The following is a 116,296-nucleotide window of genomic DNA, read 5'->3' as shown; positions in this document are numbered from 1 at the left end:
TCGACGGCCGCTGATGCCACCGAGCCTGTCGTGTGCGCGGAGTCACGGGTCGGAGCTGCTTGTCTCAGTAAAAGCGCATCTGCTCTGGCGACCCAGCTCTTTCTTTGGACTCAGTAAAAGCGCAACTCTCTGATGACCCAGCTCTTTCTTTGGACTCAGTAAAAGCGCAACTCTCTGATGACCCAGCTCTTGTCTCCTCCCTCCTTGTCTCAACTCTGGGGAACGCCCCGCCGGCGGGTTATATAGGCCCCGCCCATCAACCTTTGCGAACATCCCCCAAACGCTCTTCCTCCGCCCTCTCAAGCCAAACCCCTTGTTCATGGTTGGTCGAGTGGGGCTGGCTCACTCCTCCCCTCTCTGACGAGGTGGGCACCCGCCTTTCTTCCCCAACCCTGCCTCGTGGCCAATGGTGGTTGAAGAAAACCACCCAAAATGCAGTTGGCCATCGAAATGAAATGAAAGGGGACCTATTCTTATTTCACTTGGTACAATGGAGTATTTAAGTTAATGGGAGACACAGTCTTACCCTAAGACACATAATAAGATATAAGCTATTGAACAGGGGCATTCTATGATTGGCTGACGTGTATGCTTATGGACTAATTACCGAGACGCCCTTTTTACCTTTATACAACTCTGGAGGCAAGAGGGGCCATATCCAACCAATGGTACACAGCAGTTTACCACAATCCAATACACACAATCAAAAAAATGCCATCCTCATATCCGCAACAATATATATATATATATATATATATATATATATATATATATATATATATATATATATATATATATATATATATATATATATATATATGTATATATATATATATGTATATATATATATATTTATATATATATATTGTTACGGACCGCGGATAAGATGTTAATTTGCCGAACGGATGGCGCCGCGGCCCGAACTGTTTTTACAATGACTAGACCCGATCCCTTAAACGTGGGCCAAATCGTGCCACAGATATTCAATGGGGAAAAGACAAAGGCGACACGGATGTGAAGAAGAGGAAGACAGAAGTAGGGAATACGAATATAATTTATTTGCTATTTACAACCAAAAGTAACCAAGGAGAAGGAAGGATAATAAAATAATTTACAGAAGAAATCAAAGAGACACAGTGAAAATCGCTAGCTTATCTAAACAGGCTTAATTAATACCCTGGACAGAACAAACAAAGACGGACTCACACGGGGAATTGCAGAGTGTATTGGCTGGAAGGAGGTGGGTGGCTGGAGGGGGAGGAAGGCACGGAGCTGGCTGGAGCTTGATCCCGCACGGGACGTCGGGCTGGACCTCGACGGCGCCGATGCCACCGATCCTGTCGTGTGCGCGGGGTAACGGGTCGGAGCTGCTTGGTGGAGCCAACGCTGCTGGTGGGGGGTCTGGCGTGACGGGTTCTCTCTCCCTCTCTCACAAACTCCAGGACTCTCTTTTGGCTTGTCTGTGATCTGATCTCCTCCGTCCTCGACTCTTTCTTAGTCCCACAACTTCAAGGCTTTCGCGTGCACTCTTTATAGCGCCTCAGGCGATCAAGCCGCTGGTGTCCAGGACACGCCCATAGGTGAGCTCACCTCGGCCCTGATTGGTCAGCACGGCCCTCTGGCTCCGCCCTTGATGACGATGGGCGGGCATGCCCAGGAGTCGGCAGCTCCTCCCCCTTCTTCTCCGAGCCGACCTCGTGGCGAATGGAGTCGCGGAGGGAACAGTTGGCAATTTGTTGGAAGGGGAATGTGAAGGGAAAGGGGATCTACTCTTATTTCACTTGGTGCAATGGAGTATTTCAATTAATGGAAGACACAGCCTTACACTAATACACATAATAAGGATATAACTACTGAACAGGGATATATGGTGTCCTTTGTGTATGTTTTATGGAATTAACTACGGGAACGCCCTTTGACCTTTATACAACAACAAATGCAGGAAGGAGGGTGACATTTTACAACAATTCACTACACAACAAAAAAAACAAAAACATTCTCATATCCACAACACTGCACCCTCCTCCCCTTAGGCACGTCCCGGGCTTATGAACTTTTACCTTAGTGTGGCACGTAGGTGTAGTTCCCTCTACATTTAACCTGACCCTGAGTGTGACAGTTTTAAAACACCAATAAATATGTCCCGCTGCTCCATTCACCTGTCCAGTTGCACACCTGTGCAATCACACTACAACTCACAATCATTTACTCATACCCTGCTCAATACACTTGAATACACCTCCAACACTCACACGGCATCATCTGAACTACCTGGTGCCCTGCTAACTTAGTGCTCCCCGTCTTCCCTTTAAACTAAGCACATACCACGTCATTATCATCCAGACTAATCTACCTGCGTCCCCACTACAGGTATCATTGTCACTACCTAACCTTAACGTTACCTAAGGTCATCCTCTCTCGGTCCCTACACACTGTATCCTAACCCTCCCGGGCTAGTTTTCACTGCCAACCCCATAACTCTAGTGCTCCTTTGCCCCCGCTGTGAGAGATGGCAGAGTTGCCATCCCACCACATCAGGCATCTTCCACTACCAATTTTGCACACCAAATTTCAACCAATCAAAAATTTGCCAATCACTACCAATCATCTGCCAATCATCAAATTTTGCTTTGCAATTTCGGGTCCAAACCACTATCATCATCACCCGTCTACTCACTAGATCCTCTCGGTGTGCCAATTCGTTTCCAAAGCTCTGCTTCGTAAAGCCGAGCAATGGATGCGGGTGGTTCGTTGCCAGCGGATGGGTCCGTCCGGCATTCGGTGCAGGGAAGGCGGTCTAATCGGCCCGAGATTCCATGCACCATCGGGGCACGGGACCGTCCGATGCCCCAATCTCGGCCGGCCGGAGCGCGGCAACTACAAGGGGTCGCTGTGTCGGCCCTTCCAACCGGACCGCCCGCTCCGCCTGGCGGAGCTCGGACGCGACCATTCCGAGCGAGGCCCAGCGTGGATCGCGTACGGCGGTTCTTTCGAAACCGCCGCGGATCCCCGCGCCACACAAAGCTGCCCGGCGCGCACCGAGGGCCCGATTCGGCTATACGCCGCTCTAACCGCTAACCCGGTTACTGTCGATGCTCCACTTGCATGCTCACACCCAGCAGCCCGTTCCTTGCTCATACATCCAGCCGTCTCCATGCTCTTTGTCATTGCACCTTCCCTGACACACCCAGGTACACTCAATCCGCTTACAGACTTGGTCACACACCTGACCACTGCACACCTTTGCACACACTCGTCGTTCGCACACGTCACCAACACACCTCTTCGCGCCCCCTCCTCGGTCACCTCCTCTGTGACAACCACAGGTGTGCTCTCACTTACACACCCAACCATGTGCCTCACTACCAACTCCAGCGTGCATTCCCATACGCGCTCTACCATTCCAGGTGTACATCCTCTCTCACCTGCCACAACCAACTCACGCTCCGTGTCAGTCTTACTACTTTTACCACCACACTCGGTCGCGCATTCACCCTCACTCTCGACCGCGCACTCTGCCCTTATGCACCCGTCCGTTACACACCTTTCTCGCGCATCCTCTTGCGCACTCTCTCCCGTTACACCCTCCGTAACACTCACCACAGGTGTGCACTCTCTCATTACATCCTCTGTAACACTCCCCATCCCGCGCTTCCATGTGCCCGCTCGCACACGCGCTACGAACAACTCACTCTCGACAGCACACTCACTCCTCGGCGCGCACTTTTTCCTCACACACCCCAGAGTCGGACATTCTCGCACACCTCCTCCTTCGCACACCGTACCTGTCACACACTTCACCAACGGCCTCTCACGAACACCCGGATCCAAATCAACCCCCAAGCCGACTGAAGCTTCCCTCACATCATATACATTTCCGAATATATCGCCACTCACCTTGGCACCTCGTCTCCTCACCTCCTCTGCCACCTGCAAACTCTTTATCTGGTTAGTGAGCCCATCATCACAATTTGAGCACCGGCCTTGCACATATTCCATCACCTCCTCCTGTATTTCTTTTTTAGTTTCCCTCCGTCTCTTCTTAATTTCACTCACCCCTTCTTCCACCTCCTCTAATTTTTCCTTTACCTCCCTCATTTCCCGGTGCGCCCCTTCAATTTCGTCCTCTAAGGCCACCTTGACAGTTTCTATGTGCGTCCTCACCTCCCTGTCCTTCATCTCCATTACTTCTGTCACCTCTTCCAACCTCTTCATCAACCCCTCATGTACCATCTGACATTCCTTCTTTGTCGCAATTAATTCGTTCTTGATGTCTTTTTTTGTCGCTTTTAACCCCCCGATTATTGCAGTGTTCTTTTCTACTTGATCCACTAGTTCTTTTTGTCCCACTGTCAGCTGTTCTACTCCCCTCGTCAGACCCTCTATGCCCCCCTGTAACCTAGCCGTATTATTCCTCCCCTCCTTCTCCATATGCTTCTCACCTCGCCTTACCTCCTCGCGTACCCCCGAGACCTCCTCGCTTACACCTCATCCTATTTCCTCCTTCATTTCTCCCATCTCTTTAGTAGATGCCGCCCTCATCTGCTCTAATTCATCCCTGTGAGCATCCAATTTAGTGTCTAACCCGATTTTCACCTCCTCTATCTGGTTCCCCATCCGTTTGATTTCCCGGGTGGATTGCTCCCCTATCTCCCGCAATTTGCCTTCCATCTTATCTTCTAGCCCCGTTAACCCATTCTTTACCTCTTTTATCCCGTTGTCTAACCCATCAAATTTATTGTCCAACCCCTCAAATTTATTGTCTAACCGTTCACCGGTACCCCTCGCTTCGTCCCTCATTGCTCCCATTTGGCCCCTCAATCGCTCACTATCAGCCCTCGCTTCGTCCCTTATTGCTCCCAATTGCTCACTAGTACCCCTCGCTTCATCCCTCATTGCTCCAATTTGGTCTCCCCGCCCCTGTTCTCTTCCATGAGGGCCCGCATTTGCAGCATGAATAGGCCCCAATCCATCGGCGGCGCTACGGTCGCGGGCGCGGCAAAATTTGGTGCCGCTGTAACCACGTGCGCGAGTGCGCCATTTTGCGCACCTGATACTCCCTCAACCACCTCCTCATTGCTCTCCTCTATTTCTTCCCTGTGGTCCTGGGTTACCCCTAACCCTTCTTCTAGCTCACCCACCTGCATCCGATCGCCTTGATTGTCCATGGCACGACTTCCAAATTTAAGATTTTAAATAAAACAAAATTTCTTTTTGGGCCACCCGTAATTTTGAGCGCGCTATTCGCGCTACAGGTCCGAATCTCACTCCCAGGCACCAATTGTTACGGACCGCGGATAAGATGTTAATTTGCCGAGCGGATGGCGCCGCGGCCCGAACTGTTTTTACAATGACTAGACCCGATCCCTTAAACGTGGGCCAAATCGTGCCACAGATATTCAATGGGGAAAAGACAAAGGCGACACGGATGTGAAGAAGAGGAAGACAGAAGTAGGGAATACGAATATAATTTATTTGCTATTTACAACCAAAAGTAACCAAGGAGAAGGAAGGATAATAAAATAATTTACAGAAGAAATCAAAGAGACACAGTGAAAATCGCTAGCTTATCTAAACAGGCTTAATTAATACCCTGGACAGAACAAACAAAGACGGACTCACACGGGGAATTGCAGAGTGGATTGGCTGGAAGGAGGTGGGTGGCTGGAGGGGGAGGAAGGCACAGAGCTGGCTGGAGCTTGATCCCGCACGGGACGTCGGGCTGGACCTCGACGGCCGCCGATGCCACCGATCCTGTCGTGTGCGTGGGGTAACGGGTCGGAGCTGCTTGGTGGAGCCAATGCTGCTGGTGGGGGGGTCTGGCGTGACGGGTTCTCTCTCCCTCTCTCACAAACTCCAGGACTCTCTTTTGGCTTGTCTGTGATCTGATCTCCTCCCTCCTCGACTCTCTTTTGGCTTGTCTGTGATCTGATCTCCTCCCTCCTCGACTCTCCTGGGGGCGTCTCCCGCCGGTTATATAAGCCTCACCCTTGACCCTTCTGCGAACCTCCCCCAAACGTTCTCTCTCCGCCCTCTAAAGCCAACCCCTCATTCTGGGTTGGTCGGCAAGGGCTGGTTCACTCCTCCCCTCTATGACGAGGTGGAGACACGCCCTTCTTCCCCGACCTTACCTCGTGGCCAATGGTGGTTTTGGGGCGATTCGAGCTAGCCCCAGCCAAAGGGCAGCAATGGCGAACGAAGAAAACCGCCCAAATGCAGTTGGCAATTGCAGCAAACCTGGCAAACCTGGCACTTTGAAGATGCCATGTCGGAGGGATCTACTTTATTTAATGCAGTGCAATGGAGTGTCAAATTAATGGAAGACAAATCCTTAGCCTAATACACAGAATAGGGAAATAACTGTCAACAAGGGGGAAATCTATTATTGGCTAACGTGAGTGCTTATGAACTAATTACGGGACGCACTTTGACCTTTATACATAACTGGAGTAAGGAGGGCGATATTTTTACAACAATTTACACAACAACAACAAAAAAAAACATTCTCATATCCACAACAATATATATATATATATATATATATATATATATATATATATATATATATATATATATATATATATATATATATGTATATATATATATATATATATATATATATATATATGTATATATATATATATATATATATATATATATATATATGTATATATATACTGTAAAACCCTGACATTTGCGATTCCAACATTCACGGATGCCGCATAAATTTGACCTGCTTCTACATTCACAGCCCTGTGCTTTGCGTATTCGCAGTTTTTTGTGGGCACAAAAACATCCTCCACCAGCCACGCACATGACATAGTTCCAAAACCATCTTGTAAACCGCGCATAAACACAAAGCAGCTCCAACCAACCATCAACCACCAGATGCGCACACATCACTTCTAAAAGCATTGTCCACACGTCAAGCAGAAAACCACTTCCCACCAGCCCTGCACATAACAGTTCTAAAAGCATCTTCTACACGTCACGCATAAAGCAACTGTTAATCATCCCCGACTACCATACCCTGCCACCAACCCCTGCAAACAATGATCACACAACCCACCCATCCACCATATACCCACAACCCTTGCACGACTACTCATGTGTCCAGGTCTAATTCTTTGGTCTCGTCCCGCTGCCCCGACCTTCTGTGATTCCTTGCTCTCGGAAACTTTTGTGCACATCATTCATCCCATTGCCTTAACCTGCTGTGATTCTTCGCGCTCGTGAACTTTTGCGCACATCGTTCGATTATGAGTCCTAAGCGTACAAGTAGTGCAGGAGATGTGTCCACTACCAAGAGGCAGAAAAATGTCATGAGCCTGAGCCAGAAAGTGGAGCTGCTTGACTGGCTATCAAGAGATGAGAGTGCGGCCTCTGTGGGCAGACACTATGGTGTGAACGAGTCAAATGTACGCTACATAAAGTAAAACGAGAATACAATTCGGGAAAGTGTTGCGGTGAGCACAGTACCCATTGCCAAAGTGGTTACCCAGGTCAGGGACGTTCACATCAAACCAACAGAGAAGGTATTAATGTGTGCATAGAGGACAATGCCCAGAGGAACATTCCTTTAAGCAGAATTCTGATTTGTGAAAAGGCAAAGTGAATGTATGATCTTCTGGCTGGCGTGGGTGATGCTGCAAATACGAGTGATGTGGGTACGAGTGGCTCCAGTCTCTTCCAAGCCAGCAGGGGTTGGTTTAAGCACTTCAAGCAGTGGTACAGTCGCTGCAATGTAACGCTCATCGAGGAGAATGGATATGTACCAGAGCAGGTCTTCAACACAGACTAGACTGGCCTGTTCAGGTAGAAAATGCCCACGAGGACTTTCATCTCGAAGCAAGAGAGGACAGCATCAGGCATCAAGGCTGCCAAAGACCGGGTATATCTCTTCTCCTCTGCACCAGCGCCAAAGAGGACTGCATGATTAAGCCAATGATGCTGTACCATAGTCTGAACCCACGTGCTCTCAAGGGAAAAAACAAGCAAACTCTGCCCGCATTTTGGAGGGCAAACAGAAATGCGTGGGTAACAGCTACCATCGTTATGGGTTGGTTCCACAACTGTTTTGTCCCTCAAGCGGAGAGGTATGTGGCAGTAAAGAACCTCTCCTTTGAGATTCTCCTGCTGGTGGACAACGCACCAGGCCACCCCAAGAGGCTGAAGGTTCATACACTTGACCAAGGTGTGATTTCAACGTTTAAAACATATTACACCTACCACTCCTTCCGTCGCATCTTGAATGCAATTGAGCTTGTCCCCGAACTTTCGCGTCGGGAAATGTTGGAAGGACTTCAGGATCACGCACTGTATCAGCGCCATCAAGGACTCTCTCCCCACGAATGTCAGGGTTCTACAGTATACAGTTCTACTCAAATCCATTATATCGTATATCTTGGAACTGGTCAGCAATTGCCCACTTGGAATGTCAAGAAAAAGAATTGTTACAACTCTACAAGCGATTAGAAAACTGTGCGAATGTCGCTAAAGATCGCTACTCACCGCGTCGGAAATGCAGGATCATACTCGAAGTTGAGCATTTGCTGTGGGTACCCGATTGCGACAAGTCTTTCCACAGTGAGATGGAAAGCGAGCTCCTCAAACTCTGGAGACTTGTAGACTGCAACGTAGAGAGATGCCACCAGTGAGATTGCATAAATAGCAAAGTCAATCGGTTTCTGAGTTTCAAGCGATATTTTTGGAGAAATATAAATGGATGAGAAATCAAGGATCAGGCAAGAACAATATTATCTGAATCCACAAAATTAATTGGCTCTATTTTGTGTTAGAAATATAACAAAGTTGAAGGCATACCCAATCTCCCAATAGAGCAGATCCAAAAATGAAACAAACTCCACCCGCGAAAAATAAACCAGCTACAGAATAAACTCGAGAGTTTATATAACACGGTACCCCTCGCAATGTTGAAGTATATACAGACTTGGCATTTAATATGAAATATTTTTTTTGTGGGGGTGAACTTACTTTTCAAGTTGACTTAGAACCAAAAGTTCATTGGAATTATGTTGAAATTATTCTAGATTTTGTTAATGTGAGCTTTAAAAAAAAAAAAAACCACATTTGACATTTCGAAACAAATAAATTGATCCTTGAAAGTGAGGTAAACTGATATTGAACTCAATTCACGGACAGTACTGTGTTAAACTTCTGTACGTTTTCCAGAAGTATTTCTTTATTTTGCACATTAGCCAAAAATTTTTTGAACAAAAACAAAAGTTAAATTACAACTGGGATTACGGACAGTAAAATTACAGTTCAGTACGTCGTGTAACCCCCACGAGCATTCAGGAGAGCACGTACACGTTGAGGCATGCTGTTCACGAGATTTGCCAAGGTATGGACAGGAATCGCTTGCCATGCAGTGACAATACCCTGCTGCAATTCACGCACAGATGTAGGCTGCTGGTCCAAGTTGTCGATTTGATGCGTTAATTCTGCCCACAAGTTCTCTATCGGATTCATATCCGGGGACATGGCAGGCCACTCCATATGCTCTACACCACGGTCAGCAAGAAAGTGTTGGATCATGCGAGCACGATGAGGCCGTGCATTGTCATCTTGGAAGACAAAGTTTCTTCGAAAGGCTACACGAGCAAATGGAAGCAATGTTTCTTCCAGAATGGCCCTGTACTTGAACTGGTTCAGGTTTCCATTCAGAACAACAAAGGTCAGTTTTGCCCCCTGCATGAAAAGCAGCCCAAACGGTCACCCCACCACCTCCAGCTTGGACTATTGGCACTATACAATCTTTGTTGTAGGCTTCATGCACTTGTCTGCACACTCGGACATGGCCATCTTGACGATAGACCAGAAATCAAGACTCGTCACTGAAGATCACGTGATTCCAGCGTCCTGGCTGCCATTGACGGTGCTCTCTGGCCCACTGAAATCGGCGCTGGTGGTGTTGTCTTGTCAGGCGTGGCTTTCTCAGGGGACGCCTGGCACGATAGCCTGCTTGAACCAGTCGTTGGTTGACTAGCCTTCTGGATACAGGCACATTTGTCAGTTGCTGCCACTCAGCCCTTAGCCGATTAGCTGACTTGGTACGGCCATTGCGGACTAACCGGTGCAGCTGGCGATCATCCCTCCTTGTGGTTCTGCGGGGACGTCCCGGCCTCGATATTGGAGGAGGGACACCCCTCTGAGCATTTCGTTTCGGGATCTTTGACACCTGACCTTGAGTGATGCCATACTGCCGAGCAATAGCACACTGTTTCATGCCGGAATTTCGTAAAGCCACCACTCCATGACAAACAGCATTGTCGAGTTGACGGACCATCTCCAGAGGAAGCGGCAATAACTTTTGTAGACGTGCAGCAGTTTTCCACTAATACAGAACGCAACAACCCTTATATACCCGATTGTGAAGCCAATCGTCAAATGTACCTGTCCGTACATTTTGTCATGCCACCTGTGATATAATCCTGTTATTGACTTCTTGCTGCGACAGACAATCAGTGACATGGTTCTTTTAACAAAGAAATCACCGAAGCGTAAAAGAAACTCACCAGATTGATATTCTGAGTTCAGAAAGGAAACCCAAGTCAAGAAAAAAAAAAAATTCCATATTAAATGCCAAGTCTGTGCTTCAATTTAAATAAGATAATGATTTTGAAGATCGTTTAAAAAAAATTCCACAAGTAAAGCATGAATGAAGCAGTCTTATACATGAAGCTTACACACCACCCTATTCAACATGTCCAAGTACTGCGAAATGGAAGCGTTTTGGAAGTCACAAGAAGGCGATTTGCGTTCTCCCGTGGTCAAATATATGAATCAATTTAAATTAAATAAAGATTGTACATGTCACATAAATAAATAAATTCCAAGAATTACCACTGTTGACGCAGTGGCTATTACACCACCCTATCGAACACTTTACATTAGTTACCCATGCCTGTTGTTGGTGTCCTTTATTACATCCTGAAAAACAATAAGTTTACTGTTTGGAATGAGTTTTAGGTCATCTCATCTCGATTCTTGAAAAAATGACATTATAAGGTGGGTCGTGATTATAAAGTGGTTTGTGTTAACTTTTTAATATTTTTGCTGCTCCTCCCTTATCACCTGGCTGATTGTTATGTAACTTGACACATGAATACAAGACAATAGTCAGGACAATCGCTCAGGCTTTGATTTTAAATTTTGATCAGGGGGCTCCCAGGAGCATGGTGGTGGCCTGAAACTTTGGATCCCTACTCATCCCTTATTTACCAACCCATTTCTCGGAAACCTGATACAGCCCTTCTACTCGATGGTCAGCAGGATTGCTTGGTCTTAGATTCTTAAATTTTCGATCAGGGAGCTCCTCGGGTGGTTCATCCAAATCAGCAAAGGTCTGGACTACAAACTCAAGAGATGACCGTCAACCCACTCGGGGCTATTTTTAATTTTATTTGACTGCTATTCAGTCAGACAGAGTAATTTTTTTTTAACTCACTCCTCTCTGTGCATGCGTGATCAGGATGAATTGAGAGACAAAGTACCGTCGGACGCCGCTATTCGCGGGGGATACATTCCTGGAAAATGCCACGAATGGCGAAAACGCGAATGGCGGGGCATTGTTTCAATGGAAAAAGGGGGGATAGGTTCCCGAGTCACGAAAATCCGCGAAAGAGAGGAACAAACCGCGAATAGCGAGGCAAAATCCGCAATTGGTGAGGCAAATCCCGAGAATGTCGGCGATAATCCACGAAGGTCGATGAAAGTCCCGGAAATGGTGAGACAAAACCCGTGAATGTTGGCGATAATCCCTCAAACGCTGAGGCAAATCCCTCGAATGTCGACGAAAATCCTCGAAGGTAGATGAAAATCCCATGAATGTATGCTGTGGCATTGTTTCAATAGGGAAAAAAGGGGATACGTTATAGGTTCCCAGCAGTTTCTGATTCATAGAGGAAATTTTTTAAAGTTTAAAATGTTTTCGACGGCAAATGCACATGATTACAGTTTCATAAACTGGAACAGCACTCGATAGAGAGCATACCTCTACCAGGCTGAACAGTTTGTTTTGTATCCCAATGATAGGCCAGATCTGGATTCGAACCTGAACCAAAATCTAATCAGCTTGTTATTGTCACCTACTCAACTCATTCACCTAATTTAGTCATAAGTCATCCATAACATTTTTGAAATATCATGTTATATATCGTTTTTCACCCGATCCCTCAAAGTTGAAGAATCACTTAAAAATTAAATAATTATCGTATCCGAATCCATATTCAGATCTTCACCAAAATCGAATTGATTAGTTCTTGTCAAACACACAATCTCTCTACCACATTTCATCCAAATCCGTCCTAACTTTTTGACATATCCTGCTACATATAGTTTTTGGCCCTATCTCCCATTGGTGAAGAATTCTTTTTTAAATTCTAGTAGCCGAATCCGAATCCGGATCTTCACCAAAATCTAATCATTTAGTCCATGTCACATACACTACCTCTCTGCCAAATTTCGTCCGAATCCGTCCACAACTTTTTGAGATATCTAGTTCACAGGCAGATAGGCAAACAAACAAATAAACAAACATGGGTGAAAACATAACCTCCATTCACCTTTGGTAGTGGAGTTTAAAATGCTTACAAATTTTAAAAAACGAGAACACCAGGTATCATTTCCAATTTATTGAAAGAATGTGCTTACAGTTTATTTCAAAGTGCTTAACGAGCTTAACCATACTGCACGGTGAAACCAAAAAAAACCCACAACACCACAAAGTTTGCAGCTCATAGAAGATGTTTTTTTGTATATGTCCGGCTGCTTTATGCTGGTGGTAGATGGGTTTTATAAATGTGTCAGGCTGGCGGCTCATGAAATATTTTTTTTGCGCCCCTAAAAAAAAGCGAACTCACGGGACACTTTTCCGCCAATAGAGAAACAGATCACATTTTATCAACCGCGAATATGCGGAACCCGCCAATAACGGAACCCCGAATAGCGGGGTCCGACTGTACTGTAAAACGGCAAGTTTGTTTTCCGTTTCATGTTCCGATTTGTGTTCAAAATATAGCATTCAAATGAAATAGGTTGTTCCTTGATCATAAACTGACATTTACAGACAGACAGACGGACGGATGGACATGAACCAATTGCTTTGCCCTGCTTTTCGATTCGACATCAGGTGTGCACTTCTTGAACGTTTTGGAAAGGATGCATCGATGCCAAGGATTTTGTGTGAACGGGAAGATAAAGCCTTTACAACAGGTTGTTATTGATGGGCCACGAAGTGGTCAATCCACATCCCGCTTGGAACATGTTCAGGTTCTTGAGACCTCCTTGATCAATCTCTAAATAAGTCAACCCATACGTGATCAGCAGAACTGGGCATCCCCGGAAGCACTATGCAGAAAGTTAAGAAAAAAGGCATGGAGGAGCGAGTTATGAAAGAAGACATTCAAGTGTGTTTGGATAACAGCAGTGATCAGACGGACAAATATAACCGAATATTATCGAATTGATGCCCCACTTTGTGGCCACCATGGATGTATATATATATACATATATATATACACTATATATATATATATATATATATATATATATATACACTACCATATATATATATATATACACATATATATATACACATATATATATATATATATACACATATATACATATATACACAAAGCATATATATATACACTACCAGTCAAAAGTTTTAGAACACCTCAATCTTTCAAGTTTTTATTGAAATTTACGCAGTTTAATGTCTCAATGTACTCTGAAATTAAGCATAGAACAAAAAAAAAATCGGAGATATTAAAAAAAGAAATCATAGAATCATTTTGTTTAACAAAATTTAATTTAAATTTTTGACTTAGCAAAGTAGCCACCTTTTACAGATATAATAATAATAATAATAATAATTCATTTATTTTGTATAGCGCTTTTCCAGAAGCCCAAAGGCGCTTTGACAGAGTGGAAAACATAATGCATAACAATACATGAAAACAACAATTGCAAAAAGACAAGAATCAAGAAAACAAACAGCAGCGATATACGGCATATATATAAGACAAGAATCAAAAAGACAAGACAAGAATCAATAGGGAAATATTTAAAGCAAAAGGAGGGAGAAGGAGAAGAGATAGTCAGGGGTTAAATGCTGTGGGTTGAATGTTGAATGCAGCGTTGAACAGGTGGGTCTTTAGTGATGTTTTGAATGTGGTGAGTGAGGAGGAGTCTCTGATGGTGTGAGGTAGTGAGTTCCAGAGGGTGGGAGCAGCGATGGAGAAGGCCCTGTCCCCCCAGGATCTGAATTTGGTCCGGATGGAGGGGGTCAGGAGGTTGGTACCAGCAGAGCGGAGGTTGCGGGTGGGAGTGTGTCTGGAGAGGAGGTCAGCCAGGTAGGATGGGGCCAGGTTATGGAGGGCTTTGTATGTCAAGAGGAGGATTTTGTACTGGATTCTCTGGGGGATGGGGAGCCAGTGAAGCTTGTAAAGGACGGGGGTGATGTGGTCACGGGTCCGGGAATGAGTGAGTAGACGGGCAGCGGAGTTCTGAATGTATTGGAGTTTATTGGTGATTTTTGAGGGTGAACCATAGAGGAGGCTATTGCAGTAGTCCAGACGGGAGGTGATGAAGGCGTGGATGAGGGTTTCTGCAGCCGTGGAGGAGAGGGATGAGCGGAGACGGGCAATGTTTTTCAGGTGAAAGAAGGCTGACTTTGTGATCTGTTTAGTGTATTTGTCGAAGGAAAGGGTTTGGTCAAAGATGACGCCAAGATTCCGGATGTGAGGGGAGGTGGATACTGGGATACCGTCGATGTTGAGGGCAAAGTTATGGGTGGATTTTGTGAGCGTTTTTGGGCCAATGATGATTATTTCAGATTTATCACAGTTAAGCTTGAGGAAGTTGATTTGAAGCCAGGATTTTATTTCAGTGATGCAGTTTGTCAGGATAGAGTGGGTGTCGGTGGAGACGGACTTGGTGGAGATGAAAAGCTGGATGTCATCGGCGAAGCAGTGGAATTGGAGACCATGACGGCGGATTAAGTGACCGAGCGGGGACAGGTAAAGGATGAAGAGGAGGGGGCCAAGAACTGAACCTTGGGGGACACCTTGGGGGAGGGGAGCAGTGGGGGATTTGCAGTTATTGATGGAGATGAACTGGCATCTGTCAGAGAGGTATGATTTAATCCAAGAGAGGGCAGTGCCGGTGACGTTAAAGGTGGATTCAAGTCGGGTGAGGAGGATAGTGTGATCGATGGTGTCAAAGGCAGCGCTGAGGTCGAGGAGGACGAGAATGTTGAGGTTGCCAGCGTCAGAGGAGAGGAGAAGGTCGTTGGTGATTTTGAGGAGAGCAGTTTCAGTACTGTGGTTGGAGCGGAATCCGGATTGGAATGTTTCATACAAGTTATTGGCAGAGAGATGATGTTTGAGTTGAGTGGCTACAGCGCGTTCCAAAACTTTTGACAGAAAGGGTAGGTTGGAGATGGGTCTGAAGTTGTTTAGGGTGTCAGGGTTTAGACCAGGTTTTTTTAGAATGGGGGTAACAGCAGCAATTTTGAGGGAAGGTGGGACGATGCCTGTAGACAGGGAGGAGTTTATTGTTGCAATGATAAGTGGAGAGAGAGCAGGGAGGGAGGCTTTGACAAAGCTGGAGGGGATGGGGTCAAGAGTGCAGGTGGCAGTTTTCATTCCTATGAGGAGTTCAGAGAGGTCAGTAGGAGAGATTGGGGAGAACCGAGACAGGGGATGGCAGGACAAGGGGGGGCAGGTGGTTGGAGGGGGAGCGGGTGCGGCGGTGGTCAAGCTGTTGTAGATGTTGTCAATTTTGCGTTGGAAGAAAGAGAGGAAGGAGATGCAGTTGTCTACTGTGAATGACTGGGTGGTGGTGTTCAGGGGGCGGAGGAGTTTGTTTATTGTCGAGAAGAGTGCTTTTGGGTTTCCGGAGCCAGAGTGGATAATTTGAGAGTAGTAGGCAGAGCGGGCGCGGGAGAGGGCATCTTTGTAGTGTTGTATGTGGTCCTTGTAGGCTTGGGAGTGAACTGTGAGACCCGTTTTATTGCGGAGTCTTTCAAGTTGGCGAGCACGAGTTTTCATCAGGTGGAGTTCAGGGGTAAACCAGGGAGCAGAATGGGTGAAAGAAACTGTTTTGGTTTTTACAGGCGCAAGCTGGTCAAGGCAGGAGGAGAGAGTGTGGTTGTAGTAGTCAGTGAGGTCGGAAGGGGTGTGGAGGTCAATGAAGGGAGAAGTGGACATTTTTTCAGAGAGGGTGGATGAGAATGAGGTAGGTGAAAGAGCGTTTAGCTTACGGAAGTTGATTGTGCGATAATGCCTTGGTGTTGGGGCGGGGATGTTGATGGTCAGAGTGATGGCTAAGTGGTCAGAGAGGGTGAGGTCGGAGCCATAGAGATGGTGCAAATTTAATCCAGTGGAGCAGACAAGGTCCAAAATGTGACCACGGATATGGGTAGGAAAGTCGACATGTTGAGTGAGGTTAAAGCAGGTGAGTAAATCAGTGAAGTCAGTGGTTATTGTGGAGTCAGTGGAGTCCATGTGGATATTGAAATCACCAAGGAGGAGGATTGAGGGGGAGAGGGAACATAGCTGGGTCAGAAAGTAGGAGAAGTCAGACAGGAATGATGGGTGTGGTTTGGGAGGGCGGTAGACGACAGCCATGACTGACTGCGTGTGACCAGAGAGTTTTAAAGCCAGGTGTTCAAATGATGGAGCAGATGAGATGGAGATGAGGTTGGTCTTGATGTCTTGACGGTGGATAACGGCAATTCCACCACCTCGGCCCTCCGAGCGTGGTTTATTGACGTAGGAATATCCATTGGGTGTGGTGAGGTTGAGTGTGTAGTAGTCCAGAGGTTGTTGCCAGGTTTCGGTGAGACAGAGAAAGTCCAGTTTGTTATCCAGGATGTATTCGTTCAGGATGAGGCATTTATTGTTGAGGGACCGGGTGTTGAACAGGGTGAGCTTGATGTTGTTTTGAACAGCAGGGATGAATTCAGGTGATTTAGCCAGGGTTCGTAGGCAAGAGGTGCGATCGTGTGGGTTGCTGTGACCAGGTGCGCTGGGACGAAGAGTGAGAGTGCGCTGAGCCGACCAGAGGACGGGGATGGAGTGACCTGATTGCAAATAAACAAACTTGCGACCGGAGCCACGGTGAATGTACCTGGGTCGTCGGAGGAGTCCATTTGATTTGATGGCAGAGATGCATGATGGGGTGGAGCGGGTATTGAGCAGAAGAAGCCTTGCGGCGGAGTACTTCAGAGCCATGCCAGGCAGGAGCGAAGGGACGAGTACGAGGCCAAGGTCGAGGAGGCAAAGCGGCAAACGCAGCGGCAAGCGCAGCGGCAAACGCAGCGGCAAACGACTGCAGCCGCTAATCAAGACCACAGCGGCAAACAAGGCCACAAGGCCACCAAGCCACCGGCAAACAAGGCCACGGCCACAAACAACGGGAGCGGGCCTTTCGATTCCGTATTCCGTACCATCAAAAGCAGATTCCGTTATCCAGCCGGAGAACACGCGGCACGTGCGGGTGTGAAAAGGCAGGACAGGTGTGGGATGTCAGGTCAGAAAAGTAGAAGCAGACCCTGTACATCCATCCAGTCGGAGAAGCGGAACACACACGGAACCGCCGAACACACTCGTGGCATTCTTTCTACAATGGAAATCAAATATTGTTCGGGAAGTTCTTCCCAACACTGTTGCAGAAGTTCCCACAAATGTGTTGCACTTGTAGGTTGCTTTGCTTTCACCGTTCTGTCCAGTTCATCCCAAACCAGCTCGATGGGGTTTAAGTCTGGAGACTGTGCTGGCTATTCCATGATTTGAAGCCTATCGTCTTGTTCTTTTCCTCGAAGGTAGTTTTGACATAGCCTGGAGGTGTGTTTAGGGTCATTATCTTGCTGTAGCATGAACCCATGACCAACTAGGCGTATACCAGAGGGTATTGCATGGCGCGGCAAAATTCTGTGGTAGCCCTTTTCGTTCAGGGTGCCAGTCACTCTGTGCAAGTCGCCGACTCTGGATCCAGCAAAAGAGCCCCAGACAATCACGCTTCCTCCTCCATGTTTGACAGTTGGTGTCACACAATGAGGAACCGTCCTTTCGCCTGCTCAACGGCATACAAAAACCCTGCGTGATGAACCAAAGATCTCAAATTTTGATCCATCGGTCCGTAAGACCTTCTTCCAGTCTTCAGTAGTCCACTGGCGGTGCTTAATGGCCCAGGCAAGCCTCTTTTTCTTATTTTTCCATCTCAGCAATGGCTTTCTTACTGCCACTCAACTTGTCAAACCTGCAGCTCGAAGTTTTCTCTTCACAATTGAAACTGAGACTTCCTTACTTCGACCAGTATTACGCTGTGCTTTAAGCTGTTGTCCTGTGAGCCGCCTATCACGCAAGCTGTTGACTCTCAGAAACTTGTCTTCTGATTCTGTTGTGGCTTTGGGTCTGCCAGACCTCTTCCTGTCAGAGGTTCCTCCAGTTTCCAATATACTACTTCATGCAGTGCAATATTGTCCATATAATGCTTCAGGGGGTGTAATAACAGTCTGTTCCAATACTGCTTTTATACAGACAGGGGGTTTGTAATCAAGTAATCAGCAGAGGTTGGGACACCTGTAGGAATTGTTTGCATCAACTTTCAAAGCTTAATTTGCTTACATTGCTGCAGAACAGCTGGAAGTTGTTAACCCGTTACTTGTTCCCTGAAGAAGGCCTTTTTTTTTTTTTTACAATATAACTGTGCAATATACATTATTTTCCTGTTTTTGCGAACCTAAACTTTTTTTTAACCTTGAGCAGTTTACTGCTTACCCTTGTACCATTTCAGGTTATTCACTGGACTTGAATTGCTTAAATTTCAATAAAAACTGGAAAAATTGAGGTGTTCTAAAACTTTTGACCGGTAGTGTATACATATACAGTCATGTGAAAAAGTAAGTACACCCCATGTAAAGTTTTGACTTTTTCAACATATTTCAACATACAGCTATTTGATCTTCATTTCAACAATATTGATAGATAAAGGTGATATAATGTAACAAATATCATGAAACATTTACATTTTGTAGTCCATTGTATAATTTAAATAAACATAAATGCAAATTTCGCATGTGAAAAAAGTAAGTACACCCCTCGATTTATCACTACTTCAAATACCTAAAATTAGAATCAGGTGCACCAGCTCAGGTGCAAATGATTAGAACATCGTCAGAGAGGATCTTGGAGGAACCTGTCTTATTTAAACCTCAGACATTTAGTTTGGTTTGCTCTTTGTTGTTGAAGTGTGCGGCGTCACCATGCCTAGATCTAAAGAGCTCTCTGAGGCCTTCAGAAAGAAGTTTATAGATGCCTACGTGTCTGGGAAGGGATTTAAAAAGATCTCCAAACAATTTGAAATCAATCATTGGATTGTCCTGAAGATCATCTACAAGTGGAGAAGATTCCAAAGAACTGCCAACTTGTTCAGGCCAGACCGCCCCAGCAAGTTCATGCCAGGCCGCCCCAGCAAGTTCAGCCCGAGAGCAGACCGCAAGATGCTGAAAGAAGTCTCAAAGAACCCCAGAATGTCATCTCGGGACCTACAGGTAGTTCTTGCCACTGTTGATGTCAAAGTGCACGAGTCTACCATTAGAAAGAGGCTGCACAAATTTGATCTACATGGGAGGTGAGCCAGGAGGAATCCTTTGCTGTCTTGAAAGAACATCAGGGCAAGACTAAAGTTTGCCAATGAACACCGAGGCAAAGACCAGCACTTCTGGAACAATGTGCTGTGGACAGATGAGTCAAAGGTAGAGCTATTTGGCCACAGTACCAGAAGACATGTTTGGCAAAAACCAAAGACAGCATTTGACCACAAGAATGCAGAAGTTCTGAATGTAGGATAAACATTGCTTGTAAACTTCTGTAAACATTGAACATTGTAAACATTATAAACCTCTGTAAACAAACATGAACATTGCTTGAAAATATTTCTTGTACTTCCCAGGACCTGATACCAACTGTAAAGCATGGTGGTGGAAATATTATGGTTTGGGGCAGCTTTGCTGCATCGGGGCCTGGGCAGCTCACCATCATAGAATCCACGATGAATTCTTCATTGTACCAGAGGGTGCTTGAGGATAATGTGAGGCCAACTGTCGGAAATGTGAACCTCAACCGAAGGTGGACCTTGCAACATGACAATGACCCTAAACATACCAGTAAATCCACCAAGGAATGGCTGAAAAGAAAGAAATGGAGGGTTCTGGAATGGCCAAGTCAAAGCCCGGATCTAAATCCCATCGAGATGTTGTGGGGGGATTTGAAACGAGCTGTGCATGCAAGAAACCCCTCAAACATCGCACAGCTGGAAGAATTCTGCATGGAGGAGTGGGCAAAAATTTCTCCCAGTCAATGTCAGAGACTGGTAGACAGTTATAAGAAATGCCTACTTGAGGTTGTTTCTGCCAAAGGGGGCAATACCACCTATTAGAGCCAAGGGTGTACTTACTTTTTCCACATGCGAAATTTGCATTTATGTTTATTTAAATTATACAATGGACTACAAAATGTAAATGTTTCATGATATTTGTTATATTATATCACCTTTATCTATCAATATTGTTGAAATGAAGATCAAATAGCTGTATGTTGAAATATGTTGAAAAAGTCAAAACTTTACATGGGGTGTACTTACTTTTTCACGTGACTGTATATATATATATATATATATATATATAATATATATATATATATATATATATATATATATATATATATATATATACATACATATATATATATATACATATATATGTATATATATATATATATATATATATATATATATGGCCATAAAATGTATGGCCTAGGTAGGCCATAAAATAACGTCAGCTCGATTGATGACATGTGTGCGCCATTTTTTGGACAATAAATAAATAAATATACATGACCAACAAATAGCGTTAACTTGAACGATCATGTGTTGACATGTGGGCATCATAACAAAAGCATGTTTTCTGGTTGTTGGAATGTTTTACTATCAGAGAAAATTGAAATGCAGGAGATGAAAACAGTATCAGATTTTTCATTCCATACCCTGGGTGATGCAATTGATGGATTCTTCATTCGGTCATATAGTATATCACCCCTACCAGCCATTGGAGCCCCCAAGCCCGGGGCCCTGGACAATTGCCCAGACTACCCCTGGCTAAACACCCCCCTCATCCGCTGCACTGGTTTCATCACTTGTTGGGGAATCATCAGCGACAGTGTGGACAGAAACACGCACCACTGAGGTTCCCAAGCATGTACCACATGCAATGCCAATAGCAGTTAACATATAACTTGTGAACATATAACTTGTTAACATATAACACACGGTGTGTACCCCGATTTAGAATAGGTACACCGTATCCCTGCGCATCGTAAGAGCGTGACCAAGGGTTGGTGTCAGGAAGGGCATCCGGCCATAAAAAACATTGCCTCAAACAGGGAACCATGATTGTCATGGGGCCCGCAAGGCTAACCCCCGCTCTAGCGGGGAAAATGGCCTTAAAACGATCATTCATTCATTCATTCATATAACTAACAAGACCCAATCACGTGAAAAACTACATTTTGGTTTGATTAGGTGACATTGATTGAAAAACGAAATTTTGACTGGAGTAATTGATTAGGGGGGAGCTGATTGGTTATTCCCTCCCATTCTGAGAATCTGCTGAGTCAATTGATTGAGGAATCCAATCAACCATCGACTCAACGTCACACTTATCTCTTTCGAATAAGTGATGTATATATTCAGGCAAGAACAGGCAGCAAACATAAATCCTGCTGTCTGAAAACATCATGTTCTGAAACATTGCTTGTCCCTGATGAAGGAGAAGTCAGGAACCATAAAATTGCAGCTCAGAGATGATACATCACCAAGTGAGACATTCTGGATCTAATACTCTTAACTTACAATGCTTAAACATGGTTAATGTGCAGAGCATGGTGTCTGCAAGAAAACAGTTAAAGTAAGAAATACTCATCATAATATTTTGTAATTTTCAGTAAAGAAGGTACTTTACGAATATTTGTATGTTAATTCCAATAACACCTGAGCCTGGATGTTTTTACTGTCCTGATACTGTGCATCATCGGTGACACGAAGCTTGTGTACCACTTCAGGAACAGCAACAGCATGAAACATAGTAGTGTAACTCCCTATGGTAATGCTAGCGAGTAGGCGGAAAGTACGACGAGCATTGAATTAATCATAATATTTGGTAAAACACCTCACATGCAAGTTATGGAATTGAAACATTTTTCAAAGTTGGTGTTTCCCACTCCAACCAGCCCTCATCATCCGTGACTCTCTAGGTCAGAGTCCTCCTAATCTCCCCCTTTCTCCCAACTAAAATGTCAGTAACACAAACCTGCCAATGTGTAATCCATGTCGAATCCAAAACATTTGATTTTCTCCATCGAAAGACTTCGGTTCACGAAAACTCTGTCCAGACAAAAGAAAGAAAATGAAGGATATCAAAAGAGTAAAACTTAGTCATTGAATAGCATTGTAATAACAAATGAAGATTTGACAAAGATCTCAAAAATAATCCAAACAAACAGCTACGTTTAGTTCCCAGATGAAAGAAAGGTTAAAGCTACGCTACAAGACTAAGTTGGAACAGACACATCGTTTTTAGGGTTTTCGTCCAGCTATTAGTTAGTCCATGGCTGGTGGAAGATATGTTTGAGAACTGTATTACGCTCACGGCTCGTGGGAAAAATATGTCCACCCGCGAAAAACCGTGAATACGTGGGACACAGGACAGCAAATGTAGAAGCAGGTCGCAATATATCATTAATATCAGGAAAAAGTGTTTCCAAAATATTGAGCAATTAATAATAATAATGCTAAACACAAACATATAACATACAACAACTGAGCACACATCATGAGACACACCTTTCGAGTTTTGAGAATTGCTCACAGGTATCTGATTTTACATTCAGTGAATATCACGAACAGACGTTACAAATGGCCAGGTGAACAAAACTGGACTTCCGGTGGTGGTTTCCTTTGTGAGTGCACACACCTTTTATCAGCTCTGAGAGAACTTCTTTATAAAGACAAGTACAGTCGGACCCCGACATTCGCGGTGATAGGTTCCTGGAAAATGTCGCGAATGTCGAAACCGCGAATGTGGAGGCATTGTTTCAATGGGAAAAGGGGGGATAGGTTCCTGGCAGTTCCTGATTCGCAGAAAATCCCACGATTGTCGAGGAAAATCTGCAAATGTCATGGAAAATCCTGCAAATGTCAAGGAAAATCCTGCAAATGTCATGGAAAATCCTGCAAATGTCAAGGACAATCCGCGAATGTCGTGGCATTTTTTCAATGGGGAAAAGGGGGATAGGTTCCCGGCGTTTCCTGATTCATGAAAAAGGCTATGAATGGTGAAACCGCGAATGTGGAGGCATTGCTTCAATGGGGGAAAGGTGGGATAGGTTCCCGGCAGTTCCTGATTCACAGAAAATCCCACGACTGTCGAGGAAAATCTGCAAATGTCAAGGAAAATCCACGAATGTCGTGGCATTTTTTCAATGGGGAAAAGGTGGATAGGTTCCCGGCGTTTCCTGATTCATGAAAAAGGCCGTGAATGTTGAAACCGCGAATGTGGAGGCATTGCTTCAATGGGGGAAAGGGGGGATAGGTTCCCGGCAGTTCCTGATTCACAGAAAATCCCACGACTGTGGACGAAAATCTGCAAATGTCAAGGAAGATCCACGAATGCCGTGGCATTTTTTCAATGGGGAAAAGGGGGATAGGTTCCCGGCGTTTTCTGATACATGAAAAAGGCAGTGAATGTAGAAGCAGGTCATGTTCGCGGCTCGGGGAAGCTATGTTTTTTTGCGTACGTCCAGCTGCTTTGTGCATGGCTGGTGGAAGATATGTTTGAGAACTGTGTTACGCTCACGGCTCGTGGGAAAAATATGTCCACCCAGCGAAAACCCATGAATACGTGGGACACAGGGCAGCAAATGTAGAAGCAGGTCGCAATACATCAACAACAAATACACGGAACCTGCGAATGTTGGGACCGTGAATGTCAAGGTCCGACTGTATACCGTACTGGATTTGTCCTGTCTAACAATTTCCGTTTGCCCTCTGTATTGTTGATCATATCATGAATCTATTCCTGGATTAATATACATACTTACTTGGTTCTTTTGCATCGATATCGAATTTGCGTTTGCCCAGGCCTCAGCTAGGCCCCGTGCATGTTCGTGAATCTTAGGCGGTGCACCTTATCTCCTTCCTTCTCCCTGTTTTCTCTCCTCTTCTCTAATCTCCTCACCCTTTTAATTTTTTAAAACTCCATCATTCCCCTTTTAATCTCCTTTTCCCTTTTACAACTCAAAAGTTTTTTAAAACGGAAGAAAACTTTTTTATACCCTACAAAATCCCCCACAACTCATTCACCTCTCATGCTCCCCTCTTACTCCTTTGTTTGCTCATCCTTTATCAACCTTCTCCCCTTTCCTACTCAACTTTTATCAATGATAATTTACAATGTTCATCTCCCTTTAATGTCCTTCCCAAATAACTCTCGCCCATGCAGCTTATTCTGACCTCCCCTTCCATTTCCTTCCTGGATTGCTTGCAAATAAGTGAGCCCATCACTTTCATAATGCAAGAAATATATTGCTATCCCATGACTTTTGGTAGGGTTAATCAAACCTGAATTTCATGTAGCAGGAATAACAATGTTCAGAATAGAGGGATCCAACATTAGATGGTGCAAGTGGAGCATTATCAGTGGACAATCAAATGCAGCCATAATAATCAAAATGTAGACATTTAAAAAATCAAGATTCCAATTTTTTTCAAGATTTGAGTAACGCAATAATTTCATGTCGGAAGAAAGGACAAAGAGAGAAATTATAGCTACACATTTTACCACTGAAATAATAATGCAGAAATAACTCAATTTCTTTCTCCATTATAAGTTCCAAAACCTTTTAAAAGGATATGGAACTGATAAAAGACTCAAAATTTAACAAAATTCACCTCATTCCCAAAGTCACTGTTATCCTGCTGCAAACAAATGAAGCCAAAAGTTACAGCTGCAACTTATGGGGAACCTGAAGCCCATTTTCACTAGGTGCCTTTCTCCTGGGCTAGCCTACACCTGCCAGGACTAACTGTGTTTCAATAATATTTCCTGGGCCAAAGCTGACTGAAGTAAGAAGTTCATCAAAGCTTCAACAGCAGGTGACTTTGAAACATTACACATTATATGGAACTTGCTATGGAACTGAACCTTATAATGCCACAGCACAATATTTTGTACCAACTAAATGAAGACCTGTAAAGCCAGACAGCATCATCGCATTACATTGCCCTGTTACATTACATTACATTGTTACATGTTACATTACAGGCTCCGTCGCATGATCAGGCTCCGTCACACAGCATTGCATCTTCACTCATTAAATACTTGAATGTAACAGGTGACCTCAAAATGTATCGGCTTGCAGCATTTGAGAAAATTTCATATTGCTCATCATTTCACATTGCACACAATTTCACAATCTCTATAGTTACTCAACGCATCTGCTTACTTAGCAAAGCTAACATTTGGACTGAACTGTATGAGCACACACAGTAAACATTGCCAGAGAGATGGTCTCTGTGTCACAATCCTCACGGCTGACTCAAACTTAGCAAAAACCTTAATGGGAGGTCGGGGGTCCATATAATATTTTTTTAAAAACCCAAAGTATTTGCTTTTAAAGTGTAAGGTTGATAACTCAGCACAAAACTTCTTTCACTGAAATAATAATGTGATATAGGTTCTGTGAGGTTATTAATCTAAAATCATTATATATAAAGTAACGCGGCTTTAGAGATCGTGTCCAGGTATAATTTTGGGTCACAAAGCATACCATTATTGTAGTATCATCCCGGTCATACAAGGAACTTTGATATAGGATGTTGTGGCCAATTGGTCCATCATGCCTGTGCCACATCAACACGTTAATTAAATCTGTCAGTTTATCAATTTAATTTCACTGAGGAAGGGGGAGTAGTGGGGTGGACAACTGTTGGGCAACAACAAGGACATCACATCACATCAGATATATATATATATACAGACTTGGCATTTAATATGGAATTTTTTGTTTTTCTTGACTTGGGTTTACTTTCTGAACTCGGTATATCAATCTGGTGAGTTTCTTTTACGCTTCGGTGATTTCTTTGTTAAAAGAACCATGTCACTGATTGTCTGTCGCAGCAAGAAGTCAATAACAGGATTATATCACAGGTGGCGTGACAAAATGTACGGACAGGTACATTTGACGATTGGCTTCACAATCGGGTATATAAGGGTTGTTGCGTTCTGTATTAGTGGAAAACAACTGCTGCACGTCTACAAAAGTTATTGCCGCTTCCCCTGGAGATGGTCCTTCAACTCGACAATGCTGTTTGTCATGGAGTGGTGGCTTTACGAAATTCCGGCATGAAACAGCGTGCTATTGCTCGGCAGTATGGCATCACTCAAGGTCAGGTGTCAAAGATCCTGAAACGAAATGCTCAGAGGAGTGTCCCTACTCCAATACCGAGGTCAGGACGTCCCCGCATAACCACAAGGAGGGATGATCGCCAGCTGCACCGGTTAGTCCGCAATGGCCGTACCAAGTCAGCTAATTGGCTTAGGGCTGAGTGGTAGCAACTGACAAATGTGCCTGTATCCAGAAGGCTAGTCAACAAACGACTGGTTCAAGCAGGCTATCGTGCCAGGCGTCCCCTGAGAAAGCCACGTCTGACCAGACAACACCGCCAGCGCCGATTGCAGTGGGCCAGAGAGCACCGTCAATAGCAGCCAGGACACTGGAATCACGTGATCTTCAGTGACAAGTCTAGATTTCTGGTCTATCGTCAATATGGCCGCGTCCGAGTGCGCAGACAAGTGCATGAAGCCTACAATGAAGATTGTATAGTGCCAAGAGTCCAAGCTGGAGGTGGTGGGGTGACCGTTTGGGCTGCTTTTCATGCAGGGGGCAAAACTGACCTGGTTGTTCTGAATGGAAACCTGAACCAGTTCAAGCACAGGGCCATTCTGGAAGAAACATTGCTTCCATTTGTTCGTGCAGCCTTTCGAGGAAACTTTGTCTTCCAAGATGACAATGCACGGCCTCATCGTGCTCGCATGATCCAACACTTTCTTGCTGACCGTGGTGTAGAGCATATGGAGTGGCCTGCCATGTCCCCGGATATGAATCCGATAGAGAACTTGTGGGCAGAATTAACGCGTCAAATCGACAACTTGGACCAGCAGCCCACCTCTGTGCGTGAATTGCAGCAGGCTATTGTAACTGCATGGCAAGCGATTCCTGTCCAAACCTTGGCAAATCTCGTGAACAGCATGCCTCAACATGTACGTGCTCTCCTGAATGCTCGTGGGGGTTACACGAAGTACTGAACTGTAATTTTACAGTCTGTAATCCCAGTCGTAATTTAACTTTTGTTTTTGTTAAAAAACAATTTTTGGCTAATGTGCAAAATAAAGAGATACTTCTGGAAAACGCACAGAAGTTTAGCACAGTACTGTCCGTGAATTGAGTTCGATAGCAGTTTACATCACTTTCAAGGATCAATTTATTTGCTTTGAAATGTCAAATGTGGTTTTTGTTTCTTTTAAAGGTCACATTAACAAAATCTAGAATAATTTCAACATAATTCCAATGAACTTTTGGTTCTAAGTCATCTTGAAAAGTAAGTTCACCCCCACCTTTGAAGGGTTCGCTACGATATGATATTTCGCTCACTAGGTTCAGACGTACGTGGCGGCGGCCGTCTTGGGTTTTGACGTGGCGACCTGGTGTTGGGCTAGCGGCTAGGGTGCCAGCTTAGGATACCTAGGATCCTGGGTTCGAATCTCGGTCAGATCGCCGAATTAACGCCAGGGGGGTTGACTCAGCCTGAAAAATCCATCCTTCCGAGGTCGGCAAATTGAGTACCAGTTCACTGGTAATTCCCTGTTTGTCGTTGAAGGCGGCAAAAAGGGTTGGCGTCAGGAAGGGCATCCGGCCGTAAAACATTGCTTCAAAAAAGGGGACCAAAAAACAACAACTACCACGGTCCCTGAAAAGGCCAACCCCCGCTTTGCGGGGAAAAATGGCCTCTAAACGGTGTTTTTTTTTTTTTTTCACCACCACATAATTCAAAACACCTCACCACCACGAAATTCAAAACACCTCACAGCCAATATGCGGAAACTCTCTCTATGGCAGCTACTGCATGTCATTTCTTCGATGTGATGATCAAAACTGTACAGACTATTCGAGATAAAGACTCACTAAATTCCTGTAGTGTGTTATCACTACCTCGTGGAATTTATAGTTTACCCTCCCCACCCCCCAAACATTTCTGTTCTGACATTCTTTCTTACCTTCAAGTTTTGTGTCATCTGCAAATTTGGAAAGCATACTAATTGATGTAAAATATAAGCAATAACGGTCCTAGTACTGATCCCTGGGGTACCCTAATCCCTGGGAACCCTAATACTTACAACATCCTCCTATTCACATCCACGCTTTGCCTCCTCTCACTAATCCAGTTTTTTTTCTCGCCCAGCCACTCCACAAGCCCTAACCTTAGCTAACAGCCTGATATGTGGTACCTCATGAGGTGCCTTCTGAAAGTCTAGATATACTACATCCATTGCACCTGTCCACATCCACCCAATCAGAAATTAGTTCCCAGCATTCCAATAAATTTGATAACCATGACTACCGTTTAGTAGATCCATCATCACTGCCTTTAATAAGTTCAAATTTATTGAAATGGCTCTCCAGCTGATTCCTAATTATATCTTTAACACAACTGAAGTTAAACTAACAGGCCAATGCTTCTCTGATTCCTCTCTGGATAATTTCTTAAATAACGGTGTTACATTTGCTATTCTCCAATCCTCCGGTACCTGTCCTATTTCCAGTGAGCTGTTAAAGATATCGAGAATGTCACACTTGTCTGCGCTGCCAACTCCATCAATATTCTTGGAAGCATAGTGTCTGGCCAAAGAGATTTCCAGGTGTTTCTTTACTTCCTCCACTCTTACTTGGAACACTTCTAAAAAATCTTTCTCAACCTCCGAGTTAGATTCTCTCAGATACTGATGATTCCTGAACTATTCTTCTGTAAATGTTGAAGCAAAATAACAGTTTTATAAGCCTGCCATCTCACTCTGACCATATCTGCTCTCTCTCTGTTATATTGTTAATACGTCTGCCAAGGCTTCAGCGACCAACAGCACTCGCTGCATGATCACAAGCTATATTAAGACAAAATGTTCAAAGCGATAGGTATTAATTTATGTGTCATGCTGTGCTCACCACCATTCAAGTCTGTCTTACTCATACACACTGACAAAAAATAGCTATGAAAATACCATCGGCTATATTTCCCACTGTGCGCCTGTACTATTTGAAGAGTAATAAATTAAAGGGAAATGTCATGAATTCCATACCAGGGCAAGCGCAGAGTGTGAGGTGTCTGAGCCGTGATGGATGGAAGGCTGTAATTTAAAAGCCGGTCAGATAATCTTCCATCACAAGTCAAGGGTGTGGATTTCCTCAAACATCCGTAGATTCTTCTACTTACAATTTTCTAACCCCCACTTGGTCCATCTCCTGAGTGATACACTGATATATATATACAGACTTGGCATTTAATATGGAATATTTTTTTTGTGGGGGTGAACTTACTTTTCAAGATGACTTAGAACCAAAAGTTCATTGGAATTATGTTGAAATTATTCTAGATTTTGTTAATGTGACCTTTAAAAGAAACAAAAACCACATTTGACATTTCGAAGCAAATAAATTGATCCTTGAAAGTGATGCAAACTGATATCGAACTCAATTCACGGACAATACTGTGTTAAACTTCTTTACGTTTTCCAGAAGTATCTCTTTATTTTGCACATTAGACAAAAAAAATTTCAACAAAAACAAAAGCTAAATTATGACTGCGATTACGGACAGTAAAATTACAGTTCAGTACTTCGTGTAACCCCCACGAGCATTCAGGAGAGCACGTACACGTCGAGGCGTGCTGTTCACGAGATTTGCCAAGGTTTGGACAGGAATCGCTTGCCATGCAGTGACAATAGCCTGCTGCAATTCACGCACAGAGGTAGGCTGCTGGTCCAAGTTGTCGATTTGACGAGTTAATTCTGCCCACAAGTTCTCTATCGGATTCATATCCGGGGACATGGCAGGCCACTCCATATGCTCTACACCACGGTCAGCAAGAAAGTGTTGGATCATGCGAGCACGATGAGGCCGTGCATTGTCATCTTGGAAGACAAAGTTTCCTCGAAAGACTGCACGAGCAAATGGAAGCAATGTTTCTTCCAGAATGGCCCTGTGCTTGAACTGGTTCAGGTTTCCATTCAGAACAACCAGGTCAGTTTTGCCCCCTGCATGAAAAGCAGCCCAAACGGTTACCCCAACACCTCCAGCTTGGACTCTTGGCACGATACAATCTTCGTTGTGGGCTTCATGCACTTGTCTGCGCACAAGGGTAAACAGAAAGGGTAAAAGGGTAAAAGAAACTCACCAGATTGATATACTGAGTTCAGAAAGTAAACCCAAGTCAAGAAAAAAATATATATTCCATATTAAATGCCAAGTCTGTATATATATATATACATATATATATATATATATGAATGAATGATCGTTTTAAGGCCATTTTCCCCGCTAGAGCAGGGGTTACCCTTGCAGGCCCCATGACAATCATGGTTCCCTGTTTGAGTGTTTGAGGCAATGTTTTTATTGCCAGATGCCCTTCCTGACGCCACCCCTAAGTCGCTTCTTACAATGTGCAGGGATACAGTGTACCTATTCTAAACGGAGTACACACCAGGATCATTCATCCCAGCAAGCTGGTACTCAATTTGCCGACCTCGGAAGGATGACAGGCTGAGTCAACCCCCGTGGCGTTAATTCAGCGATCGACTGGGATTCGAAGCCAGGTACCTGAGGATCCCAAGCCTGCACCCTAAGCGCTAAGCCAACACCAGGGCTGTCTGTATATGTATATGTATATATATGTATGTATATGTATGTATGTATGTGTATGTATATATATATATATATATATATATATATATATATATATATATATATATATATATATATATATATATATATATATATATATATATATATATATACATACGTATATATATATATATATATAAAATATATATATATATAATATATATATATATATATATATATATATATATATATATATATATATATATATATATATATATATATATACACACATATAAAAATGTGTATATACATACAAAAATGTGTATATACATCTAAAAATGTGTATATACATATACAAATGTGTATATACATTTAAAAATGTGTATATACATATAAAAATGTGCATATACAGATAAAAATGTGTGCAGCTGTACTATTTGTACCTGTATGTATATATATGTATATATATATATGTAGATATATATATATATATATATGTATATATATATATATATATACAGACTATATATATACAGACTATATACAGACTATACAGACTATATGTCATATATATATACAGACTTGGCATTTAATATGGAATATTTTTTTTGTCCTGACTTGGGTTTACTTTCTGAACTCAGTATATCAATCAGGTGAGTTTCTTTTACCCTTCGGTGATGTCTTTGTTGAAAGAACCATGTCACTAATTGTCTTTAGCAGCAAGAAGTCAATAACAGGATTATATCACAGGTGGCGTGACAAAATGTAAGGACAGGTACATTTGACGATTGGCTTCACAATCGGGTATATAAGGGTTGTTGCATTCTGTATTCGTGGAAAACAACTGCTGCACATCTACAAAAGTTATTGCCGCTTCCTCTGGAGATGGTCCGTCAACTTGACAATGCTGTTTGTCATGGAGTGGTGGCTTTACGAAATTCTGGCATGAAACAGCGTGCTATTGCTCGGCAGTATGGCATCACTCAACGTCAGGTGTCAAAGATCCTGAAACGAAATGCTCAGAGGGATGTCCCTACTCCAATACCGAGGCCAGGACGTCCACGCAGAACCACAAGGAGAGATGATCGTCAGCTGCACTGGTTAGTCTGCAATGGCCGTACCAAGTCAGCTAATCGGCATAGGGCTGAGTGGCAGCAACTGACAAATGTGCCTGTATCCAGAAGGCTAGTCAACCAACGACTGGTTCAAGCAGGCTATCGTGCCAGGCGTCCCCTGAGAAAACCACGCCTGACCAGGCAACACAGCCAGCGGCGATTGCAGTGGGCCAGAGAGCACCGTCAATGGCAGCCAGGACACTGGAATCACGTGACCTTCAGTGACGAGTCTAGATTTCTGGTCTATCGTCAAGATGGCCGCGTCCGTGTGCGCAGACAAGTGCATGAAGCCCACAACGAAGATTGTATAGTGCCCAGAGTCCAAGCTGGAGGTGGTGGGGTGACCGTTTGGGCTGCTTTTCATGCAGGGGGCAAAACTGACCTGGTTGTTCTGAATGGAAACCTGAACCAGTTCAAGTACAGGGTCATTCTGGAAGAAACATTGCTTCCATCTGCTCGTGCAGCCTTTCGAGGAAACTTTGCCTTCCAAGATGACAATGCACGGCCTCATCGTGCTCGCATGATCCAACACTTTCTTGCTGACCGTGGTGTAGAGCATATGGAGTGGCCTGCCATGTCCCCGGATATGAATCCGATAGAGAACTTGTGAGCAGAATTAACGTGTCAAATCGACAACTTGGACCAGCAGCCTACCTCTGTGCGTGAATTGCAGCAGGCTATTGTCACTGCATGGCAAGCGATTCCTGTCCAAACCTTGGCAAATCTCGTGAACAGCATGCCTCAACGTGTATGTGCTCTCCTGAATGCTTGTGGGGGTTACCCGAAGAACTGAACTGTAATTTTACTGTCCGTAATCCCAGTCGTAATTTAACGTTTGTTTTTGTTAAAAAATTTTTGGCTAATGTGCAAAATAAAGAGATACTTCTGGAAAACGTACAGAAGTTTAACACAGTACTGTCCGTGAATTGAGTTCGATATCAGTTTACATCACTTTCAAGGATCAATTTATTTGCTTCGAAATGTCAAATGTGGTTTTTGTTTCTTTTAAAGGTCACATTAACAAAATCTAGAATAATTTCAACATAATTCCAATGAACTTTTGGTTCTAAGTCATCTTGAAAAGTAAGTTCACCCCCACAAAAAAAATATTCCATATTAAATGCCAAGTCTGTATATGCACACACACACACACACACACACACACACACACACACACACACACACACACACACACACACACACACACACACACACACACACATACATATGATGTGCTTCCGTCACCAGTAAACTTGAGATTGTGGGGGTTGTTGCAGGAGGAGAGATGTTATTTGTGTGGAGGTTTGGGAACAGTGCAGCATGCAATGAGTGCATGCTAAATAGCATTGGCAGCAGGAAGATACAGGTAGCGGCATGATCTGGTGTGCATGATCAGGTGCTCTCACCGATGGGGGAGAGGTGTTGTTTGTCAAAGAGGGCCAAGTGGTAAGAAGTGGAAAGAGGAGGAGGTGGAAACAAAGAGGGCTGACAGATGCTTGTGATTGCCAGGTGGTGGCAGATCTAAGGCCAAGGGAATAGATCTGTGTGACAAGGTTTCGGCCTGACATTGTCATCTGGTCAGCTGCAAAAGACAGGTCATCTTCGGGGAATTGTCTGTACCTTGGGAAGAGAACATGGAGGAGGTGCACGAGAGGAAGAGAGGAAAGTTCAGTGAGCTGGGGGCAGAGTGTCGGGAGAAGGGTTGGCGAGTTTCTTGTCAGCCATTTGAGGTGGGGTGTGGAGGGTATATTGGCAATTCTTTTTCTGCATTTCTTGCTCGGCTTGGAGTGTGTGGGACAGAAAGAAGGAGTATTAGTGACAGAGTGGCCCAGGTTGCTTTGAGAGGCTCACTTTGGATTTGGAGGAAGTTTGTGGAGGCACGTCGAACGGTTTAGGTTGAGGTTGTGGGTCGTGGTTCATTTCAGCCTGAAGGTGTAGTGACTGAGTGTGGAAGAGAAATGGAGATGTGTGAATGGTGGGTTGGGGTATGTGTGTGTGTGTGTGTGTGTGTGTGTGTGTGTGTTGCATCAGTGTGTGTGTGTATGTGTGTGTGTGTGTTTCATGAGTGGGGTGGTTTTGCATGAATGGTTTTGCATGAATGTGTTTTTGCTTGAGTGGTGCATGTTGTAAGGTAGGTGGTTGGTAGGTGGTTGGTTGGTTGGGTGTGGTTTTTTTTTTTTGTTATTATATTTTTTGTGTGTGAGCGAGTAGGTGAGGGTGTGTTTTTGCATGTGTGGGTGTGTTTGTGCATGAATGAATTTTTGCATGAGTGTTTGTGTTTTTGAATGTTGAGTGGTGTATGTTGTAAAGGTAGGTGGTTGGTTGGTTTTGTGTTTTTTGTGTGTGAGTGGGTGGGTGAGTGTGTGTATGCATTTTGTGTGCGTGTGTGTGTGATCTGGTGTGTGTTTTGTTGGAGAGTGGTGGTGGAGGCGGTTTTGTTGTAGTCTGTGTTCTCACTGGCTGGGGGTAGGTGTATGTGTGCATGCAGGTGTAGCTGCTGCATGTGGATGTGTATGTGTCCCTGCTGGCCCACCTTAGCCGACCGTATCGAGGATGAAGGGCCGAAAGGGATGATGCTGAGGACCTCGACAGAGGACCCGGTCCGTGAGGCACACTCGTGACCAGGTGTGTTTTTAAATTATATATATATATATATGTATGTATATATATATATATATATATATATATATATATATATATATATATATATGTATATATGTATATATATATGTATATATATATATACCTATATGTATATATATATATATATACCTATATGTATATGTATATACTATATATATATATATATATATATAGACTTGGCATTTAATATGGAATTTTTTTTTTGTGGGGGTGAACTTACTTTTCAAGATGTCTTCGAACCAAAAGTTCATTGGAATTATGTTGAAATTATTCTAGATTTTGTTAATGTGACCTTTAAAAGAAACAAAAACCACATTTGACATTTCGAAACAAATAAATTGATCCTTGAAAGTGATGTAAACTGATATCGAACTCAATTCATGGACAGAACTGTGTTAATCTTCTGTACGTTTTCCAGAAGTATCTCTTTATTTTGCACATTAGCCAAAAATTTTTTTAACAAAAACAAAAGTTAAATTACGACTGGGATTACGGACAGTAAAATTACAGTTCAGTACTTCGTGTAACCCCCACGAGCATTCAGGAGAGCACATACACGTTGAGGCATGCTGTTCACGAGATTTGCCAAGGTTTGGACAGGAATCGCTTGCCATGCAGTGACAATAGCCTGCTGCAATTCACGCACAGAGGTCGGCTGCTGGTCCAAGTGGTTGATTTGACGCGTTAATTCTGCCCACAAATTCTCTATCGGATTCATATCCGGGGACATGGCAGGCCACTCCATATGCTCTACACACGGTCAGCAAGAAAGTGTTGGATCATGCGAGCACGATGAGGCCGTGCATTGTCATCTTGGAAGACAAAGTTTCCTCGAAAGGCTGCACGAGCAAATGGAAGCAATGTTTCTTCCAGAATGGCCCTGTACTTGAACTGGTTCAGGTTTCCATTCAGAACAACTACGTCAGTTTTGCCCCCTGCATGAAAAGCAGCCCAAACGGTCACCCCACCACCTCCAGCTTGGACTCTTGGCACTATACAATCTTTGTTGTAGGCTTCATGCACTTGTCTGCGCACTCGGACGCGGCCATCTTGACGATAGACCAGAAATCTAGACTCGTCACTGAAGATCACGTGATTCCAGTGTCCTGGCTGCCATTGACGGTGCTCTCTGGCCCACTGCAATCGGCGCTGGCGGTGTTGTCTGGTCAGGCGTGGCTTTCTCAGGGGATGCCTGGCAGGATAGCCTGCTTGAACCAGTCGTTGATTGACTAGCCTTCTGGATACACGCACATTTGTCAGTTGCTGCCACTCAGCTTGAAGCCGATTAGCTGACTTGGTACAGCCATTGCGGACTAACCGGTGCAGCTGGCAATCATCCCTCCTTGTGGTTCTGTGGGGAAGTCCTGGCCTCGGTATTGGAGTAGGGACACCCCTCTGAGCATTTCGTTTCAGGATCTTTGACACCTGACCTTGAGTGATGCCATACTGCCAAGCAATAGCACGCTGTTTCATGCCGTAATTTTGTAAAGCCACCACTCCATGACAAACAGCATTGTCGAGTTGACGGACTCTCCAGAGGAAGCGGCAATAACTTTTGGAGACGTGCAGCAGTTGTTTTCCACTAATACAGAACGCAACAACCCTTGTATACCCGACTGTGAAGCCAATCATCAAATGCACCTGTCCGTACATTTTGCCACGCCACCTGTGATATAATCGTGTTGTTGACTTCTTGCTGCGACAATCAGTGACATGGTTCTTTTAACAAATAAATCACCAAAGTGGAAAGGAAACTCACAAGATTGATACACTGAGTTAAGAAAGTAAACCCAAGTCAAGAAAAAAAAAAATTCCATATTAAATGCCAAGTCTGTATGTATATTGTTGCGGATACGGAGTATGGCTCTTCCCCCTTAGCAAGAGGTGGTTAGCCCCTTGTCTTGTTAAGCTGACCATCTCCGCTCCTGGTACTTGTAATGCTCTCCCGCGGGATGGAACGGATCAGGGTTATGGGTCCAGGGTTTATCCCGAATACCTTTATCCGTACCTCCGCAGAACAGGGAGGCAAGTACCGCTCGAACCCCGGTTTTAGATGGTCTAGTTGCCGAGCGGTTTTTAGCAACCCGAAGTTCGAGTCATTAGCATTCACTAAACCCGATCCTAAACGTTGGCCAAATCGTGCCACAGGTATTCAATGATGGAAAATACAAGGACGAACGGATGTGAAGGAAAGAAGGCAAGATAGGAAGAACAGGATTTATTATTATTTCCACACAATCAAAGCAGGGGAGAAAAGAAATGTAATTTAAAGGGAAATGGAAGGATCAGAAGGACACAGAGCAATTTCTAGCTTATCTAGCCTATCTTATCTTTTTTTTGCAATTGTCTTTATGTTTTGCTATGCATTATGTTTTGCACTCTGTCAAAGCGTCTTTGGGCTTCCTGAAAAGCGCTATATAAAATAAATGCATTATTATTATTATTATCTATGCAGTCTTAACTTATACCCAGGGACAAGACACACAAAACAAACTCACGTACACGAATGGGGAATTTGTAAGCAGGAATCACTGGAGGGAGGAGAAGGTCCAAGCCGATGGCAGGGCGGGAAGGTCCGGGCAAAAGCACCCCGTCGAGGTCCACGTTCCGGGCTCGAAGCGAACAGCAGCTGGCAGCTCCACGTCTCCACAACCGGCAATAGGGCCTAAAGGGTCTTGGCCTATTGCTGCAATATGAGCACCCCCTCACGTCTCGTCCTCTCTTGGCTGCTTCAGCTGGGTCACGCATCTGCCGCGAAAAAACTTGTGTCCGCGCTTATATCGCGCAATGATCCGCCAACTCCTATGCCACGCCTCCGGTTTTTGCTCACCTCGGCGCTGATTGGTGGGCAAGGCTCTTTGGCTCCACCTTTGATGACGAGGTGGTGCCACGCCCGTGATCCGGCGGCTCCTGCCCCCTCCTTGGCCTCGTGTGCGATGGAGTCTTGGGGTGAAAATGATGGCAATGAAAACCGCCCAATGCAACGGTGGCCAACGCCGCCGAAAACAGCCCAAATGTCGCTTGCATTTTGAGGTGACGATTTGGGGGAAACTTGAAAGGGGAACTATCTTATTTCACTTGGTGCAATGCAGAGTCAATTAATGGGAGACACAGCCTTAAACTAATACACATAATAAGGAAATAACTATTTAGAAGGGTATATGGTGGCGGACGTGCATGCGATGGATTAACTATGGGGACGACCTTTGACCTTTACACACAAAACAGAGATATTTACAATGAATCATTACACTACTCAGGGTGATATTTACAACAATTACACAGGATTCTCACATCCGTTACAATATATATATATATATATTTTTTTTAGAAACAGGAATCAAATTCCTGCGAGGGGCTAAGTGTGAAAAAAATTCTGACTCAATGCGGGGCTCGAACCACGGACCTCTGTTGATAACGCGTCAACAGCCCAATGCGCTATTGAGCCCAACAGCCCACTGTGCTATACTGTATGTGTGTGTGTGTGTATGTATGTGTATATATATATATATATATATATATATATATATATATATATATATATATATATATATATATATATATATATATATATATATATATATATATATATATATATATATATATATATATATATATATATATATATATATATATATATATATATATATATATATATATATATATATATATATATATATATATATATATATATATATATATATATATATATATATATATATATATATATATATATATATATATATATATATATATATATATATATATATATATATATATATATATATATATATATATATATATATATATATATATATATATATATATATATACGTATGTATGTATGTATGTATGTATGTATATATATATGTATATATATATATATATATATATATATTGTTACGGGTCGCGGACAAGATGTTACTTTGGGCCGAGCGGATGGTCAACCACGACCGTTACAGGATCCCCGATTAGCCCGACTCCCCCAACGTTGACCAAATCGCGTCACAGATATTCAATATGGAAACCTCTAAAGTGACCGAAAGAGAAGGAAGAGAGAAGAAGACAGAGTTCGGAGGAATAACAGGATTTATTATACACACAAGCAAAAAGAAGGAGCGATCAAAGTTATTTACAAGCAATGGATGGAAGAAGCAGTCACACAGTTAATCGTTAGCTTATCTATGCAGTTTACTTAACCCCAGGACAACGATTAGGACAGACGACGTTCACACTTACACGGGGCAAATTGCGGGCAGGAATGGCGGAGATGGGTTGCTGGAGAGGGAGGCAGGGTCAGGTCCCTGCAACCGGCAGGGCTGGAGGTAGCAGCTGCCACTCTTCGCGTCTTTGGCGGGAAAACCCTCGGTCGCGTCGACGCTGCTGATGCTGTGGACGTCACGCGCTGGCTCGGTCACACCTGCTCCTCTCCTTCTGGTGGAGCCGTCTCCCTCCTCTCAGCGCGTCTCTCCAAAGCTTGTTTCATCTCCAAGTACCTCTCCTTTTTTGGAGCGTCTCTCATCTCTCATCTCACAGCTCATCTCACAGCTCACCTCTCATCTCACCTCTCATCTCATCTCATCTCATCTGCAGAAGCAGTCCCTGCCAGTCGCTTTTATTACTCGGGTCGGAATCAAGCCGCCGGCTGCGAGGGCACGCCTACCGGGTCACTCACCGCGGTGCTGGTTGGCTGTTAGGGCTGTCCGATTCCCCGGTGCAAAGGTGTCCGGACCTCTGTTGTCCGGTGCGGTGTCCGGTGCAAAGTTTTGCCGTTTTTCCAAGATGGCGGCCGACTACGTGACATATGACGTCATCATTAACATATTTTATTCCCCATGGAGAGTTCTTTACAATGAGCCATGTCTCAATTTTTTCTGTTCAGCACTTTTGGAGATATAGTGGTGCAACGTTTTGCCGTTTTTCCAAGATGGCGACCGAACCACGTGACTGATGACGTCATCATTTACATATTTTATTCCCCATGGAGAGTTCTTTACAATGAGCCATGTCTCAATTTGTTCTATTCAGCACTTCTGGAGATATGGAGGTGCAATGTTTTTCGGTTTTTCCAAGATGGCGGCCGAACCACGTGACTGATGACGTCATCATTAACATATTTTATTCCCCATGGAGAGTTCTTTCCAATGAGCCATGTCTCAATTTTTTCTATTCAGCACTTCCGGAGATATGGAGGTGCAAAGTTTTTCGGTTTTTCCAAGATGGCGGCCGAAACACGTGACCGATGACGTCATAATTTGGGCACAGTCTATTCCAGGGCAAGACGAATATGTGTGCAAAGTTTGGCGATTCTACGTGCAACGGTGTAGACGCAGTGCTGCAAACAGACAAACAGACAAACAGACAAACAGATGAAAAATCGGTCAGAGACCGAGGACTTGCCGGAATGTACTTTTTTATTGGCCATTTAGGACAAATATGGCGGCCGAACCACGTGACCGATGACGTCATCATTAACATATTTTATTCCCCATGGAGAGTTCTTTTCAATGAGCCATGTCTCAATTTTTTCTATTCAGCACTTTCGGAGATGTGGAGGTTTCGGTTTTTCCAAGATGGCGGCCGAACCACGGGACATATGATGTCATCATTAACAAATTTTATTCCCCATGGAGAGGTCTTTACAATGAGCCATGTCTCAATTTTTTCCATTCTGCACTTTTGGAGATATAGTGGTGCAAAGTTTTTGCCGTTTTTCCAAGATGGCGGCCGAACCACGTGACCGATGGCATCATTATTAACATATTTTATTCCCCATGGAGAGGTCTTTACAATGAGCCATGTCTCAATTTTTTCTGTTCAGCACTTTTGGAGATATAGTGGTGCAAAGTTTTGCCGTTTTTCCAAGATGGCGGCCGACCACGTGACATATGACATCATTAACATATTTTATTCCCCATGGAGAGTTTTTTACAATGAGCCATGTCTCAATTTTTTCTGTTCAGCACTTTTGGAGATTTCGTAGTGCAAAGTTTTGCCGTTTTTCCAAGATGGCGGCCGACCACGTGACTGATGACGTCATCATTAACATATTTTATTCCCCATGTGGAGTTCTTTACAATGAGCCATGTCTCAATTTTTTCTGTTCAGCACTTTTGGCGATATAGTGGTGCAAAGTTTTGCCGTTTTTCCAAGATGGCGGCCGACCACGTGACATATGATGTCATCATTAACATATTTTATTCCCCATGGAGAGTTCTTTACAATGAGCCATGTCTCAATTTTTTCTGTTCAGCACTTTTGGAGATATCGTGGCGCAACGTTTTGCCGTTTTTCCAAGATGGCGACCGAACCACGTGACTGATGACGTCATCATTTACATATTTTATTCCGCATGGAGAGTTCTTTACAATGAGCCATGTCTCAATTTTTTCTGTTCAGTACTTTCGGAGATATAGAGGTGCAACGTTTTTCGGTTTTTCCAAGATGGCGGCCGAACCACGTCACCGATGACGTCATCAATTGGGCACAGTCTATTCCAGGGCAAGACCAATATGTGTGCAAAGTTTGGCGATTCTACGTGCAACGGTGTAGACGCAGTGCTGCAAACAGACAGACAAACAGACAGACAGACAGACAGACAGACAAACAGACAAACGAACAGATCAACATACTTGCCGGAAAAATTTTTCCGGCAAGTAATGAAAAATCGGTCAGAGACCGAGGACTTGCCGGAATGTACTTTTTTATCGGCCATTTAGGACAAATATGGCGGCCGAACCACGTGACCGATGACGTCATCATTAACATATTTTATTCCCCATGGAGAGTTCTTTACAATGAGCCATGTCTCAATTTTTTCTGTTCAGCACTTTTGGAGATATAGTGGTGCTAAGTTTTTCGGTTTTTCCAAGATGGCGGCCGACCACGTGACTGATGACGTCATCATTAACATATTTTATTCCCCATGGAGAGTTCTTTACAATGAGCCATGTCTCAATTTTTTCTGTTCAGCACTTTTGGAGATATAGTGGTGCAAATTTTTGCCGTTTTTCCAAGATGGCGGCCGACCACGTGACATATGACGTCATCATTAACATATTTTATTCCCCATGGAGAGTTCTTTACAATGAGCCATGTCTCAATTTTTTCTGTACAGTACTTTCGGAGATATAGAGGTGCAAAATTTTTCGGTTTTTCCAAGATGGCGGCCGAACCACGTCACCGTTGACGTCATCAATTGGGCACAGTCTATTCCAGGGCAAGACCAATATGTGTGCAAAGTTTGGCGATTCTCCGTGCAACGGTGTAGACGCAGTGCTGCAAACAAACAGACAGACAGACAAACAGACAGATGAAAAATCGGTCAGAGACCGAGGACTTGCCGGAATTTACTTTTTTATCGGCCATTTAGGACAAATATGGCGGCCGAACCACGTGACCGATGATGTCATCATTAACATATTTTATTCCCCGTGGAGAGTTGTTTACAATGAGCCATCTCTCAATTTTTTCTATTCAGGACTTTTGGAGATGTGGCATTGCAAAGTTTTTCGGTTTTTCCAAGATGGCGGCCGAACCACGTGACTGATGACGTCATCATTAACATATTTGATTCCCCATGGAGAGTTCTTTACAATGAGCCATGTCTCAATTATTTCTATTCAGTACTTTCGGAGATATGGAGGTGCAAATTTTTCTGTTTTTCCAAGATGGCGGCCGAACCACGTGACTGATGACGTCATCATTAACATATTTTATTCCCCATGGAGAGTTCTTTACAATGAGCCATGTCTCAATTTTTTCTGTTCAGCACTTTCGGAGATATAGAGGTGCAAAGTTTTTCCAAGATGGCGGCCGAACCACGTGACCAATGACGTCATCAATTGGGCACAGTCTATTCCAGGGCAAGCCCAATATGTGTGCAAAGTTTGGCGATTCTCCGTGCAACGGTGTAGACGCAGTGCTGCAAAAAGACAGACAGACAAACAGACAAACAGACAGCCAAACAAATGAAAAATCGGTCAGAGACCGAGGACTTGCCGGAATTTACTTTTTTATCGGCCATTTAGGACAAATATGGCGGCCGAACCACGTGACCGATGATGTCATCATTAACATATTTTATTCCCCGTGGAGAGTTGTTTACAATGAGCCATGTCTCAATTTTTTCTATTCAGGACTTTTGGAGATGTGGCATTGCAAAGTTTTTCGGTTTTTCCAAGATGGCGGCCGAACCACGTGACTGATGACGTCATCATTAACATATTTGATTCCCCATGGAGAGTTCTTTCCAATGAGCCATGTCTCAATTATTTCTATTCAGTACTTTCGGAGATATGGAGGTGCAAATTTTTCTGTTTTTCCAAGATGGCGGCCGAACCACGTGACTGATGACGTCATCATTAACATATTTTATTCCCCATGGAGAGTTCTTTACAATGAGCCATGTCTCAATTTTTTCTATTCAGCACTTTTGGAGATACAGAAATACAATTTTTTTCGGTTTTTCCAAGATGGCGGCCGAACCACGTGACTGATGACGTCATCATTAACATATTTTATTCCCCATGGAGAGTTCTTTACAATGAGCCATGTCTCAATTTTTTCTGTTCAGCACTTTCGGAGATATAGAGGTGCAAAGTTTTTCAAGATGGCGGCCGAACCACGTGACCAATGACGTCATCAATTGGGCACAGTTTATTCCAGGGCAAGATCAATATGTGTGCAAAGTTTGGCGATTCTCCGTGCAACGGTGTAGACGCAGTGCTGCAAACAGACAGACAGACAAACAGATGAAAAATCGGTCAGAGACCGAGGACTTGCCGGAATGTACTTTTTTATTGGCCATTTAGGACAAATATGGCGGCCGAACCACGTGACCGATGATGTCATCATTAACATATTTTATTCCCCGTGGAGAGTTGTTTACAATGAGCCATGTCTCAATTTTTTCTATTGAGCACTTTCGGAGATATGGAGGTGCAACGTTTTTCGGTTTTTCCAAGATGGCGGCCGACCACGTGACATATGACATCATCATTAACATATTTTATTCCCCATGGAGAGTTCTTTACAATGAGCCATGTCTCAATTTTTTCTGTTCAGCACTTTTGGAGCTTTCGTGGTACAAAGTTTTGCCGTTTTTCCAAGATGGCGGCCGACCACGTGACTGATGACGTCATCATTAACATATTTTATTCCCCATGGAGAGTTCTTTACAATGAGCCATGTCTCAATTTTTTCTGTTCAGCACTTTTGGAGATATAGTGGTGCAAAGTTTTGCCGTTTTTCCAAGATGGCGGCCGACCACGTGACTGATGATGTCATCATTAACATATTTTATTCCCCATGGAGAGTTCTTTACAATGAGCCATGTCTCAATTTTTTCTGTTCAGTACTTTCGGAGATATAGAGGTGCAAAGTTTTTCGGTTTTTCCAAGATGGCGGCCGAACCACGTCACCGATGACGTCATCATTAACATATTTTATTCCCCATGGAGAGTTCTTTACAATGAGCCATGTCTCAATTTTTTCTATTCAGCACTTTCGGAGATATGGAGGTGCTAGGTTTTTCGGTTTTTCCAAGATGGCGGCCGACCACGTGACTGATGACGTCATCATTAACATATTTTATTCCCCATGGAGAGTTCTTTACAATGAGCCATGTCTCAATTTTTTCTGTTCAGCACTTTTGGAGATATAGTGGTGCAAAGTTTTGCCGTTTTTCCAAGATGGCGGCCGACCACGTGACATATGACGTCATCATAAACATATTTTATTCCCCATGGAGAGTTCTTTACAATGAGCCATGTCTCAATTTTTTCTGTTCAGCACTTTTGGAGATATAGTGGCGCAACGTTTTGCCGTTTTTCCAAGATGGCGGCCGAAACACGTGACCGATGACGTCATAATTTGGGCACAGTCTATTCCAGGGCAAGACGAATATGTGTGCAAAGTTTGGCGATTCTCCGTGCAACGGTGTAGACGCAGTGCTGCAAACAGACAAACAGACAAACAGACAAACAGATGAAAAATCGGTCAGAGACCGAGGACTTGCCGGAATGTACTTTTTTATTGGCCATTTAGGACAAATATGGCGGCCGAACCACGTGACCGATGACGTCATCATTAACATATTTTATTCCCCATGGAGAGTTCTTTTCAATGAGCCATGTCTCAATTTTTTCTATTCAGCACTTTCGGAGATGTGGAGGTTTCGGTTTTTCCAAGATGGCGGCCGAACCACGTGACATATGATGTCATCATTAACAAATTTTATTCCCCATGGAGAGGTCTTTACAATGAGCCATGTCTCAATTTTTTCCATTCTGCACTTTTGGAGATATAGTGGTGCAAAGTTTTTGCCGTTTTTCCAAGATGGCGGCCGAACCACGTGACCGATGGCATCATCATTAACATATTTTATTCCCCATGGAGAGGTCTTTACAATGAGCCATGTCTCAATTTTTTCTGTTCAGCACTTTTGGAGATATAGTGGTGCAAAGTTTTGCCGTTTTTCCAAGATGGCGGCCGACCACGTGACATATGACATCATTAACATATTTTATTCCCCATGGAGAGTTTTTTACAATGAGCCATGTCTCAATTTTTTCTGTTCAGCACTTTTGGAGATTTCGTAGTGCAAAGTTTTGCCGTTTTTCCAAGATGGCGGCCGACCACGTGACTGATGACGTCATCATTAACATATTTTATTCCCCATGTGGAGTTCTTTACAATGAGCCATGTCTCAATTTTTTCTGTTCAGCACTTTTGGCGATATAGTGGTGCAAAGTTTTGCCGTTTTTCCAAGATGGCGGCCGACCACGTGACATATGATGTCATCATTAACATATTTTATTCCCCATGGAGAGTTCTTTACAATGAGCCATGTCTCAATTTTTTCTGTTCAGCACTTTTGGAGATATCGTGGCGCAACGTTTTGCCGTTTTTCCAAGATGGCGACCGAACCACGTGACTGATGACGTCATCATTTACATATTTTATTCCGCATGGAGAGTTCTTTACAATGAGCCATGTCTCAATTTTTTCTGTTCAGTACTTTCGGAGATATAGAGGTGCAACCTTTTTTCGGTTTTTCCAAGATGGCGGCCGAACCACGTCACCGATGACGTCATCAATTGGGCACAGTCTATTCCAGGGCAAGACCAATATGTGTGCAAAGTTTGGCGATTCTACGTGCAACGGTGTAGACGCAGTGCTGCAAACAGACAGACAAACAGACAGACAGACAGACAGACAGACAAACAGACAAACGAACAGATCAACATACTTGCCGGAAAAATTTTTCCGGCAAGTAATGAAAAATCGGTCAGAGACCGAGGACTTGCCGGAATGTACTTTTTTATCGGCCATTTAGGACAAATATGGCGGCCGAACCACGTGACCGATGACATCATCATTAACATATTTTATTCCCCATGGAGAGTTCTTTACAATGAGCCATGTCTCAATTTTTTCTGTTCAGCACTTTTGGAGATATAGTGGTGCTAAGTTTTTCGGTTTTTCCAAGATGGCGGCCGACCACGTGACTGATGACGTCATCATTAACATATTTTATTCCCCATGGAGAGTTCTTTACAATGAGCCATGTCTCAATTTTTTCTGTTCAGCACTTTTGGAGATATAGTGGTGCAAATTTTTGCCGTTTTTCCAAGATGGCGACCGAACCACGTGACTGATGACGTCATCATTTACATATTTTATTCCGCATGGAGAGTTCTTTACAATGAGCCATGTCTCAATTTTTTCTGTTCAGTACTTTCGGAGATATAGAGGTGCAACCTTTTTTCGGTTTTTCCAAGATGGCGGCCGAACCACGTCACCGTTGACGTCATCAATTGGGCACAGTCTATTCCAGGGCAAGACCAATATGTGTGCAAAGTTTGGCGATTCTCCGTGCAACGGTGTAGACGCAGTGCTGCAAACAAACAGACAGACAGACAAACAGACAGATGAAAAATCGGTCAGAGACCGAGGACTTGCCGGAATTTACTTTTTTATCGGCCATTTAGGACAAATATGGCGGCCGAACCACGTGACCGATGATGTCATCATTAACATATTTTATTCCCCGTGGAGAGTTGTTTACAATGAGCCATCTCTCAATTTTTTCTATTCAGGACTTTTGGAGATGTGGCATTGCAAAGTTTTTCGGTTTTTCCAAGATGGCGGCCGAACCACGTGACTGATGACGTCATCATTAACATATTTGATTCCCCATGGAGAGTTCTTTACAATGAGCCATGTCTCAATTATTTCTATTCAGTACTTTCGGAGATATGGAGGTGCAAATTTTTCTGTTTTTCCAAGATGGCGGCCGAACCACGTGACTGATGACGTCATCATTAACATATTTTATTCCCCATGGAGAGTTCTTTACAATGAGCCATGTCTCAATTTTTTCTGTTCAGCACTTTCGGAGATATAGAGGTGCAAAATTTTTCCAAGATGGCGGCCGAACCACGTGACCAATGACGTCATCAATTGGGCACAGTCTATTCCAGGGCAAGCCCAATATGTGTGCAAAGTTTGGCGATTCTCCGTGCAACGGTGTAGACGCAGTGCTGCAAAAAGACAGACAGACAAACAGACAAACAGACAGCCAAACAAATGAAAAATCGGTCAGAGACCGAGGACTTGCCGGAATTTACTTTTTTATCGGCCATTTAGGACAAATATGGCGGCCGAACCACGTGACCGATGATGTCATCATTAACATATTTTATTCCCCGTGGAGAGTTGTTTACAATGAGCCATGTCTCAATTTTTTCTATTCAGGACTTTTGGAGATGTGGCATTGCAAAGTTTTTCGGTTTTTCCAAGATGGCGGCCGAACCACGTGACTGATGACGTCATCATTAACATATTTGATTCCCCATGGAGAGTTCTTTCCAATGAGCCATGTCTCAATTATTTCTATTCAGTACTTTCGGAGATATGGAGGTGCAAATTTTTCTGTTTTTCCAAGATGGCGGCCGAACCACGTGACTGATGACGTCATCATTAACATATTTTATTCCCCATGGAGAGTTCTTTACAATGAGCCATGTCTCAATTTTTTCTATTCAGCACTTTTGGAGATACAGAAATACAATTTTTTTCGGTTTTTCCAAGATGGCGGCCGAACCACGTGACTGATGACGTCATCATTAACATATTTTATTCCCCATGGAGAGTTCTTTACAATGAGCCATGTCTCAATTTTTTCTGTTCAGCACTTTCGGAGATATAGAGGTGCAAAGTTTTTCAAGATGGCGGCCGAACCACGTGACCAATGACGTCATCAATTGGGCACAGTTTATTCCAGGGCAAGATCAATATGTGTGCAAAGTTTGGCGATTCTCCGTGCAACGGTGTAGACGCAGTGCTGCAAACAGACAGACAGACAAACAGATGAAAAATCGGTCAGAGACCGAGGACTTGCCGGAATGTACTTTTTTATTGGCCATTTAGGACAAATATGGCGGCCGAACCACGTGACCGATGATGTCATCATTAACATATTTTATTCCCCGTGGAGAGTTGTTTACAATGAGCCATGTCTCAATTTTTTCTATTGAGCACTTTCGGAGATATGGAGGTGCAACGTTTTTCGGTTTTTCCAAGATGGCGGCCGACCACGTGACATATGACATCATCATTAACATATTTTATTCCCCATGGAGAGTTCTTTACAATGAGCCATGTCTCAATTTTTTCTGTTCAGCACTTTTGGAGCTTTCGTGGTACAAAGTTTTGCCGTTTTTCCAAGATGGCGGCCGACCACGTGACTGATGACGTCATCATTAACATATTTTATTCCCCATGGAGAGTTCTTTACAATGAGCCATGTCTCAATTTTTTCTGTTCAGCACTTTTGGAGATATAGTGGTGCAAAGTTTTGCCGTTTTTCCAAGATGGCGGCCGACCACGTGACTGATGATGTCATCATTAACATATTTTATTCCCCATGGAGAGTTCTTTACAATGAGCCATGTCTCAATTTTTTCTGTTCAGTACTTTCGGAGATATAGAGGTGCAAAGTTTTTCGGTTTTTCCAAGATGGCGGCCGAACCACGTCACCGATGACGTCATCATTAACATATTTTATTCCCCATGGAGAGTTCTTTACAATGAGCCATGTCTCAATTTTTTCTATTCAGCACTTTCGGAGATATGGAGGTGCTAGGTTTTTCGGTTTTTCCAAGATGGCGGCCGACCACGTGACTGATGACGTCATCATTAACATATTTTATTCCCCATGGAGAGTTCTTTACAATGAGCCATGTCTCAATTTTTTCTGTTCAGCACTTTTGGAGATATAGTGGTGCAAAGTTTTGCCGTTTTTCCAAGATGGCGGCCGACCACGTGACATATGACGTCATCATAAACATATTTTATTCCCCATGGAGAGTTCTTTACAATGAGCCATGTCTCAATTTTTTCTGTTCAGCACTTTTGGAGATATAGTGGCGCAACGTTTTGCCGTTTTTCCAAGATGGCGGCCGAAACACGTGACCGATGACGTCATAATTTGGGCACAGTCTATTCCAGGGCAAGACGAATATGTGTGCAAAGTTTGGCGATTCTCCGTGCAACGGTGTAGACGCAGTGCTGCAAACAGACAAACAGACAAACAGACAAACAGATGAAAAATCGGTCAGAGACCGAGGACTTGCCGGAATGTACTTTTTTATTGGCCATTTAGGACAAATATGGCGGCCGAACCACGTGACCGATGACGTCATCATTAACATATTTTATTCCCCATGGAGAGTTCTTTTCAATGAGCCATGTCTCAATTTTTTCTATTCAGCACTTTCGGAGATGTGGAGGTTTCGGTTTTTCCAAGATGGCGGCCGAACCACGTGACATATGATGTCATCATTAACAAATTTTATTCCCCATGGAGAGGTCTTTACAATGAGCCATGTGTCAATTTTTTCCATTCTGCACTTTTGGAGATATAGTGGTGCAAAGTTTTTGCCGTTTTTCCAAGATGGCGGCCGAACCACGTGACCGATGGCATCATCATTAACATATTTTATTCCCCATGGAGAGGTCTTTACAATGAGCCATGTCTCAATTTTTTCTGTTCAGCACTTTTGGAGATATAGTGGTGCAAAGTTTTGCCGTTTTTCCAAGATGGCGGCCGACCACGTGACATATGACATCATTAACATATTTTATTCCCCATGGAGAGTTTTTTACAATGAGCCATGTCTCAATTTTTTCTGTTCAGCACTTTTGGAGATTTCGTAGTGCAAAGTTTTGCCGTTTTTCCAAGATGGCGGCCGACCACGTGACTGATGACGTCATCATTAACATATTTTATTCCCCATGTGGAGTTCTTTACAATGAGCCATGTCTCAATTTTTTCTGTTCAGCACTTTTGGCGATATAGTGGTGCAAAGTTTTGCCGTTTTTCCAAGATGGCGGCCGACCACGTGACATATGATGTCATCATTAACATATTTTATTCCCCATGGAGAGTTCTTTACAATGAGCCATGTCTCAATTTTTTCTGTTCAGCACTTTCGGAGATATAGAGGTGCAAAGTTTTTCAAGATGGCGGCCGAACCACGTGACCAATGACGTCATCAATTGGGCACAGTTTATTCCAGGGCAAGATCAATATGTGTGCAAAGTTTGGCGATTCTCCGTGCAACGGTGTAGACGCAGTGCTGCAAACAGACAGACAGACAAACAGATGAAAAATCGGTCAGAGACCGAGGACTTGCCGGAATGTACTTTTTTATTGGCCATTTAGGACAAATATGGCGGCCGAACCACGTGACCGATGATGTCATCATTAACATATTTTATTCCCCGTGGAGAGTTGTTTACAATGAGCCATGTCTCAATTTTTTCTATTGAGCACTTTCGGAGATATGGAGGTGCAACGTTTTTCGGTTTTTCCAAGATGGCGGCCGACCACGTGACATATGACATCATCATTAACATATTTTATTCCCCATGGAGAGTTCTTTACAATGAGCCATGTCTCAATTTTTTCTGTTCAGCACTTTTGGAGCTTTCGTGGTACAAAGTTTTGCCGTTTTTCCAAGATGGCGGCCGACCACGTGACTGATGACGTCATCATTAACATATTTTATTCCCCATGGAGAGTTCTTTACAATGAGCCATGTCTCAATTTTTTCTGTTCAGCACTTTTGGAGATATAGTGGTGCAAAGTTTTGCCGTTTTTCCAAGATGGCGGCCGACCACGTGACTGATGATGTCATCATTAACATATTTTATTCCCCATGGAGAGTTCTTTACAATGAGCCATGTCTCAATTTTTTCTGTTCAGTACTTTCGGAGATATAGAGGTGCAAAGTTTTTCGGTTTTTCCAAGATGGCGGCCGAACCACGTCACCGATGACGTCATCATTAACATATTTTATTCCCCATGGAGAGTTCTTTACAATGAGCCATGTCTCAATTTTTTCTATTCAGCACTTTCGGAGATATGGAGGTGCTAGGTTTTTCGGTTTTTCCAAGATGGCGGCCGACCACGTGACTGATGACGTCATCATTAACATATTTTATTCCCCATGGAGAGTTCTTTACAATGAGCCATGTCTCAATTTTTTCTGTTCAGCACTTTTGGAGATATAGTGGTGCAAAGTTTTGCCGTTTTTCCAAGATGGCGGCCGACCACGTGACATATGACGTCATCATAAACATATTTTATTCCCCATGGAGAGTTCTTTACAATGAGCCATGTCTCAATTTTTTCTGTTCAGCACTTTTGGAGATATAGTGGCGCAACGTTTTGCCGTTTTTCCAAGATGGCGGCCGAAACACGTGACCGATGACGTCATAATTTGGGCACAGTCTATTCCAGGGCAAGACGAATATGTGTGCAAAGTTTGGCGATTCTCCGTGCAACGGTGTAGACGCAGTGCTGCAAACAGACAAACAGACAAACAGACAAACAGATGAAAAATCGGTCAGAGACCGAGGACTTGCCGGAATGTACTTTTTTATTGGCCATTTAGGACAAATATGGCGGCCGAACCACGTGACCGATGACGTCATCATTAACATATTTTATTCCCCATGGAGAGTTCTTTTCAATGAGCCATGTCTCAATTTTTTCTATTCAGCACTTTCGGAGATGTGGAGGTTTCGGTTTTTCCAAGATGGCGGCCGAACCACGTGACATATGATGTCATCATTAACAAATTTTATTCCCCATGGAGAGGTCTTTACAATGAGCCATGTCTCAATTTTTTCCATTCTGCACTTTTGGAGATATAGTGGTGCAAAGTTTTTGCCGTTTTTCCAAGATGGCGGCCGAACCACGTGACCGATGGCATCATCATTAACATATTTTATTCCCCATGGAGAGGTCTTTACAATGAGCCATGTCTCAATTTTTTCTGTTCAGCACTTTTGGAGATATAGTGGTGCAAAGTTTTGCCGTTTTTCCAAGATGGCGGCCGACCACGTGACATATGACATCATTAACATATTTTATTCCCCATGGAGAGTTTTTTACAATGAGCCATGTCTCAATTTTTTCTGTTCAGCACTTTTGGAGATTTCGTAGTGCAAAGTTTTGCCGTTTTTCCAAGATGGCGGCCGACCACGTGACTGATGACGTCATCATTAACATATTTTATTCCCCATGTGGAGTTCTTTACAATGAGCCATGTCTCAATTTTTTCTGTTCAGCACTTTTGGCGATATAGTGGTGCAAAGTTTTGCCGTTTTTCCAAGATGGCGGCCGACCACGTGACATATGATGTCATCATTAACATATTTTATTCCCCATGGAGAGTTCTTTACAATGAGCCATGTCTCAATTTTTTCTGTTCAGCACTTTTGGAGATATCGTGGCGCAACGTTTTGCCGTTTTTCCAAGATGGCGACCGAACCACGTGACTGATGACGTCATCATTTACATATTTTATTCCGCATGGAGAGTTCTTTACAATGAGCCATGTCTCAATTTTTTCTGTTCAGTACTTTCGGAGATATAGAGGTGCAACCTTTTTTCGGTTTTTCCAAGATGGCGGCCGAACCACGTCACCGATGACGTCATCAATTGGGCACAGTCTATTCCAGGGCAAGACCAATATGTGTGCAAAGTTTGGCGATTCTACGTGCAACGGTGTAGACGCAGTGCTGCAAACAGACAGACAAACAGACAGACAGACAGACAGACAGACAAACAGATGAAAAATCGGTCAGAGACCGAGGACTTGCCGGAATGAATTTTTTTATCGGCCATTTAGGACAAATATGGCGGCCGAACCACGTGACCGATGACGTCATCATTAACATATTTTATTCCCCATGGAGAGTTCTTTTCAATGAGCCATGTCTCAATTTTTTCCATTCTGCACTTTTGGAGATATAGTGGTGCAAAGTTTTCCCGTTTTTCCAAGATGGCGGCCGAACCACGTGACCGATGGCATCATCATTAACATATTTTATTCCCCATGGAGAGTTCTTTACAATGAGCCATGTCTCAATTTTTTCTATTCAGCACTTTCAGAGAAATGGAGGTGCAAAATTTTTCGGTTTTTCCAAGATGGCGGCCGAACCACGTGACATATGACGTCATCATTAACATATTTTATTCCCCATGGAGAGTTCTTTACAATGAGCAATGTCTCAATTTTGTCTGTTCAGCACTTTTGGAGATATCGTGGTGCAAAGTTTTGCCGTTTTTCCAAGATGGCGGCCGACCACGTGACATATGACGTCATCATTAACAGATTTTATTCCCCATGGAGCGTTCTTTACAATGAGCCATGTCTCAATTTTTTCTGTTCAGCACTTTTGGAGATATCGTGGTGCAAAGTTTTGCCGTTTTTCCAAGATGGCGGCCGACCACGTGACTGATGACGTCATCATTAACATATTTTATTCCCCATGGAGAGTTCTTCACAATGAGCCATGTCTCAATTTTTTCTGTTCAGGACTTTCGGAGATATGGAGGTGCAAAAATTTTCGGTTTTTCCAAGATGGCGGCCGAACCACGTGACTGATGACGTCATCATTAACATATTTTATTCCCCATGGAGAGTTCTTTACAATGAGCCATGTCTCAATTTTGTCTGTTCAGGACTTTCGGAGATATGGAGGTGCAAAAATTTTCGTTTTTCCCAAGATGGCGGCCGAACCACGTGACCGATGACGTCATCATTAACATTTTATTCCCCATGGAGAGTTCTTTACAATGAGCCATGTCTCAATTTTTTCTGTTCAGCACTGAGATATCGAGGTGCAAAATTTTTCGGTTTTTCCAAGATGGCGGCCGAACCACGTGACCGATGACGTCATCATTTGGGCACAGTATATGAGAGGGCAAGTCAAATGCGTGTGCAAAGTTTCGTGATTCTACGTGCAACGGTGTAGACGTAGTGCTGCAAACAGACAGACAGACAAACAGATGAAAAATCGGTCAGAGACCGAGGACTTGCCGGAATGTACTTTTTTATTGGCCATTGAGGACAAATATGGCGGCCGAACCACGTGACCGATGACGTCATCATTAACATATTTTATTCCCCATGGAGAGTTCTTTACAATGAGGCATGTCTCAATTTTTTCTATTCAGCACTTTTGGACACATAGAGGTGCTAAGTTTTTCGGTTTTTCCAAGATGGCGGCCGAACCACGTGACATATGACGTCATCATTAACAAATTTTATTCCCCATGGAGAGTTCTTTACAATGAGCCATGTCTCAATTTTTTCTGTTCAGCACTTTTGGAGATATAGTGGCGCAACGTTTTGCCGTTTTTCCAAGATGGCGGCCGACCACGTGACTGATGATGTCATCATTAACATATTTTATTCCCCATGGAGAGTTCTTTACAATGAGCCATGTCTCAATTTTTTCTGTTCAGTACTTTCGGAGATATAGAGGTGCAAAATTTTTCGGTTTTTCCAAGATGGCGGCCGACCACGTGACTGATGACGTCATCATTAACATATTTTATTCCCCATGGAGAGTTCTTTACAATGAGCCATGTCTCAATTTTTTCTGTTCAGCACTTTTGGAGATATAGTGGTGCAAAGTTTTGCCGTTTTTCCAAGATGGCGGCCGACCACGTGACATATGACGTCATCATAAACATATTTTATTCCCCATGGAGAGTTCTTTACAATGAGCCATGTCTCAATTTTTTCTGTTCAGCACTTTTGGAGATATAGTGGCGCAACGTTTTGCCGTTTTTCCAAGATGGCGGCCGAAACACGTGACCGATGACGTCATAATTTGGGCACAGTCTATTCCAGGGCAAGACGAATATGTGTGCAAAGTTTGGCGATTCTCCGTGCAACGGTGTAGACGCAGTGCTGCAAACAGACAAACAGACAAACAGACAAACAGATGAAAAATCGGTCAGAGACCGAGGACTTGCCGGAATGTACTTTTTTATTGGCCATTTAGGACAAATATGGCGGCCGAACCACGTGACCGATGACGTCATCATTAACATATTTTATTCCCCATGGAGAGTTCTTTTCAATGAGCCATGTCTCAATTTTTTCTATTCAGCACTTTCGGAGATGTGGAGGTTTCGGTTTTTCCAAGATGGCGGCCGAACCACGTGACATATGATGTCATCATTAACAAATTTTATTCCCCATGGAGAGGTCTTTACAATGAGCCATGTGTCAATTTTTTCCATTCTGCACTTTTGGAGATATAGTGGTGCAAAGTTTTTGCCGTTTTTCCAAGATGGCGGCCGAACCACGTGACCGATGGCATCATCATTAACATATTTTATTCCCCATGGAGAGGTCTTTACAATGAGCCATGTCTCAATTTTTTCTGTTCAGCACTTTTGGAGATATAGTGGTGCAAAGTTTTGCCGTTTTTCCAAGATGGCGGCCGACCACGTGACATATGACATCATTAACATATTTTATTCCCCATGGAGAGTTTTTTACAATGAGCCATGTCTCAATTTTTTCTGTTCAGCACTTTTGGAGATTTCGTAGTGCAAAGTTTTGCCGTTTTTCCAAGATGGCGGCCGACCACGTGACTGATGACGTCATCATTAACATATTTTATTCCCCATGTGGAGTTCTTTACAATGAGCCATGTCTCAATTTTTTCTGTTCAGCACTTTTGGCGATATAGTGGTGCAAAGTTTTGCCGTTTTTCCAAGATGGCGGCCGACCACGTGACATATGATGTCATCATTAACATATTTTATTCCCCATGGAGAGTTCTTTACAATGAGCCATGTCTCAATTTTTTCTGTTCAGCACTTTCGGAGATATAGAGGTGCAAAGTTTTTCAAGATGGCGGCCGAACCACGTGACCAATGACGTCATCAATTGGGCACAGTTTATTCCAGGGCAAGATCAATATGTGTGCAAAGTTTGGCGATTCTCCGTGCAACGGTGTAGACGCAGTGCTGCAAACAGACAGACAGACAAACAGATGAAAAATCGGTCAGAGACCGAGGACTTGCCGGAATGTACTTTTTTATTGGCCATTTAGGACAAATATGGCGGCCGAACCACGTGACCGATGATGTCATCATTAACATATTTTATTCCCCGTGGAGAGTTGTTTACAATGAGCCATGTCTCAATTTTTTCTATTGAGCACTTTCGGAGATATGGAGGTGCAACGTTTTTCGGTTTTTCCAAGATGGCGGCCGACCACGTGACATATGACATCATCATTAACATATTTTATTCCCCATGGAGAGTTCTTTACAATGAGCCATGTCTCAATTTTTTCTGTTCAGCACTTTTGGAGCTTTCGTGGTACAAAGTTTTGCCGTTTTTCCAAGATGGCGGCCGACCACGTGACTGATGACGTCATCATTAACATATTTTATTCCCCATGGAGAGTTCTTTACAATGAGCCATGTCTCAATTTTTTCTGTTCAGCACTTTTGGAGATATAGTGGTGCAAAGTTTTGCCGTTTTTCCAAGATGGCGGCCGACCACGTGACTGATGATGTCATCATTAACATATTTTATTCCCCATGGAGAGTTCTTTACAATGAGCCATGTCTCAATTTTTTCTGTTCAGTACTTTCGGAGATATAGAGGTGCAAAGTTTTTCGGTTTTTCCAAGATGGCGGCCGAACCACGTCACCGATGACGTCATCATTAACATATTTTATTCCCCATGGAGAGTTCTTTACAATGAGCCATGTCTCAATTTTTTCTATTCAGCACTTTCGGAGATATGGAGGTGCTAGGTTTTTCGGTTTTTCCAAGATGGCGGCCGACCACGTGACTGATGACGTCATCATTAACATATTTTATTCCCCATGGAGAGTTCTTTACAATGAGCCATGTCTCAATTTTTTCTGTTCAGCACTTTTGGAGATATAGTGGTGCAAAGTTTTGCCGTTTTTCCAAGATGGCGGCCGACCACGTGACATATGACGTCATCATAAACATATTTTATTCCCCATGGAGAGTTCTTTACAATGAGCCATGTCTCAATTTTTTCTGTTCAGCACTTTTGGAGATATAGTGGCGCAACGTTTTGCCGTTTTTCCAAGATGGCGGCCGAAACACGTGACCGATGACGTCATAATTTGGGCACAGTCTATTCCAGGGCAAGACGAATATGTGTGCAAAGTTTGGCGATTCTCCGTGCAACGGTGTAGACGCAGTGCTGCAAACAGACAAACAGACAAACAGACAAACAGATGAAAAATCGGTCAGAGACCGAGGACTTGCCGGAATGTACTTTTTTATTGGCCATTTAGGACAAATATGGCGGCCGAACCACGTGACCGATGACGTCATCATTAACATATTTTATTCCCCATGGAGAGTTCTTTTCAATGAGCCATGTCTCAATTTTTTCTATTCAGCACTTTCGGAGATGTGGAGGTTTCGGTTTTTCCAAGATGGCGGCCGAACCACGTGACATATGATGTCATCATTAACAAATTTTATTCCCCATGGAGAGGTCTTTACAATGAGCCATGTCTCAATTTTTTCCATTCTGCACTTTTGGAGATATAGTGGTGCAAAGTTTTTGCCGTTTTTCCAAGATGGCGGCCGAACCACGTGACCGATGGCATCATCATTAACATATTTTATTCCCCATGGAGAGGTCTTTACAATGAGCCATGTCTCAATTTTTTCTGTTCAGCACTTTTGGAGATATAGTGGTGCAAAGTTTTGCCGTTTTTCCAAGATGGCGGCCGACCACGTGACATATGACATCATTAACATATTTTATTCCCCATGGAGAGTTTTTTACAATGAGCCATGTCTCAATTTTTTCTGTTCAGCACTTTTGGAGATTTCGTAGTGCAAAGTTTTGCCGTTTTTCCAAGATGGCGGCCGACCACGTGACTGATGACGTCATCATTAACATATTTTATTCCCCATGTGGAGTTCTTTACAATGAGCCATGTCTCAATTTTTTCTGTTCAGCACTTTTGGCGATATAGTGGTGCAAAGTTTTGCCGTTTTTCCAAGATGGCGGCCGACCACGTGACATATGATGTCATCATTAACATATTTTATTCCCCATGGAGAGTTCTTTACAATGAGCCATGTCTCAATTTTTTCTGTTCAGCACTTTTGGAGATATCGTGGCGCAACGTTTTGCCGTTTTTCCAAGATGGCGACCGAACCACGTGACTGATGACGTCATCATTTACATATTTTATTCCCCATGGAGAGTTCTTTACAATGAGCCATGTCTCAATTTTTTCTGTTCAGCACTTTTGGAGATATAGTGGCGCAACGTTTTGCCGTTTTTCCAAGATGGCGGCCGAAACACGTGACCGATGACGTCATAATTTGGGCACAGTCTATTCCAGGGCAAGACGAATATGTGTGCAAAGTTTGGCGATTCTCCGTGCAACGGTGTAGACGCAGTGCTGCAAACAGACAAACAGACAAACAGACAAACAGATGAAAAATCGGTCAGAGACCGAGGACTTGCCGGAATGTACTTTTTTATTGGCCATTTAGGACAAATATGGCGGCCGAACCACGTGACCGATGACGTCATCATTAACATATTTTATTCCCCATGGAGAGTTCTTTTCAATGAGCCATGTCTCAATTTTTTCTATTCAGCACTTTCGGAGATGTGGAGGTTTCGGTTTTTCCAAGATGGCGGCCGAACCACGTGACATATGATGTCATCATTAACAAATTTTATTCCCCATGGAGAGGTCTTTACAATGAGCCATGTCTCAATTTTTTCCATTCTGCACTTTTGGAGATATAGTGGTGCAAAGTTTTTGCCGTTTTTCCAAGATGGCGGCCGAACCACGTGACCGATGGCATCATCATTAACATATTTTATTCCCCATGGAGAGGTCTTTACAATGAGCCATGTCTCAATTTTTTCTGTTCAGCACTTTTGGAGATATAGTGGTGCAAAGTTTTGCCGTTTTTCCAAGATGGCGGCCGACCACGTGACATATGACATCATTAACATATTTTATTCCCCATGGAGAGTTTTTTACAATGAGCCATGTCTCAATTTTTTCTGTTCAGCACTTTTGGAGATTTCGTAGTGCAAAGTTTTGCCGTTTTTCCAAGATGGCGGCCGACCACGTGACTGATGACGTCATCATTAACATATTTTATTCCCCATGTGGAGTTCTTTACAATGAGCCATGTCTCAATTTTTTCTGTTCAGCACTTTTGGCGATATAGTGGTGCAAAGTTTTGCCGTTTTTCCAAGATGGCGGCCGACCACGTGACATATGATGTCATCATTAACATATTTTATTCCCCATGGAGAGTTCTTTACAATGAGCCATGTCTCAATTTTTTCTGTTCAGCACTTTTGGAGATATCGTGGCGCAACGTTTTGCCGTTTTTCCAAGATGGCGACCGAACCACGTGACTGATGACGTCATCATTTACATATTTTATTCCGCATGGAGAGTTCTTTACAATGAGCCATGTCTCAATTTTTTCTGTTCAGTACTTTCGGAGATATAGAGGTGCAACCTTTTTTCGGTTTTTCCAAGATGGCGGCCGAACCACGTCACCGATGACGTCATCAATTGGGCACAGTCTATTCCAGGGCAAGACCAATATGTGTGCAAAGTTTGGCGATTCTACGTGCAACGGTGTAGACGCAGTGCTGCAAACAGACAGACAAACAGACAGACAGACAGACAGACAGACAAACAGACAAACGAACAGATCAACATACTTGCCGGAAAAATTTTTCCGGCAAGTAATGAAAAATCGGTCAGAGACCGAGGACTTGCCGGAATGTACTTTTTTATCGGCCATTTAGGACAAATATGGCGGCCGAACCACGTGACCGATGACATCATCATTAACATATTTTATTCCCCATGGAGAGTTCTTTACAATGAGCCATGTCTCAATTTTTTCTGTTCAGCACTTTTGGAGATATAGTGGTGCTAAGTTTTTCGGTTTTTCCAAGATGGCGGCCGACCACGTGACTGATGACGTCATCATTAACATATTTTATTCCCCATGGAGAGTTCTTTACAATGAGCCATGTCTCAATTTTTTCTGTTCAGCACTTTTGGAGATATAGTGGTGCAAATTTTTGCCGTTTTTCCAAGATGGCGACCGAACCACGTGACTGATGACGTCATCATTTACATATTTTATTCCGCATGGAGAGTTCTTTACAATGAGCCATGTCTCAATTTTTTCTGTTCAGTACTTTCGGAGATATAGAGGTGCAACCTTTTTTCGGTTTTTCCAAGATGGCGGCCGAACCACGTCACCGTTGACGTCATCAATTGGGCACAGTCTATTCCAGGGCAAGACCAATATGTGTGCAAAGTTTGGCGATTCTCCGTGCAACGGTGTAGACGCAGTGCTGCAAACAAACAGACAGACAGACAAACAGACAGATGAAAAATCGGTCAGAGACCGAGGACTTGCCGGAATTTACTTTTTTATCGGCCATTTAGGACAAATATGGCGGCCGAACCACGTGACCGATGATGTCATCATTAACATATTTTATTCCCCGTGGAGAGTTGTTTACAATGAGCCATCTCTCAATTTTTTCTATTCAGGACTTTTGGAGATGTGGCATTGCAAAGTTTTTCGGTTTTTCCAAGATGGCGGCCGAACCACGTGACTGATGACGTCATCATTAACATATTTGATTCCCCATGGAGAGTTCTTTACAATGAGCCATGTCTCAATTATTTCTATTCAGTACTTTCGGAGATATGGAGGTGCAAATTTTTCTGTTTTTCCAAGATGGCGGCCGAACCACGTGACTGATGACGTCATCATTAACATATTTTATTCCCCATGGAGAGTTCTTTACAATGAGCCATGTCTCAATTTTTTCTGTTCAGCACTTTCGGAGATATAGAGGTGCAAAATTTTTCCAAGATGGCGGCCGAACCACGTGACCAATGACGTCATCAATTGGGCACAGTCTATTCCAGGGCAAGCCCAATATGTGTGCAAAGTTTGGCGATTCTCCGTGCAACGGTGTAGACGCAGTGCTGCAAAAAGACAGACAGACAAACAGACAAACAGACAGCCAAACAAATGAAAAATCGGTCAGAGACCGAGGACTTGCCGGAATTTACTTTTTTATCGGCCATTTAGGACAAATATGGCGGCCGAACCACGTGACCGATGATGTCATCATTAACATATTTTATTCCCCGTGGAGAGTTGTTTACAATGAGCCATGTCTCAATTTTTTCTATTCAGGACTTTTGGAGATGTGGCATTGCAAAGTTTTTCGGTTTTTCCAAGATGGCGGCCGAACCACGTGACTGATGACGTCATCATTAACATATTTGATTCCCCATGGAGAGTTCTTTCCAATGAGCCATGTCTCAATTATTTCTATTCAGTACTTTCGGAGATATGGAGGTGCAAATTTTTCTGTTTTTCCAAGATGGCGGCCGAACCACGTGACTGATGACGTCATCATTAACATATTTTATTCCCCATGGAGAGTTCTTTACAATGAGCCATGTCTCAATTTTTTCTATTCAGCACTTTTGGAGATACAGAAATACAATTTTTTTCGGTTTTTCCAAGATGGCGGCCGAACCACGTGACTGATGACGTCATCATTAACATATTTTATTCCCCATGGAGAGTTCTTTACAATGAGCCATGTCTCAATTTTTTCTGTTCAGCACTTTCGGAGATATAGAGGTGCAAAGTTTTTCAAGATGGCGGCCGAACCACGTGACCAATGACGTCATCAATTGGGCACAGTTTATTCCAGGGCAAGATCAATATGTGTGCAAAGTTTGGCGATTCTCCGTGCAACGGTGTAGACGCAGTGCTGCAAACAGACAGACAGACAAACAGATGAAAAATCGGTCAGAGACCGAGGACTTGCCGGAATGTACTTTTTTATTGGCCATTTAGGACAAATATGGCGGCCGAACCACGTGACCGATGATGTCATCATTAACATATTTTATTCCCCGTGGAGAGTTGTTTACAATGAGCCATGTCTCAATTTTTTCTATTGAGCACTTTCGGAGATATGGAGGTGCAACGTTTTTCGGTTTTTCCAAGATGGCGGCCGACCACGTGACATATGACATCATCATTAACATATTTTATTCCCCATGGAGAGTTCTTTACAATGAGCCATGTCTCAATTTTTTCTGTTCAGCACTTTTGGAGCTTTCGTGGTACAAAGTTTTGCCGTTTTTCCAAGATGGCGGCCGACCACGTGACTGATGACGTCATCATTAACATATTTTATTCCCCATGGAGAGTTCTTTACAATGAGCCATGTCTCAATTTTTTCTGTTCAGCACTTTTGGAGATATAGTGGTGCAAAGTTTTGCCGTTTTTCCAAGATGGCGGCCGACCACGTGACTGATGATGTCATCATTAACATATTTTATTCCCCATGGAGAGTTCTTTACAATGAGCCATGTCTCAATTTTTTCTGTTCAGTACTTTCGGAGATATAGAGGTGCAAAGTTTTTCGGTTTTTCCAAGATGGCGGCCGAACCACGTCACCGATGACGTCATCATTAACATATTTTATTCCCCATGGAGAGTTCTTTACAATGAGCCATGTCTCAATTTTTTCTATTCAGCACTTTCGGAGATATGGAGGTGCTAGGTTTTTCGGTTTTTCCAAGATGGCGGCCGACCACGTGACTGATGACGTCATCATTAACATATTTTATTCCCCATGGAGAGTTCTTTACAATGAGCCATGTCTCAATTTTTTCTGTTCAGCACTTTTGGAGATATAGTGGTGCAAAGTTTTGCCGTTTTTCCAAGATGGCGGCCGACCACGTGACATATGACGTCATCATAAACATATTTTATTCCCCATGGAGAGTTCTTTACAATGAGCCATGTCTCAATTTTTTCTGTTCAGCACTTTTGGAGATATAGTGGCGCAACGTTTTGCCGTTTTTCCAAGATGGCGGCCGAAACACGTGACCGATGACGTCATAATTTGGGCACAGTCTATTCCAGGGCAAGACGAATATGTGTGCAAAGTTTGGCGATTCTCCGTGCAACGGTGTAGACGCAGTGCTGCAAACAGACAAACAGACAAACAGACAAACAGATGAAAAATCGGTCAGAGACCGAGGACTTGCCGGAATGTACTTTTTTATTGGCCATTTAGGACAAATATGGCGGCCGAACCACGTGACCGATGACGTCATCATTAACATATTTTATTCCCCATGGAGAGTTCTTTTCAATGAGCCATGTCTCAATTTTTTCTATTCAGCACTTTCGGAGATGTGGAGGTTTCGGTTTTTCCAAGATGGCGGCCGAACCACGTGACATATGATGTCATCATTAACAAATTTTATTCCCCATGGAGAGGTCTTTACAATGAGCCATGTGTCAATTTTTTCCATTCTGCACTTTTGGAGATATAGTGGTGCAAAGTTTTTGCCGTTTTTCCAAGATGGCGGCCGAACCACGTGACCGATGGCATCATCATTAACATATTTTATTCCCCATGGAGAGGTCTTTACAATGAGCCATGTCTCAATTTTTTCTGTTCAGCACTTTTGGAGATATAGTGGTGCAAAGTTTTGCCGTTTTTCCAAGATGGCGGCCGACCACGTGACATATGACATCATTAACATATTTTATTCCCCATGGAGAGTTTTTTACAATGAGCCATGTCTCAATTTTTTCTGTTCAGCACTTTTGGAGATTTCGTAGTGCAAAGTTTTGCCGTTTTTCCAAGATGGCGGCCGACCACGTGACTGATGACGTCATCATTAACATATTTTATTCCCCATGTGGAGTTCTTTACAATGAGCCATGTCTCAATTTTTTCTGTTCAGCACTTTTGGCGATATAGTGGTGCAAAGTTTTGCCGTTTTTCCAAGATGGCGGCCGACCACGTGACATATGATGTCATCATTAACATATTTTATTCCCCATGGAGAGTTCTTTACAATGAGCCATGTCTCAATTTTTTCTGTTCAGCACTTTCGGAGATATAGAGGTGCAAAGTTTTTCAAGATGGCGGCCGAACCACGTGACCAATGACGTCATCAATTGGGCACAGTTTATTCCAGGGCAAGATCAATATGTGTGCAAAGTTTGGCGATTCTCCGTGCAACGGTGTAGACGCAGTGCTGCAAACAGACAGACAGACAAACAGATGAAAAATCGGTCAGAGACCGAGGACTTGCCGGAATGTACTTTTTTATTGGCCATTTAGGACAAATATGGCGGCCGAACCACGTGACCGATGATGTCATCATTAACATATTTTATTCCCCGTGGAGAGTTGTTTACAATGAGCCATGTCTCAATTTTTTCTATTGAGCACTTTCGGAGATATGGAGGTGCAACGTTTTTCGGTTTTTCCAAGATGGCGGCCGACCACGTGACATATGACATCATCATTAACATATTTTATTCCCCATGGAGAGTTCTTTACAATGAGCCATGTCTCAATTTTTTCTGTTCAGCACTTTTGGAGCTTTCGTGGTACAAAGTTTTGCCGTTTTTCCAAGATGGCGGCCGACCACGTGACTGATGACGTCATCATTAACATATTTTATTCCCCATGGAGAGTTCTTTACAATGAGCCATGTCTCAATTTTTTCTGTTCAGCACTTTTGGAGATATAGTGGTGCAAAGTTTTGCCGTTTTTCCAAGATGGCGGCCGACCACGTGACTGATGATGTCATCATTAACATATTTTATTCCCCATGGAGAGTTCTTTACAATGAGCCATGTCTCAATTTTTTCTGTTCAGTACTTTCGGAGATATAGAGGTGCAAAGTTTTTCGGTTTTTCCAAGATGGCGGCCGAACCACGTCACCGATGACGTCATCATTAACATATTTTATTCCCCATGGAGAGTTCTTTACAATGAGCCATGTCTCAATTTTTTCTATTCAGCACTTTCGGAGATATGGAGGTGCTAGGTTTTTCGGTTTTTCCAAGATGGCGGCCGACCACGTGACTGATGACGTCATCATTAACATATTTTATTCCCCATGGAGAGTTCTTTACAATGAGCCATGTCTCAATTTTTTCTGTTCAGCACTTTTGGAGATATAGTGGTGCAAAGTTTTGCCGTTTTTCCAAGATGGCGGCCGACCACGTGACATATGACGTCATCATAAACATATTTTATTCCCCATGGAGAGTTCTTTACAATGAGCCATGTCTCAATTTTTTCTGTTCAGCACTTTTGGAGATATAGTGGCGCAACGTTTTGCCGTTTTTCCAAGATGGCGGCCGAAACACGTGACCGATGACGTCATAATTTGGGCACAGTCTATTCCAGGGCAAGACGAATATGTGTGCAAAGTTTGGCGATTCTCCGTGCAACGGTGTAGACGCAGTGCTGCAAACAGACAAACAGACAAACAGACAAACAGATGAAAAATCGGTCAGAGACCGAGGACTTGCCGGAATGTACTTTTTTATTGGCCATTTAGGACAAATATGGCGGCCGAACCACGTGACCGATGACGTCATCATTAACATATTTTATTCCCCATGGAGAGTTCTTTTCAATGAGCCATGTCTCAATTTTTTCTATTCAGCACTTTCGGAGATGTGGAGGTTTCGGTTTTTCCAAGATGGCGGCCGAACCACGTGACATATGATGTCATCATTAACAAATTTTATTCCCCATGGAGAGGTCTTTACAATGAGCCATGTCTCAATTTTTTCCATTCTGCACTTTTGGAGATATAGTGGTGCAAAGTTTTTGCCGTTTTTCCAAGATGGCGGCCGAACCACGTGACCGATGGCATCATCATTAACATATTTTATTCCCCATGGAGAGGTCTTTACAATGAGCCATGTCTCAATTTTTTCTGTTCAGCACTTTTGGAGATATAGTGGTGCAAAGTTTTGCCGTTTTTCCAAGATGGCGGCCGACCACGTGACATATGACATCATTAACATATTTTATTCCCCATGGAGAGTTTTTTACAATGAGCCATGTCTCAATTTTTTCTGTTCAGCACTTTTGGAGATTTCGTAGTGCAAAGTTTTGCCGTTTTTCCAAGATGGCGGCCGACCACGTGACTGATGACGTCATCATTAACATATTTTATTCCCCATGTGGAGTTCTTTACAATGAGCCATGTCTCAATTTTTTCTGTTCAGCACTTTTGGCGATATAGTGGTGCAAAGTTTTGCCGTTTTTCCAAGATGGCGGCCGACCACGTGACATATGATGTCATCATTAACATATTTTATTCCCCATGGAGAGTTCTTTACAATGAGCCATGTCTCAATTTTTTCTGTTCAGCACTTTTGGAGATATCGTGGCGCAACGTTTTGCCGTTTTTCCAAGATGGCGACCGAACCACGTGACTGATGACGTCATCATTTACATATTTTATTCCGCATGGAGAGTTCTTTACAATGAGCCATGTCTCAATTTTTTCTGTTCAGTACTTTCGGAGATATAGAGGTGCAACCTTTTTTCGGTTTTTCCAAGATGGCGGCCGAACCACGTCACCGATGACGTCATCAATTGGGCACAGTCTATTCCAGGGCAAGACCAATATGTGTGCAAAGTTTGGCGATTCTACGTGCAACGGTGTAGACGCAGTGCTGCAAACAGACAGACAAACAGACAGACAGACAGACAGACAGACAAACAGATGAAAAATCGGTCAGAGACCGAGGACTTGCCGGAATGAATTTTTTTATCGGCCATTTAGGACAAATATGGCGGCCGAACCACGTGACCGATGACGTCATCATTAACATATTTTATTCCCCATGGAGAGTTCTTTTCAATGAGCCATGTCTCAATTTTTTCCATTCTGCACTTTTGGAGATATAGTGGTGCAAAGTTTTCCCGTTTTTCCAAGATGGCGGCCGAACCACGTGACCGATGGCATCATCATTAACATATTTTATTCCCCATGGAGAGTTCTTTACAATGAGCCATGTCTCAATTTTTTCTATTCAGCACTTTCAGAGAAATGGAGGTGCAAAATTTTTCGGTTTTTCCAAGATGGCGGCCGAACCACGTGACATATGACGTCATCATTAACATATTTTATTCCCCATGGAGAGTTCTTTACAATGAGCAATGTCTCAATTTTGTCTGTTCAGCACTTTTGGAGATATCGTGGTGCAAAGTTTTGCCGTTTTTCCAAGATGGCGGCCGACCACGTGACATATGACGTCATCATTAACAGATTTTATTCCCCATGGAGCGTTCTTTACAATGAGCCATGTCTCAATTTTTTCTGTTCAGCACTTTTGGAGATATCGTGGTGCAAAGTTTTGCCGTTTTTCCAAGATGGCGGCCGACCACGTGACTGATGACGTCATCATTAACATATTTTATTCCCCATGGAGAGTTCTTCACAATGAGCCATGTCTCAATTTTTTCTGTTCAGGACTTTCGGAGATATGGAGGTGCAAAAATTTTCGGTTTTTCCAAGATGGCGGCCGAACCACGTGACTGATGACGTCATCATTAACATATTTTATTCCCCATGGAGAGTTCTTTACAATGAGCCATGTCTCAATTTTGTCTGTTCAGGACTTTCGGAGATATGGAGGTGCAAAAATTTTCGTTTTTCCCAAGATGGCGGCCGAACCACGTGACCGATGACGTCATCATTAACATTTTATTCCCCATGGAGAGTTCTTTACAATGAGCCATGTCTCAATTTTTTCTGTTCAGCACTGAGATATCGAGGTGCAAAATTTTTCGGTTTTTCCAAGATGGCGGCCGAACCACGTGACCGATGACGTCATCATTTGGGCACAGTATATGAGAGGGCAAGTCAAATGCGTGTGCAAAGTTTCGTGATTCTACGTGCAACGGTGTAGACGTAGTGCTGCAAACAGACAGACAGACAAACAGATGAAAAATCGGTCAGAGACCGAGGACTTGCCGGAATGTACTTTTTTATTGGCCATTGAGGACAAATATGGCGGCCGAACCACGTGACCGATGACGTCATCATTAACATATTTTATTCCCCATGGAGAGTTCTTTACAATGAGGCATGTCTCAATTTTTTCTATTCAGCACTTTTGGACACATAGAGGTGCTAAGTTTTTCGGTTTTTCCAAGATGGCGGCCGAACCACGTGACATATGACGTCATCATTAACAAATTTTATTCCCCATGGAGAGTTCTTTACAATGAGCCATGTCTCAATTTTTTCTGTTCAGCACTTTTGGAGATATAGTGGCGCAACGTTTTGCCGTTTTTCCAAGATGGCGGCCGACCACGTGACTGATGATGTCATCATTAACATATTTTATTCCCCATGGAGAGTTCTTTACAATGAGCCATGTCTCAATTTTTTCTGTTCAGTACTTTCGGAGATATAGAGGTGCAAAATTTTTCGGTTTTTCCAAGATGGCGGCCGACCACGTGACTGATGACGTCATCATTAACATATTTTATTCCCCATGGAGAGTTCTTTACAATGAGCCATGTCTCAATTTTTTCTGTTCAGCACTTTTGGAGATATAGTGGTGCAAAGTTTTGCCGTTTTTCCAAGATGGCGGCCGACCACGTGACATATGACGTCATCATAAACATATTTTATTCCCCATGGAGAGTTCTTTACAATGAGCCATGTCTCAATTTTTTCTGTTCAGCACTTTTGGAGATATAGTGGCGCAACGTTTTGCCGTTTTTCCAAGATGGCGGCCGAAACACGTGACCGATGACGTCATAATTTGGGCACAGTCTATTCCAGGGCAAGACGAATATGTGTGCAAAGTTTGGCGATTCTCCGTGCAACGGTGTAGACGCAGTGCTGCAAACAGACAAACAGACAAACAGACAAACAGATGAAAAATCGGTCAGAGACCGAGGACTTGCCGGAATGTACTTTTTTATTGGCCATTTAGGACAAATATGGCGGCCGAACCACGTGACCGATGACGTCATCATTAACATATTTTATTCCCCATGGAGAGTTCTTTTCAATGAGCCATGTCTCAATTTTTTCTATTCAGCACTTTCGGAGATGTGGAGGTTTCGGTTTTTCCAAGATGGCGGCCGAACCACGTGACATATGATGTCATCATTAACAAATTTTATTCCCCATGGAGAGGTCTTTACAATGAGCCATGTGTCAATTTTTTCCATTCTGCACTTTTGGAGATATAGTGGTGCAAAGTTTTTGCCGTTTTTCCAAGATGGCGGCCGAACCACGTGACCGATGGCATCATCATTAACATATTTTATTCCCCATGGAGAGGTCTTTACAATGAGCCATGTCTCAATTTTTTCTGTTCAGCACTTTTGGAGATATAGTGGTGCAAAGTTTTGCCGTTTTTCCAAGATGGCGGCCGACCACGTGACATATGACATCATTAACATATTTTATTCCCCATGGAGAGTTTTTTACAATGAGCCATGTCTCAATTTTTTCTGTTCAGCACTTTTGGAGATTTCGTAGTGCAAAGTTTTGCCGTTTTTCCAAGATGGCGGCCGACCACGTGACTGATGACGTCATCATTAACATATTTTATTCCCCATGTGGAGTTCTTTACAATGAGCCATGTCTCAATTTTTTCTGTTCAGCACTTTTGGCGATATAGTGGTGCAAAGTTTTGCCGTTTTTCCAAGATGGCGGCCGACCACGTGACATATGATGTCATCATTAACATATTTTATTCCCCATGGAGAGTTCTTTACAATGAGCCATGTCTCAATTTTTTCTGTTCAGCACTTTCGGAGATATAGAGGTGCAAAGTTTTTCAAGATGGCGGCCGAACCACGTGACCAATGACGTCATCAATTGGGCACAGTTTATTCCAGGGCAAGATCAATATGTGTGCAAAGTTTGGCGATTCTCCGTGCAACGGTGTAGACGCAGTGCTGCAAACAGACAGACAGACAAACAGATGAAAAATCGGTCAGAGACCGAGGACTTGCCGGAATGTACTTTTTTATTGGCCATTTAGGACAAATATGGCGGCCGAACCACGTGACCGATGATGTCATCATTAACATATTTTATTCCCCGTGGAGAGTTGTTTACAATGAGCCATGTCTCAATTTTTTCTATTGAGCACTTTCGGAGATATGGAGGTGCAACGTTTTTCGGTTTTTCCAAGATGGCGGCCGACCACGTGACATATGACATCATCATTAACATATTTTATTCCCCATGGAGAGTTCTTTACAATGAGCCATGTCTCAATTTTTTCTGTTCAGCACTTTTGGAGCTTTCGTGGTACAAAGTTTTGCCGTTTTTCCAAGATGGCGGCCGACCACGTGACTGATGACGTCATCATTAACATATTTTATTCCCCATGGAGAGTTCTTTACAATGAGCCATGTCTCAATTTTTTCTGTTCAGCACTTTTGGAGATATAGTGGTGCAAAGTTTTGCCGTTTTTCCAAGATGGCGGCCGACCACGTGACTGATGATGTCATCATTAACATATTTTATTCCCCATGGAGAGTTCTTTACAATGAGCCATGTCTCAATTTTTTCTGTTCAGTACTTTCGGAGATATAGAGGTGCAAAGTTTTTCGGTTTTTCCAAGATGGCGGCCGAACCACGTCACCGATGACGTCATCATTAACATATTTTATTCCCCATGGAGAGTTCTTTACAATGAGCCATGTCTCAATTTTTTCTATTCAGCACTTTCGGAGATATGGAGGTGCTAGGTTTTTCGGTTTTTCCAAGATGGCGGCCGACCACGTGACTGATGACGTCATCATTAACATATTTTATTCCCCATGGAGAGTTCTTTACAATGAGCCATGTCTCAATTTTTTCTGTTCAGCACTTTTGGAGATATAGTGGTGCAAAGTTTTGCCGTTTTTCCAAGATGGCGGCCGACCACGTGACATATGACGTCATCATAAACATATTTTATTCCCCATGGAGAGTTCTTTACAATGAGCCATGTCTCAATTTTTTCTGTTCAGCACTTTTGGAGATATAGTGGCGCAACGTTTTGCCGTTTTTCCAAGATGGCGGCCGAAACACGTGACCGATGACGTCATAATTTGGGCACAGTCTATTCCAGGGCAAGACGAATATGTGTGCAAAGTTTGGCGATTCTCCGTGCAACGGTGTAGACGCAGTGCTGCAAACAGACAAACAGACAAACAGACAAACAGATGAAAAATCGGTCAGAGACCGAGGACTTGCCGGAATGTACTTTTTTATTGGCCATTTAGGACAAATATGGCGGCCGAACCACGTGACCGATGACGTCATCATTAACATATTTTATTCCCCATGGAGAGTTCTTTTCAATGAGCCATGTCTCAATTTTTTCTATTCAGCACTTTCGGAGATGTGGAGGTTTCGGTTTTTCCAAGATGGCGGCCGAACCACGTGACATATGATGTCATCATTAACAAATTTTATTCCCCATGGAGAGGTCTTTACAATGAGCCATGTCTCAATTTTTTCCATTCTGCACTTTTGGAGATATAGTGGTGCAAAGTTTTTGCCGTTTTTCCAAGATGGCGGCCGAACCACGTGACCGATGGCATCATCATTAACATATTTTATTCCCCATGGAGAGGTCTTTACAATGAGCCATGTCTCAATTTTTTCTGTTCAGCACTTTTGGAGATATAGTGGTGCAAAGTTTTGCCGTTTTTCCAAGATGGCGGCCGACCACGTGACATATGACATCATTAACATATTTTATTCCCCATGGAGAGTTTTTTACAATGAGCCATGTCTCAATTTTTTCTGTTCAGCACTTTTGGAGATTTCGTAGTGCAAAGTTTTGCCGTTTTTCCAAGATGGCGGCCGACCACGTGACTGATGACGTCATCATTAACATATTTTATTCCCCATGTGGAGTTCTTTACAATGAGCCATGTCTCAATTTTTTCTGTTCAGCACTTTTGGCGATATAGTGGTGCAAAGTTTTGCCGTTTTTCCAAGATGGCGGCCGACCACGTGACATATGATGTCATCATTAACATATTTTATTCCCCATGGAGAGTTCTTTACAATGAGCCATGTCTCAATTTTTTCTGTTCAGCACTTTTGGAGATATCGTGGCGCAACGTTTTGCCGTTTTTCCAAGATGGCGACCGAACCACGTGACTGATGACGTCATCATTTACATATTTTATTCCGCATGGAGAGTTCTTTACAATGAGCCATGTCTCAATTTTTTCTGTTCAGTACTTTCGGAGATATAGAGGTGCAACCTTTTTTCGGTTTTTCCAAGATGGCGGCCGAACCACGTCACCGATGACGTCATCAATTGGGCACAGTCTATTCCAGGGCAAGACCAATATGTGTGCAAAGTTTGGCGATTCTACGTGCAACGGTGTAGACGCAGTGCTGCAAACAGACAGACAAACAGACAGACAGACAGACAGACAGACAAACAGATGAAAAATCGGTCAGAGACCGAGGACTTGCCGGAATGAATTTTTTTATCGGCCATTTAGGACAAATATGGCGGCCGAACCACGTGACCGATGACGTCATCATTAACATATTTTATTCCCCATGGAGAGTTCTTTTCAATGAGCCATGTCTCAATTTTTTCCATTCTGCACTTTTGGAGATATAGTGGTGCAAAGTTTTCCCGTTTTTCCAAGATGGCGGCCGAACCACGTGACCGATGGCATCATCATTAACATATTTTATTCCCCATGGAGAGTTCTTTACAATGAGCCATGTCTCAATTTTTTCTATTCAGCACTTTCAGAGAAATGGAGGTGCAAAATTTTTCGGTTTTTCCAAGATGGCGGCCGAACCACGTGACATATGACGTCATCATTAACATATTTTATTCCCCATGGAGAGTTCTTTACAATGAGCAATGTCTCAATTTTGTCTGTTCAGCACTTTTGGAGATATCGTGGTGCAAAGTTTTGCCGTTTTTCCAAGATGGCGGCCGACCACGTGACATATGACGTCATCATTAACAGATTTTATTCCCCATGGAGCGTTCTTTACAATGAGCCATGTCTCAATTTTTTCTGTTCAGCACTTTTGGAGATATCGTGGTGCAAAGTTTTGCCGTTTTTCCAAGATGGCGGCCGACCACGTGACTGATGACGTCATCATTAACATATTTTATTCCCCATGGAGAGTTCTTCACAATGAGCCATGTCTCAATTTTTTCTGTTCAGGACTTTCGGAGATATGGAGGTGCAAAAATTTTCGGTTTTTCCAAGATGGCGGCCGAACCACGTGACTGATGACGTCATCATTAACATATTTTATTCCCCATGGAGAGTTCTTTACAATGAGCCATGTCTCAATTTTGTCTGTTCAGGACTTTCGGAGATATGGAGGTGCAAAAATTTTCGTTTTTCCCAAGATGGCGGCCGAACCACGTGACCGATGACGTCATCATTAACATTTTATTCCCCATGGAGAGTTCTTTACAATGAGCCATGTCTCAATTTTTTCTGTTCAGCACTGAGATATCGAGGTGCAAAATTTTTCGGTTTTTCCAAGATGGCGGCCGAACCACGTGACCGATGACGTCATCATTTGGGCACAGTATATGAGAGGGCAAGTCAAATGCGTGTGCAAAGTTTCGTGATTCTACGTGCAACGGTGTAGACGTAGTGCTGCAAACAGACAGACAGACAAACAGATGAAAAATCGGTCAGAGACCGAGGACTTGCCGGAATGTACTTTTTTATTGGCCATTGAGGACAAATATGGCGGCCGAACCACGTGACCGATGACGTCATCATTAACATATTTTATTCCCCATGGAGAGTTCTTTACAATGAGGCATGTCTCAATTTTTTCTATTCAGCACTTTTGGACACATAGAGGTGCTAAGTTTTTCGGTTTTTCCAAGATGGCGGCCGAACCACGTGACATATGACGTCATCATTAACAAATTTTATTCCCCATGGAGAGTTCTTTACAATGAGCCATGTCTCAATTTTTTCTGTTCAGCACTTTTGGAGATATAGTGGCGCAACGTTTTGCCGTTTTTCCAAGATGGCGACCGAACCACGTGACTGATGACGTCATCATTTACATATTTTATTCCCCATGGAGAGTTCTTTACAATGAGCCATGTCTCAATTTTTTCTGTTCAGTACTTTCGGAGATATAGAGGTGCAAAGTTTTTCGGTTTTTCCAAGATGGCGGCCGACCACGTGACTGATGATGTCATCATTAACATATTTTATTCCCCATGGAGAGTTCTTTACAATGAGCCATGTCTCAATTTTTTCTGTTCAGTACTTTCGGAGATATAGAAGTGCAAAGTTTTTCGGTTTTTCCAAGATGGCGGCCGAACCACGTCACCGATGACGTCATCAATTGGGCACAGTCTATTCCAGGGCAAGACCAATATGTGTGCAAAGTTTGGCGATTCTCCGTGCAACGGTGTAGACGCAGTGCTGCAAACAGACAAACAGACAGATGAAAAATCTGTCAGAGACCGAGGACTTGCCGGAATGTACTTTTTTATTGGCCATTTAGGACAAATATGGCGGCCGAACCACGTGACCGATGACGTCATCATTAACATATTTTATTCCCCATGGAGAGTTCTTTTCAATGAGCCATGTCTCAATTTTTTCTATTCAGCACTTTCGGAGATGTGGAGGTTTCGGTTTTTCCAAGATGGCGGCCGAACCACGTGACATATGATGTCATCATTAACAAATTTTATTCCCCATGGAGAGGTCTTTACAATGAGCCATGTCTCAATTTTTTCCATTCTGCACTTTTGGAGATATAGTGGTGCAAAGTTTTTGCCGTTTTTCCAAGATGGCGGCCGAACCACGTGACCGATGGCATCATCATTAACATATTTTATTCCCCATGGAGAGGTCTTTACAATGAGCCATGTCTCAATTTTTTCTGTTCAGCACTTTTGGAGATATAGTGGTGCAAAGTTTTGCCGTTTTTCCAAGATGGCGGCCGACAACGTGACATATGACATCATTAACATATTTTATTCCCCATGGAGAGTTTTTTACAATGAGCCATGTCTCAATTTTTTCTGTTCAGCACTTTTCGAGATTTCGTAGTGCAAAGTTTTGCCGTTTTTCCAAGATGGCGGCCGACCACGTGACTGATGACGTCATCATTAACATATTTTATTCCCCATGTGGAGTTCTTTACAATGAGCCATGTCTCAATTTTTTCTGTTCAGCACTTTTGGCGATATAGTGGTGCAAAGTTTTGCCGTTTTTCCAAGATGGCGGCCGACCACGTGACATATGACGTCATCATTAACATATTTTATTCCCCATGGAGAGTTCTTTACAATGAGCCATGTCTCAATTTTTTCTGTTCAGCACTTTTGGAGATAGCGTGGCGCAACGTTTTGCCGTTTTTCCAAGATGGCGACCGAACCACGTGACTGATGACGTCATCATTTACATATTTTATTCCGCATGGAGAGTTCTTTACAATGAGCCATGTCTCAATTTTTTCTGTTCAGTACTTTCGGAGATATAGAGGTGCAACGTTTTTCAGTTTTTCCAAGATGGCGGCCGAACCACGTCACCGATGACGTCATCAATTGGGCACAGTCTATTCCAGGGCAAGACCAATATGTGTGCAAAGTTTGGCGATTCTACGTGCAACGGTGTAGACGCAGTGCTGCAAACAGACAGACAAACAGACAGACAGACAGACAGACAGACAAATGAAAAATCGGTCAGAGACCGAGGACTTGCCGGAATTTACTTTTTTATCGGCCATTTAGGACAAATATGGCGGCTGAACCACCTGACCGATGACATCATCATTAACATATTTTATTCCCCACGGAGAGTTCTTTACAATGAGCCATGTCTCAATTTTTTCTGTTCAGCACTTTTGGAGATAGAGGTGCAACGTTTTTCGGATTTTCCAAGATGGCGGCCGAACCACGTGACCGATGACGACATCATTAACATATTTTATTCCCCCTGGAGAGTTCTTTCCAATGAGCCATGTCTCAATTTTTTCTGTTCAGCACTTTTGGAGATAGAGGTGCAACGTTTTTCGGATTTTCCAAGATGGCGGCCGAACCACGTGACCGATGACGTCATCATTAACTTATTTTATTCCCCCTGGAGAGTTCTTTCCAATGAGCCATGTCTCAATTTTTTCTATTCAGCACTTTCGGAGATATGGAGGTGAATTTTTTTCCCGTTTTTCCAAGATGGCGGCCGCACCACGTGACCGATGACGTCATCATTAACATATTTTATTCCACATGGAGAGTTCTTGACAATGAGCCATGTCTCAATTTTTTCTATTCAGCACTTTCGGAGATATGGAGGTGCTAGGTTTTTCGGTTTTTCCAAGATGGCGGCCGACCACGCGACTGATGACGTCATCATTAACATATTTTATTCCCCATGGAGAGTTCTTTACAATGAGCCATGTCTCAATTTTTTCTGTTCAGCACTTTTGGAGATATAGTGGTGCAAAGTTTTGCCGTTTTTCCAAGATGGCGGCCGACCACGTGACATATGACGTCATCATTAACATATTTTATTCCCCATGGAGAGTTCTTTACAATGAGCCATGTCTCAATTTTTTCTGTTCAGCACTTTTGGAGATATAGTGGCGCAACGTTTTGCCGTTTTTCCAAGATGGCGACCGAACCACGTGACTGATGACGTCATCATTTACATATTTTATTCCCCATGGAGAGTTCTTTACAATGAGCCATGTCTCAATTTTTACTGTTCAGTACTTTCGGAGATATAGAGGTGCAAGGTTTTTCAGTTTTTCCAAGATGGCGGCCGAACCACGTCACCGATGACGTCATCAATTGGGCACAGTCTATTCCAGGGCAAGACCAATATGTGTGCAAAGTTTGGCGATTCGCCGTGCAACGGTGTAGACGCAGTGCTGCAAACAGACAGACAGACAGACAGACAGACAGACAGACAGACAAACAGACAGACAAACGAACAGATCAACATACTTGCCGGAAAAATTTTTCCGGCAAGTAACAAACGAACAGATCAACATACTTGCCGGAAAAATTTTTCCGGCAAGTAATGAAAAATCGGTCAGAGACCGAGGACTTGCCGTAATGTACTTTTTTATCGGCCATTTAGGACAAATATGGCGGCCGAACCACGTGACCGATGACATCATCATTAACATATTTTATTCCCCATGGAGAGTTCTTTACAATGAGCCATGTCTCAATTTTTTCTGTTCAGCACTTTTGGAGATATAGTGGTGCTAAGTTTTTCGGTTTTTCCAAGATGGCGGCCGACCACGTGACTGATGACGTCATCATTAACATATTTTATTCCCCATGGAGAGTTCTTTACAATGAGCCATGTCTCAATTTTTTCTGTTCAGCACTTTTGGAGATATAGTGGTGCAAATTTTTGCCGTTTTTCCAAGATGGCGACCGAACCACGTGACTGATGACGTCATCATTTACATATTTTATTCCGCATGGAGAGTTCTTTACAATGAGCCATGTCTCAATTTTTTCTGTTCAGTACTTTCGGAGATATAGAGGTGCAACCTTTTTTCGGTTTTTCCAAGATGGCGGCCGAACCACGTCACCGTTGACGTCATCAATTGGGCACAGTCTATTCCAGGGCAAGACCAATATGTGTGCAAAGTTTGGCGATTCTCCGTGCAACGGTGTAGACGCAGTGCTGCAAACAAACAGACAGACAGACAAACAGACAGATGAAAAATCGGTCAGAGACCGAGGACTTGCCGGAATTTACTTTTTTATCGGCCATTTAGGACAAATATGGCGGCCGAACCACGTGACCGATGATGTCATCATTAACATATTTTATTCCCCGTGGAGAGTTGTTTACAATGAGCCATCTCTCAATTTTTTCTATTCAGGACTTTTGGAGATGTGGCATTGCAAAGTTTTTCGGTTTTTCCAAGATGGCGGCCGAACCACGTGACTGATGACGTCATCATTAACATATTTGATTCCCCATGGAGAGTTCTTTACAATGAGCCATGTCTCAATTATTTCTATTCAGTACTTTCGGAGATATGGAGGTGCAAATTTTTCTGTTTTTCCAAGATGGCGGCCGAACCACGTGACTGATGACGTCATCATTAACATATTTTATTCCCCATGGAGAGTTCTTTACAATGAGCCATGTCTCAATTTTTTCTGTTCAGCACTTTCGGAGATATAGAGGTGCAAAGTTTTTCCAAGATGGCGGCCGAACCACGTGACCAATGACGTCATCAATTGGGCACAGTCTATTCCAGGGCAAGCCCAATATGTGTGCAAAGTTTGGCGATTCTCCGTGCAACGGTGTAGACGCAGTGCTGCAAAAAGACAGACAGACAAACAGACAAACAGACAGCCAAACAAATGAAAAATCGGTCAGAGACCGAGGACTTGCCGGAATTTACTTTTTTATCGGCCATTTAGGACAAATATGGCGGCCGAACCACGTGACCGATGATGTCATCATTAACATATTTTATTCCCCGTGGAGAGTTGTTTACAATGAGCCATGTCTCAATTTTTTCTATTCAGGACTTTTGGAGATGTGGCATTGCAAAGTTTTTCGGTTTTTCCAAGATGGCGGCCGAACCACGTGACTGATGACGTCATCATTAACATATTTGATTCCCCATGGAGAGTTCTTTCCAATGAGCCATGTCTCAATTATTTCTATTCAGTACTTTCGGAGATATGGAGGTGCAAATTTTTCTGTTTTTCCAAGATGGCGGCCGAACCACGTGACTGATGACGTCATCATTAACATATTTTATTCCCCATGGAGAGTTCTTTACAATGAGCCATGTCTCAATTTTTTCTATTCAGCACTTTTGGAGATACAGAAATACAATTTTTTTCGGTTTTTCCAAGATGGCGGCCGAACCACGTGACTGATGACGTCATCATTAACATATTTTATTCCCCATGGAGAGTTCTTTACAATGAGCCATGTCTCAATTTTTTCTGTTCAGCACTTTCGGAGATATAGAGGTGCAAAGTTTTTCAAGATGGCGGCCGAACCACGTGACCAATGACGTCATCAATTGGGCACAGTTTATTCCAGGGCAAGATCAATATGTGTGCAAAGTTTGGCGATTCTCCGTGCAACGGTGTAGACGCAGTGCTGCAAACAGACAGACAGACAAACAGATGAAAAATCGGTCAGAGACCGAGGACTTGCCGGAATGTACTTTTTTATTGGCCATTTAGGACAAATATGGCGGCCGAACCACGTGACCGATGATGTCATCATTAACATATTTTATTCCCCGTGGAGAGTTGTTTACAATGAGCCATGTCTCAATTTTTTCTATTGAGCACTTTCGGAGATATGGAGGTGCAACGTTTTTCGGTTTTTCCAAGATGGCGGCCGACCACGTGACATATGACATCATCATTAACATATTTTATTCCCCATGGAGAGTTCTTTACAATGAGCCATGTCTCAATTTTTTCTGTTCAGCACTTTTGGAGCTTTCGTGGTACAAAGTTTTGCCGTTTTTCCAAGATGGCGGCCGACCACGTGACTGATGACGTCATCATTAACATATTTTATTCCCCATGGAGAGTTCTTTACAATGAGCCATGTCTCAATTTTTTCTGTTCAGCACTTTTGGAGATATAGTGGTGCAAAGTTTTGCCGTTTTTCCAAGATGGCGGCCGACCACGTGACTGATGATGTCATCATTAACATATTTTATTCCCCATGGAGAGTTCTTTACAATGAGCCATGTCTCAATTTTTTCTGTTCAGTACTTTCGGAGATATAGAGGTGCAAAGTTTTTCGGTTTTTCCAAGATGGCGGCCGAACCACGTCACCGATGACGTCATCATTAACATATTTTATTCCCCATGGAGAGTTCTTTACAATGAGCCATGTCTCAATTTTTTCTATTCAGCACTTTCGGAGATATGGAGGTGCTAGGTTTTTCGGTTTTTCCAAGATGGCGGCCGACCACGTGACTGATGACGTCATCATTAACATATTTTATTCCCCATGGAGAGTTCTTTACAATGAGCCATGTCTCAATTTTTTCTGTTCAGCACTTTTGGAGATATAGTGGTGCAAAGTTTTGCCGTTTTTCCAAGATGGCGGCCGACCACGTGACATATGACGTCATCATAAACATATTTTATTCCCCATGGAGAGTTCTTTACAATGAGCCATGTCTCAATTTTTTCTGTTCAGCACTTTTGGAGATATAGTGGCGCAACGTTTTGCCGTTTTTCCAAGATGGCGGCCGAAACACGTGACCGATGACGTCATAATTTGGGCACAGTCTATTCCAGGGCAAGACGAATATGTGTGCAAAGTTTGGCGATTCTCCGTGCAACGGTGTAGACGCAGTGCTGCAAACAGACAAACAGACAAACAGACAAACAGATGAAAAATCGGTCAGAGACCGAGGACTTGCCGGAATGTACTTTTTTATTGGCCATTTAGGACAAATATGGCGGCCGAACCACGTGACCGATGACGTCATCATTAACATATTTTATTCCCCATGGAGAGTTCTTTTCAATGAGCCATGTCTCAATTTTTTCTATTCAGCACTTTCGGAGATGTGGAGGTTTCGGTTTTTCCAAGATGGCGGCCGAACCACGTGACATATGATGTCATCATTAACAAATTTTATTCCCCATGGAGAGGTCTTTACAATGAGCCATGTCTCAATTTTTTCCATTCTGCACTTTTGGAGATATAGTGGTGCAAAGTTTTTGCCGTTTTTCCAAGATGGCGGCCGAACCACGTGACCGATGGCATCATCATTAACATATTTTATTCCCCATGGAGAGGTCTTTACAATGAGCCATGTCTCAATTTTTTCTGTTCAGCACTTTTGGAGATATAGTGGTGCAAAGTTTTGCCGTTTTTCCAAGATGGCGGCCGACCACGTGACATATGACATCATTAACATATTTTATTCCCCATGGAGAGTTTTTTACAATGAGCCATGTCTCAATTTTTTCTGTTCAGCACTTTTGGAGATTTCGTAGTGCAAAGTTTTGCCGTTTTTCCAAGATGGCGGCCGACCACGTGACTGATGACGTCATCATTAACATATTTTATTCCCCATGTGGAGTTCTTTACAATGAGCCATGTCTCAATTTTTTCTGTTCAGCACTTTTGGCGATATAGTGGTGCAAAGTTTTGCCGTTTTTCCAAGATGGCGGCCGACCACGTGACATATGATGTCATCATTAACATATTTTATTCCCCATGGAGAGTTCTTTACAATGAGCCATGTCTCAATTTTTTCTGTTCAGCACTTTTGGAGATATCGTGGCGCAACGTTTTGCCGTTTTTCCAAGATGGCGACCGAACCACGTGACTGATGACGTCATCATTTACATATTTTATTCCGCATGGAGAGTTCTTTACAATGAGCCATGTCTCAATTTTTTCTGTTCAGTACTTTCGGAGATATAGAGGTGCAACCTTTTTTCGGTTTTTCCAAGATGGCGGCCGAACCACGTCACCGATGACGTCATCAATTGGGCACAGTCTATTCCAGGGCAAGACCAATATGTGTGCAAAGTTTGGCGATTCTACGTGCAACGGTGTAGACGCAGTGCTGCAAACAGACAGACAAACAGACAGACAGACAGACAGACAGACAAACAGACAAACGAACAGCTCAACATACTTGCCGGAAAAATTTTTCCGGCAAGTAATGAAAAATCGGTCAGAGACCGAGGACTTGCCGGAATGTACTTTTTTATCGGCCATTTAGGACAAATATGGCGGCCGAACCACGTGACCGATGACATCATCATTAACATATTTTATTCCCCATGGAGAGTTCTTTACAATGAGCCATGTCTCAATTTTTTCTGTTCAGCACTTTTGGAGATATAGTGGTGCTAAGTTTTTCGGTTTTTCCAAGATGGCGGCCGACCACGTGACTGATGACGTCATCATTAACATATTTTATTCCCCATGGAGAGTTCTTTACAATGAGCCATGTCTCAATTTTTTCTGTTCAGCACTTTTGGAGATATAGTGGTGCAAATTTTTGCCGTTTTTCCAAGATGGCGGCCGACCACGTGACATATGACGTCATCATTAACATATTTTATTCCCCATGGAGAGTTCTTTACAATGAGCCATGTCTCAATTTTTTCTGTACAGTACTTTCGGAGATATAGAGGTGCAAAATTTTTCGGTTTTTCCAAGATGGCGGCCGAACCACGTCACCGTTGACGTCATCAATTGGGCACAGTCTATTCCAGGGCAAGACCAATATGTGTGCAAAGTTTGGCGATTCTCCGTGCAACGGTGTGGACGCAGTGCTGCAAACAAACAGACAGACAGACAAACAGACAGATGAAAAATCGGTCAGAGACCGAGGACTTGCCGGAATTTACTTTTTTATCGGCCATTTAGGACAAATATGGCGGCCGAACCACGTGACCGATGATGTCATCATTAACATATTTTATTCCCCGTGGAGAGTTCTTTACAATGAGCCATGTCTCAATTATTTCTATTCAGTACTTTCGGAGATATGGAGGTGCAAATTTTTCTGTTTTTCCAAGATGGCGGCCGAACCACGTGACTGATGACGTCATCATTAACATATTTTATTCCCCATGGAGAGTTCTTTACAATGAGCCATGTCTCAATTTTTTCTGTTCAGCACTTTCGGAGATATAGAGGTGCAAAGTTTTTCCAAGATGGCGGCCGAACCACGTGACCAATGACGTCATCAATTGGGCACAGTCTATTCCAGGGCAAGCCCAATATGTTTGCAAAGTTTGGCGATTCTCCGTGCAACGGTGTAGACGCAGTGCTGCAAAAAGACAGACAGACAAACAGACAAACAGACAGCCAAACAAATGAAAAATCGGTCAGAGACCGAGGACTTGCCGGAATTTACTTTTTTATCGGCCATTTAGGACAAATATGGCGGCCGAACCACGTGACCGATGATGTCATCATTAACATATTTTATTCCCCGTGGAGAGTTGTTTACAATGAGCCATGTCTCAATTTTTTCTATTCAGGACTTTTGGAGATGTGGCATTGCAAAGTTTTTCGGTTTTTCCAAGATGGCGGCCGAACCACGTGACTGATGACGTCATCATTAACATATTTGATTCCCCATGGAGAGTTCTTTCCAATGAGCCATGTCTCAATTATTTCTATTCAGTACTTTCGGAGATATGGAGGTGCAAATTTTTCTGTTTTTCCAAGATGGCGGCCGAACCACGTGACTGATGACGTCATCATTAACATATTTTATTCCCCATGGAGAGTTCTTTACAATGAGCCATGTCTCAATTTTTTCTATTCAGCACTTTTGGAGATACAGAAATACAATTTTTTTCGGTTTTTCCAAGATGGCGGCCGAACCACGTGACTGATGACGTCATCATTAACATATTTTATTCCCCATGGAGAGTTCTTTACAATGAGCCATGTCTCAATTTTTTCTGTTCAGCACTTTCGGAGATATAGAGGTGCAAAGTTTTTCAAGATGGCGGCCGAACCACGTGACCAATGACGTCATCAATTGGGCACAGTCTATTCCAGGGCAAGATCAATATGTGTGCAAAGTTTGGCGATTCTCCGTGCAACGGTGTAGACGCAGTGCTGCAAACAGACAGACAGACAAACAGATGAAAAATCGGTCAGAGACCGAGGACTTGCCGGAATGTACTTTTTTATTGGCCATTTAGGACAAATATGGCGGCCGAACCACGTGACCGATGATGTCATCATTAACATATTTTATTCCCCGTGGAGAGTTGTTTACAATGAGCCATGTCTCAATTTTTTCTATTGAGCACTTTCGGAGATATGGAGGTGCAACGTTTTTCGGTTTTTCCAAGATGGCGGCCGACCACGTGACATATGACATCATCATTAACATATTTTATTCCCCATGGAGAGTTCTTTACAATGAGCCATGTCTCAATTTTTTCTGTTCAGCACTTTTGGAGCTTTCGTGGTACAAAGTTTTGCCGTTTTTCCAAGATGGCGGCCGACCACGTGACTGATGACGTCATCATTAACATATTTTATTCCCCATGGAGAGTTCTTTACAATGAGCCATGTCTCAATTTTTTCTGTTCAGCACTTTTGGAGATATAGTGGTGCAAAGTTTTGCCGTTTTTCCAAGATGGCGGCCGACCACGTGACTGATGACGTCATCATTAACATATTTTATTCCCCATGGAGAGTTCTTTACAATGAGCCATGTCTCAATTTTTTCTGTTCAGTACTTTCGGAGATATAGAGGTGCAAAGTTTTTCGGTTTTTCCAAGATGGCGGCCGAACCACGTCACCGATGACGTCATCATTAACATATTTTATTCCCCATGGAGAGTTCTTTACAATGAGCCATGTCTCAATTTTTTCTATTCAGCACTTTCGGAGATATGGAGGTGCTAGGTTTTTCGGTTTTTCCAAGATGGCGGCCGACCACGTGACATATGATGTCATCATTAACAAATTTTATTCCCCATGGAGAGGTCTTTACAATGAGCCATGTCTCAATTTTTTCCATTCTGCACTTTTGGAGATATAGTGGTGCAAAGTTTTTGCCGTTTTTCCAAGATGGCGGCCGAACCACGTGACCGATGGCATCATCATTAACATATTTTATTCCCCATGGAGAGGTCTTTACAATGAGCCATGTCTCAATTTTTTCTGTTCAGCACTTTTGGAGATATAGTGGTGCAAAGTTTTGCCGTTTTTCCAAGATGGCGGCCGACCACGTGACATATGACATCATTAACATATTTTATTCCCCATGGAGAGTTTTTTACAATGAGCCATGTCTCAATTTTTTCTGTTCAGCACTTTTGGAGATTTCGTAGTGCAAAGTTTTGCCGTTTTTCCAAGATGGCGGCCGACCACGTGACTGATGACGTCATCATTAACATATTTTATTCCCCATGTGGAGTTCTTTACAATGAGCCATGTCTCAATTTTTTCTGTTCAGCACTTTTGGCGATATAGTGGTGCAAAGTTTTGCCGTTTTTCCAAGATGGCGGCCGACCACGTGACATATGATGTCATCATTAACATATTTTATTCCCCATGGAGAGTTCTTTACAATGAGCCATGTCTCAATTTTTTCTGTTCAGCACTTTTGGAGATATCGTGGCGCAACGTTTTGCCGTTTTTCCAAGATGGCGACCGAACCACGTGACTGATGACGTCATCATTTACATATTTTATTCCGCATGGAGAGTTCTTTACAATGAGCCATGTCTCAATTTTTTCTGTTCAGTACTTTCGGAGATATAGAGGTGCAACCTTTTTTCGGTTTTTCCAAGATGGCGGCCGAACCACGTCACCGATGACGTCATCAATTGGGCACAGTCTATTCCAGGGCAAGACCAATATGTGTGCAAAGTTTGGCGATTCTACGTGCAACGGTGTAGACGCAGTGCTGCAAACAGACAGACAAACAGACAGACAGACAGACAGACAGACAAACAGACAAACGAACAGATCAACATACTTGCCGGAAAAATTTTTCCGGCAAGTAATGAAAAATCGGTCAGAGACCGAGGACTTGCCGGAATGTACTTTTTTATCGGCCATTTAGGACAAATATGGCGGCCGAACCACGTGACCGATGACATCATCATTAACATATTTTATTCCCCATGGAGAGTTCTTTACAATGAGCCATGTCTCAATTTTTTCTGTTCAGCACTTTTGGAGATATAGTGGTGCTAAGTTTTTCGGTTTTTCCAAGATGGCGGCCGACCACGTGACTGATGACGTCATCATTAACATATTTTATTCCCCATGGAGAGTTCTTTACAATGAGCCATGTCTCAATTTTTTCTGTTCAGCACTTTTGGAGATATAGTGGTGCAAATTTTTGCCGTTTTTCCAAGATGGCGGCCGACCACGTGACATATGACGTCATCATTAACATATTTTATTCCCCATGGAGAGTTCTTTACAATGAGCCATGTCTCAATTTTTTCTGTTCAGTACTTTCGGAGATATAGAGGTGCAAAATTTTTCGGTTTTTCCAAGATGGCGGCCGAACCACGTCACCGTTGACGTCATCAATTGGGCACAGTCTATTCCAGGGCAAGACCAATATGTGTGCAAAGTTTGGCGATTCTCCGTGCAACGGTGTAGACGCAGTGCTGCAAACAAACAGACAGACAGACAAACAGACAGATGAAAAATCGGTCAGAGACCGAGGACTTGCCGGAATTTACTTTTTTATCGGCCATTTAGGACAAATATGGCGGCCGAACCACGTGACCGATGATGTCATCATTAACATATTTTATTCCCCGTGGAGAGTTCTTTACAATGAGCCATGTCTCAATTATTTCTATTCAGTACTTTCGGAGATATGGAGGTGCAAATTTTTCTGTTTTTCCAAGATGGCGGCCGAACCACGTGACTGATGACGTCATCATTAACATATTTTATTCCCCATGGAGAGTTCTTTACAATGAGCCATGTCTCAATTTTTTCTGTTCAGCACTTTCGGAGATATAGAGGTGCAAAGTTTTTCCAAGATGGCGGCCGAACCACGTGACCAATGACGTCATCAATTGGGCACAGTCTATTCCAGGGCAAGCCCAATATGTTTGCAAAGTTTGGCGATTCTCCGTGCAACGGTGTAGACGCAGTGCTGCAAAAAGACAGACAGACAAACAGACAAACAGACAGCCAAACAAATGAAAAATCGGTCAGAGACCGAGGACTTGCCGGAATTTACTTTTTTATCGGCCATTTAGGACAAATATGGCGGCCGAACCACGTGACCGATGATGTCATCATTAACATATTTTATTCCCCGTGGAGAGTTGTTTACAATGAGCCATGTCTCAATTTTTTCTATTCAGGACTTTTGGAGATGTGGCATTGCAAAGTTTTTCGGTTTTTCCAAGATGGCGGCCGAACCACGTGACTGATGACGTCATCATTAACATATTTGATTCCCCATGGAGAGTTCTTTCCAATGAGCCATGTCTCAATTATTTCTATTCAGTACTTTCGGAGATATGGAGGTGCAAATTTTTCTGTTTTTCCAAGATGGCGGCCGAACCACGTGACTGATGACGTCATCATTAACATATTTTATTCCCCATGGAGAGTTCTTTACAATGAGCCATGTCTCAATTTTTTCTATTCAGCACTTTTGGAGATACAGAAATACAATTTTTTTCGGTTTTTCCAAGATGGCGGCCGAACCACGTGACTGATGACGTCATCATTAACATATTTTATTCCCCATGGAGAGTTCTTTACAATGAGCCATGTCTCAATTTTTTCTGTTCAGCACTTTCGGAGATATAGAGGTGCAAAGTTTTTCAAGATGGCGGCCGAACCACGTGACCAATGACGTCATCAATTGGGCACAGTCTATTCCAGGGCAAGATCAATATGTGTGCAAAGTTTGGCGATTCTCCGTGCAACGGTGTAGACGCAGTGCTGCAAACAGACAGACAGACAAACAGATGAAAAATCGGTCAGAGACCGAGGACTTGCCGGAATGTACTTTTTTATTGGCCATTTAGGACAAATATGGCGGCCGAACCACGTGACCGATGATGTCATCATTAACATATTTTATTCCCCGTGGAGAGTTGTTTACAATGAGCCATGTCTCAATTTTTTCTATTGAGCACTTTCGGAGATATGGAGGTGCAACGTTTTTCGGTTTTTCCAAGATGGCGGCCGACCACGTGACATATGACATCATCATTAACATATTTTATTCCCCATGGAGAGTTCTTTACAATGAGCCATGTCTCAATTTTTTCTGTTCAGCACTTTTGGAGCTTTCGTGGTACAAAGTTTTGCCGTTTTTCCAAGATGGCGGCCGACCACGTGACTGATGACGTCATCATTAACATATTTTATTCCCCATGGAGAGTTCTTTACAATGAGCCATGTCTCAATTTTTTCTGTTCAGCACTTTTGGAGATATAGTGGTGCAAAGTTTTGCCGTTTTTCCAAGATGGCGGCCGACCACGTGACTGATGACGTCATCATTAACATATTTTATTCCCCATGGAGAGTTCTTTACAATGAGCCATGTCTCAATTTTTTCTGTTCAGTACTTTCGGAGATATAGAGGTGCAAAGTTTTTCGGTTTTTCCAAGATGGCGGCCGAACCACGTCACCGATGACGTCATCATTAACATATTTTATTCCCCATGGAGAGTTCTTTACAATGAGCCATGTCTCAATTTTTTCTATTCAGCACTTTCGGAGATATGGAGGTGCTAGGTTTTTCGGTTTTTCCAAGATGGCGGCCGACCACGTGACTGATGACGTCATCATTAACATATTTTATTCCCCATGGAGAGTTCTTTACAATGAGCCATGTCTCAATTTTTTCTGTTCAGCACTTTTGGAGATATAGTGGTGCAAAGTTTTGCCGTTTTTCCAAGATGGCGGCCGACCACGTGACATATGACGTCATCATAAACATATTTTATTCCCCATGGAGAGTTCTTTACAATGAGCCATGTCTCAATTTTTTCTGTTCAGCACTTTTGGAGATATAGTGGCGCAACGTTTTGCCGTTTTTCCAAGATGGCGACCGAACCACGTGACTGATGACGTCATCATTTACATATTTTATTCCCCATGGAGAGTTCTTTACAATGAGCCATGTCTCAATTTTGTCTGTTCAGTACTTTCGGAGATATAGAGGTGCAAAGTTTTTCGGTTTTTCCAAGATGGCGGCCGAACCACGTCACCGATGACGTCATCAATTGGGCACAGTCTATTCCAGGGCAAGACCAATATGTGTGCAAAGTTTGGCGATTCTACGTGCAACGGTGTAGACGCAGTGCTGCAAACAGACAGACAGACAGACAGACAGACAAACAAACGAACAGATCAACATACTTGCCGGAAAATTTTTCCGGCAAGTAATGAAAAATCGATCAGAGACCGAGGACTTGCCGGAATTTACTTTTTTATCGGCCATTTCGGACAAATATGGCGGTCGAACCACGTGAACAATGACGTCATCATTAACATATTTTATTCCCCATGGAGAGTTCTTTACAATGAGCCATGTCTCAATTTTTTCTATTCAGCACTTCCGGAGATATGGAGGTGCAAAATTTTTCGGTTTTTCCAAGATGGCGGCCGAACCACGTGACTGATGACGTCATCATTAACCTATTTTATTCCCCATGGAGAGTTCTTTACAATGAGCCATGTCTCAATTTTTTCTATTCAGTGCTTTTGGAGATATGGAGGTGCAAAAATTTTCGGTTTTTCCAAGATGGCGGCCGAACCACGTGACTGATGACGTCATCAATTGGGCACAGTCTATTCCAGGGCAAGACCAATATGTGTGCAAAGTTTGGCGATTCTCCGTGCAACGGTGTAGACGCAGTGCTGCAAACAGACAGACAAACAGATGAAAAATCGGTCAGAGACCGAGGACTTGCCGGAATGTACTTTTTTATTGGCCATTTAGGACAAATATGGCGGCCGAACCACGTGACTGATGACGTCATCATTAACATATTTTATTCCCCATGGAGAGTTCTTTACATTGAGCCACATCCCAAGTTTTTCTATTCAGGACTTTCGGAGATATGGAGGTGTAACGTTTTCCGGTTTTTCCAAGATGGCGGCCGAACTACGTGACATATGACGTCATCATTAACATATTTTATTCCCCATGGAGAGTTCTTTACAATGAGCCATGTCTCAATTTTTTCTGTTCAGCACTTTTGGAGATATAGTGGTGCAAAGTTTTGCCGTTTTTCCAAGATGGCGGCCGACCACGTGACTGATGACGTCATCATTAACATGTTTTATTCCCCATGGAGAGTTCTTTACAATGAGCCATGTCTCAATTTTTTCTGTTCAGTACTTTCGGAGATATAGTGGTGCAAAGTTTGCCCGTTTTTCCAAGATGGCGGCCGAACCACGTGACTGATGACGTCATCATTAACATATTTTGTTCCCCATGGAGAGTTCTTTACAATGAGCCATGTCTCAATTTTTTCTGTTCAGCACTTTTGGAGATATATTGGTGCAAAGTTTTGCCGTTTTTCCAAGATGGCGGCCGACCACGTGACTGATGACGTCATCATTAACATGTTTTATTCCCCATGGAGAGTTCTTCACAATGAGCTATGTCTCAATTTTTTCTGTTCAGCACTTTGAGATATCGAGGTGCAAAAATTTTCGGTTTTTCCAAGATGGCGGCCGAACCACGTGACTGATGACGTCATCATTTGGGCACAGTACATTAGAGGGCAAGACCAATATGTGTGCCAAGTTTGGCGATTCTACGTGCAACGGTGTAGACGTAGTGCTGCAAACAGACAAACAGACAAACAGACAAACGAACAGATCAACATACTTGCCGGAATCTTTTCCGGCAAGTAACAAACAGACAAACAGACAAACAGACAGACAGACAGACAGACAAACGAACAGATCAACATACTTGCCGGAATCTTTTCCGGCAAGTAACAAACAGTGGTGAAGGCATAACCTCCATCCACCCTTTGTGGCGGAGATAATAAAGTCAGCCTCGAGTAAATGGAGACAACTGGGATCTTTCATGAAGCACAGAAACATTCCATTATCTGTGAAAATTTTATGGTACAGTTGGTGGTTGAATTCAGTGACAAGATATGTAAATCCTCTTTAAATTTCAACTCATTCGGATGAAAATCGAGGATTTTTGAAACTTGGCCTATGTTGACCTTTTGGCCTATGTTGACCTCAAAAATACTTGGTGGTTGAATTCAGTGATCTGGTATGTAAATCCTCTTAATATTTTAAGTAAATTGGATGAAAATTGAGGATTTTAGAAATTCGACAAAGTTGGCGGGTGACCTTTGGCCTATATTGACCTTTTTACCCCAAGCACAATAGGCTTCTTGCTTATGACCAACTCTACCATTTGGTCAAGTTTTGTGAAAATCAGTTGAAAATTGTGACCTGTAAGCAACTGACAGACAGCCAGACAAACAGACAGACAAACTGACAGACAGACAGACAGAATAACACACAAGATCAACCAATATACTTGAAATAATCTTCGATTTTCGCAAGTAACTAATAGACAAACATGGGTGAAGACAACCTCCATCCTCGGTGGCGGAGATAATAAAGTCAGCCTAGAGTAAATGGAGAGGTCATGCTGCAAAAAGCGTTGGACCAAAATTTTTAGCTCTTTCATGAGCCTTGATCTTGTATACAAAAACAAAACAAAAAAAAACTGAGCCTGTACAATCATAAAGATATCTGCTTTAAAAGCCCTTTTCAGGCATTGAATAAGAAGAAGCAGTGAGGGAAGCTTCATGTTCATTAACATTCATTCATTATTCTACGACAGTAACATTCATTATTCTACGACAGCAGCAGAAACCCTTTCGAAGAACATGGAGGGAGCACACAAAATTATATGCAGTAATACTTCTGAAAACAATAGAAAAAATATATAAGAATACAGAAGGAGCACACAACAACAACAACCACAGTCACCACAACAGCAGCAACAACAACTATGTTTTATAAAAGATCCTCTTTCACGTTCTCCCCTTCATGTGTGTATGTACGCATACGTACGCATGAACATTACAAAATAGAAAACGTGCACAAAATAACTCCCCCCCTCCTCCCCGACTCCCTCCACCGTCACAGACGACTTGCAATTCGTGCCTAAACTTGTGGAACATGGAATATTGCAAGCGGTTTAACCACTGAACCCTGGCTGGAGGCACGGGCTCCCTCTTTCGGGGAGCAGGTATTACTGGTATATCAAATAAGATTGATTAGATGAACATCAAATCAATTTTACAATGGTAGTTATATAATTATATATTAGGGACTAAGTGAAACGTTCATATCTAAAGTGAGTTATATCATATGATCAGTGCAGTTTATCCAAGGATCACAGCAGGTGGGTACACAGGTGTCCACCAATCACCTCTTGTCATCACCTTTCCGCGACGCTAACCAACTGAACCCTCTTAGTGTTCTCTTCTTTCTTTCTTTTTTTTCCCCTCTCTCTCTCTCTCATTCATTAATTCATTCCCTCACAACAAAATGTTGCCCCAGTGTCATTACCTCCGCCAACGAAGGCGAATGAAGGTTCTTTTTTCACCCCTGTCGTGTCGTCTGTCTGTGAACAGAATATCTCAAAAAGTTGTGGACGGATTCGGCCGACGTTTGGTGGAGAAGTTGGGTATGTGACAAGGACGAAATGATTCGATTTTGGTGAAGATCCGGATCCTGATATAACCTGATACTTGCAGGATGTATCAAAATTGTAAGCCAGAGATTGTGAAAAGTTTTTGAAGTTGGGTCGAGCTATCGTTTTCTACGACATCTTTAAAAACCCTGATTATTGCCACATTCTTGAGGGGAAGGTTGAGGAACGTTTCTGGAAGTCACCAGGGTTACTAGGGAAAGTCACTAGGGTCACCAGGGGAGGTCACCAGGGGAAGTCACCAGGGTCACCAGGGGAAGTTTCCAGGGTCACCAGGGGAAGTTTCCAGGGTCACCAGAGGAAGCTTCCAGGGTCACCAGGGGAAGTTTCCAGGGTCACCAGGGGAAGTCTCCAGGGTCACCAGGGGGAGTCTCCAGGGTCACTAGGGGAAGTCTCCAGGGTCACCAGGGGAAGTCACCAGCGTCACCATGGGAGGTCACCAGGGGAAGTTTCCAGGGTCACCAGGGGAAGTTTCCAGGGTCACCAGGGGAAGTCTCCAGGGTCACCAGGGGAAGTCTCCAGGGTCACCAGGGGAAGTCTCCAGGGTCACCAGGGGAAGTTTCCAGGGTCACCAGGGGAAGTCTCCAGGGTCATCAGGGGAAGTTTCCGGGTTCACCAGGGGAGGTTTCCAGGGTCACCAGGGGAAGTTTCCAGGGTCACCAGGGTAAGTTTCCAGGGTCATCAGGGGAAGTTTCCAGGGTCACCAGGGGAAGTTTCCAGGTTCATCAGCGGAAGTTTCCAGGGTCACCAGGGGAGGTTTCCAGGGTCACCAGGGGAAGTTTCCAGGTTCATCAGGGGAAGTTTCCAGGGTCACCAGGGGAAGTTTCCAGGTTCATCAGGGGAAGTTTCCAGGGTCACCAGGGGAAGTTTCCATGGTCACCAGGGGAGGTTTCCAGGGTCACCAGGGGAAGTTTCCAGGGTCACCAGGGGAAGTTTCCAGGGTCACCAGGGGAGGTTTCCAGGGTCACCAGGGGAAGTTTCCAGGGTCACCAGGGGAAGTTTCCAGGGTCACCAGGGGAAGTTTCCAGGGTCACCAGGGGAAGTTTCCAGGGTCACCAGGGGAAGTCTCCAGGTTCATCAGGGGAAGTTTCCAGGGTCACCAGGGGAAGTTTCCAGGGTCACCAGGGGAAGTTTCCAGGGTCAACGGGAAGGTTTCCAGGGTCACCAGGGGAAGTTTCCAGAGTCACCAGGGGAAGTTTCCAGGGTCAACAGGGGAAGTTTCCAGGGTCACCAGGGGAAATTTCTAGGTTCACCAGGGGAAGTTTCCAGGGTCACCAGGGGAAGTTTCCAGGGTCAACAGGGGAAGTTTCCAGGGTCACCAGGGGAAGTTTCCAGGGTCACCAGGGGAAGTTTCCAGGGTCACCAGGGGAGGTTTCTAGGTTCATCAGGGGAAGTTTCCAGGGTCACCAGGGGAGGTTTCCAGGGTCACCAGGGGAAGTTTCTAGGTTCATCAGGGGAAGTTTCCAGGGTCACCAGGGGATGTTTTCAGGGTCACCAGGGGAAGTTTCCAGGTTCACCAGGGGAGGTTTCCAGGGTCACCAGGGGAAGTTTCTAGGTTCATCAGGGGAAGTTTCCAGGGTCACCAGGGGAAGTTTTCAGGGTCACCAGGGAAAGTTTCCAGGGTCACCAGGGGAAGTTTCCAGGTTCACCAGGGGAGGTTTCCAGGGTCACCAGGGGAGGTTTCCAGGGTCACCAGGGGAAGTTTCCAGGTTCACCAGGGGAGGTTTCCAGGGTCACCAGGGGAAGTTTCTAGGTTCATCAGGGGAAGTTTCCAGGTTCACCAGGGGAGGTTTCCAGGGTCACCAGGGGAAGTTTCCAGGTTCACCAGGGGAGGTTTCCAGGGTCACCAGGAAAAGTTTCAAGGGTTCCCATGATAATTCGTGTACTCTGCACAAAAGACATTGTGGGGTCTTTTAACGTCCACAAATGCTTGCAGACATCATAACGTCCATCCGAGGGACGGCACGCATTGTAAAGCTACAATCAGACAGACAGATTATATCGTCGGATCGGGACTCGAACCCAGACAAGAATACTCAAAGGGACCTGCACTACCTGCATACCATCCTGCCGGACTCGGGTAGAGCTATGAAAATGCAAAATTAGTTTAAACAAGTTGCAAACAAAATCTGGTAGATTGAAAACTCATCGCAATTACCAGACTCAATTGTTTTTTTGTCCAACTCATTTTGAAGGGTGGTGTAGCAACCTGGAGCACGCTGCCGTGCAGCGGTGACATTAAGCCGGCTGTCCCATGTGCACTCACAAGTGGCTGTGATGGATTACATAGAACGAATTTGCAGTGTTCGAATTCCTTTTACAAAAAACACCGTCGACCATGTTGGCCAAGTACATTTTGAACGCAACGCTTTGCAGTCAACAGGATCGTGTTGCAGACTCGGGAAATCGAACTCCTCGCCGACAACGTGACCCCCTCCGGCTCCGGATGGGCAGCCGTACGTACCTGTATTTGTACACGCGTTTAACCATGTGTCGCTCTTCGCCATCTCCGGGAAAAAGGGCGCCGAGCTCGGGGTCCCCGCCGCACTGGAAGAACTCGCCGTTGAGCGCAAACTCTTCCTTGGTGAGACGCATCTGAGGGAAGCACTTGGCGGGTACGAGCGCCCGCCGCTGCATCCGAGCCGAGTGGTAAGTCCGCCCCTTCCCCTCTACCCCACCAGGTGAAGACACCGATACTCGTGGCACGCTCTAATTGACCAAGAGCACACAAAACGCAGAGGACTTGGAACTTCTCGATTGGAGGAACGAAGCAAACAGAGCGTGGGTTGAACCTGACGCGCCGGGAATCATATGGTCGTGCCCTCGGTCGGACACATCATTCTAATCGGCAACAGAGATGCGTTTCAAATAGACAAGCGACTCGCTCTTAGACCCTCCCTCGTCTCCCATAAAATGGGCAGCACTCCTCCCTCCCTCCCTCCCTCCCCGCGCGGTTTCCGATCGCAATCCTGAGGGCGCGAAACCCCCTCGCTATCTCGCTTGGGATCGTTGGAGAAAGAGACCCCGATGTTGAATTCAACTCCATGGAAAAGTTCCTTCACGTTCCAGCAATGGCGGCCCCGTTGTCATGATAAACATTTCATCTCCAGCTATAGCTTCGGTGTTCTTGCCTTATGTTTCCACATGCGCGTCCTGCATGCCGACGACACGGCTCGGCTCACGGGTTGGTTCAGGGTGTCCAGTTCTAGAGCGAGCCGAGAGCTGTGTCGTGCTCAAGCGAGCTTGTTTCAAACGTTATCTCAACTTTTGAAAGCGTATGTACAGATAATAACAAAAAATGTCCACAAAACCTCGATTCCCTCTTTTGGCAGGTCTTGGACTTTTGCATTGTAGGGTGCAATGGGTCATGCATTATAGGGTGCATGCATTATAGGGTGCATGCATTATTGGGTGCATACATTATAGGGTGCATGCATTATAGGGTGCATGCATTATTGGGTGCATGCATTATAGGGTGCATGCATTATAGGGTGCATGCACTATATGGTGCATGCATTATAGGGTGCATGCATTATAGGGTGCATGCATTATTGGGTGCATGCATTATAGGGTGCATGCATTATAGGGTGCATTCATTATAGGGTGCATGCATTATGGGATGCATGCATTATAGGGTGCATGCATTATAGGGTGCATGCATTATAGGGTGCATGCATTATTGGGTGCATGCATTATAGGGTGCATTCATTATAGGGTGCATGCATTATGGGATGCATGCATTATAGGGTGCATGCATTATAGGGTGCATGCATTATGGGGTGCATGCATTATGGGGTGCATTCATTATAGGGTGCATGCATTATAGGGTGCATGCATTATAGAGTGCATTCATTATAGGGTGCATGCATTATAGGGTGCATGCATTATGGGGTGCATGCATTATGGGGTGCATGCATTATAGGGTGCATGCATTATAGGGTGCATGCATTGTAGGGTGCATGCATTATGGGGAGCATGCATTATAGGGTGCATGCATTGTAGTGTTGAGGTCTATAACATAAACGATACATAGCAGGATATATCAAAAAGTTGTGGACGGATTTGGACGAAACTTGGTGGGCCGGTTGGGTGTCTGACAAGGACAAATAGATTCGATTTTGGTGAAGATTTGAATATGGATTCGGATATGATAATTATTTAATTTTTAAGTGATTCTTCACCATTAGGAGATCAGGCCAAAAACGATACATAGCAGGATATCTCAAAAGGTTATGCATAGATTTGGACAAAACATGTTGGACAGGTTGTGTGTGTGTGTGTGTGTGTGTGTGTGTGTGTGTGTGTGTGTGTGTGTGTGTGTGTGTGTGTGACAAGGAAGAATGGATTCAATTTTGGTGAAGATCTGGATCCGGATCCAGCTAGTAGAATTTTAAAGTAATTCTTCACAATTGAGTGATCGGGCCAAATAGGATATACAGCAGGATATCACAAAAAGTTGTGGACGGATTTGGACGAAACTTGGTGGGCCGGTTGGGTGTCTGACAAGGACAAATAGATTCGATTTTGGTGAAGATCTGAATATGGATCCGGATATGATAATTATTTAATTTTTAAGTGATTCTTCACCATTAGGAGATCAGGCCAAAAACGATACATAGCAGGATATCTCAAAAGGTTATGCATAGATTTGGACAAAACTTGTTGGACAGGTTGTGTGTGTGTGTGTGTGTGTGTGTGTGTGTGTGTGTGTGTGTGTGTGTGTGTGTGTGTGTGTGTGTGTGTGTGTGTGTGTGACAAGGAAAAATGGATTCAATTTTGGTGAAGATCTGGATCCGGATCCAGCTAGTAGAATTTTAAAGTAATTCTTCACAATTGAGTGATCGGGCCAAATAGGATATACAGCAGGATATCACAAAAAGTTGTGGACGGATTTGGACGAAACTTGGTGGAGAGGTTGTGTGTGTGAAAATGACTAATTGTTTCGATTTTGGTGAAGATCTGAATATGGATTCGGCTACAATAATTATTTAATTTTTGAGTGATTCTTCACCATTGAGAGATCGGGTGAAAAGCAATAAATAACATGATATTTTAAAAAGTTATGGGCGAGTTATGACTAAACTTGGTGGATGAGTTGGTTAGGTGACGAGAACAAGCCGATTCGATTTTGGTTCAGGTCCGAATCCAGATCCGGCCTATCAGTGGATACAAAACAAACTGTTCACCAGGTGGAGGTATGCTCTCTACTTAGTGCCATTCTCGTTCGGCAAGAGACTATCTTCACATCCGCATCACTTTTTCCATCCCGTCTCAATTTGAACACAACATGTGCTGCACTCAATTTGTCAACTGGTTGTTAAACACACATGTGAGACACATATGAGACACATGACGAGGGTAGAGCTGGATCTTCTTAGCGTATTGGAGGTCTATATGGTGTAATGATTAGAGCGTCTGCTCTGAATCTGGGAGGTCGATGGTTCGGACACTGGCCGAGCCATTCCAGAGACTTTAAAAATGGTACATGCTCCTTCTTTGCTTGATGCTCAGCATTTAGAAGGAAAGATAAGGGACAAACAACGCTTGGCTGGCTACCATTGTACAGGCTTTGATGGGCCTAGCGGCGACCTTCTGCGTCAAAGTTCCTTGGAAGGGAAGTGTGTGTTATTGTTGGTTGTCATCTCCATATGCGGGTTTCAGAAGGTGCAAAGGAGTCCTCCCTGGGCTCGAATTATCCATCCCCGCTTCGGTGAAGGATTGCGCTTCCTGGACCAGGATGTGAAGTTTTCTTATTCTCAGAGTTTTGTTCCAAGGGCTCTTTTCAGGATCATCACTGAGCCTCGTACAGCCTCCAACTGTAGTTTGTTTGTGGTAATGTTCCCAGGGATGGTTTTTAAGATATCTCTAAGGTTCCTCTTTACCATTCAACATTTCCCCAATTATCACTGGTACAATTTCGGTGCTCTTCAGCTTCCAGGATCTTGATATTTGGTCATTTTCTTGATTTCCGCATTACATAGACCAAAATCACTGGGTGCTGAAACCTCAATTAGCAATGCTTTATTTTCCTTTTTTGTATCTGAGTACTATGTCCAGTCGCAGTGCTTTCTGTTCTATTGTTCACACTGGATGGGATCATCAGGTCATACGTGAGCATTTTGCCCTCATTTTCAATAATTGCTTTTAGGCCGTGGTGGAAAATCAGCAAGAAATCGGTTTTCGTTCCAAGACTGAGGTGCTACTTGAAATTTCGCCTATGTATAGGCAACAATATGGTGTACTCTGGGTAAAAAGTTCTCCATGAGATCTCCGCCCAACATGGCACTGTGGGGTGTTGAAATTTGCTACCATGGTCCAAAAAGCCACTTTTTGGCAATTCGGCCATTTTTAAGGACTTGTCTCCAGCAACACTGATACACGGGCCATTGTATTCGGTGAACTTGAAGACTGGAAAACATACTTTAAAAATTCAAAATACGAAATGTTGCCTTGCTTTATTAAAATAATTATCATGACTGAATTGCAGTGATTTTTCATAAATAATCACATGTGACATCACACGTTGTATATTGTATGCGCACTTATTCAAGTGTCGATAAGTAGCACCGCTCCAATGGAATGAAACTCGACGAAAGCTCAGACCTTCTCATGGCCTATTTTAGTTCATGTTTCCATGAGTTTTGTAGAACTAGAACTAGGATGTTGAAATTTCTGCAGATGTGACAATGGATTACTCTACATTAAGTGCCTTCAGAAAGTATTCACACCCCTTTCCTTCTTCACAATTTGTTGTGTTACAGTCTGAATTTATAATGGGTTGAAATTGAGATTTTATGTCACTTATCTGTACATAGTACATTAATGTCAAAGTGGAATTTTGTTTTTAGGATTATTTTTACAAAATGATTAAAAATGAAATACAGAAATATCGAATTTACATAATTATTCAACCCCCTGAGTAAATACTTCATAGAAGTGCCTCTCCCAATCTTCCATGCACATTTGCTTAAGCTCTGTCAAGTTAGTGTTAGCAGCGTCAGTGAACAGCAATCTTCAAGTCTTTCCACAGATTCTCAATAGGATTCAAGTCTAGGCCTTGGCTGGGCCACTCAAGGACTTTCACATTCTTGTTCTGAAGCCATTCCAGTGTTGCTTGACTGTATGCTTGGGGTCATAGTCCTGTTGGAATGTAAATCTTCGCCACAGTCTCTTTTGCACTCTGAAGCAGGTTCTCCTCAAGGATTTGCCTGTATATGGCTCCGTTCATTGTTCCCTCTATCCTTACAAATCTCCCAGTCCCTATTGCTGAAAAGCATCCCCATAGCATGATGCTGCCAAAACCATGCTTCAAGGTAGGAATGCTGTTAGATGTGTGATGAGCTGTGCTCAGTTTCCAACAGATATAGTGCTTTGCATTCAGGCCAAATAGTTCAATTTTTATCTAGTCAGACCACATAATCTTTTGCCTCATGCTCTCAGTCATTCACGTGCCTTTTTGCAAACCCCAGGCGTGCTGTCATGTCCCATTTTCTCAGGAGTGGCCTCCGTCCAGCCACTCTCCATAAAGCCTAGATTTGTGCTGCAGCCATAGTCCTGCAGAGACTGTTTGCCTTCCTGTTGGTTCTTCCATCTCAGCCAAGAAACTCTGTTGTTCTGTCAGTGGTCATTGGGTTCTTGGTCTCCTCCCTGACCAAGGTCCTTCTTGCCCAGTTGTTCAGTTTGGTGGGACGGCCAGCTCAAGGAAGCATCTGGGTAGTTTCATATTCTTTCCATTTCCTAATGATTGAGCTCACTGTGCTCTTGGGAACTTTCAACACTCTAGAAATTGTTTTATACCCTTCCCCAGATCTATGCCTCCTCACAATTCTATCTTGGAGTTCTACGGACAGTTCCTTGGGCTTCATGGTAGAGTTTCTGCTCTGACATGCACTGTCAACTGTGGAGACTTGTATAGAAAGGTGTGTTTCTTTCTAAATAATGTCCAACCAATTGAATTGGCCACAGGTGGACTCCAATCAGGTTATGGAGACATCTCAAGGATGATCAAAGGAAATTGGATGCACCTGAGCTCAATTTGGAGTGTGGACACAAAGGAGTTTAATACTTATTGACTCAATACATTTTAGCTTTTCATTTTTATTTTGCAAAAATTTCTAAAAAGAAAATTCCACTTTGACATTATGGGGTATTATGTGTAGATCAGTGACAAAAAAAATCTCAATTTAATCTATTTTAAATTCAGGCTGTAACACAACAAAATGTGAAGAAGTCAAGGATATGAATACTTTCTGAAGGCACTGTACCTTGTTATACCTTTGGGTGTACAGCTGTTCTGACATGAGTTTATTTTACATCATGATAGGAGTGCGCTCATGCTTTCTTTTGTGTGTGTGTGTGTGGTTTGGTTTGGTTTGGTGTTGTTTGGTGTTGTTTGGTGTTGTTTGGTGTTGTTTGGTGTTGTTTGGTGTTGGTTTGGGTTGGTGTTGGTTTGGTGTTGTTTTGGTGTTGTTTGGTGTTGTTTTGGTTTGGTTTGGTTTGGTTTGGTGTTGTTTGATTAGGTTTGGTGTTGTTTGGTTTGGTGTTGTTTGATTTGGTTTGGTGTTGTTTGATTTGGTTTGGTGTATTTTGGTTTGGTTTGGTGTTGGTGTTGTTTAGTTTGATTTGGTGTTGTTTGGTTTGATGTTGTTTGGTTTGGTTTGGTGTTGTTTGGTTTGGTTTGGTGTTGTTTAGTTTGGTTTGGTGTTGTTTGGTTTGGTTTGGTGTTGTTTGGTTTGGTTTGGTGTTGTTTGGTTTGGTTTGGTTTGGTTTGGTTTGGGGTTGTTTGGTTTGGTTTGGTGTTGTTTGGTTTGGTTTGGTTTGGTTTGGTGTTGTTTGGTTTGGTTTGGTGTTGTTTGGTTTGGTTTGGTTTGGTTTGGGGTTGTTTGGTTTGGTTTGGTGTTGTTTGGTTTGGTTTGGTTTGGTTTGGTGTTGTTTGGTTTGGTTTGGTGTTGTTTGGTTTGGTTTGGTGTTGTTTGGTTTGGTTTGGTGTTGTTTTGTTTCTTTGCGCTTTGCCCTTTGCCTTTTGCCCTTTGCCCTTTGCCCTTTATGCATTTGGTTCCCCAACCATGAAATGCTTCTGGTGTGTCTGGGATCTTCTACAATACAACCAGTCTTTGGTGAACTCTCTCTTGGGCCACATGGATGGAATGTTTTCTTTTCAGTCGTGTTACATCCCCAGCGGGTACCCCAGCCAAGAAAAGAAAAACCTACATTGAAACGAGTATCATACGTCGTATATCAACTTCCATGTATCATGAGTGCTCTCTCTCTCTTTCTCTTTCGCTTTCTCTCTCTGTCGCCACCTGTCGGCACGTTGGGTGTGGCGTCATGGCGGCTGTGTGCTGAGCTGTGAGTACGGTGCTGTGTTGGCGGCCTTCCCATCCCCATTTCGCTCCCTTTGTGTCTTGTACGTGTTTGTGGAGTTTTCCCCGTGTTTTCCTCTCTTTGTCGAGACAAGAGAGAGAGCGAGAGCAGCTATTTGGAGGCATTGGCGGTAGGCCTTTCCCTGTTCTGGGCGTTGGTTATCGCGATAAAATTTTGGCTTCGTTTTTTTTTCTCTTTGTCGTTAAGCCGGCACTTTGCCTGAGTATCGACGTTTTCCACTTTAAATCATATTTATTTTCTTTCGTTTGGTTTAATTATTACTACTTTTCCTTTTTTTCTTTTTAATCTCCTCAACCCAAGTTGTTCGGGTAAAACGGAGTTCTTTTGTTTTAGTTATGGCGACGACTCGTTCGCAGCAAGACGCTGCGTTCGAATCGTTAACCCGCAAACATGCTCTGGTTTGTGTCCCTCCTGAAGGGATTCCGACCGAAGAGATCGTCTTGGCGGTTGGAGAGGTTATCGGAATCGAACATGTACGTGCTGCGTCACGTATGAACCAGAAGGTTGTGGTCTTCATTGCGGATGAGCATCTAGTTCGCGATGTCGTGAGTTCTGGGTTAACCACAGAGAGTGGACACTTTGTTATGGCCTCCCCAATGGATGTCCCGGCAATGAAAATAATCGTTTCAAATTGTCCTCCCTTCGTGTCCAATGAAAAACTCGTGTCGGTTTTGTCTCGATATGGTACAATCGTTTCGAGAATCTCGATGATCCCCTTCTTGTGCCGCCATGAAAAAGCGAAGCACGTGATGAGCTTTCGACGGCAGCTCCACATGGTTCTTCCAGACCGCGGGGATGATACGGGTTTAAAGATTTCATTTAAGATTAAAATCGATGACCGTGATTATCAAATATACGCTTCATCAGCGACCTTGACATGTTTTCTTTGTGGGGCTTTTGGGCATTTAAAAAGATTTTGTCCGAAAGCTGCTTGTTCAACGTGTGGGGAATCAGGCCACGTTGATCAAGATTGTAAAACGGTTAACAACCCACTACCTCATGTGGTGGAGGAGGTGACACCCAGTGTCTTAAATGTTTCCGCTGACACTGTCCCTACAGAGTGAGGAGGGTTTTGTGACTGTGGCAAAAAAACGTAGAGCCTCCGCTCCTCGTGGCTCCACTAGTGCCCCCAAAGTAGTTGTACTGGATACGAGTGGTGCAGTCGCTGAGGAACCTCAAGGTAGTGAGAAAAAAGATGGATTACCTTCCAATGATGGAATTTTAATCCAAAGTGCACAAGGTGGTACGGTTCCATCAAATATTTGTACAAATGAAGGGTCTATTATTATTGATGAGACGTTGGTTGAATGTCAGGAGACATCACCATCATCATCATCACCACCACTACCTGAGCCTCAACAAAATAGTGCGTCAATCCTTCCTAATGTTCCCATTGCAACAAATGATCAGAATACAGGTTGTGTGGCCCCGACGGAGGTGTCCGACGTAGTTGTACAAGAGGGTGGTGCAACAGCCCCATCTCATGTCGAAGTAGACCCCCCAGGCCCCCCCAGACCCAAGACCAGTCCATAAACGAGTTGGTAAGGGTCCAAACTGAAATTTACGAACCTGGTGGAATGCTATCTGGGCTGTCTGCTTCAGATGATGACATGGAGGTGACTGAGCCGTCACAGTTGTCACCTGAGCAGTTACAATTACCCCCCGAGGTTATTGTGACCTTTCTAAACGAGACATTTAGGCAGCGAAAGGTCATGATTCAAAAATATTTTCCTGACTTGCTTTCCTTCATGCAGACTGCAAAGTGTATAGTTAGAAATTCTAAAGATTTTGAAGTAACAAAAACACAAATTCATCGACTGAGGAAATTCATTACAAAAGCCAAGGTTGGAACTGTCTCAACAGCAACTAAACCCCCCTTGATAAGGGAAGTGCTGTTTGGCACCTTAAACATGAATGGCGGTGGTGCTCACCATTTACGTCAGCTCCAAGTTAAAAACCTATTGTTTCAGAAACATATCGATATATGTTTATTGCAGGAAACACACATAACAGAGACTTCACAGCCTGACTGGCTTCGCCTTAATACTGGGCAGTGCTTCTTTAGCAATCTGTCTTTTGTTTCTGCGGGAATTGCTTTCTTGCTTCGTCCTGGGTTTGTTCCTGACTCTTGTAATTTTAATGGAATAGTTATAGGACACTTAGCATCATTAGAGGTGGTCTATCAAGGTTTTCACCTCACCGTACTCAATGTATATGCTCCGAGTTAGTGGGGCGGCTTAGCCCAAATATTCAAAAGAATTGTGCATTTTGTGAAACAAGCACCAAATTTGGCACAAATGTACATTAATATGTTGTGAACATTTTCAGATATTGGGCCACTTGAAATTCCGTAATTTTTTTTTTCAAATTTTTTCAAATTTCGTAATTTCAAATTTTTCGGGTGACACCGTCACAATTTCGGTCTTCGAGGCCGGCCGATAGGCAAAGTGTGACCGGAAGGGACGAGGTTCTCCTGACCACGTGGCCCTCGATCTGGGAAGCGAGAGGCGTTCCATTAGTGGACGCGCCCCTCACACCCGACTTTTGGGCGGCCCCGGCAGGCCGTTTGTTTTGACGTTCCGTGACAGGCCCCGCACCCCCACCTCCGGGCCGACCGGAAGCTTGTGCTGAGTACATCATACCTGAACAACTCAGTGAGGCAGAACACAGCAGTGCACACCAGGGTGACCCCTTCAGTGCATAAACCAATTAACCTGTCCACTGCAGGGCATATAGAAATGAAGTTATTTTCTGCATATAATAATAATATAAGTTCAGTTCTATATAACAATTTCTGTTATCACCACTACCACTACAACTACCACTACTACAAGCTTTGTCTGGAATTTTGTGGACTAACAGACAAACAGACATACAGACAAGCTGGGATCAAAACATTACCTCCTTCCACCATTGAGTGTAGAGGTAAACATCATGGAAATTATATCATGCCCTAGATTTAATTCATGCTTACCCGTGTATTTGCTTCACTGGTTCACAAGGTCTTTTGCATACATGTAATTCAGACTCTCGTCTTCATTGCTGACCACACAATGTTCGCAACATATTAATGTACATTTGTGCCAAATTTGGTGCTTGTATCACAAAATGCACAATTCTTTTGAATATTTGGGCTAAGCCGCCCCACTATATCGGCCGGCCTCGAAGACCGAAATTGTGACGGTGTCACCCGAAAAATTTGAAATTACGAAATTTGAAAAAATTTGAAAAAAAAAATTACGGAATTTCAAGTGGCCCAATATCTGAAAATGTTCGCAACATATTAATGTACATTTGTGCCAAATTTGGTGCTTGTATCACAAAATGCACAACAGGTTTGCTATGCTGCTACACTAAAAGTGTATAGTTAGAAATTCTAAAGATTTTGAAGTAACAAAAACACAAATTCATCGACTGAGGAAATTCATTACAAAAGCCAAGGTTGGAACTGTCTCAACAGCAACTAAACCCCCCTTGATAAGGGAAGTGCTGTTTGGCACCTTAAACATGAATGGCGGTGGTGCTCACCATTTACGTCAGCTCCAAGTTAAAAACCTATTGTTTCAGAAACATATCGATATATGTTTATTGCAGGAAACACACATAACAGAGACTTCACAGCCTGACTGGCTTCGCCTTAATACTGGGCAGTGCTTCTTTAGCAATCTGTCTTTTGTTTCTGCGGGAATTGCTTTCTTGCTTCGTCCTGGGTTTGTTCCTGACTCTTGTAATTTTAATGGAATAGTTATAGGACACTTAGCATCATTAGAGGTGGTCTATCAAGGTTTTCACCTCACCCTACTCAATGTATATGCTCCGAGTAGCAGTTTAGCTCGTAAAGATTTTTTCACACGTCTGGCCAATTACCTTCACACAGTAGCCTTTGATCATTGTATCTGTATAGGAGGAGATTTCAATTGCACCTTTGAACCGAGTTTCGATAGAAATACACCAGAACCACATCCAGAATCTCATAAAGATTTATTGAATTGTTTCTCATCACTTGGTCTACTTGACGCATGGCGTACACAGCACCCGACAACATCTCAGTACACATGGTGCCGTTGTGCTAGTGGGTTAATAACACTTGCAAGGCTTGATAGATGGTATATTAAATCCACTTTTAGGAACGTACTCGTGTCTTGTAATCATTTCCCTTCTACTTTCTCTGATCACCACCTGGTTGTACATGGTCTATCCTTTTCTCAGTCAACTCGTAAAAGTGCGTATTGGACTTTCAATACCAGCCTGTTGGAGGATTGCTGTTTTAAGGATGCTTTTCGTAGTTTTTGGGAAACACTCATCCAAAGAAAACCTTGTTACTCTTCTGTTCAGTTATGGTGGGATAACGTGAAAGCCCAGATTCGTGTCTTTTGTCAATATTTTAAGTCCCTTTCCACAAGCAAGAGTAAGATTGCCGTTTCGCTCTTAGAAACTGAAATTTTACACTTAGAGGAAGACTTGGCTAAGTCTCAAAATGGCAGGAAACTTCAGTTATTATTGGAGAAAAAAGCTTATTTAAGAGAACTGATTCATGAAAAAGTAATGGGGATGTCAGTTAGACTCAGAATCCAAAATGTGAAGTTCTCTGACACCCCAAACAAAAGTTTTTTCCAGTTAGAAGGGGTTAAGAAGTCCCAAAGGCAAATGTTTTCCTTGCTAGATGCTAAGGGGAATATTACACAAAATGAAAGTGATGTTAAGATGCTTGTGAAAAGGTTTTTTCTGGCTTATTTGCGGAGAAAGCTGTGTGTAAAGATATGGTTGATGATATGACGAATTACCTGCCTTCGTTGAGTTGTGACCAGTGTCAAGGTCTTGAAGAGCCGTTTACTATGGAGGAGCTAAGCACAGCTCTGCGTAGCTTTGAACACGGGAAAGCCCCTGGGATCGATGGCCTTCCAGTGGAATTTTTTACAGCGTTTTGGGACATTTTAGGTCCAGAAGTACTGCTGGTGCTACAAGAAAGCCTACGCTCTGGCATACTACCCCTCAGCTGTAGAAGAGCAGTTGTATGCCTTCTCCCAAAAGGTGGTGATCTCCGTCGGATAGAGAACTGGCGCCCCATCTCATTACTGTGCTCTGACTACAAACATTTTTCCAAATTGTTGGCCAATCGGCTAAAGGTTGTCATTGGCACTGTTGTCCATCCTGATCAGAGTTACAGCATCCCCGGAAGATCAATCTCTGATAATGTCTTTTTAATTAGAGACTTGATTGACTGTGGCCTTAAGGAGGAAGAGGGGCTTGGGTTGATTTTCCTAGACATTGAAAAGGCTTTTGATGGCATTGACCACACTTACATGTTCCATGTTCTGCAAAAGTTTGGTTTTGGTGAAAAGTTTATAGGCTTTGTGAAATTGTTATACCACAACATATTTAGTTTGTGCAAAGTAAATAATCGTCTTTGTCCACCCATTCAGGTTCAGAGGGGTGTTCGGCAAGGCTGTCCTTTGTCAGGGTTGCTGTTTAGCCTTTCTCTTGAGCCACTACTCATAAGTCTGAGAGCCTCTCTTTCCGGCTTTGTGCCTTCTGCAGAAGAGAACCACATCATGGTATCAGCATATGCTGATGATGTCTGTGTAATCATTAAGAATGATAAGGACCTAACTATTCTTGTTGAGTCCTTACACAGGTTTTACCTTGCTTCACGTTTGCGGTGCAATTGGCAAAAGAGCAAAGCTCTGTGGGTGTCCTCAGCTCACGGTACATCCGGTAGGCTTCCCGCCACCCCCCCTCAGTCTCTTCCAAAAGACATAAGTTGGACAAGAGAAGGGGTTAAATACCTAGGTGTTTATCTTGGACCCAATCAGTACTCCCATATTAACTGGGAAGGAGTGGTAGAACAGGCAACCAAGCGGCTCAACAAATGGAAAAGGTTCCTTCCACAAATGTCCTTTAGAGGCCGAATACTGATTATTAACATCCTGGTCGCCTCTGCCCTGTGGCATAAATTTATTTGTTTGCAGCCACCAGAAGGCTTGCTTAAAGCGATTCAACAGACACTGGTAAATTTCTTTTGGGAGGTTACCACTGGTTGCGGATGGACGTACTTTGCCACCCCGTGTCTCTTGGTGGCCAAGGGCTCATTGACCTAAAGTGTCGCCTGATGGCGTTTCGGCTGAAGTCAATACAACGTCTGCTCAATGCTGAAAAACTGCCCTGGCGCCCTGTGGCACAACGAATACTGAGGCAAGCTGGAATGCTTGGCTACGGCCTTGAGACTTTTTTGATCGAATCCCAAAAAGTTGATGTGTCCCACCTTCCTCTGTTCTACCAGAGCTTGTTGAATGCTTGGCAAGCCGTAGTGGTAAGCCGCCAAAAGGAGTACTATGAGGTTAAAATGTTTGCGGAAGAACCTCTATTCCTCAACCCACTCTTTCCCCAGGTTCCCAAGAGCCGGTGTTTTGCCCAAAACTTCATTTCAGGTGGCATCAGAAATGTCTGGCATCTTCGTGACTCAGCCAATTGTGGTTGGAGATCTGCCAAGGAAGTTGCTGAGGTTACTCGTACCCGATCAATGAGAGCTGCAGGTCAGGTACTTGTAGAAGTCATTCGTACATCCTTCAGACTTGGGTTGCAGTGGAGTACTGGGGTTAAATGGGCATCCCATAATCCTTTGCTTCCTAACTTACTTGTTGCTTTCACGGGTCTACTTCTTCCCCAGTCAGTACTAGCTCTTGTTTATTTAGTAGTCTTGAGAGTAAATCTATTTACCAGTTCTGTCTCTCTTTGATTAATGTAAACACCTCTGCAGCAGGAGTTATGAGATGCAAAGCTCTTTTACCTAATGGCCCCCCTTCTGAACCTGAATGGAAATCAATGTATGGTACACCCATATCAAAAAGGTGGGGTGATTTGCAATGGAGACTGGCTCACGGGGTATTGCCAAAAAACACTTTTGTAAACCGTTTGGATGCTATGGTATCGGTGATCTGTCCCTTTTGTAATAATTTCGAAGATTTGTTTCATGGGTATGTTGATTGCATACGATTGTGTCCTCTTTTTCTTTTACTGAAAAATGTGTTTGGTCAAGTTAATGTTCCTTTTTCTCTCCGGCTGTTTATTTTCGGCCTTGGGGTCACTTCAGCAAAGGGAAAATTGTTAATGTTTTAAAATTATTTCTTGTCAGAGGCTAAACTGGCCATCTATTTGTCACGAAAAGTGAAAATCAAGGGCAAGCCACCCGAGCAATGCAATGTGATTATGCATTTCCAATCCCTGGTCACAACTCGGTTGAAACTGGAATTTCAGTATTATAGCAGAAATGCAAACATTAGGGATTTTGTTGAGACATGGTGTGTGGGAAAAATATGTGGGGTAAATGAAAATGTATTGGAGATTTACATGTAGGTGTTTCCTTGTCTTTGAAATCTATTGTTTTGGAATGTAGTTCATTTACATTGATTGCTTCTCCTTTTATTTGACTTTCTATGACTTTGGTTGTATTCTTTTGAAAACTGTTTTTTGGTTTATTCTTGTTGATGCTTGTTTTTGTAGTTTTATAATAAAATGACTTAAAAGTCAAAGTTTCTCTTTCTCTTTCTTTCTTTCTTTCTTTCTTTCTTCCTTTCTTTCTTTCTTTCTTTCTTTCTTTCTTTCTTTCTCTCTCTCTCTCTCTCTCTCTCTCTCTCTCTCACATTAAAGACCTCTCTGAGGCTGAAGGCGCTGTTACTTCTTTGCAGAGACAATAATGAACGTTTTCCTGGACCACATCATTGAAACAATGCTGCCTTCCCGCCTGAGAGCCATGCCTTGGCTGGAATCTAACACCATCAAGCCTTTGGAGCCTGACCTACATCTCTGCTTATTCAAAATACAATCCAACATATTACACATCCACAAGCTGGTGGTGTGCCTGAGGGTGAACGTATGCACCAACATGTCGCTCGAAACAAAGGCCCAGCTGGAACCGTGAGCGGCTCGTGCTTGGCACGTACAGCGCGTGCTCGGTGAGTGCAAGTACAGTTTAGCAGAAAAACGTTTGCACGTCCTTATGGAATTCCTCTAGTTAATGCAGCAGCAGATGTTACACAGAAGGCATCTTTGCAGCTACAGGACCTTAAAAGAACCCATTTCGAGGGCAAAGGACCTCAAACGAACCCATTTTGAATTAAGGCAAAGTAGGTTGTTCTTTATCGTTTGATTGTCGTTGTTCACAACATATTATGGAATCATAGGATCAAGCATTAAATAAAGCTTAAATAAAGGCTTAGTCTCTATAAACAAGAGACCCTCAAGCCACCACTGCAGAGACACAAGTTAATGGATGTCCAATGAGCTAATGTGCCTTTGTTGAGTCAGTGTTGGTTCAAACAATTGATCTCGAAAGGTCAGGTTAGTGTACTGTACGTTACGGATGAACAAACGTGCTGTACATTGTTTCACATGGATGTCTTGTGACCCCTATTAAAATTTAATTCTCTAAAACGTCATATTTTTGTATACCAGTGGGTGTGTAATGTAAGCAACATAAAAATGGCATGTACAAACTTTATTAAACATTATTATGGTTTGTTGGACAAACCATGTTTTTAGGGAGGAATGAGGGGGGGGGGGGGCAGGAGAGGCTGCATAGGGTGGACAATATGGATACAGAAGGGAACTTTCAGGAAGTAAAACTGGAAATGTGGAAGGGGGAGGAATTGGGGTGGGAGTTAACCTGGAGGGAAGACGAGATTGAGGAAGACGTGGAAATTTGTTCCACAGATTGGGGAAAAGAGTAACAAATGAGTGAAGGTGAACAGTGATCCTGGATTTAGGTAGTTTCACCAGAAGGGTGTCGATGATGGACAGTGTGACGGCAAAGCACGGAAGCAGCAGAGGGTTCAAGACCAGATAGGAGGCGGTAGGAGAAACAGACCATCACCCTGTCTGCGATGGCGTAGTGATAGGCCAATAGACTCGGCTTCATCGTGGAGAGATTCCAATAATCTTCATAGTCTGGCATCCATGATGCTATTCAAATATTTTAGGTTAAAGTTTTTTCTTTGTTGATCATTTGTCTTTGTGGCGTATGTAATGAAATCCAGGTGGGTCTGAAATGGTCATGCTTTGACAACTTGAGAAATTCAAGATAGCCACCAAGAAACTCGAAAATTAGCTGTTATAGAAGAAATTCCGATATCTTGCAAACCAGATAAGTAACAGACACGTTTGAATTTTTTTTTCATGTTTTCAGACATGCTGCACTGATTAGAAGAACTATTCCATTGCCAAAATATACAGAAGGCAAGATGGCGGCCATGTTTACAGCCAAAATGGGTGTTAATGTCGGAATGTGGGCCAAATTCCACAAAAAAGGGATGAAATGTTCCGGTGTTTTTGTGGATTTCCGTTTTTCTAGAGACAATTTTAACATTCCTTTCAATCATCTAAGCTAATGTCCTTTTGATATTTTCTTTAGTAGGTGAATCATGGCTGAAGAATGCATTTTCAAGTTCCAGTATGGAGATGAATGTATTGAGAACTAGAAGGTCACTCAGTAGAGAGCATACCTCCACCTGTTTGGCTATATCACTCAATGGTGAAGAATCACTTAAAAAATTAAATAACATTTATATCCAAATCCATATTCGGATCTTCACCAAAATCGAATCGAATCGGCCTTGTCAGACACCCAACATCATTGGTCCACCAAGTTTTGTCCAAATCCACCCATTAACTTTTTGAGCTATCCTGCTATGTATCGTTTTTGGCCCTTTCTCCCAATGGTGAAGAATCACTTAAAAAATTAAATAACTCTTATATTCCAATCCATATTCAGATCTTCACGAAAATCGAATCGAATCGTCTGTCAGACACACAACATCATTGGTCCCTCAAGTTTCGTCCAAATCCGTCCACAACCTTTTGAGATATCCTGCTATGTATCGTTTTTGGCCCTGTCTCCCAATGGTGAAGAATCACTTCAAAAATTAAATAATTCTCATATCTGAATCCATATTCAGATCTTCACCAAAATCGAATCGATTTGTCTTTGTCAGACACCCAACCGGTCCCCCACGTTTTGTTCAAATCCGTCCACAACTTTTTGAGATATCCTGCTATGTATCGTTTTTGGCCTTCTCCCAATGGTGAAGAATCATTTCAAAAATTAAATAATTATCATATCTGAATCGATATTCAGATCTTCACCAAAATCGAATGGATTTGTCTTTGTCAGACACCAAACCGGTCCACCAAGTTTTGTTCAAATCCGTCCACAACTTTTTGAGATATCCTGCTATGTATCGTTTTTGGCCCGATCTCTCAATGGTGAAGAATTACTTTAAAATTCTAGTAGCCGGATCCGAATCCGGATCTTCACCAAAATCTAATCATTTCGTCCTTGTCACAAACGCTACCTCTATGCCAAATTTCGTCCGAATTCGTCCAAAATCGTTAGCTCTTACACGAGCCCCGATCTTGTTCCAAAAAAAAAAAAAACCAACAACTTTTATTTGATATTTTGTTCACAGACAAACGGACAGAAAAACAGACAGGGGTGAAAACATAACCTCCATCCACCTTTGGTGGCGGGGGTAAAAAGTACTGCCCTCCAAACAGCGCACCAACACAAATACGCACCATCATAGTCTAATATTGGCAAACTTGAAGCAAAAGATCATTCTTCTCAACATGCCAAAAATATTTTTTTAAAGCTTTTGGGTCTCACTGTCTGCCATGATATTTCCTGGGAAAACCACATTTCAAATCTGGCCTTCAAAGCCAGTCGCCGACTGGGCATCCTCCGTCGTGCGAAGTCCTTCCTTGGCACACCTGAGCTCCTCACCACATACAAGGCTTTCATCCGCAGCTCAATGGAATACTGCTCTCCCCTCTGGGCTGGTGCTCCTGCCTCACACCTAGCTCGTCTTCACGCTGTTGAAACCAAAGCATTCAGAATCATTGGAATCTCCTGTGATGAAGCTAACTCCGACGGCCTCTCACTCACTCACCGCAGGCAGGTTGGTGGTCTTTCTGTCTTCTACCGACTCCTCTCTGGCCTTGCCCCCCCCCCCCAGCTCTCTCTGTGCTCTGTCCCCCAAATATTCCTACAGGTCGCACAAGATCTGCCAGTAACCCTCTTATGGTGAAACTGCCAAAATCAAGACTCTCTGCTCACTTTTACTTATTTATTCCCACCCCTTGAACAAACTCCCTCACTCTCTTCAATCCCACTCCTCCCTCCAGATCTTTAAAACAGCTGTTCACAACCATCTCTTATCTTCCCCCATCCAAAACCTTGATCTTTTCTCCCACCTCTGGAACAAACTCCGTCAATCTCTTCAATCCCACCCCTCCCTCCAAGTCTTTAAAACAGCTGTTCACAACCATCTCTTATCTTCGCCCATCCAAAACCTTGATCTTTTCTCCCACCTCTGGAACAAACTCCCTCACTCTCTTCAATCCCTCTCCTCCCTCCAAGTCTTTAAAACAGCTGTTCACAACCATCTCTTATCTTCGCCCATCCAAAACCTTGATCTTTTCTCCCACCTCTGGAACAAACTCCCTCACTCTCTTCAATCCCACTCCTCCCTCCAAGTCTTTAAAACAGCTGTTCACAACCATCTCTTATCTTCCCCCATCCAAAACCTTGATCTTTTCTCCCACCTCTGGAACAAACTCCCTCACTCTCTTCAATCCCTCTCCTCCCTCCAAGTCTTTAAAACAGCTGTTCACCACCATCTCTTATCTTCCCCCATCCAAAACCTTGATCTTTTCTACCCCCGCTAATTCACCCCAGATCCACCTTGTTTGAAATTCCAACTCTTCTTTCCTGGAAGTCCTGGCAGTGTCCATATGTTTTATACCTCTCCCACCCCCCCCCCCCTTCCCATGCCCCTACCCAAAGCCCTCTCCCTCTCACAGATCTCTCGATGTCTCCATGTCTCTCGGTCCCTGCTCTCAAATGTTGTTTGTGTCCTTCCCCCTCTCTCCCCATCTTGTCTACCGCTCCCGATGTTATATGTTTTATGTGTTTTTTTACACATAAATGTACTGTACTTTTTACATACATTGCCACATTGACTTTTTACATACATTGCCACATTGACTTTTTACATACGTTGCCATATTGACTTTTTACATACATTGCCACATTGACTTTTTACATACATTGCCACATTGACTTTTTTACATACATTACTACATTGACTTTTTACATACATTGCCACATTGACTTTTTACATACATTGCCACATTGACTTTTTACATACATTGCCACATTGACTTTTTACATACATTGCCACATTGACTTTTTTACATACATTACTACATTGACTTTTTACATACATTGCCACATTGACTTTTTACATACATTGCCACATTGACTTTTTACACACATTGCCACATTGACTTTTTACATACATTGCCACATTGACTTTTTACATACATTGCCACATTGACTTTTTACATACATTGCCACATTGACTTTTTACATACATTGCCACATTGACTTTTTACATACATTGCCACATTGACTTTTTACATACATTGCCACATTGACTTTTTACATACATTGCCACATTGACTTTTTACATACATTGCCACATTGACTTTTTACATAGAGTAATTTTGTTTATGTTTTGGTCCGACGTGGTTCCTAGGATGGCGCCATTTCATGCATCTACATGATCAAAATCCTCATTTTTCTATATTTTGGCAACATAATAGTGGTTCCAATCAACTCTGTAAATCTGAAATCATGCAGAAACATATTTCTGTCCTGTTTCTAACTTACCTGGTTTAGGACTTGTGAGAATTCCTCTTCTTCAGCTGATTTTTCAGTTCCATGGTGGCTTCTTAAATTTCTAGAATTTCCCAAATGTTTCAACTTCAAACCCATCTGGATATCATTACATACATCCCAAACATAAATAATTATCAGCAGAGAAAAAAAACTTTAACCGATATTATTGTGTTCGGCCAAAATGCCTTGGTGGGATACAAAACCTGGTGGGATACAAAACCTGGTGGGATACAAAACCTGGTGGGATACAAAACCTGGTGGGATACAAAACCTGGTGGGATACAAAACCTGGTGGGATACAAAACCTGGTGGGATACAAAACCTGGTGGGATAAAAACCTGGTGGGATACAAAACATGGTGGGATGCAAAACCTGGTGGGATACAAAACCTGGTGGGATACAAAACCTGGTGGCATACAAAACCTGGTGGGATACAAAACATGTTGGGATACAAAACCTGGTGGGATACAAAACCTGGTCGGATACAAAACCTGGTGGGATACAAAACCTGGTCGGATACAAAACATGTTGGGATACAAAACCTAGTGGGATACAAAACCTGGTGGGATACAAAACCTGGTCGGATACAAAACCTGGTGGGATACAAAACCTAGTGGGATACAAAACCTGGTGGGATACAAAACCTGGTCGGATACAAAACCTGGTGGGATACAAAACCTGGTCGGATACAAAACCTGGTGGGATACAAAACCTGGTCGGATACAAAACATGTTGGGATACAAAACCTGGTGGGATACAAAACCAGGTCGGATACAAAACCTGGTGGGATACAAAACCTGGTGGGATACAAAACCTGGTGGGATACAAAACCTGGTCGGATACAAAACCTGGTGGGATACAAAACCTGGTCGGATACAAAACCTGGTGGGATACAAAACCTGGTGGGATACAAAACATGTTGGGATACAAAACCTGGTGGGATACAAAACCTGGTCGGATACAAAACCTGGTGGGATACAAAACCTGGTCGGATGCAAAACCTGGTGGGATACAAAACCTGGTGGGATACAAAACCTGGTGGGATACAAAACTTGGTGGGATATAAAACCTGGTGGGATACAAAACCTGGTGGGATACAAAACTTGGTGGGATACAAAACCTGGTCGGATACAAAACCTGGTGGGATACAAAACTTGGTGGGATACTAAACTTGGTGGGATACAAAACCTGGTGGGATACAAAACTTGGGATACAAAACCTGGTCGGATACAAAACCTGGTGGGATACAAAACTTGGTGGGATACTAAACTTGGTGGGATACAAAACCTGGTGGGATACAAAACTTGGGATACAAAACCTGGTCGGATACAAAACCTGGTCGGATACAAAACCTGGTGGGATACAAAACTTGGTGGGATACTAAACTTGGTGGGATACAAAACCTGGTGGGATACAAAACTTGGGATACAAAACCTGGTGGAATACAAAACATGTTGGGATACAAAACTCTACCAAGTGCGTTCTCGTTGTTGTTGTCATCCCCATTAATTCCCATATGACACATGCTTGTTGTTCTATGACCCACCCTTCCTATCAAATCCCATCTCATCACCATCCTTTCCATGTGTATCCGCTATTTAATCAGTGATTCACTGTCAAGCATTATTTGTACAGATTTTCAGAGATTTATTTTTTAAATCCTGGTTGGTATTTGTACACGATCTGTCAAAACATTTAGAAATTATTTGGTGGAAACCGAGTATGTATTTCTTTCTATTTCTCTTTCTCTTTCTCTTTCTCTCTCTTTCTCTTTCTCTTTCTCTTTCTCTCTCTTTCTCTTTCTCTTTCTCTTTCTCTCTCTTTCTCTTTCTCTCTCTTTCTCTTTCTCTCTCTTTCTCTTTCCCTTTCTCTCTCTTTCTCTTTCTCTTTCTCTCTCTTTCTCTTTCTCTTTCTCTTTCTCTTTCTCTTTCTTTCTCTTTCTCTT

General features: G+C 43.2%; 1 protein-coding gene across 1 annotated transcript; it reads right to left on the bottom strand.

Annotated features, from left to right (window-relative positions):
• Positions 1-11,617: 11,617 nt before the first annotated feature.
• On the bottom strand, positions 11,618-95,086 carry LOC144889167 (uncharacterized). Its single transcript, XM_078769135.1, has 3 exons — positions 94,699-95,086; positions 22,400-22,473; positions 11,618-11,857 (listed from the first exon to the last, which is right to left on the bottom strand). Exons 1-3 carry the CDS (start codon positions 94,869-94,871, stop codon positions 11,628-11,630), a joined length of 477 nt encoding a protein of 158 aa, XP_078625261.1. The 5' UTR covers positions 94,872-95,086; the 3' UTR covers positions 11,618-11,627.
• Positions 95,087-116,296: the final 21,210 nt, after the last annotated feature.

This window comes from Myxine glutinosa, unplaced genomic scaffold (assembly GCF_964187855.1).
Source record: "Myxine glutinosa unplaced genomic scaffold, kmMyxGlut1.1 SCAFFOLD_1362, whole genome shotgun sequence".
Lineage (NCBI taxonomy): Eukaryota > Metazoa > Chordata > Myxini > Myxiniformes > Myxinidae > Myxine > Myxine glutinosa.
Note: the sequence above shows the minus strand (reverse complement) of the source record. Positions and strands in the feature narration are given on the sequence as shown.

Coding starts and splice junctions, on each gene's coding strand:
- LOC144889167 (XM_078769135.1), bottom strand. CDS start 94,871: ATGCAGCGGCGGGCGCTCGTACCCGCCAAGTGCTTCCCTCAGATGCGT. Junction 22,474..94,698: donor AAACGCGTGTACAAATACAG/GTACGTACGGCT, acceptor TTGTCTGGACAG/AGTTTTCGTGAACCGAAGTC. Junction 11,858..22,399: donor CATGGATTACACATTGGCAG/GTTTGTGTTACT, acceptor ACAATGCCACAG/CATACATTCATGGGATTTTC.